Below are 141,156 nucleotides of genomic sequence, written 5' to 3' on the forward strand. Positions count from 1 at the left end.
ATCTCCATCATGACCTCTATCACCACCTCCATCACCCTCACCATCTCCATCACCTCCTCTATCACCCTCACCACCTCCATTACCCTCACCACCTCCATCACCCTCACCACCTCCATCACCACCTCTATCACCACCTCCATCACCATCACCAATCCCATCACTACCTCTATCACCTCACCACCTCTGTCACCCTCATCACCTCCATCATGACCTCTATCACCATCTCCGTCACCCTCACCACTGCCATCATCCTCACCACTTCCATCACCACCTCCATCACCACCTCTATCACCACCTCCATCACCTTCACCACCTCCATCACCATCTCTATCACCCTCATCACCTTCATCACCACCTCCATCACTACCTCTATCACCGTCACCAACCCCATCACCAATACCACCACCACCACCACCTTTACCCAAGAGATGCAGTACAGCAGTGCTTAGGAACACAGATTTTAGAACAGCACTGTCTATGTAATTATAACTACATAATTCTAACTATAATTTTTAACTATATAATTTTAAATTTTCTTGTAGCCATATCAAAAAGTAAAGATAGGAATGAAATTAGTGTTAACAATATGTTTTATTTAACTCAATATATGGAAAATATGTCACCATGAAATCAATCTAAAAATCTCAATGTGATATAGTACATTCTTTTTTGTCACACCAACCATTCAAAACCTGGTGTCCATTACACACTCACAGCTTGTCTCGATTCACACCAGCCACATCTCTAGTGCTCAATGGTCACTCAGGGCTGGAGGCTGCCCTCCTAGGTAGCACAGTTCTGAAGCCAACTGCAGCCACCACATACTGGCTGTGTGTCTGTGGGCAAGTTGCTTAACCCCTCCGGACTCACTTTCTTCATCTGTAAATTGGGAATAAGAGCAGAGCTGTGATGATGAGATGTGTTAACATGTGCCTGTTGTTTGCTCCAGTGCCTGGCACACAGGCAATGCTATCTAGTATTAGTTGTTATTCTTCCAGAAACCTGGAAGTTCAGAGCTTCCGGCTTTGCATGTGGAACCACCCAGAGAGAGGGAGATTCATGAGTGTTGGTGTAGCCAGAGGTGGCTTCAGACTTCCTGGAGAAGCGATTTAGTCAGATCTTGCAGCTTGGACAGAGCTTGCACAGGACAAGGAAAGTGGAGAGGGCTTTGTGGAGGAGAGGAGGGGAGTAGGGCCAGGAGGATGCCTGTCTGGTTAAGAAAGAGGATGTAGGTTGAGGAGCAGCGAGAGAATTGGGCATGGCCAGACAAGGGGGATGAGGCCTAAAAGCAAGGACTGAGGGACCCTCGAAATCATGTCCTCCAGCATCCCCATCTGACACATAGGAACACCGAGGCCAGACAGGGAAAGTTACTTGCCCAGGGAGCCAGCCACACATGCTGCCCTTTGTTCACTGACCAAACAACCCATCCATCGGCGCTCTGCCTCTGAAGCTGGATCATACTGAGCTGGGCAGGCATGTTTCTCTGCTGTGAAGAAGAAACTCTGTGGCTCCCGAGGCCCCATCCCAGGGTCTGGACACTCCTGGAGAATTGTAAGCCTTCCTTGAACTGAAAGCAAATCCTTTCTGTGGTTAGTGGTGAATGCACCTCTTTGCAGGGTGGGCAAAGAAACTGGCCCCCGGGCTGCAAGGACCCCCTGGACCGTTTAGAGGCAACAGCTTATGCCGGGGATTCAGTCGCCGCTGTTCTCAGGTCAGTAATTAACCAGGCCTCATCTGGGCAGCAATAAGAATGCTGGGGCCGTTAGCTGGGAGTATGCTGTGCATACATCTCCTCTGGGGATCACCCCCAACTGTTTGCTCCAGGAAGCGGGTGGCAAGTCTACACAACCTGGCCCCCATCTCCAGGTGACTGGCCTTGAGGTCGGTGCCACCCTGGACAGAGGACCCAAGCCACCCATGGACTGACCCATGGGCAATGGGCAGGCAGCTCACTCACAAATAGCCAAGACCGTTCCCACTGAGAAGGGCCTGGTCGAGGCCACCCAGGGGTCAGAGGAAGTTCCTGGCTGTGAGGCCTTCTGCAAAGGTCATCCATGAGGACTGTGGGCTGCTTTTGTTGTTTGAAATAAACTGTTCCCAATTTTCTATCCAGTGCGTGTCCTTTCCAGAGACCTTCCCACAATGGGCATAAGTCATTTTAAAGAGTGTTTTTGTCAAGGAAATAATAAAACAAATAATATTTGTTATAAACAACACAAGTAATTTTATTATTAAGTATTAATATTAATTTGCTTTTTTTTTTTAAGACAGGGTCTCACTCTGTTGCCCAGGCTGAGTGCAGTGATGCAATCACAGCTCACTGCAGCCTCGAACTCTAGGCTCAAGAGATCCTCCCACCTCGGCCTCCCGAGTAGCTGGTACTACAGGTGTGTCCCACCGCCCTCAGCTAATTTTTTTTTTTTTTTGAGACGGAGTCTCACTCTGTCACCCAGGCTGGAGTACAGTGGCGCAATCTCGGCTCACAGCAACCTCCACCTCCCAGGTTCAAGCAATTCTCCTGCCTCAGCCGCCCGAGTAGCTGGGACTACAGACGCACACCACCATGCCTGGCTAATTTTTTGTATTATTAGTAGAGACAGGGTTTCACCATATTGGCCAGGCTGGTTTCAAACTCCTGACCTTGTGATCCACCTGCCTCGGCTTCCCAAAGTGCTGAGATTACAGGCGTGAGCCACCACGCCCAGCGGCTAATTTTTTTTTAACTTTTTTGTAGAGACAGGAGTCTCACTATGTTGCCCAGGCTGGTTTTGAACTCCTGGCCTCAAGCTATCCTCCTGCTTCACCCTCCCAAAATGCTGGAATTACAGGTGCAAACCACGGAGCCCGGCCTTAAAGAGCTCTCAACTCATGATGATAAATCAGCTCTGGCAGAGATCAAACCAGCAGCTCTGTATGTGTGACTGACAAGCACACAACAGATCCAAGTCCTTATTGGGCAGCCTGCACAGCATCGGAACATGGCCAAGTTCTAATTGGATAAACAGCCGGGGACATTGCTGTACTTTAATTGGATGACCTATACAGGAACACTTCATTGCTAAATTCGGATTGGCTAAATGTACTTCTGTCCAAGTTCATGAGGAACCTGTGCAAGGTGGCATGTTGCAGAAACCAATCTAACAGCAACTTGAAGCTGCTCATGGTCATATTTCTCGTGTTACCTTCCAGTTTCATTGCTCAATCTACAGTCCAACAGTGTCTAGAAAGAAGGATTTGGCAGATGAAAAGTCCCAAACCTATGCTCTCTTCCCTAAAGAAAGGCTGAGCTGGGAGCAGTGGCTCATGCCTGTAATCCCAGCCCTTTGGGAGGTTGGGGGGGGCGGATCCTTTAAGGTCGAGAGTTCGAGACCAGCCTGGCCAACATGGTGAAACCACGTCTTTACTAAAAATACAAAAAAGTTAGTTGGGCATGGTGGTGGGCACCTGTAATCCCAGCAACCCGGGAGGCTGAGGCGGGAGAATTGCTTGAAGCCAGGAGAGACAGAAGTTGCGGTGAGCCGGGATTGCGCCACTGCACTCCAGACTGGGCGACAGAGTAAGCCTCCATCTCGAAAAAACAAAACAACAACAACAAGAGGCTGAAACAGCTCACAATTTTGTTGACAATTAAAGTCAACAGTCCTTATTGGTGAGAGCTCTCATTTGCAGGGCAATTAATATACGCCAGGTGCTGGGCTTCACAGGCAACACCTCATTTAATCCTCACAACAACCCAATGAGGTGAGCAACATGTTTCCCCACTTTACAGATAAAGAAACTGAGATTCAGAAAGGGCCAGAAGTTGTCCAAAGCAAAGCCATGTGCCTAGAAAGAATCTGAGTTGGGATTCACACACGTCTGCCTGATCTTTACCCTGGGCTGTTTCTCAGTTTGCAAATGAAACCAAAATGTGCTGCTGGACAGAAACCAGCATTCCGCTTCCTCCCAGTGGGCAGGAAGGGTGTTTATGGTGGTCCGGTCCAGGCCTACACTCAGCACCAGTACATCCACAAAGTTGGCAAAATATTGAAACGCTTCCAAACTGGTTCGTAAGCAGCTGCTATCCTGAGTCCCCCAAGGGTCTCTCAGCTTCTTGATTCTCCAGGGACACCATCCCCTACCCTGAAGCCTTCCAGACCTCCCCACGATCCAGTGACTGAAGGGCTAATGCCCAGCCCACCGGGGGATCCTGGTACATTCCCATCTCCAGTACATGGGTCAGTGCCTGTGCTATATGGGTCAATAAATATTTGAAATTATCACTCGGGTAATGCAAGATCCATAGCTTGGCAGCTTATGGTAAATTACCTCACCCAAATGACCTAGATATTCTTCCCTTCTTCCAGAATAATGCGCGTCTCACCATCTGTTTTGAGAATGGGCTGACATCTAGCACATAAAGTCTGACATAGAGTAAGCCTCCAGTCCATGGAAGTATGTTGTGTTATTATAATTATTGCTAAGGTGGGTCTGCACTTTCTAGCATTTCTCAAAAGGCGCTCAATAGCATTCTAGACCCAAGAGATGCTCTACTATATTAAAATAAATAAATAAATGGCTGGGTGCAGTGGCTCACGCCTGTAATCCCAACACTTTGGGAGACCAAGGTGGGCAGATCACGTGAGGTCAGGAGTTTGAGACCAGCCTGACCAACGTGGAGAAACCCCATCTCTACTAAAAATACAAAATTAGCCGGGCGTGGTGTCGCATGCCCGTAATCCCAGCTACTCAGGAGGCTGAGGCAGGAGAATCGCTTGAACTTGGAAGGTGGAGGTTGCAGTGAGCCAGGATCACGTCATTGCACTCCAGCCTGGACAACAAGAGCAAAACTCCATATCAAAAAAAAATAAAAAAAATTCTGAGGTCAAGCAAATTTGGGAAACTGCAGATGCTCAGAGACTCACAATGTGCATTAAAGGATATAAAGGATCTGAGAAGGTCTGCATTAGATAAATTGGATTTGTATCATTTAATCCTTAAATTGTGTGGTCCCAAATCTATCTGACTACAGGACTCCCTTGTTCAGGTAGGACAGTTAGGTGGGTGGGTAAAAATTTACGGACATCCTCTACAATTTAATTTGGAAACATCTGTTCCTAGCCTAAACCAACACAGGATTCCCAAGTAATGATAGGGGCGTGTGTGCATGTGTGTGTGCGTGTGTGTGTGCGTGCTTGCGTGTGTGCATTTCATCTGCAAACTGAGACCATTTCCAAAAAGGGATCCAGCATTTTGAGCCTGGGCTGGAAGAGGGCGTCTACGATGGGGAGGCTCACACCTGTGAGTTATCACTGGGCTTGGTCTCAGCCTCACCTCCCTCCCTCCCAAGGGATGCAAAGTGATGCCAGGCAGTGTGGGGTGGGGTCCACCTGAGAAGGCTTCCTGCAGGGAGGGAGTGTGGAGCCAGCTAAAGGGGAGGGGTGGGGTCCAGATGAGCAGAGAGGAGGGTGGAGGTGAAAATGCCACTCCCCTGGGACACATGGCACCTTCCAAATCACACAATGCCCTGTCCAAGCCAGCTGTTGGCTTTCTGCCCTGGCCGCTAGCTCTCCTTCCTTCCCCTCCTCCCCTCCCAGGTCTAGAACCATCTTCTGAGTCAGCTCTGGGCTTCCTGCTAGGAGCTCAGACCCCTTCCTGCTCAGGGAAGGTAGGGCTACCTGAGGGACTGTACCTTGGGGGCGGGGACTGGAGACTCACCGACAGCGCACAGCCCAAAAGGAACAGAGAGTGCAAGGCCAAGTCTGTTTGCTCAGCCCTGGGGTTAACCCTGAGACTCAACCCTCTCACCCACAACCACTTCTCTTATGGGGAAGGGGTAGGAACTGCCTGTGCCTGGGGCTGGGGAAGGGAGAGGGAGCCCCAGGGGTGGGAATCAAACTCAGGCTGGAGGTAGGACCGGCCTTTCTGTGGCCCCACAGGAGACCCAGAGCCAGCCTGGGAGAGAGAGGTGAGTCGGGAGCGGCAGGGGGTTGGGAGAGGCCGTATGAGCCCAGGCGCCAGGCGGGTTCCTCCACCCCAGCCCAGGGGAGCGGTCTAGATCCCTCCCTCCCTCTCAGCTGACAGGGCAGGGCCAGGCAAGCATGCAGGGACCTGGAACCGAAACTCAGCAAAGAGTGTCACTCCAGGGACCCTCGCCCAGCAAGCCTCCAACCACCCTGGCGCCTGCTCTGCCCTAAGGCCATGCCTCCCAGAAAGGGGGCTAGTGGGAACCGCAGAGCAATGGCAGAAAGAGAAGCCTTTGGGGTCAGACAGACAGACATGTTTCCTGAGCACCTGTCATGTTTCAGGCCCTGAGCTTGATTCTAGAAACACAGTGGGGACCAAAACCAGACATGGCTTCCTGCACCCTGCATGGCCTTGGCCCGGTCACTCCACCTCTCTGAGCTTTAGCTGCCGCAACTATACCACGGGGCTCCTAACTCTCTGTTGCCTGGGTTGCTTTGAAGATTAACTGAGCTAAGCCTAGTATGTGACACCCTGCAAAGGGTAGGTGCTCAATAAGGGGTAATTACCAACGTGACAGGGGCTGTGTTGAATAAAGCTCCCTGCACAGAAGGCCAGCTTTGCCCAGGTTTCTAGATCTTAATTCCAGTCCTCTCTGCGTGACCTCGGCAGGACCTGCCCTACGCTTCTCTGGTCCTCACTTCCCTCTCCTCTGAAATGGGGTCGCAGTCCCTATGCCAGCTGCTTCCTAGGATCAAGTGAAAGCCTTTGGACCCAATAAGGAGGGTTCCCCTAGGGCACGGAGGGACAGGCTTAGCAATGATTTTCAAACTACATGTCACAATCCATTATGAGTCTTGCAAGACATGTAGTGGCTGTCGCCAGAATTTCCTTTTAATTGATTAGAGGGCATCTTGCATAGTAAGGATATGTTTTTACTTTGGGAAATTTTTATTTCAGTTAAATATCGATATATATGTTTCCTAAGTCATAGGAACACATATATCAAAATGTTTTTCTTCCTATGGGGAGAGCAATGCTGCAAAGCAACTGGTAGTGGTTAAGAACACAAGCTCTGGGGTCAGAAAAGTTTGAGTTTGGGTCCTCACTCTGCCCCTATTAATGGAGTGATGCTGGGCAAGTTACTTTAGCTCTCTGTGCCTCAGTTTCCTCTTGTGTACAAAGGGGATAGAAATAACACCTACCGGCCAGGTGCAGTGGCTCATGCCTGTAATCCCAGTGTTTTGGGAGGCCAAGGTGAGAGACTTGCTTGAGGCCAGGAGTTCAAGATCAATGTGGACAACACAGCAAGACCCTGTTTCTACAAAAATAAAAAAAAGTTAGCTGGGGCCAGGCGTGGTGGCTCACATCTGTAATCCCAGCACTTTGGGAGGCCAAGGCAGGCAGATCATTTGAGGTCAGGAGTTCAAGTCTAGCCTGGCCAACATGGTGAAACCCCGCCTCTACTAAAAATACAAAAAGTAGCCAGGTGTGGTGGTGCCAGCCTGTAATCCCAGCTACTCGGGAGGCAGGAGAATCCCTTGAACTGGGAGGTGGAGGTTGCAGTGAGCAGAGATCATGCCACCAGACTCCAGCTTGGGTGACAGAGCAAGGTTCCATCTCAAAAAAAATCAGCTGAGCATGGTGGAGCATGCATGTATTTTCACCTCAGGAGGCCAAGGTGAAAGGATTACTTGAGCCCAGGAGGCTGAGCCTGCAGTGAGCTGTGACTGCACCACTGCACTCTAGCCTGGGCAACAGAGCAAGACCCACTCTCTAAAAAAATAAAAAAGAAAGAAAGAATACGTACCTCGTTAGTACTCACAACAGTGCTTCGCACAAGGCTTAGTGGGAGTCAGACTCAGAATGAGGAGGAAGGCAGGCCTCAGAGGGGGTGGCCTCTGTAAGTGGGAGTGGGGTCTGCCGCCCCCTCCCCAGTGCAGAAGGCTGTCTGGCCCAGCCCCAGCACCCCTTACTTTACAGATGAGAAGCCCGAGGCCCTGAACCAGAGAGCAACTTGTCAGTCACTGAGAAGCTGGAGCCTTCCGCCTCCCAGGCCAGGGATTCCCACCTCTTACTGCCTCTTGGGCTTGACAGAGTACTTGACCCTTTGATGTCCTCTCTGTAAAATGGGGGCAGTAAATAGTTGACCTCTTAGGGTTGACTAAATGACATCCTTGATGTACAAGCAAAGTGCTTGGCACAGGGCAGGCCCACAGCAAGTCTAACGAAATGTTAGCAGTTTTTACACACAATATATTGTTCGACAAAAAAGGCAGGTTATAAAACAATATGTACAGTATGAGCTCATTTTGTATAAGTGAAAAAAAAAAAAAAAAAAAAGGCGTGTGGTCTGCGAGCACCTCCCAAGCAACTCACAGTGATCATTTCTAGGTGTGTGAGTGGGTGGGGGTCGGGGGCGGGGGGTGGCGCGTTACAGGTGCACCTTTGGTTTTTGTTTGATGTAGCTAAAGTTTCTAGTTCTAATTATTCTACAGCTAATGTGTACTGTTTTATGTAAAGGAAAAAGAGAGGTATTTTTAATCACCATAAATAAGAACAACTATCCACCTCAGCTGACTCATGCGACGTCCCCAGGCCAACACGTGGGCTGAACCCAGGCCGCCTTCCACCGAAAACCACCAGGTGTGCCATTGTGGTTTGGGGCACCGGCACACCAAGCAGCGGCCTGCTTTGCATTTTCTTTTTCTTGTTTGTTCACAGTGACAGCTGATGACCCACTGGTGGCATTCCGTGTAACAAACACATGCCAAAGATTGCAGATTTCGTATGCAAGAGGGAGGGAGGCAAAGGCACGCTGGAGTTTATCAAGCAATAAGTCCTGGCATCTTCCTTATGCAAAACCCAGGCTAGGAGTGGACAGTGATAAGGGCTAGGGACAGATATTCTGTAGGCTGTGGATGCCACACCAAGAGGAAGAATGAAGGGAGGGGTACATGGAAGGAGATGGTGGCTGAGGCAGGAGGGCAAGGGGAAGAAAGGGAGGTGGTTCAGAGGCTGCTCCCCAACCTGCTAGGCCCTTTCCAAGGCCTTCCCAGAAGTTCACCTGATGCTAGGCAGCAGGGGTGTGTGGGCAGCAGAGGTGTGTGGGAAGCAGAGGTGTGTGGGCAGCAGGGGTGTGTGGGAGGTGGGGGTGTATGCCCTGGGGAGGATGGGGGAATCAGGAAAGAGATTCTATTTGGCCAAGAAAGGGATATTGAGGCTATAGAGGGCTGGGGAATCATGTTCAATGGTGAGTGTGGGGAAAGATGGATCCAAGATGGACTCTTTTAAAAAGACACGTGCTTTAGGGAGCCTGTGGTTTCATGGGTCTCCACAAGCATCCAGAAATCTGTTCTCTGACAGCACCCTGGCTGCCCATCCCCTATCGCAGGGTACGTAGAGCTGTCTATCTCCTATGATCCACAGTAGCTATCCCCCAGCCGAGCCCCATCTCAGCCTCCTGAGGCTCAGCCCCCATCTCCCCATCTCGAGGCCCAGCCCCCGTCTCAGCCTCCCGAGGCCTAGCACAGTCTCAGCCTCCCGAGGCTCTGCACAGTCTCCCTCCATCTTGGTCAAGCCCTGTGCCCAGCACGGGGCCGAAAGACAGAAGATGCCCAGTGAGCCCCCAGTGAACACCTGAGTCTGAAGATGAGTGTGGTCTGAGTGGCAAGTGACTCACCTGTGCCTGAGGCTCAGGAGACCCACCTCCCAGGTTCCCCTTTAGCTCGCTGTGATCTGAGCTTGGGAGCATCGTGGAACAGGTCCCTGCCTTTTGTTCCATCTGCACAGCAGGGTTAGTCCTGCCCGGCTCCATCTCTGAAGAGGGGGAATCGAAAAAAGGGATTTTACAGAGTTGAGGGGGAAGAGAGAGGGCGCAGGAGACCTATTCCAAGCTGACATGCCCTGCACGTGCCTACTGGCTTTGGGGAAGTTGGCGGCCGCTAGGGGGCTGGACAAGAAGGAAAGGTTGGCCAGGGCCTGGGTTGCCAGATTCAGCGGCTTGGCTGGAGGCTATAAGCAGGAGGAGGCCAGGAACTGGATCTGAGAAGAGAGGACCAGTCCCAGGAAGAAAGCTGAGACACTGCTGTCTGGGAGGAGCCAAGAGCTTGGTTTATTGTTCCAGGAAGAAAAGTCTAGGCCTCTGCCAGGGCAATCATCAGAGAACACTGCTCCAGGGAAAACTGCCTCCCACTTCCTGGACCTCTGTGGGCAATAGAGAAGTACATGTCAGCAGTGCCTCCTGCTGGACAGCCCCAACATTACACTATTTGTCCAATGTCAGAAACAGAATGTAAGACGGATGTATCTGGAATGTTCAAGCTGAAGTAACACCATCCAACAACTACTACTGCTGCTGCTGCCACTTTTATTGATAGCTGACTGTGTCCCAGGCACTATAATAAATAATTTTATTGGATGATCTCATTCAATGTTCACAACAGCCCTATGAGATAGGAACTACTATTAATCCAATTTTTCAGATGAAGAAACTGAGAAACAGTTTTTTTCTGAGGTTTCAAGTTAGCTGACAGCAAGATTAGCTGGCCAGCCCAGGCCTCTCTAGCCCAAAAGCCCACGTTTTTGTTGTTGTTGTTGTTGTTGTTGTTTGAGATGGAGTCTCACTCTGTCGCCCAGGCTGGAGTGCAGTGGCGCAATCTCGGCTCACTGCAAGCTCCGCCTCCCGGGTTCACGCCATTCTCCTGCCTCAGCCTCCCAAGTAGATGGGACTACAGGCGTCCGCCACCACGCCCAGCTAATTTTTTGTATTTTTAGTAGAGACAGGGTTTCACCATGTTAGCCAGGATGGCCTCAATCTTCTGACCTTGTGATCCACCCGCCTCGGCCTCCCAAAATGCTGGGATTACAGGCGTGAGCCACCGTGCCCGGCCCAAGCCCATGGTTTTAACCGCATTCTTGGGTCTCTCAACCAGTTCAGGATGATGGAGGGTTTTCATTTTTGTGTCATCTCCACTTGGTTGGTAGAGGCTGCCTAGAGCTCTGGGTTGAGAGGATTCCTGAGTACTGTGATGAATTTGTAATATCTGCCAGCGGCACTGGGGATGTGGCCGCATGTGTGTGAGTTATGTTTTCATCTCTGATCTAGTCCAATCTATTGTATACTGTGATCCTTATAGGACCCTGAGAAAAGGAATCAAGGCTAAATCTTTTTTTTTGAGACAGGGTCTTGCCCTGTTGCCCAGGGTAGACTGCAGTGGTGTGATCACAGCTCACTGCAGCCTCAACCTCCCAGGCACAAGTGATCCTCCTACCTCAGCCTCCCGAGTAACTGGGACCACAGATGTGTGCCACCACACCTCACTAACTTTTTTTGTTTTTTGTAGAGATGGGGTCTCCCTATGTTGCCCAGGCTAGTCTTAAACTCCCGGGTGATCCTCCCACCTTGGTCTCCTAAAGTATTAGGATTACAGGTGTCAGCCACCGAGCCCAGCCTAAGGCTCAGTTTTCTGACCTCTGTCTTTACTCAATCACTCAGTGACCTAAAAGGCATCTCAAATGTATCATGTCTAAATATGGAACTCTTGATTTGCACCTCCAAACCATCCCTCCACCATCTTCCCCACTAAGTAAAAGGCATTGCTAGTCTTTGTTGGCTCAAGACAAAAAGCCTTAGTATCACCCTTGACCCCCTTTTTCTCTCACCCCTGACATCAAATCTTTCAATACATCTCACTGGTTCTCCCCTTGAAATATATCCAGAATCCAACCACGTCTCACCACCTTCACAGCTGCCACCACCATTGTCTTCCCTGGACTAATGTAGTAACCAGTCTTGCTCCACGTGTCCTTACCCCCTGTATTAGTCTGTTTTCATGCTGCTAATAAAGACCAGAGACTAGGTAATTTACAAAGAAAAAGAGGTTTAGTGGACTCACAGTTCCACGTGGCTGTGGAGGCCTCACAATCATGGCAGAAGGCAAAGGCACGTCTTACGTAGCAGCAGACAAGACGGAATGAATGAGAGCTAAGCAAAAGGGGAAACCCCTTATAAAATCATCAGATCTTATAAGACTTATTCACTACCATGAGAACAATATAGGGGAAACTGCTCCCATGATTCAACTGGCTCCCACCAGGTCCCTCCCACAACACGTGGGAATTATGGGAGCTACAATTCAAGATGAGATTTGGGTGGTGACACAGCCAAACATATCACCCCCTACACCTTAGTCTCAACTCAGCAGACATCCTTAGGACTTCTCAGTTTTTCTTTTTTTCTTTTTTTTAATTATACTTTAAGTTTTAGGGTACATGTGTGCACAACGTGCAGGTTAGTTACATATGTATACATGTGCCATGTTGGTGTGCTGCACCCATTAACTCGTCATTTAACATTAGGTATACCTCCTAATGCTATCCCTCCCCCCTCCCACTTCTCGTTTTTTCAAAGCACTTTCGCATAAGTTACACACACACGCACACACACACACACACACAGAGTAAAGCGAGGCAGGAAATTGTCACTCCCATTTGACACATGAGAAAAACTGAGGCTTGGAAAGGTGATGCAAAGACATCAAAGACACAACGGGGAAGCTGCCCCAGCTCTTACTGTGACGCCTTACACTGCCATTTCCCTTCTGGACATGACCCTCTGTCTCCCACAGCCTCCTGTGGGCACATCCAAGAGTCTCCCAAGAGGCTCCAGAACGTCAGGTAAGGAGAACGTCAAGGAAGCCAGGAGAGTTGGTCTTCTCTCTGCCTTGGAGGGCCCCAGTCTAAGAAAAAAAAACGTTATCCTTGGTCTAATGCGCGGTCTCACAGTCTGGACCACTTTCCTTTGGTATGTGGTGCCCCCTGGTGCTCACTCTTAGGAAGTGCAGCTGGTTACCTAAGCTTTAGGGGAGAGGGGTGAGCCTTTCATGGTGGAGGTGATGCCTGGGGGCTCTTCTGACCACCCTCTCAGAGGAGCTCCCTCCCAGCACAACTGTTCCATGCCTTAGAGACCAGGGTGTGTGTACAGGTTGATGAGGGCCACGCTGCTCCTTTAAAAATTCACCAATCCACGACTTCTAGTGGGAACCCAAATTGGTACAGCCTTTTTGAAAACAGTCATTTAAAATAATAATAATAAAATAAAATAGCTGGACATGGTGGCTCATGCCACAGTCCCAGCATTTTGGAAAGCTGATGTGGGTGGATCGCTTGAGCTCAGGAGTTTGAGACCAGCCTGGGAAACATGGTGAAACCCTATCTCTACAAAAAATACAAAAATTGGCCAGTCGTGGTGCACGCCTGTGGTCCCAGCTACTCAGGAGGCTGAGGTGGGAGGGTTTCTTGAGCCTGGGAGGTCGAGACTGCAGTAAGCCAAGATTGCGTCACTGCATTGCAGCCCAGATGACAGAGTGAGATCATGTCTAAAAAAAAAAAAAATTAACTTGGGAGGCCGAGGTCGGATGATCGCTTGACACCTGGAGTTTGAGACTAGTCTGGACAACATCACGAGACTCCATCTCTTAAAAAATTAAAATACTTAGCCGGGCGTGAAGGTGCATGCCTGCAGTCCCAGCTACTTGGGAGGCTGAGGCAGGAGGATCGCCTGAGCCCAGTTCAAGACTTCAGGCAGCCATGATGGTGCTGCTGTACTCCAGCCTGGATGACAGAGCGAGACCCCATCTCTAAAACAAATTTTTTTAGTTAAAACTTAAAAAAATATTTTAAATGACTTACTCATGATATAATGTGAACTACTAAACATATATATAAAATACTATGTACTAAATTCACAAATGGTAGCAATGAGTCTCTCTGCAGAGTGAGATTATATTTTATTTTTATTCTTTATAATTTTCTATACTTTCCCAATTTTCGGCATTGAGCATGTTTCACTTTTCTAAAGTATAGTTTTGTGAAGGAAAAATTAATAATAAATTCCTTTCCATCTGGTTTCCTGTCCCTGTCATCTGCTGTATGCTGGCCAGAACATCTCTGGAGCACTATTCAGTGAGCAACAGGAGAGTTAAAGATTTGTCCACCAGTGGGAACACGTGTGCATTGCAGTGGGGGAGCTTCTGAATGCCTTGCTTTACTCAGGGATTCCAGAGTCCCAGCAGGGGGCGGAGGAAGAAGAACAGACTCCTAGAGGAGGAAGAAACTTTGACCTCAAAAATAAACAGAGGACCAAAAGAAAGCTCATGACCAAGATTCTTAGGCAGATGGAGACAGGGTTGGGTCTAGCGTTGGTCACACAGCAGATGGAGACAGGGTTGGGTCTAGTGTTGGTCACACAGCAGATAGGTTGCCTGACCCCAATTCCTGAGTTCTTCCCCCACACCAGCAACTTGGAACTTCTAGAAAAAGCCCATGAACACGCAAATGAACACAGCAGTGAGAAACCTCTTTTGGCAAAACATTATAAGTTGGCTGAGATCTAGGATTGACTAGGATGTTAGGAAAAGGATAGTCTCGTATATCCTACCGGTAGGAAGTTGGTTTAGCCACCATGGAGAGCAACTTGCAGTATCTGTAGTATCTGTTAAATTTTAAAATGCACACACCCCGCCAGGAGCAGTGGTTCAGGCCTGTAATCCCAGCACTTTGGGAGGCCAAGGCAGGCGGATCACCTGAGGTCAAGAGTTTGAGACCAGCCTGGCCAACATGGTGAAACCCCATCTCTACTAAAAATATAAAAATTAGCTGGGTGTGGTGGCACACGCCTGTAGTTCCAGCTACTCAGGAGGCTGAGGCAGCAGAATAGTTTGAATCCAGGAGGCGGAGGTTGCAATAAGCCAAAATTGCACCACTGCACTCCAGGCTGGGCAACAGAGCAAGACTCTGTCTCAAAATAAATAAATAAATAAATAAAACAATAAAATAAAATGCACACACCCTATGGCCCAGCAGACTCATGTTTCCTTATTATCTACCACAGAAAAACAAACACTCAAGTGCACATGGGGCCAATTACAAAAGTAATCATTGGAGTGTTTTATCGCGAAAAGCTGGAAATAGTCTAAATATCCACACATCCATTAAGAACAGTTTATAAAATAAGGCACACATGAACCATGGAATGTACCTTGAGCAGTGAAGCAGGCGGTCTCCATGTACTCTTGTGGGAAGTTCTCCAGGAGGTTCTGTTGAGTAAAATACCAGAAGCAGGCGGCATAATAACTGAGTATGACACAATTCATACAAAAACCACCCACAGGGCCGGGGCGAGGTGGCTCACGCCTGTAATCCCAACACTTTGGGAGGCCAAGCCAGGTGGATCACGAGGTCAGGAGTTTGAGACCAGCCTGGCCAAGATGGTGAAACCCCGTCTCTACTAAAAATGCAAAAATTAGCTGGGTGTGGTGGCGGGCATCCCAGCTACTCAGGAGGCTGAGGCAGGAGAATCGCTTGAACCTGGGAGGTGGAGGTTGCAGCGAGCTGAGATCACGCCACTGCACTCCAGCCTGGGTGACAGGGTGAGACTCAGTATTTAAAAAAAAAAAAAAACCACACACAGGGATGTACAGTATCATGTATTTTCCATGGGCCTATAGAAAAATATTTGAAAATATTGCTCCCAAACTGATAATAATAATGATTACTTTTGAGAGGGAGGGGAGAAAGGATAGGGGAATGATGAATCAGTGCTATTTTAATCTGTTGAAAGGAAAATGAATTCATCTATTGCCTGTGTAATTTAAAATTTATTATTAGAAAGATAGAGATAAGAAGAAAAATAAACTTTTTTTTTTTTTTTTTTTTTTTGAGACTGGGTCTCACACTCTGGCCCAGGCTAGAGAGCAGTGGCGCAATCCTGGCTCACTGCAGCCTCGACCTCCCTGGCTCAACAAATCCTCCCACCTCAGCCTCCCGAGTAGCTGGGACAACAGCTGCACACCACCATACCTGGCTAACTTATTATTTTTTTTTTATAGAGACGGGGGTCTCACCGTGTTGCGCAGGCTGGCTTCGAATTCACGGGCTTAAGCGGTCCTCCTGCCTCGGCTTCCCAAAGTGCTGGGATTACAGGCGTGAGCCAGAAAGAATTTTCTAAAGGGAGGATAATCGCAGGAGGATGTAGCACACATTAGTAGGCCCACAAGGTCCAACGGGTAGGACCGGAGTCCCCATCGGGCGTAGAAGAGTCCCGTTTGTGAGCTAGGGCTGGGCTCCCAGCCACCGAGCTGCCAGGCAGCAGGTTCGCGCACCCTTTCCCAGAAAAGTCTGGGCGCGCACTGTGTCTGCCCCTGCAAGCCCGGCAGCCAGTGCGCCTGGGAACCGCTGTCAAGCTCCAGCGGCCTTCCCAGGCCTGGAAGGAGCAGACAAAGGCGGGGCTGGAAAGAGCCTAGCTGTTCTTACAGGAAAGGGAGAGGGGGTTCTTGGATAAGAATGGCCCTCGCCTCCTCTCCTACTCCTTCTGCGCCTTTGCTCCCTCGGATCCTTTGAGCAGGGCCACACTTGGAGTCCTCCACGCCAGGGCCTGGAGAGAATGTCCCACCCCCACCACTCCTCACTGCCCGCTGAGACGGAAAAGGCTGGCTCGAGATGAAGGGCTGAGCCAAGATCTGAAATCACAGGCTCTTTTCCAGGCTGCCACATGGCCTTGGGTTCAAATCCCAGTTCTACCACCCTCAAACTGTGCGCCCCTAGAGACCACCCCGCAACTGAGATATAATTCACATACTATAAAATCCACCATTAAAAATACACAGTTTTTAATATATTCACAAAGTCATGCAACCATTTCTACTCTCTAATCTGAGAACGTTTTCATCACCTGGAAAATAAACTCTACCCACTAGCAGCCATTCCCCATTCCCCTCCCTTTCCCCAGCCCCTGGCAACCACTGATATACAATTGACCATTGAACATGGGTTTGAACTGTGAGGGTCCACTTATATGTGAATTTTCTTCTGCCTCTTCCACCGAGACAGCAAGACTAAACCCTCCTCCTCCACCACCTACTCATTATGAAGAAAATGAGGATGAAGACTTTTATGATGACTCACTTCCACTTAATGAATAGTAAATGTATTTTCTCTTTCTTATGGTTTCCTTAATAACATTTTCATATCTCTGTTTACTTGAGCACAGTATATATGTAAGAGTGCAGTATATATATATATGACACGCAAAATGTATGTTGCTTGTGTAATCAATAAGGCTTCCGATCAACAGTAGGCTATTAGTAGTTAAGTTTCGGGAGAGTCAAAGCTTACACTCAAATTTTCAAACTCTTCTCTTCACTTCTTTACCTATTTGAATTTCCTTCGACAATTGTTGGAATTAAGTTTACTGCAGAGCAAAATGGTGGCTGCCTGCTCGCGCTGTTTCTCTCTCTCTCTCTCTCTCTCTCTCACACACACACACACCCCATTTAATACGGGTCTAAGCCCAAACTGGCCGGGTGCAGTGGCTCACGCCTGTAATCCCAGCACTTAGGGAGGCCGAGGCAGGTGGATCACCTAAGGTCAGGAGTTCAAGACCAGCCTGGCCAAAATGGTGAAACCTTGTCTCTACTAAAAATACAAAAAAATTAGCCAGGCATGGTGGCGCACAGCTGTAATCCCAGCTACTTGGGAGGCTGAGGCACGAGAATTGCTTGAACCCAATCAGCTGAGATCGCGCCACTGCACTCCAGCCTGGGCAACAGAGCAAGACTCTGTCTCAATAAATAAATAAATAAATAAATAATTAAAATAGGGGTCCAAACCCAAACTAAATAGAAAGGTAAAATATATCCACCACCCCACATCATAGTATGTTAGAGCTGGGATCAAATACTACAGTGTTTCTGAAAGTGTGGAACCCAGACTAGCAGCACCATCATCACCAGCATCACCTGGGAACTGGTTAAAATGCAAATCCTTAAGCCGCACCTCAGAAAAAAAATGGAACCAGGGACTCTGGAGATGAACCCCAGCAACCTGTGTCTTAACCAGCCCTCCAGCTATGGCTCACGCCTGTAATCCCAGCACTTTGGGAGGCCCAAACGGGTAGATCACTTGAACCCAGGAGTTCAAGACCAGCCTGAGCAACACAGTAAAACCGAGTCTCTACAAAAAATAAACAAAATTAGCCGGGTGTGGCTGCATATGCCTGTAGTCCCAGCTATTCAAGAGGCTGAGGCAGGAGGATCGTTTGAGCCCAGGAGATTGAGGCTGCAGTGAGCCGTGATCATGCCACTGCACTCCAGCCAGGTGATTCTAATACACATGAAAGTTCCTAAATTACAGATGAGAAAACTGAGGCCCAGAGAAAGGATGTAACTTTCTCAAGACCACAGAGTGATAAAGAAAGGAAGCTTTGGAATTGTGTGGTCCTGGATGTGAGTTCCAGCTTCCCCATTTCCTCCTGTGTGACCTTGGGCATGTCCCTTAACCTCCCTTTACTTTAGTATCCTTATCTGTGAAATGGGAACTGTGTATACCTCCCTCCAAGCAAGGCCACTTAGCCGCATTAAAGCCGGCGTGAGGGCTGGAACTGAGGTCTCCTGGTTCCCAGGCCGGTGCTCTTACACCAGGAAACTGGCTTCTGTCATCTGTGCACCATCTACAAGAAGGATCTTGAGACTTAACAACTGAAAGGCTGGCATGGGGAGAAGGGCTTTGTTTTCTTCTGTGAGGCCCCAAAAGGAAGAATTAGATGACTAGGGTAAATTACAAGGAGGTAGGTCAAAGTAAGGGCGATGTTCCTAACTAGAACTGTTCACAAACAGAACTGGCAGCCCCAAAATATAGCGGGATCTCGTCCCCCGATGAGTCCAAGCAGCAGCATCCAGCTGGTCTCTCCAGGATGTCGAAGAGGGTAGAATTTCAGGGTAGGAAGTTGGTGGGGATGATCTCTAAGGACTTCTCCTCTGCAACCCGGCAGTGGTTGTCTGTTTGTCTCTGCAGCATCCATTCCTCTGAGGAACCAATCTTCCTCCAGTTCCTGTAGCTGGAGGAGCTGTCAATCAGAGTACTCCCTTACCCCTCTCCCCCGGGGTGGGGATTCTACCGAGAGGCCAATGACGGTAGCCCATTCTTCTGACCACACCGATTGGCTCAGGAAATGTCATGTGACCCAAGCCAGGCCAATCAGAATCTGTTTCCACTAGAGCCGTCCCAGAGCCACATCCATCCTTTAACTTCTCAATCTGGGGAGCTTGCAGAATTCCTTTTGCACTTATGTCAGTTTGGAGTTTGTGTTCTTGCAGCTGGTAAAGTCTTAAATTCCACTCCCACATACAAATGGTCTCCTTGTTCTTGTACTGGGCCCTGCCTCCCTCCAGCATTACATTAAAACAACAGCAAGAAGAATAATAGTCAAAACAACAATGGTTTAAAATCTTTAGTTTTTTTTTTGGGGGGGGGGAAATGCCAAAAGAGATTTCAGTCCTGACACAGAGCCAAAAATTTGGAAATCCATTTTCTCCACCTCTCTTTCCATACATCTCATATTCACACTCACATTCAGCTCTTAGAGCAGCTGGTCCCTCCACTTCCTCCTTTTCTCTCCACATGTCCCCCAAAACTGTCTTTTAAAACCCAGCCCCAATTGGCTCTTGCATTTTGCCTCCTCTCCTGCCTTTTCCCATGTCCATTAACCCAATCCTATGGGACACTTTGCCAGCCTGCGCATAATTATCTTAGTAGACACGAGAGGGAGAGGCTGTGAACTCCCTCTCTCTCTCTCTCTCTCACACACACACACACACACGGTAATGTGGTTTTGTTTCCCCTGTTGCACGTTATTATTATCATTTTATTTTATTTTGTTTTATTATTTTGAGACAGAGTTTTGCTGTCATTCCCCAGGCTGGAGTCCAGTGGCACGATCTTGGCTCACTGCAACCTCCACCTCCCAGGTTCAAGCGATTCTCCTGCCTCAGCCTCCCAAGTAGCTGGGATTATAGGCACATGCCACCACGCCCGGCTAATTTTTGTATTTTTAGTAAAGATGGAGTTTCACCACGTGGGCCAGTCTGGTCTTGAACTTCTGACCTTAGGAGATCCACCCACCTCATCCTCCCAAACTGTTGGGATTACAGGCATAAGCCACCGTGCCCAGCCACATTATTTTTTAAACATTATTCTTGGGGACAACAGAAGACTGTAAAATCCCAGCTATGGAGGGGAACATGACAGTGGAGTCATACTTTCGAAAAACACACAGGTCTTCTAACTATGAGTCATATGCCAAGTTCAAGTCAGTAAACACTTAGTGAGTGGCTAAGGCGTGGCAGATAAGAACCAGGAGAGGGGCTGAGTTGTTTAGGGCATATGAAATTGTGTTTGACTGAGCCCCATTCAGCAAAGGTTTGCTTACTCACAGTTCATTGAGCATCTACTATGTGCCAGGCCCTGAGCGAGTCATTAGAGTTGTATCCAAGAAGTAAGATATTCAGTGCACAAAAATGATGATATTGTGATTAATTTGTATCAGAGAGACTGCTATGGTTTGAATGTGGCCTTCAAAATTCATGTGCTGGAAATTCAATCCCCAATGCAACAGTGTTGGGAAGTAGGGCCTGATGGAAGGTGTGCAGGTCGTGAGGGCTCTGCCATCATCAATGGATTAATGCGTCCATAAAAAGGGCTTGTGAGAATGGGTTCTCTCTCTCTCTCTCCCTCTCCTCTTCTGCCATGTGAGGACATGGTGTCCTCCCCTTCAGATGACGAAACATTCAGGGTGCCATCTTGGAAGCAGAGAGACTGGGTTGTAACCTGAAGCCATCTTGAACTTGAACTTCCCAGCCTCCAGAGCTGTGAGAAATAAATTTCTGTTCTTTGTAAATAACTCACTCTGCAGTATTTTGTTACAGCAGCACAAAATGGGCTAAGTCAGAGACATACACGGGGATTGGGAGCAAATCAAAGACAGTGGTTAAGAAAGGCTCCCTGAGGAAGTGGCATGTGAGCTGAGACTGGAAGCAAGAATAGGGGCCTGTTGGAAGACTAGCGGAAGATAAGCCTGGGAAGGAAATTCCCGCCACAGGGACCAGTGTTTGAAAAGGCCAGGGGGCAAGAGAAAGAAGGGAACTGGAAGCCTCTGTGGCCAGAACACAGAGAACTAGTGGGGAACTTCAAAAGGTGGATGGAGGCCGCATTGTGAAAACCTTCAACAGCTGCCTAAGAGATTTTGAGCCTCAAGCCGTGGACCAGAGACTTAACATGAGCCCCATAGGCCCTTAGGGGTTGGGATATGGTTTGTTCTAAACATAGAAAAGCTCAGTTGTGGTGCCACAGATGTTGGGTCCTCCAACAGTGAGGGAAATTGGCTTCTTCCACTCAGTGGTGTGCTGGAGCTGGCTCGTACAGGCTCAGGAGCCAATTGTGCACATTTCTTCTGTTTTGTTTTTTTGTTTTTGTTTTTGTTTTTGTTTTGAGATCTCTGCCGCCCAGGCTGGAGTGCAGTGGCATGATCTCGGCTCACTGCAAGATCCGCCTCCCGGGTTCACGCCATTCTCCTGCCTCAGCCTCCTGAGTAGCTGGGACTACAGCCGCCCGCCACCGCGCCCGGCTAATTTTTTTTGTATTTTTAGTAAAGACGGGGTTTCACCATGTTAGCTAGGATGGTCTCAATCTCCTGACCTTGTGATTCGCCCACCTCAGCCTCCCAAAGTGCTGGGATTACAGGCGTGAGCCACTGCACCCGGCCACATTTCTTCTTATCTCTGTGTTCAGTGACCTCACATTTGCTAGCTTAAAGTCAGCCACAGTGGGGATATTCACACACGAAGGTTGGCAAACACAAGAAAGCAGGACTTTTACCCCATCCCCTAAACCCCCAACCAGTTGTGAAACATTTATCAGCACCACTGCTTCATACCTAATATTCCAAACCAAAGAGGAAGCTGGCTCTTCAGTGCCCACCGTTCCACTCATGAGAGTTGAGAGGTTAGCGCCATGATCTTTGCAAATCAGGAAATGATTAAGACTGGGGAGGTTTGTTCTTGTTTGCCCTTAAGCAAGCAAGAGTCTGGGTAGCAGAAGTTTTAAAACCACAAGCTTTGAGGACAGACAGACTGAGTTCCAAATCACAGCCCTGTCACTATAATTAGCTGTGTGACCTAAGCAAGGAATGTAACCTCTCCGAGTTTCATCTGTTAAAAGGGGATATTAATAATATCCACCTCATAGCGTTGTTGTGAAGATTAAATACTATATGTAAACTGCAGTGCCACTATATAACAAAGACTCAATAAAGATTCGTGCAGCTGGCTGTTTGGGATAAAGAGATATCAATAGAGATATATTCATTTTATTCCAGAATGGTTGGATTGTATTTGAGATACCTGAAAGAAATTGAAGCAGTATATTTAGGACCTAAGTAGAGGCAAGGTCGTGGTAACTGGCTGAGATTTTCTGACTGGCATCTATAGATGACATTTTTTTTAAGGTTTTGAAAGATCCAACTTGGCCAAGCTCATAGTCACAAAATGTCTCTTGAAGTATCAAGGCATCTGAACACACAATTTCCTAACTCGAAACTGTGGGCAGGCAGGGAGGTGGGGGAAGAGGAACAAGAGAACAAACATGTGACAAACAAATTGTCAAAAAAGAGCAAGTGCCAGTTTCAGACACATAGCACAGGAGCCCATGGGTGGAGCAGGTGGCAAATGAAGATATTTCTGTCCCTGTTGTTGAACCGCTCCAAGTGCAGTGGGATTCCAGGTGTGAAAGAGTTGCAGTTGCTGGGTGGAAATGAAAGTCAACATTTCAGGGCCGGGTGCATGGCTCATGCCTATAATCCCAGCACTTTAGGAGGCTGAGGTGGGCAGATCACTTGAGGCCAGGAGTTCGAGATTAGCCTGGCCAACATGGCGAAACCCTGTCTCTACTAAAAATACAAAATTAGCTGGACGTGGTGGCTCACGCCTGTAGTCCCAGCTACTTGGCAGGCTGAGGCATGAGAATCGCCTGAACCAGTAGGTAGAGGTTGCAGTGAGCCATGATCACGCTACTGCACTCCAGCCTGGGTGACAGAGTGAGACTCTGTCAAAAAAAAAAGAAAGCAAGAAAGTAAGAAAGCGAGAAAGAAGGAAAGAGAGAGAAAGAAAGAGAGAAAAAAGAAAGAGAAGGAAGGAAGGAAGGAAGGAAGGGAAAGAAAGAAAAAAAGAAGTAAAGAAAGAAAGAAACAGAAAGAGAAAGGAAGGAAGGAGAAAAGAACGTCAACAGTCAACATTTCAGAGATCCCAAGATACCGACACAGACCGTGCCTGCTGCTCTTCCATCCTCCTCCACCGTGCGCCTTTGAGGTGGGATTGCGTCCTCTGTGAGCAGGGCTTTGTTAAGAGGTCCTAATTAAGGCCAGGCACAGTGGCTCATGCCTATAATCCCAGCACTTTGGGAAGCTGAGGTCACCTGAGGTCGGGAGTTCAAGACCAGCCTGCCCAACATGGTGAAACCCCATCTCTACAAAAATTAGCTGGGCATGATGGCAGGTGCCTGTAATCCCAGCTACTTGGGAGGCTGAAGTGGGAAAATAGCTTGAACCCGGGAGGCGGGGTTGCAGTGAGCCGAGATCACACCATTGCATTCCTGCCTGGGTGACAGAGCTTCTATCTCAAAAAAAAAAAAAAAAACCCAAAAAAATCCTGATTAAGCAGAAGACTTGATGCTAGTCCCAGAAGCATCCTGAAATTTCCAAAAGAAATTTCTCCCGTGGTTAAACTCAGAGCAACTTTTGGACCCACCAACCTCTGTGAAAATCATTTTCTCTTCCAAAAACTGATGGGACCAAAGCTGATCCCAGTTTCAAATAATTATCAAAAAATTGGAAAAGAAATATGATCAGAAAAGAAGAAAGTTGAAAAAGAAAATCCTCATCACCCAAAGACAACAACCATTAATATTTTAGTAGTTATTATTTCAAATCTCTTTCTATGCATACAGACAGACAGACACACACACACTTTTTTTTTTTTTTTTTTTTTTGAAACTGAGTTTCACTCTGTCGCCCAGGCTGGAGTGCAGTGGCGCGATCTCGGCTCACTGCAACCTCCGCCTCCTGGGTTCAAGAGATTCTCCTGCCTCAGCCTCCCTGATAGCTGGGATTACAGGTGCGTGCCACCACGCCCGGCTGATTTTTTGTATTTTTAGTAGAGACGGGGTTTCACCATGTTGGCCAGGCTTGTCTCCAACAGCTGACCTCAGGCGATCCACCCGCCTCAGCCTCCCAAAGTGCTGGGATTACAGGCATGAGCCACCGCGCCCGGCTACACACACACTTTTTTAATGGGCCTATGTTTTAGCACTTGCTTTTCTGTTTCTCAGTGTGTTGCAAACACCTCGGTGTCGATACACACCATTCGGCAACGTCCTCCTAAAGGGCCGCAGAATATTGCGCGTCGTGGCGTGTGCCTTATTGAGAAGCTACTACTGTCCAGGTGAACACCACAGGCTTCGGGGTCAGAAAGACAGCTTTCCCCAGAACAAGCACCTGAAGCTCTGGGGACTGCCGCTCCCCGGGAGAGAAGTACGTGGAGAAGGGCAGCACGGACCCGCCGGGATCCCCGGGGGCATTAAAGGGAATCGCGTGTGTAAGGCGCTGAGCTCAGCATCCGGCTCAGAAACGCGCTCGGATCCCGCCAATGACATCTGAGGCCGCGTAGCCAAACCGGCCTTGAACTCTCCCTAGTCCTGCCAAAATGGCCCATCCTGGAGCCCTGGATTGGCCGTGGGTTATTGATCATCAGCCGGTTTCTTCCCCTCCCCTACCCTTCCCCCGTGCACGGATTTACTGATTTTTTTTTTCCGGGAATTGAGTAAAACAAAACTAAGTGCAGATGAAGCAGAGGTACGGGCGAGTTTCGAGCGCGGGGGCCGTCGCGCTCCCTCCCCGCGGCGGGGCTGTCCCCAGGGACCTTCTCAGTGAATCCTGGGCGGCAGGGACCGGCCCGCGGCTCTGCGGGCCATTGGCTGCCGACTGCGTCACCTGCCCGCGGTGGGCTAGGAGACGGCAGGCGGGAGGCGGGAGGCGGAGACCTGGGCCAGGGCGGGGACGCCGCGGCGGGAAGGCCATGGCCGGGCCCGAGCGCTGGGGCCCCCTGCTCCTGTGCCTGCTGCAGGCCGCTCCAGGTAAGGGCGCGGGGCCGCGGGAGGGAGGGGGAAGAGGGCTCCCCGGGCCGGGCCGCGCCCACCCTCGGACCCGGAGCTCCTGGGACAGGCACGAGGTCCGCAGCCACCCGAGCCGGGTGCGAATCGGCCCTGCCTACGCGCCTCCAGTTTGCTTCTTCCCAGGACTGAACAGAACCGGGTCTTTAAGATATTCCTCTCCCGCAGGAAACGAATCCAGTTTCCTAATGCTTCCAGCTTCAGGAGAACTGGAAAAAAGACAGCGGCAGTTTTATACTGCATTTTTTTAAATAAAGTGCTTTTTAATGTTTCCTAAAGAAAGCACTGATCCCTGCGTGAAAACCACACTTGACCCTAAAGGGTGAACAGTAGGGAAAGTGGGACCGATTGATGTCCCTTCCCATTCCTGCCAGGCCTCCGGTGGGACGGAGCTCTGGTCGCCTGTGCCCTGCTTTCTGACAAGACGCCTTCCTTTTGTTTTGTTTTTGTTTTTTTTTTTTTTTTCTACCTCTACTGATAAGTAAGGTGTCAGCTACAAAATTCCTCGCGGTAGGACCCAACCGTCAAACCTCACCGCCCACGGCTCCAACCAAAGCAGGGAAGAGAAGGTCCAGAAATTGCCCCCAGGATATTTTCCTAGTCTTGGACTCACAGTTTAAAGAGCTGTAAAGGTCCCTGGGCATAATCCAATCATCATAAAAGCCAATATTTATTTAGCAACTTCTTTGTGCCAGGCACCGCATTATTCTAGAAGCCTCACAACCCAGCCATCCTAGGAGGTAGATATTATTCTTACTTTTCCGATGGGAAAACTGAGGCTTGGAGCAATTCAGGGAATTGCTCAAGAAGGACGGCAGAGGTGAGGCACACAGAAGAGAGAAGACGGGCTGAAGCAAGCCTGGCTACCTTTGGCCTCCAGGGTAGGCACCTGGGATAGGCTGTCCATCCACTGGGTCGCTAGGCCAGCCAGGGATGCTCCAGCTCGCAGTGCCCACAGCAGCGTTCTCTCGGCTGATGAGGGACAGTGTACCTGTGTGTGGAGGGAGGGTGGAGTCTTCTGTTCCCTTTTCACTGTCAAGCCCAGACCTTCTTGTACTTTCACCTGATAAGTATTTAATATACACAACACTAACCATGGTGTGATGATTTAGGAGTAAGTACAGCCAGATCTAAGTTCAAATACTGGCTCCCACACAAACTGGCTGTGTAGCCTCAGGCAAGTTAGTTAGCATCTGTCTCTGAGCCTAGCGCCCTTTCCATGGAAGCAAAATGAATGACACCTACCCCATAGGGTGGTCTGTCCCCAGGATGATTGAGGTTTTACATGTAAAGAGCCAAACTAGTGCCTGGCATCCTTTGAAGGCTTCATAGAGGAAAGTTGCTCTAGCTGCTGTTTTTCTCATGTGACTAGCTCGAATCTGAGGACTGTCCTGCCCATAGGATACCTTACAAGTGGCTTGCAGACAGCCTGGTCTCCTGCTGGTCATCTGTTAGGAAATCCAGAAGCTGGGAGTAGTAATAGCATTAGCCTCGTAGTGATACAGTCCCAGCTAGAGGACACAGGATGAGATGGAAGCAGGCACCCACTTTTGGGTCTAGAAGGTCATGGGTAGGCAGCCCAGGCTGGGGACAGCCATCCACAGAACTGGACCCTCCCTCCCTGATGCCATTTTGCAACCTGTATGGATTTCCATCATGGCACATGGGACACTTCAGGACCCTGAATTCTCCATGGGACCATGAGCTCCTATAGGGCAGGAATGAAGTTGTGTTCTTCTTTGAAACCCCTCACACCATGGTCAACAGATCTTGTTTGACTAGTAGTGGTCAATAGATGGAATAGTTGGAATCATAAAGCTTAATAGACCCATGAGAACCTAGAGGACAAAGTACAGTCAAGAGCTCGGACTCTGGAGTTGACTAGGCCTGGACTGAATCTGATTCTACAACTTAATAGCTGAGAGGGCCTTGGTTTTCGCATCTGTAATGATTATAATTATTATAATGAATACCTACCTCCTAGGGATGTAATGAGGATTAAAAGAGAAAGTGCAGGTAAACTGTTTAGCACAGAACCTGGCTCATAGAACACAATACACATTAGCTGCTATTATTATTATTATTATTATTTTATTTATTTATTTTGAGACACAGTCTCACTTTGTCACCCAGGCTGGAGTGCAGTGGCGCAATCTCGGCTCACTGCAACCTCCACCTATCGGGTTCAAGCAATTCTCGTGTCTCAGCCTCCCAAGTAGCTGAGATGACAGGCGTGTGCCACCATGCCCAACTAATTTTTGTATTTTTAGAAGAGACGTGGTTTCACCATGTTGGCCAGGTTGGTCTCAAACTCCTGACCTCAGGTGATTTGCCTACCTCTGCCTCCCAAAGTGCTGGGATTACAGGCGTGAGTTATCATGCCCGGCCTTAGCTGCTATTATTATCATCATCATTGTTATCATCATCACCTCATAGATATGTCAAGGAAGATTCCCTGGAGGAAGTGACATTTGAATCAAATATTTCAAAGACTAGATGGTGAATACCAGGCAGTCAAAGACACCTGGGTTTAAAAACATTCGGAAGAATGCAGTGACTTGGCAACATCGAAAAGGAAGATTGCCTGGTGAGCCTGTAGGGTAGCTGTTGGGGAGACAGCAGCAAGACGGTCTGGCCAGGCCAGGCCACGTCAGGCAGGGCCTCACACACCTCACACACCATAAGAAATGTGGACTTTATTCTGAGGCCAAGGAAAGGGCATGAAGCTGGGGAGTGATGTAATCAGATGCGTATTTCAGAAGATGAGGATTAACAGTGAGAAGGAAAATGTGCCACGGAGGGGAATAGAGGTCCGTTAAAGGTAGTCAGGGAAAGTGTCCTCGAGACAGTGACATCAAAGCAATGTGAAAACAACAAAGGAGTGAGCCAGGTGGATATCCAGGGGCAAAACTGTTAAGGCAGAGGGAACAGTATGAGGGAACAGCGTGTGCAAAGGCCTGGAGTTGGGAGTGTGGCTGGGGTGCTCCAGGAAGGGCAAAAAGTCCTGTGTGGATGGAGATATGGGAGCAAGGGAGGAGTGGTGGGTCAGATTGGGTAGGGCCTTGGTGATGATTGTAAAGACTTTGGAGTTTAGACCAGGCACAGTGGCTCAGGCCTGTAATCCCAGCACTTTGAGAGGCCAAGGTGGGCAGATCACCTGAGGTCAGGAGTTCGAGACCAGCCTGGCCAACACGGTGAAACCTCGTCTCTACTGAAAATACAAAAATTAGCCAGGTGTGGTGGCACATGCCTGTAATCCCAGCTACTCTGGAGGCTGAGGCAGGAGAATCACTTGAACCCGGGAGGAGGAGGTTGCAGTGAGCTGAGATTGTGCCACTGCACTCCAGCCTGGGTGGCAGAGTGAGACTCTGCCTCAAAATAAAATAAAAATAATAAAGACTTTTGAGTTTACCTGGAGTGAGATGGAAGCCTTTAGAGGGCTTAAGCAGAAGAGGAACATGATCTGATTTTCATTTTTAATCTTTCCTGCTATGTGGAGAATGGACTGAAGGCAAGGTGTTTTGTATATTTCTCTGTTTCTTAGAGACAGGGTCTTGCTCTGTTTGCCAGACTGAAGTGCAGTGGCGCAATCACAGCAGCTTGAACTCCTGGGCTCAGGCGAAACTCCCACCTCAGCCTCCTTATTTTCACCATTGTGCCCTGCTAATTTTTTAAAAAATTTGTTTTGTAGAGATGTGGTCTCACTATGTTGCCCAGGCAAGTCTTAAATTCCTGGTCTCAAATGATTCTCCTGCCTCAATCTCCCAAAGTGCTGGGATTACAGGTGTCAGCCACCATGCCCGACCTGTTTTTTTTTTTTTTAAATGGGGAAAAAGCCTTTTAATAGTATGAGGTGTTTTCTGGTGTTTCTACCATAAAGCTCTTCTGTAAATCAAAATGAGAATGTAATTATTGATAGAGCAATGACCTTAGACTACAGTGCAGACTTTTCATCTTACATTTGGGCTCATGAATTTTAGTATAACTGATTATGACAGTGTTTTTTACATAGTTATGATCTAGAGCAGAACTGAAAACAAAATAACACATACTCTACATCAATATATTCTTTCAGTAATATCTGGGCTTGGATGAACCTGCAGAAGTAGGTAAAGCTGTCAGATATTTTCTTAAACCAACAGAAAAGAAATGTATATGACAGATGCTGTGTTTACTTACTTACTTATTTATTTATTTATTTATTTATTTATTTATTTGAGATGGAGTCTCACTGTGTCGTCAGGCTGGAGTGCAGTGGAGTGATCTCTGCTCACTGCAACCTCCACCTCCCGGAGTCAAACGATTCTCTTGCCTCAGCCTCCTGAGTAGCTGGGATTACAGGCGTGCACCACCACGCCTGGCTAATTTTTGTATTTTTAGTAGAGACAGGGTTTCACCATGTTAGTCAGGCTGGTCTCGAACTCCTGACCTCGGGATCCGCCCACCTCAGCCTCCCAAAGTGCTGGGATTACAGGCATGAGCCACCATGCCCGGCCTGTATTTATTTTTTTACTACTGTGGAGTCCAGTATGAAATTCTCACAACTATGCAAATACATTATTAACATGTAAGCACACCTAGGTATAAATATGCACATAGTCCATTAATTACATCAGGGGAATTAAAAACATACTTTCAAGTTAAAATGAATTTTCAGGAAAAAAACTGCATTCACAAATCTGAAATGTGAATACAAAAATGAAATTGTGAAATAAATAATGAATATAGGTGTCACCTAAACTTCCATAGTAACATGTCTCCAAATGTGGATTTAGTGATCATCCACCTTGGGACAAGGGCTTTTGAGAGCCTCCAGCTAAATTAGGGTTCCAGTAGCAGAGTGGCTGGCAAGCCTGCCCTAATGAATAATGCCAGCGAGCTGGGCGTGGGTACTTACAGTGTGCCCTTCATGCAATACTTTTTTTTTTTTTTTTTTTTTGAAACGGAGTCTCGCCCTGTTGCCCAGGCTGGAATGCAGTGGCACAATCTCAGCTCACTGCAGCCTTGTCCTCCTGGGTTCAAGCAATTCTCATGCCTCAGCCTCCTAGGTAGCTGAGATTACAGCCCTGTGCCATCACGTTCTGCTAATTTTTGCATTTTTAGTAGAGATGAGGTTTCACCAAGTTGGCCAAGACTGGTCTTGAACTCCTGACCTCAGGTGATCTGCCCACCTTGACCTCCCAAAGTGCTGGGATTACAGGCGTGAGCCACTGCGCCCAGCCAATGAAATACTTCTTACCTGGCGGACAGCCTAATGGCCTAGCTGTCTAACCCATGGCTGGGGGTCCTTCACACTTGTTTATACTGGCAGATGTCCCTGTGACTCTTGTCTGATCCATGTGCAAGTTTATGCCTGTCTGACCATTGCTCTGGCGCTGGGAGCCAGCCTGTGTTCCCAGCAACCCAGGGAAAACCAGGCCTGGGCTGGGCCTGGGTTCCTGAGATGGAAGGTGCAAATTCAGTACACCACCTCAATGGGAAACAAGTTTAAAGGCTTATTACTTACAGATCCTGAGCAGGGAGAGTGCAATGAGTAGGGAGAGTCATCCTCCATCCTGGGCTACATGAAGCAGGAATGAAGAGTCAGTAAAAAGAAAGTGAGAGCTTGTGGCAATGAGAAGTATATTATATAAGGGACTAGGGTGTGGGTCAGGTTAGGTTTGAGGGCAAATGCTTGAACGATCCCTTTAAAGGAATGGGTGGGAAGTGGGGAGCCCAGTTTGCCAGGAGGGAGAGATGCCTCGAAGTTCTTATCTCTGGCCACTGGCTTGGGCCATCTGAGTGTGGCATCTACTTCTAATGCCTAGGCAGCAACCTTTGCTGTGTCGTCTCCCTTACACAAGGTTGGAAGAAGGGAGACCGGTCAGGAAGCCTTTGGTGTAACCCATGTTATTGTAATATTCATTCATTTACTCAACAGATGTTTATTGTGCACCTACTATGTGCTGAGGCCATGGCAGGCAGGCTCTGGGGACGTGGCTGAGAACAGGACAGAGCCCCTCGTCCTTGATAGCCTCAAGGCTGCTCCCTCCTGGAGGCCATTAGGTTCCTGTTCCATGGTGTTCTGCTGGAACCCTCTGGTCCCAGAGTATGCAGGAGCCTCCCCTCCTGGCAAAGGGTCTTCTCTAATGGCACAAGGGCTGCAGTACAGCCAGTCAGTGGCTCCTGGTTCCTCAAACTCGGTGAGCACCTGCCTGCCCTTCGTGCTGCCCCTCAGCTTGGGATGGCCTGAGTCAAGACCAGCCAGGAGCTCCAGGCTTCATGACCCCTTTCTTTCCCCCAGGGAGGCCCCGTCTGGCCCCTCCCCAGAATGTGACACTGCTCTCCCAGAACTTCAGCGTGTACCTGACGTGGCTCCCAGGGCTTGGCAACCCCCAGGATGTGACCTATTTTGTGGCCTATCAGAGGTAGAGGGGACTCTTTCGGCTGGTGGATGGGAAGACTGAGGGGGCGGGTGGGGGCTGGAGGGGCTTCTCTGGGACAGCTGCACCCAGTGTGGGCAGCATTGGCTAGCTCTCCGGGCCCTACGGGAGATGGCATGTGGCCGGCATTTGGAGAGGGGCTTTTGATAAAGATCTGGAGGTGGGGAAGATGTTGAATGAAGAGCAGCGTACAGGTGACCAGTCTGCCAGGGCGGGGGTAAGTCTTTGAGGAAAGTTGGTGTGGGGCATGGATGTAGCTGTGGGGGCCAGAGGATGAAATTCTCAAGTGGCTGGATGAGGTGCTTGGAGCTGTCCCAGCTGATCAGTGAGGCAACTAGGTACACAGCAGAGGAGCTGTTACCTGGGCAATTAGGCATCCCTGAATGATCACACTTTTTTTTCTCTCTTTTTTTTTTTTTTTTTTTTTTTTGAGACAGAGTCTTGCTCTGTCACCCAGGCTGGAGTGCAGTGGCTTGACCTCGGCTCACTGCAACCTCCGCCTGCTGGGTTCAAGTGATTCTCCTGCCTCAGCCTCCAGAGTAGCTGGGATTACAGGCATATGCCACCATATCTGGCTAATTTTTGTATTTTTAGTAGAGACGAGGTTTCTCCATGTTGCCCAGGCTGGTCTCGAACTCCTGAGCTCAGGTGATCCGCTCACCTCAGCCTCCCAAAGTGTTGGGATTACAGGCGTGAGCCACCGTGCCTGGCCAAATGGTCACACTTTTCCCAATGGGATCATTCTCAATTTGGAAGCCCAAGCAGCCACAGCAAATCCAGAGAAATCTGACAATGGAAGCAGATCCACCATCTTCGAACATAGATGGGAATCGTTTGAAGTTCTTTAGCAGGACAGTGAGATGATAGAAGCAGAAGCTCGGGAGGATTCAGCTGGAGTTGGTGAGGAGGGGAAAGCAGGAAGAGGAAGGGACCACCGTGTCCTCAGGACCCGTCCTGTGCCAGGCCAAGGGCTAAGAGCCCTACGTGAATATTTCACTTCCTTCTCCCAGTGTGACCAGGCAGGCTCTGTGTTTTCCCCATTCTAGAGGTGAGGGGATTGAGCTCAGAGGGTGCTGTGTCTTGTCTGAGGAAGGACGTCATGGAGCCAGAAGGGGAACTCAGGTCTGACTCCAACATTTGTGCCCTTCCTGTTCCATCACGTCGTCCCTCCATGTGTGGAATCCACATGTGAGTGATGGGAGCCTGGCTTGAGCAGGGACAGACTGCAAGAGAGCTTTCAAAAGCAAGAGCGCTATCAGGTGCCAGAAAACACCTAATATTTACTGTGTGGCTGGCACTGTGTCAACACATGTAATGAATTTAATCTCACAACAGCTCTATGAGGACAAGTTCAGTACATCTCTTTACAGAGGAGCAGACTGAAGCACCAAGGGTGCATTTTGCTCAAAGTCACACAGCTAGGCATAGTATGGCTGGAATAAATTTATTAAGGAGTTGAAAGTCTATCCTCTAGGACCAAGCATGGTGGCTTACATCTGTAATCCCAGCACTTTGGGAGGCCAAGGTGAGTGGGCAGATTGCTTGAGTCCAGGAGTTCGAGACCAGCCTGGGTAACATGGTGAAACCCTGTCTCTACAAAAAAAAAAATACAAAAAATTAGTGAGGTGTGGCAGCATGTGCCTGTGTTCCCAGCTACTTGGGAGGCTGAGGTGGGGAGGATCACTTGAGCCCAGGAGATGGAGGTTGCAGTGAGCTGAGATCACACCACTGCACTCCAACCTGGACAACAGAGCAAGATCCTAAAAAGAAAGAAAATCTATCCTCTGAACTTCTATGATATTTTTCATGTCTTTTATACTTTTTAAACAACTGTGGTGGTTGCAAAATGGTGATATTCTAATTATATAATTTTTTTCATTTGTTAGTTGGAATTATTTTATAAAGAGATGTATCCTCTCATCTGGTATTTGATATCCAGTCATACTATTCAAATAGGCAAGAGAGGATAAATGCTTAATTTTTTTCCTTTATCAATTTTCAAGATAATGAATTGGTTCCTTGTCATCTCCCAAAGGTGATCGCCAGTTTATTATTATCATTATGAACTCAAGCATTTAAACATATTTGGTGGTTTCAGTCTATTGTGACGTACTCTGTTCAATGAAGCTTGAATTGCCTCATCTCTGTCCAGTGGGAGTCTCATCAAGCTTCCTCCTGAGTCCTTTTAACTTGACCCTAGTGGGGAAGTTGAATCTTTCCAGATTTAACAGATACCTTTCCAGCTGTCCGTTACGACAAGATGTTCCAGGTCCCTCTGGTACAATTCCTGACCTAAAACCTACAGTCAGCCATTTCTCCATTTAGTAAGAAATGGTTATAAAGACTGTAATGTGCATGCTAGCTATGCTGATCACTACTTAGCTATTGCTTTTGGTCTTTTCAGTGAACAGAGTGATGTGTGCATACCACATAGACACACACATGTACATACTTTTTTTTTTTTAGACAGAGCTTCACTCTGTCACCCAGACCAGAGTGCAGTGGCATGATCTCGGCTCACTGCAACCTCCACCTCCTGGGTTCAAGAGATTATCCTGCCTCAGCCTACTAAGTAGTTGGGATTACAGGCGCCCACCACCATGCCCAGCTAATTTTTGTATTTTTAGTACAGACGGGGGTTCACCATGTTGGCCAGGCTGGTGTCGAACTCCTGACCTCAAGTGATCTGCCCTCCTCGTCCTCCCAAAATGCTGGGATTACAGGCATGAGCCATCACACCCGGCCTACATGTACATAATTTTTAAGATAAAATGCCTAATGAGTTATACTGGTGCTTCCCATCTAAATTTAGTTCCTTAGGATTTTTACCTGACTTCTATGGTACATCTATATTTTCTTTCTTTCACACTGAGAATCTTGTTTCTCAAGGACGGGGAGATGATAGAACTAGAATGACCCATAATTACTCATTTTCTTTATCCCAAAACATACATACTTGCCTCTTAATAGTTTCTTGCTCTTTTTGCCCAAAGGGTTTGTGATGGTTAATATTAGGTGTCAACTTCACTGGGTTAAAGGATGCCTAGATGGCTGTTAAAGTTTTGTTTCTGGGTGTGTCTGTGAGGGTGTTGCCAGAGGAAACTGACATTTGAGTCAGTGGACTGGGAATGGAAGACCCATCCTTACTCAGTGTGGGCGGGCACAACCCAACTGGCTGCCAGGTTGGCTGGAAAGCAGGTGGAAGATGGTGGGATAGCTTGGCTTGCTGGATCTTCCAGCTTCCTTCTTTCTCCCGTGCGGGATGCTTCCTTCTGCTCCTCCTGCCCTTGAACATCACACTCCGGGTTCTTTGACCTTTAGACTCTTGGACTTAAGTTAGTGGCTTGCTGGGGGCTCTCGGGCCTTTGGTCACAGACTGAAGGCTGCACTGTCAGCTTCCCTGGTTTTGAGGGTTTCAGATTCGGACTGAGTCACTATGGCTTCTTTCTTTCCCACCTTGCTGACAGCCTATCGTGGGACTTCACCTTGTGATCGTGTGAGCCAGTTCTCCTTAATAAACTCCCTTTCATATATACATATAACCTATTAGTTCTGTTCCTCTGGAGAACCCTGACTAATAAAGGGTTGTTGCTTTTTCTTTAAAATCTAGTAATTTTATTTGACTGTGTGTTGGTATTGCTCATTCATTCTGAGTTGATAGTTTTAGGCACTCAATATTCTCACTTAATACATGGTTCCAAGTCATTTTTATTTTAGGAAGGTTTTCTTAAATTATCGTTTTAGTATTTGTTCTATTCTCTTGTTTTGATTTTCTTCTTTAGGGACTCATATCACTTGTATGTTGGATCTTCTTTTTCTGTGTTCAGTATTTGTCTTTTGGGCACAGAGACTCACACCTATAATTCCAAGACTTTGTGAGGCATAGGTAGGAGGATCGCTTGAGCCCAGGAGTTTGAGACCAGGCTGGGCAACACGGTGAGGCACTGTCTCAAAAAAGAAAAAGGAGAGAATATTTGTCTCTTTCTTTCAAATGCCTTTTATCTGTCGATCTATCTACTATTCTGCTCTCTAAATGAACTAGGTTTCACTCTTGAGTTTTTAAAAAACTGTGTGCTTTCCTGTGTGAGATTATTCAACATCTCATTTGTAATCTTTCTCTTGGTTACATTTATTTTTCCTGAAACTCTAGTCTGCTTTTAGCTGACATGTTTGTAACTAAGAATGCACATTTCTTATCATAGCCTGCCTTGCTGAATTAATTTCAATTTTCTTTTAAAATCAACATTATTGAGTTAAAATGTATACAGAATAAAATGTTCCCATTTTAAAGTATACAATTTGATGAGTTTTGACAAAAGTGTGCACCCATGTACCCACCACCGCAATCAAGATGTAAGACGTCTCTATCACCCCAGAAAGTTCCCTCATCCACTTTGCATTCAGGCCTCCAGATCTAGGCAACCACGGATCTGCTTTCTGACACTGTGAATTAAACTTTGCATGTTCCAGAATTTCATATAAATGGATGTGTATAGTATGTACCCTTTTGTGTCTGGCTCCTTTCCCTCAGCATAATGTTTCTGAAATTCACCCACATTGTTACATGTATTAGTAGTTAATTCCTTTGTATTGCTGAGTAGTAATGCCATTGTATGACTATGTATGACATTTGTTAATCCATTTTCCCGTCAGTGGATACTTGGGTTGCTTCCAGTTCTGCGGAGGTATTCATTTGCTAGGGCTGCCATATGCTTGCCCTCTAGACTCCCAAAATTTGTGTCCTTTTCATATGCAAAATACATTCACCCCATCCCAACAGCCCCAAAACACTTTTTTTTTTTTTTTTGAAACAGAGTTTTGCTCTTGTTGCCCAAACTGGAGTGTAATGGTGTGATCTCAGCTCACTGCAACCTCTGCCTCCCGGGTTCAAGAGATTCTCCTGCCTCAGCCTCCTGAGTAGCTGAGATTACAGGCATGCACCACCACGCCCGGCTAATTTTTTATATTTTTAGTAGAAATGGGGTTTCACTGTGTTAGCCAGGCTGGTCTTGAACTCCTGACCTCAGGTGATCAGGAGTTCAAGGTGATCACTTGGCCTCCCAAAGTGCTGGGATTACAGCCATGAGCTACCGCACCTGGCTAGCCCCAAAACTCTTAACCCATTTCAGCATCTACTCTAAGTCCAAAGTCTCATCTAAATCAGGTATGGGTGTGACTGGAGGTGTTATTCATCCTGAGGCCAAATTCCTCTCCACCTATGAACCTGTGAAACCAGACAGGTTATGTGCTTTGAAAATAAAGTGATGGGACAGGCATGGGATAGACTTTCCCATTCCAAAAGAGAAAAATAGGAAAGAAGGAAAGAGTGACAGGTCCCAAGCAAGTCTAAAACCTCGCAGGGCAAATTCCATTAGATTTTAAGTTTCAAGAATAGCCCTCTTTGGCTCAGTGCTCTGCCCTTTGGGCCCACTGGGGCGGCAGCCCTACCCCCTTTGCCCTGGGTGGTGACCATACCCTCGAGTCACTGGTTAGCAGCAGCCTAGCCTGCTGAAACTAAGGAGGGGACAGTGTTGCCTCCAGGTCTTTGGTGGCAGTGACAACCCTGCTGAGCTCTGAATCATCTTCCAGGTAATTTTTCCCTATACTTGAAGGATATTGTGTGTTCACAGCCAAATAGCTCCAGCTCTTGTCCCTTTCTTTAGAATCCCAGAAGTCCAACAGCCTTCCTTCATTCTGTCCCATCTCCGTCCCCTTTAGTCAAAGCTGGCAGTGCCTCTGCTGGTATAATCCCATCAGTATGTCTAATTTCTGCTTAAATGGCTGATTAAGTCTATGAGTTGCACCTCTGATCTCTTTATCAAAAGGTTGTTCTAGCCACAACCTTAGTGTCCTCCCCAGAACATGCTTTCTCTTTTTTTTTTTTGCAATGTGGATAGGCTGAAAATTTTCCAAAGCTTCAAGTTCTAGTTCCTTTTTGCTTACCAATTCCTTTCATATATCTCTTCTCTCACATTTTACTATAAGCAGTAAGAAGAAACCAGGCTGTACCTTCAGCACTTTGCTTAGAAATCTCTTCTGCTAAGCATCCAAGTTTGTGTCTTTTAAATTATCTTTTTGTTATTTATTTTATATTATCATTTTTGAGACGGCTAGCCAATGATCTTTTAACTTCTAATTTCTTCAAAATACTAGAAGACAATTCAACCAGTTCTTTGCCACTTTATAACAAGGATCACCTTTCCTCCAGTTTCCAATAACACATTCCTCTTTTCCACCTGAGACCTCACCAGAATCACCTTTAATGTCTATATTCCTACCAATAGTCTTTTTAAGGCAATATAGGCTTTCTCTAACATGCACTTCAAACTTCAAGATTCTACCCATTATGCAATTCCAAAGCCACTTCCACATTTTTAGGTATTGGTTACCTCAGCACCTCATTTCTGGTGCCCAAATCTGCACTGGTTTGCTAGGGCTGCCATAACAAAGTACCACAGTCTGGATAAACAACAGAATTTTATTTTCTCAAAATTCTGGAGGTTGGAAGTCCAAGTTCAAGGCATTGCCAGGTTTAGTTTCTCCTGAAGCCTCTCTCCTTGGCTAGCAGATGGCTGCCTTCTTGCTGTGTCCTCATGTGGCTTTTTCTCTGTGTGTGTTCACTCTGGTGTCTCTTCCTCTTCTTATAAGTACACCAGTCCTACTGGATTAGGGCCCCAGCCTTATTACTTCATTTAACCATAATTACCTCTTTAAAGCTCTTATCTCCAAATACAGTACCACTGGGGATGAGGGCCTTCAACATATGAATTTTGGGGGAACTCAATGCGTCCATAATAGGGCTATTATGAATTAAGCTGCTGTGAACATTCATGTACAAGTCTTTGTGTGGATATGTTTTCATTTCTCTTAGATAAAGATCTAGGAGTATCAGCCTGGGCAACATAGTAAGACCCCATCTTTACAAAAAATTTTCACAATTAGCCAGGCATAGTGGCGTACACCTGTAGCCCTGGCATCTCAGGAGGCTGAGGTGGGAGGATCCCTTGAGCCCAGGGGTTTTAGACTGCAGTGAACTATGATTGCACCACTGCACCCCAACCCGGGTGACAGAGTAAGACTCTGTCTCTAAAAAAAGAGGGAGAGGGGAGGAAGGAAAGAAGAAAGAGAAGGAGAGAGGGAGGGAGGGAGGGAGGGAGGGAGGGAGAAGGAAAATGGATCTAGGAGTAAGATCTAGGAGATTAGGTAATGAATGTGTACTATTACAGGGAACTGTCAAGCTGTTTCCAAAGTGATTGTATCATTGTTCATTGCCACCAACAATACATGAGAGTTCTAGTTACTCCATGTGCTTGTTACACTTAGTATTATCAGTCTTTTTCATTTTAACCATTCTAGTGAGTATGCAGTAGTATTTTATTATGGCTTTAATTTACAACTCCCTAATGATGAATGATGTCGAACATCTTTTCATGTACTTATTGCCCATTCATATATCTTTTGTGAAGTGACTATTCAAATATTTTGTCCACTTTTTATTAGGTCATTTGTTTTCTTATTATTGAGTTATCTATGAATACAAATCCTTTATCAGTGTATGTATTGTGATTTTTTTTTTTCCCAGTGGCTGGTCTTTTCATTTTTTTTAGGCTTTTTTGGTGGGGTTTTCTTTTTGGAAGAGAAAAATATTTTAATTTGATAAAATCCAGTATATCAGGTGTTATAGACTGAATTATACTCTACCCCACAAATTCATATGTTGAAGCCCTAACCTGTAAGTGACTATTTGGAGATGAGCCTTTAAGGAGGTAATTAAAGTAAAATGAGATCATAAGGGTGGGCTGTAATCTAATAGGACAGGTGTCTTTATAAGAAGAGGAAGACACCAAGAGTTCACACACACAGAAGAATGGCCTTGTGAGGACACAGCAAGATGACAGCCATCTGCAAGCCAAGGAGAGAGGCCTCAGTAGAAACCGAACCTGCTGATGCCTTGATCTTGGACTTCCAGCCTCCAGATTTCTGTTGCTGAAGCCACCCTGCCTGTGGTGTTTTACCATGGCAGCCCTTGCAGACTAATATATCAGATTTTTTTCCTTCAACAGTTAACGCTTTTGGTGTCCGAAGGAATATTTGCCTGACCCAGGGTCATGAAGATTTTTCTTCTATGCTTTCTTCTGGAAGTTTTATAATTTTAGCTTTTATATATATTTTTAACTTTCCTTCTTCTTGCCTTCTGTTTCTTTTAAGGCATCATCTATTGTGTTAATTTGTTCTTGTATTCCTTCTGATTTATTCTTCACTTCTGAAGTGAATTTTGCTTTTTAAAATATATATATAATTCTTTTCTGTGTCTGAGTTTTTCTAATTAGGTTTTATGTTGTTCTTTCATGTCCTGCATCACTTTTTACTGTCTTTTAGCCCATTTTGAAGTATCAGGTTTGACCTGTTCATAGATATGTTTTTGTGACATGTTTCTTCTGGCTTCTTATCATTTATTGCTTAGCTTATTAATTTCTATTCTTTCTTATTTTCTATTATAAGTATTTAAAGCTATATGTTTTCCTCTAAGTATTACTTAGCTGTCTTATATGTTTTTATTTGTATTATTTGGTGATCATTCACTTTCAGCTATTTATTAGTTTCCATTATAATTCTTTCTTTCATCTATGGGCTGTTTTAAAAAATATTTTTAAGGCCAGGTGTGGTGACTCACATCTGTAATCCCAGCACTTAGGGAGGCTGAGGTGGGAGGATTGCTTGAGGCCAGAAGTTTGAGACCAGCCTAGGCAACAAAGTGAGACCCCCTCTCTACAGAACATTTTTAAAAAATTAGCTGGGCCAGGCGTGGTGGCTCATCCCAGCACCTGTAATACCAGCACTTTGGGAGGCCGAGGCAGATGGATCACCTGAGGTCAGGAGTTCGAGACCAGCCTGGGCAACATGGTAAAACGCCATCTCTACTAAAATATAAAAATTAGCCAGGTGTGGTGATAGGTGCCTGTAATCCCAGCTACTTGGGAGGCTGAGGCAGGAGAATTCTTTGAACCCAGGAGGAGGAGTTTGCAGTGAGCCGAGATTGCACCACTGCACTCCAGCCTGGGTGACAGAGCGAAACTCTGTCTCAAAAAAAAGAAAAAGAAAAAGAAAGAAAAGAAAATTAGCTGGGTGTAGTGGCATGTACCTGTGGTCCCAGTGACTCAGAGGCTGAGGCAGGAGGATCACCTGAGCCCAGGAGTAGAGGCTGCAGTGAGCTATGTTTGTGCCACTGCACTCCAGCCTGTGCAACAGAGCAAGACGCTGTCTCAAAAAAATATATATTTTTAAATTTTCAAACTTCCTTTAGTTCTCTTTTTGTTATTAACTTTTAACTGGATTTTTTGCAGTCGGAAGAAATACTTTATGAGATACCTATTCTTTAAAATTTCTTAAGAATTGCTTTGTGTTAATATTTTGTTAATAGTTCACATGTGGTTCAACCAATTTGTTTAGTTAGTTCTGTATATGTTCATTAGACCAACTTGATAACTGTGTTGTTCTTTATTTATTTGTGTATTTATTTTTCTTTGTCTATTCATCAATTGCTGGGTGAGATGTATTAAAATTTCTTGTTGTAAGTGTGGCTGTTCACTTTCTACCTGTAGTTCGTCTGTTTGCTTTATAGAGGGTGAAGTTGTTTAGTAGGCACAAATAAGTTAGAATTTTTCTGTCTTCCTGGTGAATGGAATCATTTATCATTATCTAATGTTCTTTTCATCTTTAGTATTGCTTTGGACTTGGAAGTCTGTATTTTGTCTCCTGTTAATATAACTACACTGGTTCCTTTGGTGTGAATATTTGCATAGTATAACATTTTCCATGAAGAAACAAAACAGAGGAATTGGTTCTTTCTCAAAATCTGTTCTTTGTGTCAGCCCCCATCTCAGCCTTCTCCATTTACCCTTGGTCACTCCCCAAACCCAGGAGCAATCCTTGATTCTCCTTTTCTTCACATTCTACATCCAATCCACTAGCAAGTTCTATTAGTTCTATTATTACCTCCAAAATAGATACTGAATCTAGCCCTTTCTCACTGTCTCCACCATCATCCTGTCTCACACCCCTGCCGTGGCCTCCTTACTGATTGACCAGAGTGATCTTGTAAAAACATGTTAGACCAGGCGCGGTGGCTCATGCCTGTAGTCCCAACACTTTGGGAGGCCAAGTGGGTGGGTCACCTGAGGTCAGGAGTTGGAGACCAGCCTGGCCAACATGGTGAAACCCTATCTCTACTAAAAATACAAAATTAGCCAGGTGTGGTGACGCTGGCCTGTAATCCCAGCTACTCGGGAGGCTGAGGCAGGAGAATCACTTGAACCCAGGAGGCAGAGGTTGCGGTGAGCCAAGATCATGCCACTGCACCCCAGCCTGGGCAACAGAACAAGACTCCATCTCAAAAAATAAAAAATAAAATGAAATGTTAGGCTCCCTGGGTCTCTGGCTTAGTCCATTTGTATTGCTTTAACAAAATACCTTAGAATGGGGTAATTCTAATAATTGCTATTAATAAATAATAGCAATTAATAAATAATAGCAATTTACTTCTCACAGTTCTAGAGGCTGGGAAGTTCAGGGTCAAGATGGCACCTGACTCTGTTCTGGTAAGGGCTGCTCTCCGCTTCCAAGGTAGTGCCTTCTCGCTGCATCTTCACACAGTGGAAGGGCAAACGCTGTGTCCTCACGTGGCAGAAGAGATAGAAGGGCCAGGCAGCTCTCTGAAGCATCCAGGTTGGAGTCATGGACCTGCATGTTCCCCTCTGACATGTCAGGGAGTACCTGTCATGGTCCTTGGCATGCAGCAGGTGGCCCATAAACGCCTGAATGAACAAACATACAGTAATGGCCGCTAGTACTAGGAATAGCAGCCACCGCGACAGCCCTGTGAGGGAGGCGTTACAGATGAGGAAACTGAGGCTTAGGGGCAAGGACCTGCCCATGGTCCCAAAGCTAGGGAGGAACAGGGCTGGGATTCCCACTCCCATCCATCTGGCTCCAGAACCTGAGCTCCTGACCAGGCTGTTCTTATCCTGTCTCAGCCAGTGGCTGCCTGTCTGGACGGATGGACCTAAAGTCAGTCCAGCCAAACAGAGGGATGCATGATCAACTGTTCTCTAAGTTCCCTGACCCTGAGAGGCTGAGTCCATGGCCCAAGCTCTCCCATCTCCTCCCCCAGCTCTCCCACCCGTAGACGGTGGCGTGAAGTGGAAGAGTGTGCAGGAACCAAGGAGCTGCTATGTTCTATGATGTGCCTGAAGAAACAGGACCTGTACAACAAGTTCAAGGGGCGCGTGCGGACGGTTTCTCCCAGCTCCAAGTCCCCCTGGGTGGAGTCTGAATACCTGGATTATCTTTTTGAAGGTAGGTCTGTGGGTAAGGGACTGAGTGGAAGGCTGTCCATCCCATCCGGGAGCTGTGCTCAGTGCTCAGTGGTTCTGTTCTCCTGACCATCTGTCTGCCACTTCCTCAAAGCAGAGGGCAGCTCCCTGGGCCAGCCCCTTTGAGATGGGATGTGGGACCAGCAACAGCGAGGGACCATGTCCGGTAGCCTGTCAGGGAGTTAGGGGAGCTCTAGCCAGCACCAGCAATCTCACGTGCACCCTCTGCTAACAATGTTCATTATTTTCAGTTGAGCACCATTTTGGTCATGGACTACACAAGGCACTTTATATGCTTATTCCTATTTTTTATGTTCAGCTTCTCTCCTTAAAAACAATGTTTAAAACAAATTCTGGGCCGGGCGTGGTAGCTCACTCTTGTAATCCCAGCACTTTGGGAGGCCAAGGCAGGTGAATCACCTGAGGTCAGGAGTTTGAGACCACCCTGGCCAACGTGGCAAAACCCCGTCTTTACTAAAAATACAAAAATTAGCCAGGCTTGGTGGCAGACACCTGTAATCCCAGTTACTCGGGAGGCTGAGGCAGGAGAATCACTTGAACCCAGGAGGCGGAGGTTGCAGTGAGCCAAGATCACGCCACTGCACTCCAGCCTGAGCGACAGAGTGTCTCAAAAGAAAAAAATTAATAAACAAAGAAAAAAAAATTCTGTTTGCAAAAGTATTTTCTATACACTGTAGAAATTTGGGGGTTGGGGGTGGGGGGGTAAAAATGATAGAAAAAAAATGTCCCATGCTTACTGACAGAAATCACGTATTGACATTGGGTGAGGAGAGCACTTTTTTTTTTTCAGTCTATTTTTAATCTTCACAGCAAACTTGTGAGGTTCATTTCCATCAACCTGAGACTCACAGAAGCTAAGAAACTTGATACCGCTAGTAACCAGTGGACTTGATACCACTAGTAACCGGTGGGCATAGATGTGAACTGGATCTTTCTGACCTTGGGCAGGGCCGGGTAACAAGGGGAGGCTAAATGCCCAGACAGTGTTCTCAGAGAGCTGAGAGCTGTAACTTGCTGCCCAGCCTTCTCACAATGTTCAAGGACAAAATAAGACTTTAAGAGAGAAGAGGGACGGACTGATTGCAGGGCAGCAGGAAGAGATGGTAGAGAAGGAAGAAGAGATGATTCGTGTGGAAAGAAGCTGGCTCGGTGGATGGATAAAAGGAGGGAAGGACAGATAGGTAAGAAGAAAGGGAGGATGGAGGGGATGGAGGAGGAAGCAATGGAAAAATGGGAAGGAAGGAGGTTGGATGGAAGGATAGATGCCTATTAGGAAGGAAATATTTGTGGATAGAGAGACGGAGGATAGGAAGTATGTTAGTCAAGGTTCTCCGTAGAAACTGAACCAATAGGATATATACAGATACAATAAGAGGAGGCCAGCCAGGCGCAGTGGCTCAAGCCTGTAATTCGAGCACTTTGGGAGGCCGAGGCGGGCGGATCACGAGGTCAGGAGATCGAGACCATCCTGGCTAACATGGTGAAACCCCGTCTCTACTAAAAATACAAAAAAAAATTAGCTGGGCGTGGTGGTGGGCGCCTGTACTCCCAGCTGCTCAGGAGGCTGAGGCAGGAGGATGGCGTGAACCCAGGAGGCAGAGCTTGCAGTGAGCTGAGATCCCACCACTGCACTCCACCCTAGGTGACAGAGCAAGACTCCGTCTCAAATAAATAAATAAATAAATAAATAAATAAATAAAAGAGGCCAGCCGTGGTGGCTCACACCTGTAATCTGAGCACTTTGGGAGGCTGAGGCAGATGGATCATTTGAGATCAGGAGTTCAAGACCAGCCTGGCCAACATGGTGAAACCCCGTCTCTACTAAAAATACAAAAATTACCCGTGTGTGGTGGCACACACCTGTAGTCCCAGCTACTTGGGAGGCTGAGGCAGGAGAATTGCTTGAACCTGGGAGGCAGAGGTTGCAGTAAGCTGAGATCACGACACTGCACTCCAGCCTGGATGACAGAGCAAGATTTTGTCTCAAAAAAAAAAAATTTATAATAAGAGGAGATTTATTATGGGAATTGGCTCAAGCAATCACAGACACAAAAACGTTCCCCAGTATGCGGTCATGGGCTGGACAACCAGGAAAGCTTGTGGTGTGATTCTGTCTGAGTCTGAAGGCCCAAGACCAGGGGAGCAGTGGTGTAACCCCCAGTCTGAGGCCACAGGCCCGACAATCAGAGGGGCCACTGATATAAGTCCCAGGGTCCAAATGCCTGAGAACAGGAAGCTCCAATGTCCAAGGACAGGAGAAGTTGATGTGCCAGCTCAGGAAGAGAGAACGTGAATGTGCCGTTCCTCCTCCATTTTTTGTTCTCTTTGGGCCGTCAGTGGATTGGATGACGCCTGCCCACACTGGTGAGGACAAATCTTCACTAAATCTACTGATTAAAATGTTAATCTCTTCTGGAAAAATCCTCACAGATGGGCCCAGAAATAATGTTTTACTATCTACCTGGGTATCCCTTAGTGCAGCTAAATTGACACATAAAATTAACCATCACAGGCCAGGCACTGTGGCTCACATCTGTAATCCCATCACTTTGGGAGGCCAAGGTGGGAAGATCCCTTGAGGATGAGGTAGGCAGATCACTTGAGCCTAGAAGTTCAAGACCAGCCTGGGCAACATAGGGAGACCTCATCTCTACAAAAAAAAAAAAAAAAAAATTAAATTTGCTGGATATGGTGGTGTGCATCTGTGATCCCAGCTATTTGGGAGGCCAAGGTGGGAGGATGACTTCAGCCCAAGAGGTCAAGGCTGCAGTGAGCCATGATTGCTCCATTGCACTCCAGCCTCAGTGACAGACCAACACCCTGTCTTAAATAACGAAAAAATGTAACCATCACAGAAGGCAGCAGAAAAGGCAGATGGGTGGGTGAGATGGGTGGGTAGATAGTATAGAAGAAAAGCGCGACATCCAGGCAGGGAAGGAGGGGCTGGAGCGAAGGAGAAGCAAGGAAGGAAGGAAGGAGAGACAAGAAGGAAGGATGTGTAGAAAGGTAGAAGAGAAAAGAAGAATGGATGTATGGGAAGAATGGATGAGTAGGTTAGAAGACTCACCGGCTAGATAAAAGATGGGAAGTATAAATGAATAATAAGAAAGGAGGCATAGGAAGAAAAAAATATTGGTTAGAAAAGATGATTGTGAAGAAAGGAAGGGTGGTTGGGAAGGAAGGAAGGATGGATGGATGGATGGATGGATAGGTGGATAGGTGGTGGGAAGGAAGGAAAGGAAGGATAAGGCAGACAGGAAGGCTGTCTGGCTAGAAGAATGGTAGACAAACCACAATAATCGCTGAATGGGTAGGAATAAGACATTAGAAGAATAAAGGGAAAGACACAAAGAGATTTAAAATGTTTTCATTAATTTTTTGCCTCCTCCCTGAATTTCTCCTGATTCTTCAGCCCCACATCCCAAACCAGGGTGACCCTTCTCACCTTTACACTCCCTCCACACTTTTTCTGCTCTCATCTGTGGCCCTGGTCACTTTCTTTTGGTAGTTTGCATATTTCATTTACCCCAAACTTTCAGCTCCTGGAGGTCAGGATACAAGGAGGCCTCATCTCCCCATTCCCCTCAGCTCCCTTCCTGAAGCTTGATACCTAGTCACTACCCAGTGGATGTTTCCTAAACATGTAAGTAATGGCATCATGAAGAAGCCGTGTGTTTACCTTGACCACAAACACAGGGCAAAGGTGACTAGTGTGGTCAGAGATCCCTGCTGGCTGGGAATCAGGGAAGGCTGCATGGAAGAAGTGGCATTTTAGTTAGAACTTAAAAGGTGGTGTATTTAGTTTTCTCTGGCTGCCATATTCCTTGTCACATTGCCCTCTCCATCTTCAAGCCACTGGGCAAGGCTAGAAGGCCCTCAACAGACTATCAGTAGGAATGTGGAAGTTTAAGACTCAGAGTGCAGAAAGAAACAAGCAGCATTTTAGAGAAAAGCTAAATCCCCTCCAAGAATACCTCAATCATTGTGAAGAGCCTGTTAGTAGACACACTGACACTCAAGGCACTGCTTCACAAGGTAAGGAACGTGTTATTGAAAACTTGAGAAAGGAAGAAACTTGTTCTGTACTGGCAGAAAGCTTAGCAGAATTGTGTCCTGCAGTCATGTGGGAAGCAGAGCTTGTAAATGATGAATTTGAATGCTTATCGGAGAAGGTTTCCAAATAAAATGTGGAAGGCACGGCCTGGTTTCTTCCTGCCGCTTATAGTAAAATGCGAGAAGAGAGAGAGAAAATGAGGGAAGAACTTAAACAGAAAGGAACCAGGACTGATGATTTGGGAAGTTCTCGACCTATGCAAAAAACAATAAAATTAAGAGATTGTAGCCAGGCACGGTGGCTCATGCCTGTAATCCCAGCACTTTGAGAGTCCAAGGCGAGCAGATCACCTGAGGTCAGGAGTTTGAGACCAGCCTGGCCAATGTGGGGAAACCCTGTCTCTACTAAAAATACAAAAATTATCTGGGTGTGGTGGTGGGCACCTGTAATCCCAGCTACTCAGGAGGCTGAGGTGGAAGGATCACTTGAACCCAAGAGGCGGAGGTTGCAGTGAGCCAAGATCATGCCACTGCACTCCAGCCTGGGTGGGTGACAGAGCAAGACTCCATCTCAAAAAAAAAAAAAAAAAGAGATTGCTCCCAAAAGTGTGACATAGAGAAACAGCCAACTATGTGATTATACCAAACTTGAGGAAGATAAAAGATCAAAGTACTCAGTCGCTCAAAAGGCTCTTTGAAGAGATTAAGATTATAACTCACAATCCCCTTCAATCAAACCAGAGGACTTCTAGGAAGCCGAACAGCATTGTCCCTCAGCCATCTCAGCTGGAGCCAAAAGTAGAGAAGGGCTTATCTGAAAAAAAGATTTGTGGACCTGGCTTTTCTCTAATAATGCAATGGATTCCCCCATGACATCCATAGGAGACCCGTAAAGTTCCTGAGAAGTTTACATCCACAGAAATACTGTTAGCTTGGGTTAAATGGAACACAGAGAGTATGAAATCAAAGAAGGCTGTTGGACTCTCCAGTTTCTACTGGTGAGATGCAGACTGGTGAAACTACTTAGCTGCAAACACCTGCTACCTTTAGTGAAAAGGAAGGATGTCTCAGACGGTGAAACCAGAAGCTCAAAGGGCAGTGCTAAGAGCGAAAGAGAATTCTTCCCAGGCCTTGAAACCTAATGGAGTTTTCTTGGCTGGATTTTCAAACTGCATTGGACCATGACCCGATTGTCCCTTTCATGTCCCCATGCTTGAACCAGATTGTCTGCAACTGTTATCCTGTGCCTGTCCCACATTTTATGTTGGGAGCAGATAACTTTAGTTTTGCTGGCCCACAGATAGAGAGAAACTATACCCCGAGAGTTGTACTGACTGGACTATGCCCAGAGTCTATTTGACTCTGACTTAGATACTGTTGATTTGGGAATTTGAGTTGATGCTGTAATGAGATGAGACCTTGGGGGACATTGGGATGGAGTGAATGGATTTTGCATTTGAAAGAGATGTGGGCTGGGTAATCCCCGCCCACACCTGTAATCCCAGCACTTTGGGAGGCCGAGGCAGGCAGATCACCTGAGGTCGGCAGCTCGAGACCAGCCTGACCACCATGGAGAAACCCCATCTCTACTAAAAATACAAAATTAGCCAAGCGTGGTGGCACATGCCTGTAATCCTAGCTACTCGGGAGGCTGAGGCAGGAGAATCGCTTGAACCCGGGAGGCGGAGGTTGCAGTGAGCCGAGACCACGCCATTGTACTCCAGCCTGGGCGACAAGAGTGAAACTCCATCTAAAAAAAAAAAAAAGAAAGAGATGTGGATTTTGGGTGGGGGACAGAGGGAAGACCATGGTAGGCAGAATGATCCTCCAAAGGTGCTCTGCCCTAATCCCCAGAAGCTAAGAATATGTTAGATGTCAGTATTGCATGGCAGTAGGAATCTTAATTAAGGTTATAGACTGTTATGGTTTGAATGTCCCCTCTAAAACTCCTGTTGACATTTCATCATCATCGTGATCGCATTAAGAAGTGGCCCTGTTAAAAGGTGATTTAGTCCTTAAGAACTCTGCCCCCCGTGAATAGATTAATGTCAGTCTTGCGGGAGTGTGTTTATCATGAATGGATTGTTAAAAAGTGAGTTCTGGCCAGGGGCAGTGGCTTATGCCACTCAGCACTTTGGGGGGCCAAGACTTGAAGTCAGTTGTTTGAGACCAGCCTGGCCAACATGGTGAAAGTCTTGTCTCTACTAAAAAATACAAAAAGTATCCGGGAGTGGTGGCGGGCGCCTGTAATCCCAGCTGCCCAGGAGGCCGAAGCAGGAGGATCGCATGAATCCGGGAGGCAGAGGTTGCAGTGAGCTGAGATCGCCCCATTGCACTCCAGCCTGGGTGATAGAGCAAGACTCTGTCTCCAAAAAAAAAAAAAAAAAAAAAAGGAGAAAGAAAGGAAGGAAGGAAGGAAGGAAAAGTGAGTTCTGCCCTCTCTTGCTGGCTCATTCTCACCCTCTCTTGCCCTTCCACCTGCCACAATGGGATAACACAGCACAAAGGCCCTCGCCAGATGCCAGTGCCATGCTCTTGGACTTCCAAGTCTCCAGAAACATGAGCCAAATACATTTCTGTTCATTATAAATTACCCAGCCCATGATATTCTGTAATAACAACACAAAATGGACTGACACATAGATCTTCAAATAGTGAGGTTATCCTGGATAATCCAGATGGGCCCAATCTAATCCCGTGAGCCTTTAAAACTTTCTCCATATGGAGGCAGAAGAGAAGTGGCAGAAGGGGAAGTCAGAGAGATTTGAAGCATAAACAGGACTCCGTGGTGCCGTTTCTGGTTTGACGACGGAGTGGTAACGTGATGAAAAATGTGGGTGCCTTCCGGAGCTGAGAGGCTCCCACTAACAACCAGCCAGGAAACGGGGACCACAGCCCTACAGCCACAAAGAACTAAGTTTTGCTGACAACCCAAGGGGGCTTGGAAGTGTCTTCTCCCCCATTGGTTCCAGATGTGAGACCCAGAGCAGAGGAACCAGCTGAGCCCACCTGGACTTCTGACCTAGAGAACTGTGAGATAAATAAGTTTGTATCATTTTTAAGGCACTGTGTGTGTGGTAATTTGTTATGACAGCAATAGGAAATGAATCCAGATGGGCAGGATCTGCCAGACCAGTGACATGTGGAGGGCACCCAGGTGGACGGGATGGCATGAGAGAAGGCAGGTCAGCAATGAGCTTGCCCGGGTCACCTCTCCTCTCTAAGCCTCAGTTTTCCTCTTTATGAAATGAGAATAGTGATATCTCCCTCCAAGGGTCAGTGCAAGGCTGAAATAAGATTATAAAGTGCTAGGTGCACAAGAAGTGTTTGAAACATGCTAGTTGCTTTTCCATTTCCAAGAGAGCTCTCTGGTCTTGGGGGATGGAGGCAGTGCGGCCCCTTGGGATTACTGACAGGTCCTGCTCTGTTTCTGCAGTGGAGCCGGCCCCACCTGTCCTGGTGCTCACCCAGACGGAGGAGATCCTGAGTGCCAGTGCCACGTACCAGCTGCCCCCCTGCATGCCCCCACTGGATCTGAAGTATGAGGTGGCATTCTGGAAGGAGGGGGCCGGAAACAAGGTGAGAAGCTCCTTTCCTGCCCCCAGGCTAGGCCCCCTCCTCCACCCCTTCTTACTCAGGTTCTTCTCACCCTCCCAGCCTGCTCCTGCACCCCTCCTCCAGGAAGTCTTCCCTGTACACTCCTGACTTCTGGCAGTCAGCCCTAATAAAATCTGACCAAAGTATGATGACCTACAGGAGGCCTGCTTGCCAAGTCAACAGATTCGGTACAGAAAAACCGAAAAATACAGATATGCTCTAAGAAGCAAACCAAAAGTACCCATAGATGACCACACATCACTCTGGTGTATATCCAATTTCAGATTTGTTTTCTGTGTATGCATGTGTGTAGAGCTGCATTTATTTATGGCAAGGGCTGGCAAACTTTCCTGAAGAAGGCCAGATAGTCGATATCTTTGGCTTCGTGGGCCGTATGTTCGCTCAGGACTACTCAACGCTTCAGTTATAGCACTAAAGGAGCCGTAGCCTATACATAAATGAATGGGCATCGCTGGGTTCCAGTAAAACTGTTTACAGGCCAGGTGCGGTGGCTCAAGCCTGTAATCTCAGTACTTTGGGAGGCCGAGGTGGTAGGAAGATTACCTTAGACCAGGAGTTCAAGACCAGCCTGGGGAACATGATGAAACACTGTCCCTACAAAAAAAAAAAAAAAAAAAAAAAAAAAGCTGGGTGTGGTGACGCATGCTTGTGGTCCCAGCTGCTCGGGATGCTGAGGCAGGAGGATCGCTTGAGCCCAGGAAGTGAGGCCACAGTGAGCCATGATCGCACCACTGCACTTTAGTCTGGGCAACAGAGTGAGACCTTGTCTCAAAAAAACAAAAAAATAAAACTTTTTACATAAACGAGTGGCCAGCCAGGCTTGGTCCCTGGGCCCCTGTTCTTGAATGTTCTTGCTTCCACTAAAGTAACATTTACACTCCCGATTTTTGCATACTCCGGGTTCTGGGGAATATAGATCTGAATCCAGTATGGTTCCTGCCTTCAAGAACCTCACAAATATTCTAGACCAGCACTGCCCAATAGAAAGAAATATAATGCAAGCCACATGTGCAGTTTTAAGTGTTCCATGTTAAATTAAGTAAAAAGAGACAGGTAAATCGAATTTTAATAACAGATTTTACTTCATCCAATTGAATGGTATCATTTCAATGAGCAATTCTGATAAAAGTGATTGAGATCTTTTACATTCTTTTTCACTACTTCTTTGAAATCTGATGTGTGTTTTGTACTTGGAACACCTCTCAGTGTGGACCAGATGCATTTCACATACTCAGTAGTCACACGTGGCCAGTGCTTTCCATACCAGACAGTGCAGCACCTGTAGGGGTTTCCTCCACTGCAGATAGACTAGGAGACCCCAAGATGGAAAGCCTGAAGAATCTGCTCCTCAAAGTAGGGACCTTAATGGGGTGCACACCAGGGCGACCCCAAGTGGTAGGCTGCTTTTGAACCATGGCTATCCCTACCTCGAGACTCAGCTGAAAAGAACTCAGGTAGTCTTGGGAAGTGCTTCCTCAATGCTTAAACTTTAATGCAGGAAAAGAATAGAAGGTTCAGGCAAGGAGGGAGGATCACTTGAGGCTGGGAGTTCAAGACCAGCCTGGGCAACAGCAAGACCTTGCTATACAAAAAATAATTTTAAAAAATTATCCAGGTATGGTGGTGTGGATCTGTAGTCCCTAGTTATTTGGAGAGCTGAGGTAGGAGGATCGCTTGAGCCCACGAGTTTGAGGCTGCAGTGAGCTGTGATCACACCACTGCACTTTGGCCTGAGTGACAGAGCCAGACCCTATTCCCTACAAAAACAAACAAACAAACGAACAAAAAAACACCCTACCATGTCTGCCAACCCCACTCTGTCCTGGCTGTGTGAAACCAGTCCCCACAGCAGCTCTGCCACTCTCTGCTTCTTTTCCAAACAGACCCTACTTCCAGTCACTCCCCATGGCCAGCCAGTCCTGATCACCCTCCAGCCAGCTGCCAGCGAACACCACTGCCTCAGTGCCAGAACCATCTACACCTTCAGTGTCCCGAAATACAGCAAGTTCTCTAAGCCCAGCTGCTTCTTGCTGGAGGTCCCAGGTGGGTATCAAGTGGTGCAGAAGGGGGAACTTTCCCTCTGGGCCTTGGGAGCTTCGTGACCAGTGGTTAAGAACATGAGCCTAGAGATAGACTTGCCTGGATTAAAACCACACTCATTGTGTGTCTTTGGGCAGCTTACATAATGCCCTGAACCTTGGTTTGCACAGTCTGCAGGATGGGTTTATTCTTGTGAGGATTAAATAGGGTAATGTATGTGAAGCACTCAGCACAGGTGCAGTTGTAGACAAGAGCCATTGTTGTTTCTCTCATTGTTATTTTTCCTTCCTTAGAAGCCAACTGGGCTTTCCTGGTGCTGCCATCACTTCTGATACCGCTGTTAGTAATTGCCGCAGGGGGTGTGATCTGGAAGAGCCTCATGGGGAACCCCTGGTTTCAGCGGGCAAAGATGCCACGGGCCCTGGTATAGCAAATCTGGGGATGTGCGGCAGGTGGGGAGGGGGTTGAGAGTAAGGGAGTGAGGCTGGAGCTATGAGTCGTTCAGATAGAATATCAAGATGGTCCAGACTCTTAGACCAAAACGTCTATCTTTGTGTCTGAATTTCCACCATTAGTAATGCATTCATTTAGTTCTGAATAAAATGGCAAATGGGCCCGGGAGGGAGGAGTGCCTTAAGTTCTTTTGAGATAAATAACTTCACCTCTGCTAAGGATGTGTCAGCTGCTGAGAGCAGAGCCCCTGGCCTTGGACCTCAGGAGAGATACTCAAAAGGGGAGGAGGAGAGGAGGCACCAAAGGGGACATCTTAGAAGAGTCCCAATTTTTAGTTCACACTTTAACCCAGGATGAGCCGTGTCCTGGCTGACCTTGGAGTTTCTTCCTGGTCTGCTGGGTCTCTGCCTTAGAGTCTAGGGGCCAGCTGGGGCAGGGGAAGCCCAGGAGGTGATATAGGTCGGCCCTGTTCAGATGAGGGCTGGCAGGGGCAGCTTGGGCCTAGGTGAGGCTCCGATGGGCGTGGGGGCTTTGAGGATGGGTTCTGAGTGTCCCTGCATCATGGCAGAGTGACAAAGGGAGCATTTCCAAATTTCCTGGCTCCAGGATCTGTGGGAGAATCCCACTAACTGTCGGGGTGACAACCTCGGGTAGACATGTCTGTGCCCTCAGCCTTCCTGTTAAGAGCACACCAGCTGGATTTGCAACTCCCAGCGCCTGCACCCAATGGGCTTTCTCTGGCCTCTGGAGCCCACACTGCCCCTGCATGTGGCAGGCTGCAAAGTGTCACAGCCACCAGCTCTTCCATTCCTCAACAATGACTGCGGATAAATAGCCCAGGAGCGTTCCCCTCCTGGGGTCGCTCTGAGGTGCATGTGCCCAGTGGCTCCCTGAGTTCCCAGCAGGATTAAGTGCCAGTAGCTCTAGTGGTCAGCTGCTTGATAACACCCCGCTTCCTCGCTGCTCCCCCAGTCCCATCTGGTGTGTTCTGGGATCACCTCCCAAAGAAACTGCTTACACTTGAAGCCTTGTCTCAGGTCTGTTTCTTGTCTCAGGTCTGTTTCTAGGGGAATTCAGATGAAGATAATTATGCTTCAGGAAAGCCTAAATTTTCTGCTCTTCTCTCCCCTACCCAAATCAGGACTTTTCTGGACACACACACCCTGTGGCAACCTTTCAGCCCAGCAGACCAGAGTCCGTGAATGACTTGTTCCTCTGTCCCCAAAAGGAACTGACCAGAGGGGTCAGGCCGATGCCTAGAGTCAGGGCCCCAGCCACCCAACAGGCAGGATGGAAGAAGGACGTTGCACAGGACGAGGAGGAGGAGGATGAGGAGGACACAGAAGATGGCGTCAGCTTCCAGCCCTACATTGAACCACCTTCTTTCCTGGGGCAAGAGCACCAGGCTCCAGGGCACTCGGAGGCTGGTGGGGTGGACTCAGGGAGGCCCAGGGCTCCTCTGGTCCCAAGCGAAGGCTCCTCTGCTTGGGATTCTTCAGACAGAAGCTGGGCCAGCACTGTGGACTCCTCCTGGGACAGGGCTGGGTTCTCTGGCTATTTGGCTGAGAAGGGGCCAGGCCAAGGGTCGGGTGGGGACGGGCACCAAGAATCTCTCCCACCACCTGAATTCTCCAAGGACTCGGGTTTCCTGGAAGAGCTCCCAGAAGATGACCTCTCCTCCTGGGCCACCTGGGGCACCTTACCACCGGAGCCGAATCTGGTCCCTGGGGGACCCCCAGTTTCTCTTCGGACACTGACCTTCTGCTGGGAAAGCAGCCCTGAGGAGGAAGAGGAGGAAGAGGAGGTGAGGGAATCAGAAACCGAGGACAGTGATACGGGCAGCTGGGGGGCTGAGAGCACCCAGAGGACCGAGGAGAGGGGCCGGACATTGGGGCATTACATGGCCAGGTGAGCTGTCCCCCGGCATCCCACCGAATCTGATGCTGCTGCTGCCTTTGTGAGGACTACTGGGCTTCCCAAGAAACTTGAGAGCCTCCGTACCTCCCCTGGGCAGCGGAGGGGCATTGCACTTCCGGGAAGCCCACCTAGTGGCTGTTTGCCCGTCGGGCTGAGCAATAAGATGCCCCTCCCTCCTGTGACCCACCCGCTTTAGGCTGAGCTACAAGAGGGGTGGACACAGGGTGGGCTGAGGTCAGAGGTTGGTGGGGTGTCATCACCCCCATTGTCCCTAGGGTGACAGGCCAGGGGGAAAAATTATCCCCGGACAACATGAAACAGGTGAGGTCAGGTCACTGCGGACATCAAGGGCGGACACCACCAAGGGGCCCTCTGGAACTTGAGACCACTGGAGGCACACCTGCTATATCTCATGCCTTTCCCCAGCAGCCACTGAGCTCCCCCATCCCAGGGCTCAGCCTCCTGATTCATGGGTCCCCTAGGTTAGACCCAGATAAAAATCCAGTTGGCTGAGGGTTTTGGATGGGAAGGGAAGGATGGCTGTCCTCAAATCCTGGTCTTTGGAGTCATGGCACTGTATGGCTTTAGTGTCAGACAGACCGGGGCTCAAATCCCAGCTCTGCTGTTGACTGGTTGTGTGATCTTGGGGAAGATACCTTCCTTCTCTGCCTCGGCTTCCTCATCTGCAGCTACCCCTGGGTGTGGTGAGGGCTCTAGGGAATCTCAGATGTGTGTAGCACGGAGCCTGCTGTGTCCTTGGTGCTCTCTACATGGTGGCCGGTAGAATTCCCCATCTATCCAGGCTCCAGGAGACCCCTGGGCATCTCCCACCTGTGGCCCCTAAACCCAGAGTGACTGAGAGCACTTACCATACAGCTTGTCTCATCCCCAGTCTACCTCCTTCCTTCTACCCTCGCTGCCTCCCAGTCAGGAGAGTGAGCTCTCAGAAACCAGAGCCCCACCCAAGGGGACCCTGGTCTCTCCGCCTTCACCTAGCAATGGGAACCCTGCTTCCCAGGGGAGGAACCAAGTGCTCCACCTTCTAGGGACCCAGTTTGTTGGAGTAGGACAGTAAGGTGGCAGGAATCGGACTTCTGGGCCTGTAATCCCTGTTTGGACGGCACGTTAGACTCTTGGTTGACTATTGTGGTTCTTAGAAGTCCCATTCTCCCTTCCAGTTATGAGAAACCAATGCCTTCTAGATTCAGGTGACTATCCTTACCTGGGGGTGCTGATGCATCCTCAGTTAACCTACACCCACCTGAATACAAATGAGCGTAGCTGAGTTTTAACCCATAGGACCAAAGTGTTTTGTGGTGGAGGATCTGAACAACCTTGGCTCTGTGGCCATTCAACCTGCCAGGACTAACGTTTCTGGATTTGTGAAGAAGGGATCTTCAAAGCCATTGAACCCACAGAGCTGTGTTGTTTTAAAGTGACCACAAGGGTACAGCATTAAATGGCAGAAGTGGAAAAGCTTCTTAGGGCATCTCATCCAGGGGTTCTCAAACCATGTCCCCCAGAGGCCTTGGGTTGCAGTTGCAGGGGGCACCGTGGGGCTATAGGAGCCTCCCACTTTCACCAGAGCAGCCTCACTGTGCTCTGATTTACACACTGTGGCTTTCCATGTAAGGTTTTGTTTACAGGGTTCCACTACTCAAGAAAAAGTTAGCAAACCACTCCTTTTGTTGCGAAGGAGCTGAGGTCCAGGGTGGCAAAGGCACTTGCCCAAGGTTGCCCAGCAGTGCTGCTCTGATGACTTGTTGTGCACATCCCCAAGGGTAAGAGCTTCAATCTCTGCACAGCCGGGCCAGCCTCTGACCCCTTGTCCATGTCAGTAAAATATGAAGGTCACAGCCAGGATTTCTAAGGGTCAGGAGGCCTTCACCGCTGCTGGGGCACACACACACATGCATACACACATACGACACACACCTGTGTCTCCCCGGGGGTTTTCCCTGCAGTGAGGCTTGTCCAGATGATTGAGCCCAGAAGAGGAAGAACAAACAAACCACTGGGGAGGGCTGTGGCTTGGGGCCAGCTCCCAGGGAAATTCCCAGACCTGTACCGATGTTCTCTCTGGAACCAGCCGAGCTGCTTCGTGGAGGTAATTTCAAAAAAGTAAAAGCTATCATCAGCATCATCTTAGGCTTGTATGAAATAACCACTCTGTTTCTATTCTTAAACCTTACTATTTTTGTTCTGTTTTGTTTTTTGGAGTCGGAGTTTTGTTCTTGTTGCCTAGGCTGGAGTGCAGTGGTGCGATCTTGGCTCACTGCAACCTCCACCTTCCGGGTTCAAGTGATTCTCCTGACTCAGCCTCCCAAGTAGCTGGGATTACAGGCACCTGCCACCACACCTGGCTAATTTTTTTGTATTTTTAGTAGAGACGGGTTTTCACCATGTTGGCCAGGCTGGTCTCGAACTCCTGACCTCAGGTGATCCGCCCGCCTCGGCCTCCCAAAGTGCTGGGATTGCAGGCGTGAGCCACCGCGCCCAGCCAAACCTTACTATTTTTTTTTAAAGAATTTTTTCCAGAGTTTAATTTCTGACATAGCTTAAGTTTTCCGGTAACTCTAAACTCCATCTCCTTTATCGTCATTAAGTCATTCACAAAAAGCCAGGAGAAGCGTTAGGAAAGGGCATGATAATCAGTATAATAATTTGCCTTGTGTGGTCAGCACTTAACTGTTTACAAAGCCCTTTCACATGCACAGCAGGTGGGAACTGCGCGGTGTGGGCTGGGCCTGCGCTGGAAGCATATCCCGTGAAAAGTTTTAGTGCCTTAGGTGAAAGTAACATGTATCACTTTAGAGTACTAACAGTATATGTTGTTCTTATGTATTTGTATTTATTTCTATTTTTTCTATGTTTATGTCATATTTAAATGATATTCTACTGCTTGTTGGTATTACCCTAAACTGTTTAAATAAAGAGCTCTATTTTTTTTTTAAAAAAAGGTACAATTGAATGGAAAAGCATATGCTCTTATCTTTTTTTTTGAGACAGGATCTCACTCTGTCGCGCACGCATGCATCACCAGGCCTGGTTAATTTTTTTGTTTTTGTAGAGATGGAATCTCCTATGTTGCCCAGGCTGGTCTCAAACTCCTGGGCTCAAGCAATCTTTCCCGCCTTGGCCTCCCAAAATGTTGGTTGGGATTATAGGTGTGAGTGACTGTTTCTGGCCTATGCTCTTATTTTTCAAAGGCTCCTCACTTCTCCTCTGGGAAACCTAGCTGTTAAGACTACAAGGGTTGGCCAGGCGGGATGGTTCATACCTGTAATCCCAGCACTTTGGGAGGCCGAGGCGGGCAGATCACGAGGTCAGGAGATCAAGACCGTCCTGGCTAACATGGTGAAACCCCGTCTCTACTAAAAATGCAAAAAATTAGCCGAGCGTGGTGGTGGGCGCCTGTAGTCCCAGCTACTTGGGAGGCTGAAGCAGGAAAATGGCGTGAACCCGGGAGGTGGAGCTTGCAGTGAGCCAAGATCACGCCACTGCACTCCAGCCTGGGCAACAGAGCAAGACTCCGTCTCAGAAAAAAAAAAAAGACTACCAGGGTCTTGAGTTGGGTCCGCAGAAGCAGACCCAGAGAAAAGGTAGAAAGGTAGAAAGCAGTGCAGTGATCCAGGTAACGCCAGGAGGGGAGTGTGGAGGCAAGATGGGGCGGGGGTAGGGGAGGAGGGCAGTCAGGCAAAGTGTGTCATCAACAGGTCCCTGCTGTGGGCAGCTGGACCTCAGTGCCCCTGGAGAGCTCTGGAAGTCAATGTAGGATGCACTTCAGATTTGGTCCCACTGCCAGGGGCAGGAGCCAGGGAGTCTAGCTACTCCCTCCCATCAGTCCAGTGTGGAGGCCGTTCCCTGAGGCAGAGTTGCAGGTACTTGCAGTTGGAATCCACCAAGCTGAATGCACAAGAAAGGGGAGTGCCATGGGGCTGAGAGCAGGGTCCCCAGCCAATATCCCTTGTTGTAGTGAGGCTGGAGCTGACAGCTCACCCAGCTGCAACTATGGTCCATGGAAGGATATGGAACAGCACCTGTGCGCCTAGCTTTGCACTGCCAAACTCATTCCAGCAGCTCTCCATTAGCGAGGATCTCCCAGTTTCTAGCGACTCTCTCAAGGCCACCTGGTGACTGTCTAGCACTGTGCCCGCAGTTGTCACCACTTATTGGTGCCAGGGCAGGCGCTAAACCCAAGCCTAGCTGATCCGACAAGTCCCTCTCCCTGGAATTCAGTAGTTTCCCTGGCTGGCTGGGCCTGGAGCAGGTACCTTCCAATCTGCCAGGCCGCATTTCCCAGTCTGAGGAACAGTCTGCAGACAAGACAAGAAAGCAGCCACTGCCACGTGGGCTGCCAAGACAAGAAACGGTAACCCCTGCTTCTGGTCCCTTCCCCCAGGTGCAGCTGCACCCGGGCCTCGACTTCATCCCACTTTTAAAAATATTTTTTTCTAGACAGAGTCTCTCTCTGTCAGCCAGGCTAGAGTGCAGTGGCGTGATCTCCGCATCTCAGCTCACTGCAACCTCCACCCCTCAGGTTCAAGTGATTCTTGTGCCTCAGCCACTCAAGAAGCTGGGATTACAGGTGTGCGCCATCACATTCTGCTAATTTTGGGATTTTTTTATTTTGTTTTGTTTGTTGTTGTTGTTGTTTTGTTTTGTTTTTTTGAGATGGATTCTCGCTCTGGCTCCAGGCTGGAGTTCAATGGCGTGATCTTGGCTTACTTCAACCTCCTCCTCCTGGGTTCAAGTAATTCTCCTGCCTCAGCCTCCTGAGTAGCTGGGATTACAGATGCTTACCACCATGCCCAGCTAATTTTTTGTGTACTGGGTCATCAGTACCAGCTCACATTCCTTCCCTTATTTGGAAAGAAGACTAACTTTCTAGCTCATGACAGACACCCCTTCCCCGCCCTCTCCAATTTCTTTGTGTGCCCACCTTATGTAAAAAAATTCAAATGTTTAGCCAACCGGGATTCGTTTAGATTGTACGACCCGACCCCGGCCAATGGGGAAAGCGTACAGGGGCAGGACTTGCGTCAGAAGTAAAGGCTCTCTTGCCCTTTGTTCAGGTGTGCTCTCATGGCGACTGGCCAAGGAGGCACCCGTCTGCGCAGAAGTAAAATTACTTTGCTAAGAATCCTTTGTTCGAGTGTTCAATTTCCTTAGGATTTTGAGCGTTATTCCTGACACCGTTTTGTCAGGATAAAATTTATTGTTCTTTATTGAAGATGCTCTCTAAGCCAGAGTCAGAAGCCACTACACCATCACCTTTCTTTTGAGGTTTCTCCCTCTTGATGTGTGCCGCACGTATTACAGACTTGTTTGTTTTTCTCTTGTTAATCTGTCTTTTGTTACAGGGGGATCTGTCTCTACTATGAACACGTGAGGGTTAAGAAATTATATTTCCTCCCCCACCCCAGCATTTAAGCCAGGGCCTTCTATTACGTGTAACCAAATGTCCTTGCTAATTCACAAAGACAAGGAGACAGTGAATCCACCTCCTGGGTTCAAACGCTTCTCATGCCTCAGCCTCCCGAGTAGCTGGGATTACAGGCACCCGCCACCATGCCTGCTTGTGGCCATCTTCGGGTATCTGGTCCTTCCCAGGAGACAGGGAAGGACGTCCTCTCCAGGTGACCCGCCCGCCCTCCTCCTCCTCCTACTGCTGGGTCCTCACCCTTGAGCTTCCGGGCCTGTCTGCTGCCACCTCCTGGACAGTGGTGGTATGTCAGGGCTGCTGGGCGCGGTCTTACCCCAACCGGGCTGGGATAATGGACGCCCTGAAAACTTCCTTTAGGAAAGGGGTTGCTTTTCCTCTTGCCACCAGCACCTGGCACAGAGTGGAAGCTTGGGATTGAGTAAGTGAATGAAAGAATAAGTGAGTGAAATGGCGTATGAATTGGAGTAAGCGGACGGCTGTGGCTGACTTACATATAAGGTTGCAGGAGCTCTCGCATGCGATGATACCATCCTAATCCCAAATTCCCATTGCCCGTGGGTGCCTGTCCTCCCTCGCCCAGCATCTGCTCTGAGGGGGCACTGGTGCTGCTCAACGAGCATAGTCATGATGGAGGGAGTACGTGGGAGATGGAACAGGACCTTAACACTTGGTCTGGGGCTTATTATTCTGTAATTGTTTCCCATGTGATTTAGGGTTTGATCAATGGCTACCTGAGGCATCTTCCCTGAGCTCATTCCTGTGTGCATAATGTGGGGCTGAAGTAATGAGGGTTGAGGGTGTTTTTTCTAGAAAAACAGATTAGAAGTTATATCTAAATGCGTGAGTCAGCTCCATGAGTCAGTTCCTCAAGAGATACTGGTTGACACCAGGACCGGTTCCAGCCCCCGGGAGCCCCACCCTTGGCGTGTGACGATACATGACACGGAGGTGTGATGGCTTTATATAAGCTGAGTCTTTTTATTTCCCCCTAACTGCTTATTTAAGTGGATGAAGAGGAGAAGCTCCCGAGGAGTGCCCTGTCCTGGTGGACAAAACCATCAGCATATGGCGAGAGGCCGCTCTCTAGGAGGGCGGTGCCTCCAGGGTGGGACATATCCCACCCCACACTGAGTCTGTTTCTCCAGGTGCTCAGTGGACCATCTGGGAAGCCAGAGTCCAGTAGGAGCCTGGAGCCCCCACACTCCCATCTCTGAGCTCCAGGCCCTTTCATGAAAGCCCCTGCTTCTAAGTAACTCTAACCCAGCCTGGACACCTAACCTGCAGGATGCAATGCCGTTACTTTCTCCAGCCCTGGAATCGGGCCTCAAAAATGATGGCCAACTCAAACTTCTTTTTTTTTCCCAAGATGGAGTCTTGCTCTGTCATCCAGGCTGGAGTACAGTGGTGCAATCTTGGCTCTCTGCAACCTCCGCCTCCCGGTTCAAATGATTCTCCTGCCTCAGCCGCCCGAGTAGCTGGGATTACAGGTGCCTGCCACCACGCCTGGCTAATTTTTGTATTTTTAGTACAGATGGGTTTTTGCCATATTGGCCAGACTGGTCTTGAACTGCTGACCTCAGGTGATCCGCCCACCTTGGCCTCCCAAAGTGCTGGGATTACAGGGGTGAGCCACCACACCCAGCCTCAAACTTCTAAGGGAATGTTATCATTGCCCTCATGCCCACCTCCCTCCATCCCCACACCTGCACACCAGCAGTCTAGGTTTTTGCAAAGCTTTTTTTTCTTTTTTCTTTTCTTTTTTTTCTTTTTTAAGGCACAGTCTCCCTCTGTCCCAGGCTGGAGTGCAGTGGCATGCAGTCTTGGCTCACTGCAACCTCCGTCTCCCGGGTTCGAGCGATCCTCCTGCCCGAGTAGCTGGGACTACAGGCGCGCACCACCACGCCCAGTGTATTTTTAGTAGAGAAGGGGTTTCACCATGTTGGCCAGGATGGTCTTCATCTCTTGACCTCATGATTCGCCCGCCTCTGCCTCCCGAAGTGCTGGGATTACAGGCGTGAGCCACTGCGCCCAGCCTGCAAAGGTTTTTAAGGGACCTCATTGGTCCTTGGGTTCCTCATTTTGTAACAGAGGATGCTTGCTGCATGAGACCTCCTTCTCAGAAACTGTCCAGAGACAGCAACCCAGCAACATTGAGGAGTAGAGACTTAATTCCATTTCTAGATGAGGAAGCTGAGGACGAGAGGCTAAGGGACCCTCACACAGCAGGGAAGTGGCAGAGCTAGAATTCAGACTGGGTCTGTCTACTCAAAGCCCATGTTCCATTCACTTCCCTTGGCTCCCGTGGGGGCCTATGAAAGTGCTCCCCCATCCTGGCTGGAAATGCATGATCTTCTCGATGTTTTTATGAAGAAGCAGGGCCTTGTACTTGCCTTATAGACATGTAATAAGCTTCTGGAACTTCACACTCCCGAGAGAGCTGAAATTATAAGTAGAGTCAGGAAATTCTACAATGACTTTGTTTGTGTGAATGACATTAGTCATGAAGGGAATTCTGGGATGTCAGGGGAGGTTTCCAACCCCAAAGTGACATAGAAGCAGAGGCCATGCAAGCTGCAGAGGCCCTTAGGAGCCTTCTAGACCAAACCTCCTTTACAGACAGGGAAACTGAGGCCTCAAGAGGGGACAAGAGCTATTCATAGTCACCTGAAGTCAGGTGCAAGGTTGGGACCAGACCCAGGCTCCGGACCTGGGCCATGTAGTCAATGTCCCTGATTGACACAGCCCAGGCCTTGGAGTCAGATGGGCTCTCAGGCTTCGTTCCTTGCTCCTGCTCTCCAGGAATGACCAGGAACCCCTCTAGGACCTGCCCCTGCAGAGTCATTAACTACGGAGACAGCACACCACACTCCCCGAAGACTTCTGGGCAACAGCCCACTGCCTTTTGATGTTGTTCTTCTGGCATTCCTGGGTGTTGAGAGAAGGGACAGGAGCAGGTCACATACCCGAGTATTTCATTGTAAAATGTGCTTTTTCTATAGCTTGGAGATGTTCCCTACAGTCTTAAAGCCCTGGCCAGCTTTCTCCAGCACACTCATTCATTCAGCAAATCTTAAGAAGTACCTGCTCTGTGCCAGCTCCTACTGGACACTGAGACACCCAGGAGAGCGAGCTCCAGGCCTTGTCCCCGTAGTCAGTACCATGGGGAATGGGAAAGCACCATGCAATATGTGCTAGGAGATGGGAACACAGAGCTGGTGTTCCCAACCCAACCACGGGAGCATCTCACACAGGGGAAGCTTCCTGGTGGAAGTGAATTTGAGAAGAGGTCTGAAGAATGAATCAGAGTGAGACAGGAAAGTGGAGGTGGAAAGGCATTCTTGGAGGCAAGACAGTGCATGGGTGCACTGGAGAAATTTGTGAGAAAACAAGTGCTTTTCCTGGAGGTCTGAGAGTCAACAAGGTGAAACTACTGCTCTGAAGGTCAACGCTGTAAGTCAATGTTGGATACCTGCTCTACATTCAGCCACGTAGAGGGTACAGAGGAATACCAGGGAGCTCTTTGCAATCAGAATGCTTGACGAGCACCATCCAATTGTGGAGCCCAGAGAACGAGGTTATCTGGGGAACCTCTGCCACTGGAGGCAGCTTCGTTGTGAACACCTCCAGCAGCCAAGACCTTTCTACCTCTCAAGGCAGCCACACCATAACAGCGAGAGTGATTTCCTTAAATTGAAAAAATGGCCTCTCTAATATGTCTCCCCCTGACCACCGTAGTTTTCCTTTTAGAGGTAGTTATACAAAAAGGGTCTAGAGCCTTCTCCATGCAATAGCCCCTCAAATATTTGAAGACAGTGCTCATGTTTCACCTCCACTCCAACCCGAATCTCTCCTGTTCATTCTTTTGTTTGTTTGTTTGTTTGGAGGCAGAATCTTGCTCTGTCACCCAGGCCGGAGTGCAGTGGCTCAATCTCAGCTCACTGCAACCTCCGCCTCCCAGATTCAAGCAATTCTCCTGCCTCAGCCTCCTGAGTAACTGAGATTATAGGCACTCACCACCATGCCCAGCTTTTTTTGTTTTGTTTTGTTTTGTTTTTGTTGTTTTTTTAGTAGAGATGGGGTTTTGCCATGTTACCCAGGCTGGTCTCAAACTCCTGACCTCAGGCAATGCGCCCACCTCAGCCTCCCAAAGTGCTAGGATTACAGGCATGAGCCACCGAGCCCAGCCTGTTTGTTTTTGAGATGGAGTCTCACTAATTCTGTCGCCCAGGCTGGAGTGCAGTGGCGTGATCTTGGCTCACTGCAACCTCCACCTCCCAGTGGAGTTTCTCCTGCTTCTCCTGCCTCATTCTTCCTGATTCTTCCTCATTCTTCCTGATTCTCCTGCCTCAGCCTCCCGAGAAGATGGGACTACAGGTGTGCATCATCATGCCTGGCTAATTTTTGTATTTTTAGTAGAGACAAGGTTTCACCATGTTGGCCAGGCTGGTCTCGAACTCTTGGCCTCAAGTGATCAGCCCATCTCAGCCTCCCAAAGTGCTGGAATTACAGGCATGAGCCACAGCACCTGGCCTCCTTTCCATTCTTGAACATGTAACACAACTGAAGTATCATAGTGGACAATGCCAAAATGCGGGCCAGACCACACATTCTGGAAGGACTTTGTTATTTAGTTCGTTTGTTTTTTGAGACAAGGTGTCACTCTGTTGCCCAGGCTGAGTGCTGTGGTGCAGTCATGGCTCACCGCAGCCTTGACCTCCTGGGCTCAAGCAATTCCCTGCCTCAGGCTCCCAAGTAGCTGGAACTACAGGCATGTGCCACCACACCTGGCTAATTTTTTATTATTTATAGCGACAGTGTCTCACTATGTTGCCCAGGCTGGCTTTAAACTGGACTCAAGCGATACTCCCTCCTTGGCCTTCCAAAATGCCAGGATTACAGGCATGAGCCACGGTGCCTGGCCCCTGGAAGGACTTTCAAAGTAAGATGTTATGGGCTGGAGTTATCAAGAAGGGCCATATTGCAGAAGAAGAAAACTGTCTTGGTGAGATTCGAGGAAAAGGGAATTGGATAAGGGAGTAGAAATGGCATTCCAGGAGGAGGATAGAGCCCAGGCAAAGGCTTGTCTTTAATGCCAATTTGTTATGTTTAGTAACCTTGCTTTCCCTTAATATAAATTAGTGTATTTCCTATATTAACTTTAGGAAATGCAGATAAGCAAAGGGAAGAAAAGAAAAATCACCTACAATTCCACTACCACCCAGAGATAACGCCCCTAGTGTTTTCATCTATATCCATGAAGACACGCAGTTTGCTCTGTGTGTGCAGGTGTGCGTTTTAGCCAGGGTGGTACTGTACATAGTTTATGTTATGCCTCTTTTCACTTAAAAAAATATAATGAATCTTTACCAGGTCACGAAGCATTTTTCTCCAGCATTATTTTGGAAGCTGCATTTGTCTTGCTTTGGGTGGACATACTACTATTTTTTTAACCCAACCTCTATTGTCAGACATGGAGGTTGTTTTCATTTTTTTCTCCGTTTTTTTTTTTTTTTTTGAGACAGAGTCTCGCTCTGTCACCCAGGCTGGAGTGCAGTGGTGCAATCTCGGTTCACTGCAACTTCCACCTCCCGGGCTCAAGCAATTCTCCTGCTTCAGCCTTCCAAGCAGCTGGGATTACAGGTGCCCGCCACCACGTCCGGCTAATTTTTGTATTTTTAGTAGAGACAGGGTTTCGCCATGCTGCCCAGGCTGGTCTCGAACTCCTGAGCTCAGGCAATCCATCTGCCTCGGCCTTCTGAAGTGTTACGATTACAGGTGTGAGCTACCACGCCCCACCTATTTTTTTCTTAAACTGTTAGAAATGAAGTCTGGGTGTTCCCACGTTCCTTAGCAATCCTGGTGTCTTCCTTCCCATTAATTCCTACATAACCACAGGCCCTCGAAACTACAGGACGCCCATTTCCTCCATCAAGTTCCTTCTTCCAGTGCTTCTGAGAGGCCCCACTTTCGTGTTCCACAGACCTGTTGGGCTGCATCTTGTCCTCTCGGCCAGCCACTTGGGACCAAAGCCTGCTCTTCTCCCTAAGGGTCCCTTGTAAACTGTTTTTCTGGCTGTAGCCTCCCCACACCACCTTGTCATCAAAGTCATCAAAAACCCTCTATCCATCATGGTTCATTCAGTAGCACAGAAACCTCTCCAGTCTTTCAGACCAAGGGACTTTAATGTAAAGGAGCTCATCACCCAGAGGATGAAGGAGCTGGGACACTAATCAGGACAGACAGTTCAGAGATTTCCCCAAAGCAGGAAGCTGTGCCATCCTACCAACTGAAGGGAAAGATGAGGGGAGAAGGTGTTGCCAGAGCCAGGAGCTGGCCTCCAGACAGGAACAAGAAAGACACAGGGGGTTGCCTGGCTGATGGACTGTCCAGAGGGAGCGGGAGCTGCAGAGGAGATACAGCCATTGCTGGGGAAGCCACTCAAAGCAGAAAACGAGGGGAGAAGTAATCTGATCTCTGCCTCCCCAGTCTTCCCCCAGGGGCTAAACCTATCAGAAAGCAGTTAATAAAGGAGTCTGGAAAATGTAGTTTCCTGCAATTTCAGGAAATGACTGGCATAGGCCCTACCTTAATTCCTCCAAAGCACAGCTTAGATTTGGCTGTTTTGTCAAACCAACTTTAGCAATCAGGGCTGATAACAAACAATTACAATTCAGGAAAGAAAAACTTAAACACGGATCCCAGGATATTACAGCCCATTACATCCAACCCGTTGGCAGGATCCCTGCTAAAATTTCACTTGCCATTGTGCGCCTGGGGCCAGGCAAACTCTCCCCAGGGGCAGGATCCTCCGATCGTGTCCACCCTGACCAGAGTCCAGGCCCCAGGCCCCTTCAACCTTCTCCGGGCCCTGCAGGAAGGAGAAAACTATTTCCTAAATACCTGTCCCTTCATTCACACGAAGCTTGTGTGCAGATCCTGCCCCACATGGCAAAATGATGGGAGAGCAGCCTGAATCTTCATCGTCCCGAACCAAAGGCCCATTCATGAAGTTCAGCCCCATCTCTAGCACAGCAGAAAGAATCACTAAGGTTTGAGTTCCATTTTTTTTCTAACCTTTTGCAGATCCTAGACCCAAAGACTCAAGGTAAGAGTGGCTGGGCTTCCTCACCCCCAACAGCCTCTCTAGGGAAGAGCTGTTCCCAAGCCCACCCCAAGCATGGGGACCTGCCTTGATATGGAGGATCAAGGAGGAGCACCAGGTGCCCTCAATCTCCTCCTGCCAGAAAAGCAAAGGAGTCACAGCTTTTCCTTTGCTGCAAGAAACATTCTGGTACTTTTTATTCCCCCCTCTCTTGTCCAGTTATTTTCATCAGGGTAAATCCCCTAGGAATAGAATTATTAAAGCAAAAGATAGGTATGTGGTGTAGGCTTTTGATCCACAGTGCCAAATTACTTTTTGATAAGGCTGCATATCGTGGATTATTCTTGCCTTTTCTGCCCCTCAGCTCCTTGATAAACCACTTGGGATGAATCAGCCACCGGACCAGATAAACAAGCCAGCCTGTTACTACTGCTGTTTTCTGCAAGTCGGAAGGGAACTCCCTTAGATCCCGCCCAGAACCTGGAATTCCAGAGCACACAGAGCCAGGACACCTTTGTACCCCTGCTCCCCACCGGCTCAGGTCCCACCCACCCCCTTCTCCCCGCCCCATGCCCGGGTGGAGCCAGCTGCCAGGGCACCAAGACTCCCAGCCCTCCCTCTGTGCACAGCAGACTAGAGGCCAAGGGAGGGCTCTGTGCCGGCCCTGATGAGGACGCTGCTGACCATCTTGACTGTGGGATCCCTGGCTGGTGAGTGCCCATCTACCCTGTGGTCAGACCTCCCTTATCCCAGGGGCCAACGATCAGGGTCATCTCCCCAGCACCCTCCCCAGCCCCAGCATAGCCAGTTTCAGTTTCTCCCCTGCTAGGGCTGAGCAGGGTGCCGGGTGTTCACGGAGAAGCAAATGCCCAGCTTAGTTTGCTGGGGGCGTGAGAGGGTGCCTCAGACCCTGGGTTCTTCCAGGGACCCAAAGGACCCTCAGGTCTTGGGGGATATAGCCAGCTGTCTGAACTGGGGTGCTGGATCACTACACCTCAGTGAATGGAGAATTGGCCTGGAGGAGGCAGACATCCTTCAGTCCCTCAAACGGTGTCGGCACAGGTTGTACCATCCCTTCCTCTGCCTCTCACCTGGGACTGGCCTGATAGGGGAGGCAGAGGAAGGACGGGGGGAAATGAAGCTTGAGTTCACCATTGCCTCCCTCCATGTCCCTGCAGGGCCTCTTTGGCCCCTTTTGTTTTCATAGATCTGAAAGACCATTTTCTCCTAGAGTGGCCAGTTCTGCTACATTAATAGGTCTTAAGACACAGGACTCATTTGGAAACAGGTCTTAAGGGCATAGTGTTCAAAGCCAATAAAGTGAGCCGGGGGGCTCATCATTATGGAGAACGTTACATGAGACCCTAGACTCTGTCTCTGCTCTCCTGGTGCATTGCATGAAATTCAGGGAACTTCCTTAGGAAGTCAAAGCACGGTCCTGATTGAGGATGGTGAGCAGGTATGGCCTCGGCCAGGCCCTCCTTGTTCAAGTGCAGGACGAGGCCCACGAAAAGGCAGAGCTTCCCACCCCCTCTGCCACTGTCCCGCCAGGGCTGCCTGCGTCCCCAGGGCTTCCAGCTCTGTGGGGCCCCTCCAGTCTGCTTCCCGGCATCAGGCTGGGCGTTCCAGGAAGATGTGAGGCACCCCCTCGAGGCCCCAAGACACGTCCCTTTAGACCCTCAGCCATACTGGTTAGAAATCCTAGAGGCTCCCAGCCATTTGAGATGGGGGACCCCAAGAAACAGCCCTTAGGAGATTGTCAAGGGTCAGTTGCCTCGCGCTGCACACCCCGGGTCCTCACCCCCCCAATCTTAGGCTGACTCCAGAGCATGTGGAATCGTTTCTTGTTTGTGTATTTTTCCTTAGCTTCCCAGCTGGTTGACAGAACATTGTTTTCCCACATGAATGTGAAAAAACAAGTTGCCTTTTATAAATCCGCCAGGCTGCCAGGCTCCACACAACACATGTCTCCCCAGATTTCACAATATAGACTTTCACCCGGGAAGTGCGGAAGCAACACAGGCTGAGGAATGGATGATAGATTTGAGGAGGAAAAGGAGCGAAGAGGGCGGGAAAAGAGGGGGAGATCTTGTTAGTCCCTGACACCCCTAAAAGAGAGGAGTGGGCCTAGGTTCACTTACCCCACTTCATGAAGCTAACTGCAGTTCCCTCCTGAAAAGTGGTGTCAACCTCCACGTAGCCCAGGGTCCTTTGCTTTGGCAACATGCCCCCACCTCACCCACCAGCCTCCTTGCAACCCAGATGGGCCCTCTATTTCCCACTCAGAACACTGACCTCAACCAGCAACGTTCCCGCTGCAGACTCTACCCCAAGCCTTGATGGAGCCTGGCTTCTCAAATCCCACCCTCACCCTTCTGCCCTGACTTACCACCCAACCAGACGCCACTGTTCAGGTCTGACCTTGACTCCTCAACTTTAGACTCAGCCCTGAATCCAGGACCCCTCCCTCCAGAACTGACCCCAATTCCACCCAGCCTCACGTCCAAACAAGATGTCAGCAACATCCTAAGGCTCCACGGCACAGCCGTCACCTTGCGTAGAGGCAGTAGACCCCTCCCTGCGCCATCCCTAAGGCCCCAATCTGGGGACTCCAGGAAGCCTGAAGACATTTTGCAGCTGCTGGGCCAGAACCCAAATTCAGAGAGGAGGGCAGCCTTCGAGGTTAGCCAGAGGATGTGCAAGCAGGGTCGGACCATTCTTCCCTGTCCCCATCGGTCCTCGCCAAGCCTGAGGACCCCTCTCGTGTGTAGAGTTGGAGTAGGGGGATCAGTAACCGTCTGCTCCCTCACACCTTGGGCCCACTGGCAGTCGTAGTCGTGTCTGGGGAAGGAGGGGCACAGACATATCCAAGACACACACCCAGGCCGCAAGGCCTTGACCCAGCTGGGGCTCTCAACATTTTCCCACCTGTTTATTTCCCACGCCAGCCAGCCAGGGCCTCCGAGCTCCGAGCCAGCTGCCAGCTTGGGCCGCCATTTTCCCGCAAGCTCCTGCTCTCCACAGCCCAAGCCTGGGGGCCTGAGGGAAGGGTTTTATAAGTTAAGGACTCTTTGTTTAGAGTGCAGATTGCTTCAGAGGCTGCAGCCCCTCCCCAGTCCCTTCCTTGAGGCTCAGGCCCTCACTGCCCTTCCCTTACCAGAAGCAGAAGTGGGCTGGACAAAGACCTAGCCTGGAAGAGAGGGCTGTGGACTCTTCAAGGGCCAGCTTCTCTCCTCCTCTCTCTTCTCCTTCTCCCTAAATTCATCCCTTTATCAGGTGCTCAGGTCCCTGAAGCCCACCACCCTCATCTAAAAGCGTGAACAAGACAGCCTCCTCCCTACAGAGCGAATGTGTTCCCTTCCCGGGTCTCCTCCCTTCAGACTCAACACATGTACATAGGGACCTATTAGACACTAAACACATTCACAGACACCACCCTGCTCTATCTGCCCCACAACCAGTCTAGCACTGGGATGAATATTGTAGGTTCTTCACATGCTAACTGTGATGCTGGGCAGCAGCTCTCTCTGAGCCTCAGCTCATTCATCAGATTGGGATAGTGATAGTGGGCACGTTGTTGTGAGGATTTAATGAAGGAAGGGACTTGCCTGAAAGAGGCTGTGCACTTCACAAATGCCAGTGGCTGCTGTTGTCATTGTTGCTTGTCTTTAGGTAAATCAAACTATATCTATTTTAGAGATGAGGCAATTGAAGTTCTCGTTGCTTAAACAACTTTCCCAAGGTCACCCTGCCCACGTGCGGGCTCAGTCAAGAGCGCCTCCTCCACCATTGCTTCAACTGATCAACTTGGGGCAAGTTACTTCTTACACATTTTAGTTACATATCTCTAAAATAAGGGTGAGGACACCAACTTCAGGTTGTGTTAAAAAGTGAATGAGAGACAATACCAAGCATCGATGGGGATGTGGAGAAATTGAACCCCTCAAACAATGCTGGTGGGAATTTAAGATGGTGCAGCCATAACATCCTGGACAATATATGAGACCCCATCACTACAAAAAATTTAAAAATAAATTAGACGGATGTGGTGGTGCATGGCTGTAGTCCCAGCTACTCAGGAGGCTGAGGTGTGAGGATTGCTTAAGCCCAGGAAGTTGAGGCTGCAGTGAGCCATGATCGTGCTACTGCACTCCAGCCTGGGGGACAGAGCAAGACCCTGTCTCAAAGACAAAAAAAAAATGGTGCGGCCACTTTAGTTCCACAGTTCTTCAAAAGGTTAAAGATAGAGCTACTATATAACCTACCAAATTCCACTCTTAGATATATACCCAAGACAACTGAAAACATATGTCCACTTATAAAATTGAACACAGTGTTCTGTTCACAACAGCATTATTCATGGTAGCCAAAAAGTAGAAACAACCCAAATGTCCTGATGAGTGGATAAACAAAATGTGGTATATCACACAATGGAATATTATTCAGCCCTAAAAAGGAAGTACTAATCCATGCTACCATAAGTGTGAACCTTGAAAACATTATGCTAAGTGAAAGAAGCCAGCCAAGGCTCTATTTATATAAAAAGTCTAGAGTAGGGACATTCACAGACACAGGAAGTAGATTCGTGGTTGTCAGGGGTTAGGGGAGGAGAAGAATGGGTGGAGTGAGTGCTAATGGGCATGCAGTTTCTTTCTGGGGTGCTGAAAATGTTCTGGAATTAGATAATAGCGATGATTGCACAACATTGTGAAAATGCTAAGAAACCATTGAAATGAACACTGTAAGGTGGTGACGTTTATGGAATGTGAATCACAGCTCATTGCAAAGCAAAATGGCTGAGAGTGGATGGTTGGTTAGAACAGCGTGGGGAGCATCTTCTCTTGCTGGTGCATTTGTAGAAGGCTGGGGGCCGGGGTCTCCCTACTCACCCACCAGGCTGGCATCTTGAAAGCAAAGGCACTTTGCATGAAATTTATATGGGGCAGGACTCTGACTGAGCCCACACATGGGCAGGGTGACCCTGGAAAAGCCCCTGCTCACCCTCCTCGCACATTCCTGCAGCTCACGCCCCTGAGGACCCCTCGGATCTGCTCCAGCACGTGAAATTCCAGTCCAGCAACTTTGAAAACATCCTGACGTGGGACAGCGGGCCGGAGGGCACCCCAGACACGGTCTACAGCATCGAGTATAAGACGTAGGCTTCACTCTTGACTCCACCTCCTTTGACTGCTCTGAAGCCAGCCCCTCTCCAAGGAATTCCCCTCCTCTCCGTATGTTCCCATGTCCCCACCAGGACTGGTGTCACACAGCCCCTTCCAGATAAAGCTTTGCTCCTTTATGTTTCTTTTGCAGAGGGAGAATAATATAAGGGTACAAAGTACAGGTGATAGGGTCAGGCTGTCTGGGCTTAAATGCCAGCTCTTGCCTGTATAACCTTGGGCAGCCAGGTGACCTCACGAAGCCTCAGTTTCTCCACCCACAAAGTGAGGACAATGATAGCACTTTCATCACAGGGTTGTTGGGTGGGTTGAACAAGATAAAGTCATTAGCACTTGTGCCTGGAAAATTATAAGCTACCAATAATTATTTTATTATTATTAGTGAGACCAGGTCAACAGAAGATGCACCCAGCCCCTGTAGCCCACACCTGTTCCTGCTCCTCTCCCTCCCATGCAGGTGAGGAGGGGTGGCCTGGGCTCAGGAGTCCTCAAACCTGGCTTCCACTCCTGGTCATGCCACATTGTCCTGTAGCAAGTCACTTCCCCCTCTCTGAGCCTCATTTCTCTCGTCTGTAAAATGGGGATAACAGGGCCCACATCAAAGGACTATGGTGATGACGAGCCCAGAATGTGGACTCAGACTGGCTGGGTTCAAATCCTGGCTCTCCACATGCACACTTCAAACACATGGGCAATTTACTTCTTTGAGCCTCATCTTCTTTATTTGAAAAATAAAGAGAATAGACTGGGCACAGTGGCTCACACCTATAATCTCAGCACTTTGGGAGGCTGAGGCAGGTGGATCACTTGAGGTCAGGAGTTCGAGACCAGCCTGACCAACAGGGTGGCCATACTGTCTCTACAAAAATTAGCCAGGCATGGTGGTGCACTCCTGTAATCCCAGCTACTCGGGAGGCTGAGGCAGGAGAATCATTTGACCCCCGGAGGCAGAAGTTGCAGTGAGCCAAGATCGCACCACTGCACTCCAGCCTGAGTGACAGAGCAAGGTTGTGTCTCAAGAAAAAAAAAAAAAAAAGAAAGAAAGAAAGAAAAGGAAGGAATAAAGAAAGAAAAAGAGAAGAATGTATATGCCTCAGAGGTGAGAACAAAATGAGATCATTCGCATAAAGGGCCTGGGCCACTGAACATGCTAAGTAAATATTAGATCTCCTTGGCATTATTAATAAGCCACAGGCCTAGCGCTGGCCTTTTCATCACCACGGTGACTTGGCCCCTTCCTGGCCCACAGGTACGGAGAGAGGGACTGGGTGGCAAAGAAGGGCTGTCAGCGGATCACCCGGAAGTCCTGCAACCTGACGGTGGAGACGGGCAACCTCACGGAGCTCTACTATGCCAGGGTCACCGCTGTCAGCGCGGGAGGCCGATCAGCCACCAAGATGACTGACAGGTTCAGCTCTCTGCAGCACAGTGAGTTGGAGCCCCTGTGGGTTTCAGGGGAGGGAAAAGGAAAGCGCAGGTGTTTGCGGGGTGGGATGGCCTCTTCTCTTCTGGAGTGGGTGGAGGGTCCAGAAGGGGCTCTCTGCAAGGGGAGGGGGCAGCTGGGGATGTGGCTTTTAGGGAAGTCCCCCACCCCCACCAATTACAGTGTGTTCCTAGCAGGTTTGTTCATTTCTCTCCACCTCCACCCCAACCTCCCTAGTTCAGACCACCTTTATCTTGACCCTCGACTGCGGTCAGGGACACCTAACTTGTTTCCCCAACTCTCCTCTTTACCACCTCCTCCAGCCCATTTTCCACAGAGCATTTAGAGAGATCTTCTCAACACATAAATCCCACCTTCTCTTCTCAGCTTAAAACCCTCGGGCAGCTTCTCATGACTCTAAAAATAAGATCCAACTCCTTGCCATGGCCCACGAGGCCCTGCGTATCCTGGTCCTCATCTTGAACATGTTTTCCCAATGCATCAAGCAGCCAAGCTTCTGACAGTCCCTGCCTTGGGGTCCTTGCTGCTCCCACTCTCTGGGGGCACTTCTGAGCTCTTCACATGACTGGTTCTTTTATAGTCCTCACGGCTCAGCTTCAACATCACCTCCTAAGTCAGCGTCCCCACCTCCAGCCCTGATGACCTGATTTCTGTAGGCCACCATCTGTGATTCTCTATTGCAATACAGGGTTTATTGTCTTCATCGCTCACATCACACGCTGCAATTACTGTGTTTGCTCACATGTGTTATCATCTGCCTCCCCCTCTAAAATGTGAGCTCTAGAACTGCATGTGTGGGCGGCAGAATCCACTGCATTCCCAGCCCTCAGCATAGTGCCTGGCACGTAGAAGATGCTCAATAGCCAGGTGCAGTGGCTCACACGTGTAATCCCAGCACTTTAGGAGGCTGAGGCAAGAGGATCACTTGAGCCTAGGAGTTCAAGACCAGCCTGGGGAACACAGTGAGACCCCATCTCTACAAAAAATTTAAAAATTAGCCAGGTGTGGTGGCACACACTTGTAGTCCCAGCTACTTAGGAGGTTGAAGTGGCAGGGTAGCTTGAACCTGGGAGGTCAAGACTGCAGTGAGCTGGGATTGCCCCCACTACACTCCAGCTCAGGTGACACAGTGAGATCCTGTCTCAAAAAAAAAAGATATTCGGTAAATGAGTGGATGAGTGGATAGCAGTTGCTGATATGGTTTGGCTATGTCCCCACCCAAATCTCATCTTGAGTTGTAGTTCCCATAATCCTGTCTTGTGGGAAGGACCCAGTTGGAGGTAACTGAATGATGGGGACGGTTTCCCCCATGCTATTCTCATGATAGTGAGTACATTCTCATGAGATCTGATGGTTTTATAAGGGGCTTCCCCCTTTGCTCGGTTGTCATTTTCCTTCCTGCCACCTTTTGAGGAAGAACATGTTTGCCTCCCGTTTTGTAAGCTTCCTGAGGCCTCCCCAGCCATGTGGAACTGTGAGTCAATTAAACCTCTTTCCTTTATAAATTACCCAGTCTGAGGTGTGTCTTTATTAGCAGTGTGAGAATGGACTAATACAGTTGCCAAACTCCCTACACAAGCTAAGCATGTGATGATGTTCACCAACTGACTTTATAGTCACACATAGCTTTTTAAGAAAATAAAAAATAAAATTAAGTAAAATATTGTTTTTTTAACCTGGCTTGTTCAGTGAATTCACATTCATTGTAGAAAATGTGTGAAATATAGAAATATACAAAGAAAAATAAAAGTCACCCAAAATAATCTTAACATTCTAATGTAACTGCAGTTACTAGCAGCTGTATCTACTTTGCAATCTGGCATTGCTTTTTTGTCTTAGGTTATTTTTCCCCATATATTGGTATCACGAACACTTACCCATATCATTAAACATTTTGCACAACAAGATATTTCACAGTGGAAAATGATCCATTCTAGGGAGATACTCTAATTTACTTATATGTTTCCCTTTTTGAGGACATACAGCTCAGTTTTTCAATTTTTTTAGCAGCAATGAAGTAAACATTGTTCTGACTCAGATATTTTCAATCTTGGAGGCCAATGGATCATTGAGGTATTTTTACAAATTAGATTCAGGGTAAATGAGGTCCATGAATCCCTGAAGTTGGATGCAGGATTTTTGTATATATACATTTTGGCGGGAAGAAGACCCACAGCATTCACCACATTCTCAAAGGAGTCTGTAAACCAGCAAAGGTAATTTGGTTATTTGGAAAATTCCATCTTGAGAGAGACAGAAGTCTTCAGCCTGATCTTTGAGGCTGCATCAATAGTATTAGGCCCCAAACGTTATTTAGGATGTGTAGTTGATGTCATTGACATCCCCAAAGCTGTCATACTCAATAGATGAGGGAGGAAGGGTGCTCTAGGCTGACTTAAGGTGGGGACGCAGGGGGCTGGGACGTGTGGGGGCAAGCCAAAGGCATGACCAAGCTAGGGGACTGGTGCCCCTCACCCTGAGTTCTTCTCATTCACTCTTGGTCATCCCTTTGCCAGCCTGAAACCCAAACACCAGGGCTTGCAGAAACTTTTCTCTTTTCACTGTTTGTTTAGCCGATGCTTTCAGAAGCATAGCTGGCACTGGAGTGGAAGGAGAGAGGGAGCAGTCATTTTCCACTGTCCAGGGTGGCCTCAGACACTACCCACCAATTCTGACTTTTTCTTTTCTCTTTTCTCTCTCCCTATTCCCAGCTACCCTCAAACCACCTGATGTGACCTGTATCCCCAAAGTGAGATCGATTCAGATGATTGTTCATCCTACCCCCACACCCATCCGTGCAGGGGATGGCCACCAGCTAACCCTGGAAGACATCTTCCATGACCTGTTGTTCTACCACTTAGAGCTCCAGGTCAACCGCACCTACCAAATGGTAAGTGTATGTTGCACCCTGTTCTTTCTCTGCCTAGGAAGCCTCTTCTCTCCCAATTAGATCTGAGTTGCTTTAAGAAAAAAAGGGGACATGTTATATAAATTAGCATTTCCCAAAACATGTCCCTTGAGAGGCTCCTTGAAGCCTGGAAAACATCACAAATGACAACTTCTGTCTTGTAGATTCACACACACAATAGCATGCTAAAAGCTCTGAAAAGTCCTGCAGAGCCAAGACTGCACTATCAATTTGTTTAATACAACTTCTCCCAAATTTATTTGACCAGAGAAGCTGCTTCTTTTGCATAATATTTACATTGTTTTTTGTTTAACACCTTCTCAGATCCTGGGGAACAACCTCTATTAATATCTTCAGATGTTCACATTAGAAAACACTAGAATCAATTTCTACTGCTGCAGTTCTTTTTACTAGTTCTCCACTATTTGCAGGAACTATATACAGGCAATGTGGAAGGATGAGTAATAATAAGAGGTGGAAGGCAAGGGCATAAATTCTCAAATAATATATGAATTATTTCTTTTCGTATTCAGAAAATATTTGGTACCCCCTACCCTCAGCATGTGCCACCAATCCACAATTCAGTTAAATGAATATTTATTTCCTACTTTGTGGTTTCTGCATGCAAGGAGCTTATAATCTAGAGGGTGAAAAGGGAGTTAAAGCAAGAATTCAAATAGCTGTAGGTAGAGGAAAATATGGGTATTGGGAGGTGGGGCAGGATGTCAGCACAGCAAGATTTGAAAGACTCCCAGAAAACTTTTGGGAAGCCAAAAATGACATAATATGCGTATATTACCTGGCATGCCACAGAAATTGGTACTGGCTTCTAGAAAGCCTAATATGCATAATATGCATATTATGTCATTAATATTCATATATTACCTGGCATGCCACAGAAATTGGTATTGGGCCAGTATCAATTTCTGAGGCATGCCAGGTAATACACGCATATTATGTCATTTAATCTTCACCACAGCCTTGTGAGGCAGGTTCAATCATCTCCATTTTCTAGATGAGGGAACCAAGAGAAGTTAAAGTCACTTGCTCAAGATTGTTCAGCAAATAATAGGGTAGACAGGATTCAAATCCAGCTCTGTTTAGCCCACATTTCTCCCACCACTGGCCTGCCTATACTGCCCCACCATGATCAGAGAGAAAAGCAGCAAAACTTAAGCCATTTAAGAAAAAAAGAGACGGGGCCTCACTATGTTGCCCAGGCTGGTCTCAAACTCCTGGGCTCAAGAGATCCTCCTGCCTCAGCTTCCCAAAGTGCTGGGATGACAGGCATAAGCCACCGCACCCGGCCAACTTAAGACATTTTTGAAAAGCACAGAACTGCCCACTTTGACAAGAGCATAAAGACATGTAAAACAGGTTCTTAAAACATGGTCCCGGCCAGGCGCGGTGGCTCACGCCTGTAATCCCAGCACTTTGGGAGGCCGAGGCAGGTGGATCACGAGGTCAGGAGATCGAGACCATCCTGGCTAACATGGTGAAACCCTGTCTCTACTAAAAAATACAAAAAAGTAGCCGGGCATGCTGGCGGGCGCCTGTGGTCTCAGCTACTCAGGAGGCTGAGGCAGGAGAACGGCGTGAACCCGGGAGGCGGAGCTTGCAGTGAGCCAAGATCGCACCACTGTACTCCAACCTGGGCGACAGAGCAAGACTCCGTCTCAAAAAAAAAAAAAAAAACACACACACACACACACAAACCATGGTCCCAAACAAACAGCATCAGATTCTCCTGCAGTACTTGTTTAAAATGCAGATTCTTGGGTCCCCTTCCAGTCAACTTCATCAAGTTTTTGCACTTGCAGCCCTGGGATCTGAATTTTAGTGAGCAACCCAGGTGCTTCTTCCCCAGTGCAAAGCTTGAGAACCTCTGATGTAGAGGGACCCCGGGAGATAAACCTCAGAAGACTGGATGGGACTATGCTGTAGAAGGGATAGGGTGGTGGAGGGGACGAATTTTTGTTTCTTTTGTAGTTGGGGGAGCCACTTGAGATTACTGAGCAGGGAGACTCCTTATCACACCTATTTTTTGGTAAATATTTGGGGTCTTATTAAATATTTTATTGTTGATTTCTAATTTAATTCAATTTGTGGTCAGAGAACACATGCTGTATCATTTCAGTCCTTTTAAATTTATCGAGGCTTGTGTTATGGCCCAGCCTATGGCCTGTCCTGGTGAACGTTCCTTGTGCACCTGAAAAAATGTATATTTTGCAGTTGGTTGGTGGAGTGCACTATAAATATCAATTAGGTAAAGGTGATTAATTGTGTTATTCAGATCTTCTATGTCTTTCCTGATTTAGGTGAGAGGTCAATTGGTCGTTTAATTGTTGAAAATAGTAAACTCTCCAACTGTAATTGTGGATTTGTCTATTTTCCCTTTAATTCTGTGCAGTTTTGCTTCATGCATTTTGAAACTCAGTTATTAAATACATATACATTTATGATTGTTGTATCTTCCTGATAGATTGAACCTTCTGTCATATGAATTGTTCCTTTTTATTTGTAGTCATACTCTTTGTATTGAAGTCTACTTTATCTGATATTAATATAGCCAATCCAGCCTTCTTATGGTTTGCATAGTATATCTTTTTACATTCATTTTCAATCTGTCTCTGTTATTATATTTAAAATGTATCTCTTGCAGACTGTTCTGACAGCCTTTACCTTTTTTTGACATTAATTCACATGCCATAAAATTCATTCTTTTAAAGCATACAATTCAGGTGTTATTTGTATATTCACAAAGTTGTGAAACCATCACCCCTATCTAATTCTCTCTTATCAATCTGTCTTCAAGTTCTCTATTTTTTCTGTCATTTCCAAAATGTTGTTGAGATAATTCAGTGGGTTTTTAAATTTCAGATGATAATATCTATAATTTTTCAGTTCTAAAGTTCCTAGCTTTTATAGTTTTCATATTCTACTGAGATTTTCTGTTTATTCATTCATTCAATATGAGCATATTTTGTTTCACTTCCTGGAGCATTGTTATACAGCTGCTTTAAAATCATTGTCGGCCAGGTGAGGTGGCCTACGCCTGTAATCCCAGCACTTTGGGAGGCCAAAGCGGGCGGCTCACTTGAGGTCAGGAGTTCAAGACCAGCCTGGCCAATGTGGTAAAACCCCATCTCTACTAAAAATACAAAAATCAGCTGGGCGTGGTGGCAGGTGCCTGTAATCCCAGCTACTCGGGAGGCTGAGGCAGGAGAATCATTTGAACCTGGGAGGCAGAGGTTGCAGAGAGCTGAGATTGCACCACTGCACTCCAACCTGGGTGACAGAGTGAGACTCTGTCTCAAATAAAATAAAATCATTGGCTGCTAATTCAACATTTTGGTCATCAGGGTCAGTCACTATTGTCTTTTCTCTTGAATATGGGTCGCGTATTCTTTCTTTGTATGTCTAACAATTTTGAAATGTATCCTGGACATTATGTTGAAATTACTGTAGATTCTGTTATATTCCTCCAAAGAGTATTGGTTTGGTTTCACCCGGTTTTAGCAGGCAATTAATTTGGCTGAACTCCAAACTCTGAAATCTCTCTTCTTTTTTTGTTTTTTAACTTTATGTGGGCTGCCTGGAGTCTACCCCATTCATGCCTACTTTAGGGGCCAGTCAGGGATTTGAGCAGAGCTTATACACAGAGTTTGGGCCTCCTCCTCTACGATCTTTCCTGTCTGTGCTTTCTCCTCTCATTTTCCAGCTGCTGTGATTATTCCAAGCCCTGCCTTTTGGGTATTCAAGCCAGTGAGAATACAGGGTTTCTCTCTAGGTTTAGCCATTCCACAGGGTATAGACTGAGGTCTGCCTTCAGGCTACAAGACAGTAAAAATGGGAAATGTACCCATTGCCATTTCTCCTCTCTCTAATATGTGCCTGCTTTTATTTTCTCTCCAATGCCTTTAAGTAGTTGTTTTTCATTTTGCTTAGAATTTATAGTTGTTATTTTGGGGATGTTTGGTCCAATAGAAGCTATAAATTACTAGGATTAGAATGAAGAAAGATCAAATATGGAAATGGAAGAGATATCAGGGTGGTAAGTCAAAAGATTATTGCAATGGTATAGGCTGAAATTGAGGGCCTAAACCAGGATGGAGGTAGTGAAAAACTTGGGGAAGGAGGAATCAGGGCCTTGGCAACTCTCCTGGAGTTATGTCTCATGATATGTAATGTGTCCAGTTTCAACCACATAAGTTCTGCAAAACAATAAGTTAAAAAATTTATTTATGTACTGCTTCACTCACTGTCACCACCATCCCCATAAACACACACAAAAGAAAACAATAAATTACCCTCAACCTTGGCCTCCATGTGCCTGAAAAAGAGAAGGCAGAGCTGAAATACAAAGAGCCAAAGAGGAAAATTCTCAGTTTTTGAACTCCCAAGAACACAGGTTCTGGCCCTTTAAAGGAAGATTTCTGGATCCTTTAAGGGCAATTTGATACCAAAGATATGAGAGGGGATTTGTCCAAAATGGCTTCAAGGTTTAGGCCCTGGAGATTAGAAGAAGAGTGATGCTATTATCAAAATTAGAGAATCAAAAACAGATTTGGGTTTGGGGTTTGGGATGGGGCTGACCCCAGAGAGAGGAGGGCAGCATGTTTGGACATGTTGACTTAGAGATGCTCACATGGTACTATTCAGCAGGGAGCTGGCAGGGCCCATCAGAAACTCTATAGCTCTTCCTGAGATAAGTTTGGGAGTTATCCACACATCAGTGCTCACAGCAGCCATGGGTTCAGATAAGATCACTAAGTGGCTGGAGAGTACGTGAGAGAGAAGGAAATGGTTGAAAAGCAAATCTTGCAGAACAACACCGAGGAGCTAAAACCAGTGAAAAACCAGAGAGGTAGGAGGCGAGCCAGACAGGATAACATGTGGCAGCCATGGGAGAGGAGTTCTGGGTCAAAAAGGTGAGAGATACACAGAAGAACGAGAATCAAAACACAGTTCCAGCAGAAGGATTGGCAGATACAAAGAAACAAGGGCCTTCTTATGCAAGGTAGGTGTTTACCTGAGTGGCAGGTATCCAGCATTGATGAACCTGCAGAGCCAGGTGGGCTGCAGAGACAAATGAGTCTGGACTGGAAGCCAGGGACCAGGACTCTATTCTGTAAATATGGGTGAGGCCATCAAAGGCTTTTGAATAGAAGAGCATTATAATGAGATTACGTTTTAGAAAGATCCCTATAAACACTAGGATGAATATGGAAGTGAACAGGGGCAAATCCAGAGATGGGTGACCATGAAAGAGGCTACTGCTAGAGTCCAGGCTGAAGCCTTGAGGCCCAATTAAGGCAGAAGCAATGAGGAAAGAAAGAAAGGAATGGGTGTTCAAAGAGTTTATGATGTTTAACCATGAAAAGGTGAAGGACAAGAGGAATTGGAAGAAGGAGGGACAGTGGGAGCGTGGGAGGGTGGTGGAGGTCATAATGGCAGCTGCTAGTGTGTATAACCACTGCCTATGGGTCAGACACTGTTGCAAGTGAAAGGCACATGTGCTTGGAGACTGATTGGATTTGGGGATAAAGCAGAAGGGAGGGGAATGGAAGCAGAGGCTGAAGACAGACCCATCAGCATCAAACCAGAATCCAGGAGGAGCGAGCAAGCTTCCTTGGGCTCCATGTGGAGATCGGTGTGTAACAGGAATCACGTTGCATTCTCTGTCCAATTCAGCACCTTGGAGGGAAGCAGAGAGAATATGAGTTCTTCGGCCTGACCCCTGACACAGAGTTCCTTGGCACCATCATGATTTGCGTTCCCACCTGGTCCAAGGAGAGTGCCCCCTACATGTGCCGAGTGAAGACACTGCCAGGTGAGTTTGGCTGAAACCAGAGGGAGGTGGGGCTCCTGAATTCAAGCCTTGACTCTCCTCTTTCCTCCCTGTAACCAAGGTGAGACTTGGCAACACTCTAAAAAACCATGGAAGGGTTATCAGTGTGTTATTGAAGTCAATCTTTGTTTATCCTTAAAAGAGTTGGCTGATAAGTTATCAAAGTAAATGTTTGATTCTCACCCTCCAGCCTATGTCTGGATTTCCCCTCTCTGACAGGCCTTGTGTGTACCTTGGCAAAGCAAACTCACCTTAATATTAACCCAGGTGAGATATACTGGAGGGAAAATCTGCAGGGGGGAAGCAGAGAAGATAAAAAGATCCCTCAATATCTTCCAAAGTCAAATAATAATAATGGTATCATGATAACTAGCATTTCTGCAGTGCTAACCGGGAACCAGGCACAACCAAGGGCAAGCCTCATGAACAGTCTATGAAGTAGGTATTATTTTCATCCTCATTTTATAGATGAAGAACCTGAGGTTCAGAGTGGTTAGGTAACTTGCCCATGGCCAGGCACAGTGGCTCACACCTGTAAATCAACACTTTGGGAGGCCAAGGCAGGAGGATCACTTGAGCCCAGAAGTTTAACACCAGCCCGGGCAACATGGCAAAACCCCGTCTCCACAAAAAAATCAAAAACTTAGCCAGGTATGGTGGCGTGCATCTCTGGTCCCAGCTACACAGGAGGCTGAGGTAGGAGGATCACCTGAGCCCAGGAGGTTGAAGCTGCAAAGAGCTATGTTTGCACCACTGCACTCCAGCCTGGATGACAGAGCAAGATCTTGTCTCAGAAAAAAAAAAAAAGTGACTTGCCCAAGGTCACACAGGTGCTGAGGGATGGAATGAGGCCTAATTCTAGAGGCCATGCTCTTACCACAGAGCTACTATAGATACAGTTGGGTTTTTTGTTTTTTGTTTTTGAGACAGTCTCACTTTGTCACTCAGGCTGGAGTGCAGTGGCACAATCTCGGCTCACTACAACCTCTGCTTCCCAATTTCAAGCAATTCTCCCACCTCAGCCTCCCAAGTAGCTGGGATTACAGGTATGTGCCACCACACCTGGCTAATTTTTTTTTTTTTTTTTTTTTTTTGGTATTTTTAGTAGAGATGGGGTTTCACTCTGTTGCTCAGGCTGGTCTTGATCTCCTGGCCTCAAGTGATCCACCCACCTCAGCCTCCCAAAATGCTGGGATTACAGGCATGAGCCATCGCGCCCGGCCTAGATATAGTTTTGAACCATCTGCTCAGTGAGATGGTCCCTTCCTCTAGCACATTGAAACTTGATTCTCATCACAAGCATCATGATGTTTTTATTAGTGTTTCTTTTCATAGACGGAGGGAAACGTTGTATTGCTCAGAGCTGCAGGTTTAGAGGATGAAGGTGATGGCAGTGGATGTGATAGATTTGGTAAAACAGTCTCCACTTTATCCTCATGTTCAGATTCATGATGTCAGTAAGTGATTTCAGTTCCAACCATGCCAACATTCAGAATAGAGTTGAGTTTGCAAGCTGGACATTGCGTGTGGCACGGTGGAAAGAGAAGTATCGCGTAAGGAATGAGAAGGCACAGTATTAGTCAGATGTCAGCCAACCATGTGCCTGGGGGAGTCACTCAGCCTCTGGGAGCCTGATCCCTCATCTGACAAATAGGGATGCTGATGCCTGGGCTGAGGCGATAATCAGAGGCCAGGCAGCTGCCAGACCTGGGCCCTAGAAAATGACACTCTGGTCCTCAGGTTTGTTTGGAAACTCATCAGTTTTCCAAACAGCCCACAAGAGACTGATTTCTCCACCTGAATCCCAGTGCAACCAGTTGGCAGGGGAGCTATGCCTCATGCAACAGCCAACACTGGCCACTTGCATGGGGCATACCCTTCCTGGGGCAAAGGCTGCTAGGGAGCTCAGAATAGAACTTGGCGAGAGGAGAACTAGAAAAAGGAAACTGACGTTCTGGGGCTAAGCTGGGAGTATTTGTATGATTCATGACCCCCTTCCCTGGACTGTCCTAGATAAATCTCACCTGCTCCTGGCCCACAGGCCCTGGCCCACCAGCTTTTTGACAATGTGAAGACCACTCCACCCTTACCCACAACACCCTTCTGTTGCCTTGTCCTTACTTGGTCTTGCTCATAATGGGATACCATTTTTTCCTAAGACTGTCGCTTTTATATTAATCACACTTCCTGGTGGCTACTTCTTGCTGACATACAGAAGCACCTTATCCTTAAAAATATATTTAAAACAATTCCTACATTTATTAGCTTCTACTATATTGCCAAGCAAATAGTTGTGCCAAATGCTTTACATATATTATTTAATCTTTATTATTACATGTAACATATATTATTTAATCTTTAGAACAATCCTGCAAGCTGGGTAGCATCATCCTCGTTTTACAGAGGAGGAACTCTGGCTCAGAGAGGTTAAGCAACTTGCCTGTGACCACACAGCTGCTCGGGGAACCTGATTGATTCATCTGGTTCTGAAGGCTGGGCTCTACCCACCACTTTGCAACTTTGTTTACAGTGAGCCCCCTGTACTGCACACTTCTTCCTCCTACTTCCGTTTCAGAGTGATGCATCCTGCCCTTGATTGTGTATCCTGACGTCTGCATTACTGTCAGAATCCCCTTTACCTACCTCCGTAGATGAACAGGGAGGGTCACAGAGCATTGTCCCAGCATCTTGATGACGGAAGAGGCTCTAAGGGCCATCTCACCTCATATCCTACTTTTACAGATGAGGAAACTGAGGCTTCCTTGCAGAGTGGCAGGGAGGATGAGTTTTGAGTTACACATGTAACTCCACTGAGTAGCTGTGTGACCTTGGTCAGGTCACTTAACCTCTCTGGGACTCAGCTTTGTTATCCATAGGAAGCGAGCATCCCTATCCCTCTGTGTTGTGTTTGATGATGTAGTGAGATAACATAGGTAGAGCACCCAGCTCTACATGATCATACAGATCATGGCCCGTAGTAGAAGTTCAACCACTGCTGGCTACTGTTATTATTAAAGGGTAGACCAGACAGGGTTGTGCAGCAGGAAGGATGCTCAGCATATCTGTGGCAGAGCCAGGCCTCTAACACCCTGTATTCCTTACTCTCAGGCTGGTGGTGTTTTTATATTCCATCCAGCCTCCCTATGGGTAAAATGGCAATGTATCCAATACACACAGTGTGAAATGGAAATATGTCAAGCCAGAGACCATTCCATGTCCCTATTCTGTCCTGGAACAAAGAGCAGTGGTTTTCCAGGAATGTGATAGACATTCGGGTGGGGTCTTTTTCCTGGAGTAGGGATGGGGGTAACATGTGACAGGAGACAGGGTTTCACCGAAGTGAGAAGCTGACCTAGAGAGGCCCAAGCTCGTGGGCTGGGGGAGGATTGAGGAGTGGGCCAGAAGTAGAGGTTCCAGCAGTACCCGGGGTTCACAGTGATCGCCGAGGTCATTGGAGCTATTGATTAACTCTCCAAGCTGAGGCCTCACAGGGGCCAGGAAGAGAAGGAGGGTGATTAGCAGGCCCCTGGACTGCAGGGGTCTTGACTCTCCCAGTCACCTTCCCTCTGTTGCAAACTGTCAGTTTTACCAAAAACTCCAACAACCTCTTCCTCCATAAGTCCTTCACAAGTGCCACTTGGACCGGTGACAGGAAGTGTGTCCTGCCTGGAACTGGCTGCACCCATCCCAAAGATGCTGAAACACAGGGAGAGGCTCGGGCACTAGAGCCCTAGTCATCCCTCTCCCCTCCATTTTAGACAGGACAGTGCCTTTCCAGGCTCCCTTCTTGACCAAGATCTTCCCTGATGCCCAGCCCCTTATCTTGGTAGGGAGGTGGAGAGGACAGGCCTCCCTGTTTTCACTTCTCCCCTCCCTCTGCCTCTACCCTACCAGGGAGTCAGGACCGACCTTAGACTCAGGCAAGAGGGGCCCTTCCCTGCACCCAGCACTTTAGAAGGCCCTTCTCTGGCCCTGCCCTGGCCATTCCCCTCCTTGCAAGATGAAGACTCCATACAACAAAGGAGGCAGGTCCATCTGGATCCTGTGACCTCCTTTCTAGATCACATTGTGAGTACCTGGGACCCTGAAACTCTCTGTACATATGGCCCAGAGCTTGTGATCCGTCTAGGCAGTCCTCTTTTGGGAGTCCTTCCTCATGAGGGCAGACACTGCTGACATGCAGTGCAGACCTTGGCCCAAAGGATGACCAACAGGCGGCTATTTGCGGGGGACATAGATGAGCTCGACCATGAGGGCTGGGGCATCTATACACATGTGCGTGAGGGCCCTGGTAGTGTGGGATGGAGCTGGGCTGGGCTGGGCTGGGCTGGGCTGGGCTGGGCTGGGCTGGGCTGGGCTGGGCTGGGGGCCTGCAGTGCGCTGCAGGCTTTCCCTGTACCTCCCCACTTGAGCACAGTACCTAGAGAAGTCCAAGAACTCTGAATTAAAATATGGCATCCCGGGTGGTTGTAAAAAGCCTTTTTGTCAAGGTGGAAGTATAGAACATTTTATTTAACAGTGTAAAAATATAATTTGTGAATTCTTACTATTCAGACATACAATATATGGACTTCCATTTGTGATCTTGCCTTCTGACGGTAGGAGAGGCCTTGCCAGCGCAGCCGGAGAGGGTTTTCAGCATCCACATGTGGGGCCAGACCCAATCAGGCCCAGGCAGAGCCCAGCCTCACACTTCCTTCTCTGGCCCCTTTGGTTTCCTAGACCGGACGTGGACCTACTCCTTCTCCGGAGCCTTCCTGTTCTCCATGGGCTTCCTCGTCGCAGTGCTCTGCTACCTGAGCTACAGATATGTCACCAAGCCGCCTGCACCTCCCAACTCCCTGGTGAGCCATCCCCCCGGGGCGGGAGGGAGAGATCCTTGGGAGGGCCTGGGCTCCGAGGTCCCCAGTTCTCCCCAAAATGCAGGGATCCACAGACAAAGCAGGAGATGGGCCTGCTCTCTCCCTTCACGGAGTTCACAGTCCCACCTAAAGTCAAGAGACGTGTGGCCCAGCAGGTCTCAGGACGCATTGAAGAGGGGTGGGTGATCAGGAATAGTGGACATGGAATAAAAAACCCACATGGCTTGGAAGTGTCCAGCACCAGGAGAGCAGTGTGGGACTAGAGTGAGCAGCAAGGCAACGAGGGAGGAATGGTGAGCGCCAGGAGAGCCGTGGCACTCATGCCCTGTCTAAATGGGCAGCCGGGCACCACCACGTGGGAATGCAGGCCCAGCACTGCCTGATCTTCATGTTTTTCAAGAGAAGCCAGAGTTTCAGATTATATTGTGAAATCTCCCAATTTTCAAATATTCAGAACTAATTTTTTAAACAGATTTTTTTTTTTTTTTGAGATGGAGTCTCACTCTGTCACCCAGGCTGGAGTGCAGTGGCATGATCTCGTCTCAGCACAACCTCCACCTCCCGAGTTTAAGCAATTCTCCTGCCCTGGCCTTCCAAGTAGCTGGGATTACAGGCGTGCGCCACCACACCTGGCTAATGTTTGTATTTTTAGTAGAGACGGGGTTTCACCATGTTGGCCAGGCTGGTCTCAAACTCCTGACTTCAGGTGATCTGCCCGCCTCGGCCTCCCAAAGTGCTGGGATTACAGGCGTGAGCCACTGCACCTGGCCATTTTAAACAGAAAGTTTTTAAATGGCAAAACTAATTGTTAAGTGGAAAGCCCTTTGTTACAGCTCTTTTAGAATTGGTCTAGCAAGTGAAGACCAGAACCAGCCCCCACCGAAAAAATAAAAATAAAATGGAAAGCCCTACACCAGCCACACAAATCACATCAGCAGCCCCCACCTGACGCCAGTGCCGCCTCTGCTAGAGCAGCAAGGCCAATGCAGAAGCCATGAGCTGAGCCACCTGGGGCACCTGGAGCCTGCTCTTGCCCATCGGAGGGACAGAGGAGCTCTGAGGGAGTTTTGCTCAATGTGCAAGTCCAGATGTAGCATTTTCTGTAAAGCTCTCCCAGTCTCTCCTGGCTCCTTCTTTTCCCACTCTGACCCTGTATTAGGCCCTCAGGGATCCGTGGGCCAAGCAACAATGCGGGCCACCACCTCGAGAGCATGCCCCAAGGCAACCCCAAATCCTGGTCATCTACTCCCTGGATTATCTGCCTCCTGGAGAAACCAGAGCCCAGATCTCTCTCCCTGAGATAACCCAGACTTTAGAACCAAAGAGCTGAGAGACCCTGTCCCTTCAGGGAGGCACTTGCACCTAGAGGAGTCTCTGGGAAGCAGATGGGGATATGGGACAGACGCATCTTGAAAAAGCCCCCAGATGGCTCCCTATGGAGGACCTCACCAATTTAGAGCTAGACCAGTTCTAAAAGAGCTGTAACCCACATCACCAGCAGCAAGCTTGGGATATACCCTAACCACGGGGGGTGACTGTTGTCCCCCCTGCACAGAATGTCCAGCGAGTCCTGACTTTCCAGCCGCTGCGCTTCATCCAGGAGCACGTCCTGATCCCTGTCTTTGACCTCAGCGGCCCCAGCAGTCTGGCCCAGCCTGTCCAGTACTCCCAGATCAGGGTGTCTGAACCCAGGGAACCCGCAGGAGCTCCACAGCGGCACAGCCTGTCCGAGATCACCTACTTAGGGCAGCCGGACATCTCCATCCTCCAGCCCTCCAACATGCCACCTCCCCAGATCCTCTCCCCACTGTCCTATGCCCCAAATGCTGCCCCTGAGGTCGGGCCCCCATCCTATGCACCTCAGGTGACCCCCGAAGCTCAACTCCCATTCTACACCCCACAGGCCTTCTCTAAGGTCCAGCCTCCCTCCTATGCCCCTCAAGCCACTCCGGACAGCTGGCCTCCCTCCTATGGGGTATGCATGGAAGGTTCTGGCAAAGACTCCCCCACTGGGACACTTTCTAGTCCTAAACACCTTAGGCCTAAAGGTCAGCTTCAGAAAGAGCCACCAGCTGGAAGTTGCATGTCAGGTGGCCTTTCTCTGCAGGAGGTGACCTCCTTGGCTATGGAGGAATCCCAAGAAGAAAAATCATTGCACCAGCCCCTGGGGATTTGCACAGACAGAACATCTGACCCAAATGTGCTACACAGTGGGGAGGAAGGGACACCACAGTACCTAAAGAGCCAGCTCCCCCTCCTCTCCTCAGTCCAGATCGAGGGCCACCCCATGTCCCTCCCTTTGCAACCTCCTTCCCGTCCATGTTCCCCCTCAGACCAGGGTCCAAGTCCCTGGGGCCTGCTGGATTCCCTTGTGTGTCCCAAGGATGACGCCAAGAGCCCAGCCCCTGAGACCTCAGACCTGGAGCAGCCCACAGAACTGGATTCTCTTTTCAGAGGCCTGGCCCTGACCGTGCAGTGGGAGTCCTGAGGGGAATGGGAAATGCTTGGGGCTTCCTCCCTGTCCCTACCCAGTGTCACATCCTTGGCTGTCAATCCCATGCCTGCCCACGCCACACACTCTGCGGTCCAGCCCCAGACGGGTGCCCTTGAGAGAAGCAGAGGGAGTGGCATGCAGGGCCCCTGCCATGGGTGCGCTCCTCACCAGAGCAAAGCAGCATGATAAGGACTGCAGTGGAGGAGCTCTGGGGAGCAGCCTGTGTAGACAAGCGCATGCTCGCTGAGCCCTGCAAGGCAGAAATGACAGTGCAAGGAGGAAATGCAGGGAAACTCCCGAGATCCAGAGCCCCACCTCCTAACACCATGGATTCAAAGTGCTCGCGGAATTTGCCTCTCCTTGCCCCATTCCTGGCCAGTTTCACAATCTAGCTCAACAGAGCATGAGGCCTCTGCCTCTTCTGTCATTGCTCAAAGGTGAGAAGAGAGCCTGCAAAAGAACCAGGCCTGGAAAAGAACCAGAAGGAGGCTGGGCAGAACCAGAACAACCTGCACTTCTGCCAAGGCCAGGGCCAGCAGGACGGCAGGACTCTAGGGAGGGGTGTGGCCTGCGGCTCATTCCCAGCCCCGGCAACTGCCTGACATTGCGCGATTTCAGCTTCATTCCTCTGCTAGAACGAAGCAAAATGCAGGTCCACCAGCGAGGGAGACACACAAGCCTTTTCTGTGGGCAGGAGTTTCAGACCCTATCCTGAGAATGGGGTTTGAAAGGAAGGTGAGGGCTGTGGCCTCTGGACGGATACAGTAACACACTGTACTGATGTCACAACTTTGCAAACTCTGCCTTGGGTTCAGCCCATCTGGGCTCAAATTCCAGCCTCACCACTTACAAGCTGTGTGACTTCAAACAAATGAATCAGTGCCCAGAACCTCGGTTTCCTCATCTGTAACATGGGGATCATAACACCTACCTCATGGAGTTGTGGTGAAGATGAAATTAAGTCATGTCTTTCAAGTGCTTAATAGTGCCTGGTACATGGGCAGTGCCCAATAAACGGTAGCTATTTCCTGTTGTGATTTTTTTTTAAAAACTACGTTACACGAGGAGTGACCCCCTCCCCCAATTCAGATTGGCTTCAGACATACCTGGCATTTCCTCATGGGCTTAAATGACCTGGATTTCCTCAGGACAGGCAAAGCCAGAGAGGTCTGGGGTGGGAAAGAAGAGGGACTGCAGGGCCTTCTAGAGACAGAGTTCAGAGACAAATGATGTGGAACCTTCTCCCTGAGATCGTAGGCAGAAGCCATTGTGGGTGGCAGTGATGATCTCAGATGGCCTCTGTCCATCCAGCCTCCCTGACCCCCCACAGAGGCAGTGTTGCACACTCTGTGCTCTCAGACTGCTGCCATACCCTCTGTATCACTGCGTCTCAGATGACCCCTACCATGAGGAAGCCAAAGCCCAGAGGGAGAGGGGACCTACCCAAGATCCCACTATTGAGGCTGTGACAGAGTTGGAGCGCAAACCTAGGGCTTTTAGTCCTCATCGAGAGAGGAAGCTTTCCACACCTGCTTGGATTCTTGGAGGATGAGACTAGTGGAGGCTAAGGAGGGGAGGCCTCCTAATGGGGTCCCCAAGAGACAAGTGCTCCTGGTCACCTTGCTCCAAAGTCTTTTTTTTTTTTTTCCTTTTGGAGAAAGGGTCTCACCCTGTGGCCTAGGCTGGAGTGCAGTGGCATGAACACGGTTCACTGCAGCCTTGACCTCCTGGACTCAAGTGATCCTCCTACTTCAGCCTCCCAAGTAGCTGGGACTACAGGTGCATGCCACCATGCCCAGATAATTTTTGGTATTTTTGGTAGAGACAGGGTTTCGCCGTGTTGCCCAGGCTGGTCTTGAACTCATGGGCTCAAGTGATCGTCTTGCCTCAGCCTCCCAAGTAGTTGGAATTACAGGCGTGAGCCACCACACCTGACCTCCAAAGCCTTTTCTGAACATTTCTGAGAAAAAGGATGGAACACCAGTCACCTCAGAGGGACCCTTCCCAGAGTGGACAGTGTCCTTCTCTTCCCAGCTACATCTCCTCTTCTCTTCCCCACCCCTCCCCTTTCCTGGGGCACAGTGACAGGTGGTGGTGTTCTTATCTGATGGTAATTAATGTTTAACATCTCCTCGGTGTCACTGGTTTAAACCCAACACCTCCGTGCAGAGGGATGGGTCTACCTGGACAGCCCCCTCCAGCCCATTCACCCCTCCACGGCAGCCAAGTCAGCCGGATGATGGCTCGCCTCTCCCCACCCACTGCAAACAAGTCTACTTCCTGTTGCTTGGGTCACATTTGGCCAAAGGTTAACTATCTTCACCTTGTTTATTAGTGAAAAACAACCTAACAGGTGGACTATTCTCACCAAGTGAGACCCGGGAGCTACGGAAGTTTTTTATTAAGACCAGGTGCGGTGGCTCACGCCTGTAATCCCAGCGCTTTGGGAGGCCGAGGTGGGTGGATCACCTGAGGTCAGGAGTTCCAGACCAGTCTGGCCAACATGATAAGACCCCCTCTCTACTAAAAGTACAAAATTAGCTGGGCATGGTGGCGGGCGCCTGTAATCCCAGCTGCCTGGGAGGCTGAGGCAGGAGCATCACTTGAACCCAGGCAGCGGGGTTTGCAGTGAGCCAAAATCCAGCCATTGCGCTCCAGCCTGGGCAACAGAGCGAGACTCCATCTCAAAAAAGAAGTCTTTTTATTAAGAGCCATAAATATCTCTTCCAACTCACAGTAACAGGAAGCTCTCTGCCCTCCTCGGGGTGACACACATTTCAGAAATGATTCTGAGAGGGTGGAGTCTGAGTGTCTGAAGAGAGGGGTGGGTGGCTTCGAGTCTGTGACTCACCCCTCCTCAGTTGGCCCTGTCTCCACTGAGGGGCAGGGACCAGGCTGCATGACCCCTGAGGTCCCCTGCCTCCCAGGCAGCCCAGGCCTGCAGATGGAGCTGGAAGCAGCCAGAAGGCAGAGCGTCCACGTACCCTGGAGCTGGCTGGGGACCTCATCGTTCCTGAGAGCCCTGGGTCCAATCCCATTTCCAGGCATCTTCACAGCCCCACCCTGCCCAGCGAGAGAGGTGATTGATTCTCCAAGTTGTCACTTGCCTACAAGGTATGGCAGAGTCAAGCCCAGGAATAAATGACTGGTAATATAATAGTAGCAGTAATCAAAGTCATAAGAAAGAGAAGAAGTCAACCGTGTTGCTTGGCAGTTATTCACTTGATCACTCATCCTCCTGGTACCCTTCTCTCCATGATAGGTTGTATTATTGATATTTTGCAAAAGAGGAAAATGTGGCTCAGAGAGATTACTTGCCCTAGTTCATGAAAATACTCTGGGAAGCTTACTAAAAATACAGCTTCGCCAACCCCACCCCAGACCTGCTAAACTCATAGTTTCTAGGAATCTGGTTTTTTGTTTTTGAGGCAGAGCCTCACTTTGTTACCCAGGTTGGATTGCAGTGGCATGATCACAGCTCACTGCAGCCTCCAGCTCCCCTGGCTCAGGTGATCCTCCCACTTCAGCCTCCCAAGGAGCTGGGACTACAAACACGCACCACCATGCCCGGCTAACTTTTATATTTTTTGTATTTTTGTCAACAGGTTTCACCCTGTTGACCAGGCTGGCTTCTAACTCCTGGGCTCAAGTGATCCTCCGCCTTGGCCTCCCAAAGTGCTGGAGGGTATCTGTATTTTTCATAAACTTCTTTGGTGATTCCTCTGAAGCAAGTTGAGGGAACAGTGCCGTTACACCATCACTTTCTCTCTCCATAGCCTCAAATCAGCACCCTAGAGGAACCCCCATTACACTTGCTGTTGCAACAGAGTTGAGGGTGGGGGTACTGCATGGCTGTGATGCCTGCAAACCTCTGACCTCCCAAGCTCCCGACTCTAGGAACGTACAAGGCTTGCCTGAGTTTCCATCCAGAGAATTGGGCCAGCAGGATTGGAGCTCCTCCAGTTTCCCAAACAGCCAGAGCCTCTGTGTCCCTCCCAAGTCTGAGTGTCAACCTGGACAGGGAGACTATGGCCTGATGTCACCAATGCTTGTCCCCTATTGCTGTCCCCACCTGCATTCCAGACCATGGGACAGAAACAATAAGCTGAGGCAGGTATAGCCAGAGAGATGGAGGCAGCCCCTACCTCCCCTGCTGGTGCTGACACTGATGAGACAACTCTGAGACCCCAGAGCTGCTGCTCAGCCCCTTTGGCTACTTGAGCCCATTTTCCCTTCCCACTCTAAGGAGGAAGGGGGCGTAAGGAAGATAAGCTTTGGCCAGTCCATATGAGAAGAACAGCAGTTGGAATTAACTGGAATGCAAAAGCAACAGAGGGAGGGACGGGAGACTGAAGCAGGTACAGTGTCACCACAGGCGGGGAGAAAGCCACAGGCTTGGTTGCTGTAGGAGAAACAGCATAGAGGTTCAGAGCAGTCAGTTTGTTCCTAACGGTCGTAAGTCCAGGGAAGGGAATACAAGAGAAAAGAAGGCGAGAGGAGAAAGAAGAAAGATGAACCGGGTACTATAGTAGGTATTTTACACATTTAACCTCATCTGAGTCTCTCAGCCATTCTGCAAGATAGGCAATTGCTATAGTCTGAATGTTGGAGTCCCCCCAAAATGTATGTGTTGAAACTTCATGTAATGGTAGCAAGAGGTGAGACCTTTGCGAGGCCATGAAGGCGATGCTTTCAATAATGGGATCAAGAGGCCAGCATGGTGATTCACGCCAGCAATCCCAGCACTTTGGGAGGCCAAGGTGGGAGGATCCCTTGAGGCCAGGAGTTTGAGACCAGCCTGGGCAACATAGTGAGACCCTGTCTCTACAAAAAACGCAAAAATTAGCCTGGTGTGGTGGTGCGTGCCTGTAGTCCCAGCTACTCAGGAGGCTGAGGTAGGAGGATCACTTAAGCCCAAGAGATTGAGGCTGCAGTGAGCCATGATTGCACCACTACACTCCAGTCTGGGCAACAGAGCAATATCCTGTCTCGGGAAAAAAAAAAAAAGGAATGGGATTAATGCCCTTATAAAAGAGATTGAAGAGAGTGCCCTAGCCCCTTCCACCACATGAGGACTCCACAAGAGGCACCATCTATGAGGCAGAGAGCAAGTCCTCACCAGACACTGAATCTGCTAGCACCTTGATCTTGAACTTCTTGGTCTCCAGAACCATAAGAAATAAACTTTTATTATTTATAAATGACCCTGTCTAATGTATTTTGTTGTAGCAGCTCAAACGAACTAAGACAGTAACCATTCACCCATTCACTGATTCATTTTTCTTTTCTTTTTTTTTTTTTTTTTTTGAGACGAAGTCTCTCTCTGGTCTCCCAGACTGGAGTGCAGTGGCACCATCTCAGCTCACTGCAAGCTCCGCCTCCCGGGTTCACGCCATTCTCCTAACTCAGCCTCCTGAGTAGCTGGGACTACAGGCGCCCGCCACCACGGCCTGCTAATTTTTTGTATTTTTAGTAGAGACAGGGTTTCACCGTGTTAGCCAGGATGGTCTTGATTTCCTGACCTCATGATCCGCCCGCCTCGGCCTCCCAAAGTGCTCGGATTACAGGCGTGAGCCACCGCGCCCAGCCCACTGATTCATTTTTAAACAAATGTGAATTGAGGGCCAGGTGTATGCCAAGCACTGTTCTCGGAGGTAGGGATATGGTCAGGCAGGCAAGTTCTCTGCTGTCTTGGAATGTGTCCTCCACTTACAGAGAAAGAAACTGAGGCCCAGAAAGGAGGCCAAGGTCCCTCGTTAGTGACTGAGGCACCAGAGGTTGGGATTTAAACCAAGGCTTGTATAACATCAAGTCATCTAATCTCTCTGCTCAGCCGCATGACCTCAGGGTTGGCCATGTTTACAGAGGTTCCAGTGATGACTGAGTGCTTCACTGGGGTAAGGTCAACAAAGGGATACATGGGAATCCCACCCCCAGAAGCATGGGGTAAGAGAAAGCCATCAGCATTCCTAGAGCTTTCATTTAGCAAACGTCTGTCCGGGGCCAGACGCTGTGCTGGAGGTTTCACGGTTCTTGGTTGAACATTTTGTCTTTTCTTTTCTTTTCTTTTTTCTTTTCTTTTCTTTTCTTTTTGAGACAAAGTTTCACTTCTGTCACCCAGGCTGGAGTGCAATGGCACCATCTCAGCTCACTGCAACATCCACCTCCTGGGTTCAAGCGATTCTCCTGCCTCAGCCTCCCAAGTAGCGGGGATTACAGGCGCCCCCCACCACACCTGGCTAATTTTTGTATTTTTGGTAGAGACAGGGTTTCACCATGTTGGCCAGGCTGGTCACGAACTCCTGACCTCAGGTGATCCGCCTGCCTTGGCCTCCCAAAGTGATGGGGTTACAGGTGTGAGCCACCATGCCCAGCCTGATTGAACATTTTCAATCAGACAGCAAAGTGGAAATTGTTGTCTTCAACTGTACAGATAATCAAACCACACTGGCTGAGTGCCTTCCCCAAGGTCATCCAGCTATTAAGTGGTGGGACTGAATTGAAAGCCTAAGCCGGTTCAACTCCAGGATGCACCCTGCCTCTCCACTGCACCTTCATTCATCTCCCCAGACTGCCTTGGGAGGACGGGGCTAGAGGACCTGTTTAAATGGCTGTCTCCTGCTCGATTGGAAGCTCAAACCCCTCTTTGCTGTTCATACGGATTCATTCACAGTCACCCCTCACAGCAGATGTATGAAGATGAGTCTTGGAAAGCCCTTGTTTGATTGGGTCAATAGAAGATGGGAGAGAAATGTTCTCTCCCAAAAGATGCTGTAAGAGAGAGCCACAGGAGCGCTGAGAAAGGGGTTTTCAAATAGGGCAGGGGATTCAGATTTTGCCTGAAGAGTTCACTTGTGCTCTCTGTCTCCTTCTCTCCAGTGAATAGTCCCTGAGGCACTAGCAAGAGTGACAGGTGTAGTGTTGGTGGCCACCTGAAGTCCCGGGAAGGGGTGAGGGAGGGAAGCTGTGCTCTCTGGCTGGGGGCCGGTACAGCCTTCCCCTCACCGGCTCATCCTCTGAGAGCCAACCCAGGTGCACCTTCCTTATCACCTCCTGTCATAAGTGCCTGACTTCCCCTGTAGGTTAGGGCCTGGCACAGGGTAGGTGCCAAAGAATGTGAGGGGGAAAGAATTGAGATTGAGGGAACGGCAGGGCAGGGCAAAAGGTGGGAAGAGGTGTGGTGCTGAACACCTATTAACCTCAGTAGGGAAGCCACCAGGTTTGAGAGGCCAAAGAAAGGATCCATAGCCAGCAAACGAAACATGGGGATTTCAGGAAGTGGAGGTTGCAGTGAGCTGAGATCATGCCACTGCACTCCAGCCTGGACAACAAAGCGAGACTCTGACTTAAGAAGGAAAGGAAGGAAGGAAGAAAGAAAGGGAGACAGAGAGAGAAAGAAAGAAAGAAAGAAAGGAAGGAAGTAGGGAGGGAGGGAAGGAAGGAAGGAGAGAGAGAGAGAAAAGAAGAAAGAAAGAAAGAAAAGGAAAGAAAAAGAAAAAGAAAGAAAGAAAAAGAAAGAAAGAAAGAAAAAAAAAAGAAAGAAAGAAAGAAGGGAGGGAGGGAGGGGGAAGGGGAGGGAAGGGGGGAGGAGAGGGGAGGAACATGAGGGTTTATTAGGGGCTTGCCTACAGGGGAGAGAGTCCAGTGGTGGCGAACTGGACAGGGGAACCGCCTTACATACAGAAATGGTCCAGGGGCGGCGGGCTAGACAACATACCAGTGGCGGCCGACTGGGCAGGAAAACCTCAGCCCCTTGCAAACAGCATGCAGTTTATAGAGCATTTTCACTTAACACTCTCCCCTAATGACCTCCACCTGGCAATCTTCATTTAACCCAAAACTCAGGGCCTCAATCCCCTGTATGGCCAGTGTTCCACCGGAAGGGACGGGACAGGGGCTCAGATGTTCATGGTAGGTAAGAAACAGGTTGGCCACTCCCAGATTCCTTAGTTCGGAATGCACATTCAGGTCTTCCACACAGGGTCATTCTTGAGGTGTGCTTCAGTTATCCCTATCCAGTATATTTACCCTATAAGAGGGCCCTGCAGTGGCCACTCTGGCAGCCTGAGCAGTTTGGACAGTGAAGCAGTAGGTGGCTCCCCAGCTCCTCCTGCCTGCACCACAACACACACACATGACTGTGGTCAGGGCGGGGGCTGTGTAGTAACTACTGGAGTGGTGGAGGGACCAGGAGCCACACATTGCTGTTTTAGCCAGTGACAACTTCTGAGCACGAAACACTCATTTTTAGGTAGTATTCCTTCCACCGTCTTCGTGAAGTCCAGGTGCCCAGTCTCACTGTCTCCATTTTTCAGAAGGCAGTAGGTTCAGGAAAGCTGAGCACCTTCCCCAGGGCACCCAGTCAGCCGGGGCAGGATTCAGATCAGAACTCCTGACAGCTGAGAATGCCGCACGGGATCTGCCCTCCATACGACCAGGACTGAGCCGTTCCCTCCTTTCCACCTTAACAGGGGCTTGGGTTGGGCAGAAAGGACCCAGCTGAGAGGAGGAGCAGTGTGGGGGGACGCGGGGGACAGCTCCACCTGTCGCTGCTGCCCAGCAGGCTGGAGACAAGGAATGGCCCCTCCCCTTGGCCCCCCGTCTCCCATGCCATAGTTCTCATCCATTGTCATCATACTGTCTCAGCACTGCTATATTTAAGACGGTGCAGGCTCCGGGATCGCATTCTTCTCCCGGTGCCTGCTGAGCTGAAGGCAAGAAGAGAACAAGGACCCCCTCGGGCTCAGGAATCTTCTCCCCAGAGACTCCCAAGTGGGCACACTGCTTCTGTGAGTCATCCCCAGAAATCAGGGCTGGGGAGGGATGCCTCCTAAGAGTCAGCCACTGGGGAGTGATATCTGTGGGTGCATGCGTGTGTGTGTGTGTGCGTGTGTGTGTTTGTGTGTTTGTGTGTTGTGTATTGTGAAAGGAGCCTGGGAAATTTGTGCTGAGGCAGCACCCAAGTGAAAATGGGAGGGGATTCCAGAAACCCCTGCCCCATCCCACTGTTCTGTGTGGCCCTGGGTCTTCTGAGAGCTGAGCTGTCTGTGATGTGAAAGTTGCAAAAAAAAAAAAAGAGTAGGGGCTGCCCTGGGAACTGGAGTCTTTCCTGCGATGGAGCAGCGATAAGCGGGAGCCGGGCTAAGCTGGCAAGTTCCACGAACTTAGAGCGGAGCTGGCTGAGCCCGGCTTGGCCAACCCCACAGGCAGGGAAAGTGAGTGAGCCCTCAGATCCCAAATCTTAGAGCTGGAGGGGATTTCATCCAGTGCCTGGCAGGAAACCGAGGCCCAGACGGGAAAGGAGTTGCCTCAGCTCATGACTGGCAAGGGCAGGATTCAGCCTCACGGAAGCTGGTGGAGCCACTGGCTAAGAACATGTCCCAGCCTGTGCCGCCCGCCGCCCGCAGGATGTGGCTCCGCTCCCAGCCACCCCCCGCCCCCAACGCAGCTCCCGGAGGGGTCTTGGCTCAACTGCTGTGCATTTCTCTTTCCCTCCTGAAGAAGGGGAGAGGCCTCCTCGGCAGATGGAGGCTTGGGAGGAAAGCAGAGGGGAATAGGGAAGGCCACGTAGTGGGACCTCTGGCCCAGATTTTTGTACCCCAAGAGAGGGAAAGGGGGACAGTTTCCCCTCCACGCAGGCACACACAGTGTTCTGGGAAGAGGCACCCTGGTCCTTCGGGAAAGGGCAGGGAGGCCGCAAACTTGTCCCTGCTTAATCCCACGCATCAGTCAGTGCTTTAAAAAGAATTGGTGGCTCATCCGCTAAAGCCAGGGGTCTGATTGCTGGAGGCCCCGAGGTCAGGGACGAGTGCCAGGCCCCTGCCTGCTGTGCTAATCGGGAACAGAGCATCCAGGGGAAGAGAGCCAGTGGCTGGTGCCAGGGAATGTTAACTCTCAGCCACCGGAGCCGGGGCCTTCGTGTCCCAGGAAAGCTGGGGCAGAGTGGGGGGTCCTTGCTCCACCTAGGGTGGTACCCAGCAGCTCTCCTCCTGGGCCATGAAGAAGAAAGCAGAACGAGCAGGGCTAGCCACTTCTTTGGGTGCAGAGAGAACTTCTTCCATCGGGAGGGAGTGATACGAAGCCAAAGAGGGTGACTGTCCCATTATGTCATTTGAGATGATTAGCAGGAGCCCAGGGAGCTTTAGGGGTAGCCCTTGGTCCCAGCCAACCCTGCAGCCATCCACTCTCCTTTTCCTGATGCCCACAACTGCAGACACCCAAAAGGAGCAAAATTCTGGGAAGTAGAAGGGGTAAAAGCCCACTAAGACTGACCCTCCACAGCCTGAGCCCCAGCCACCCCCACCACATGCCCCTTCCAGGCCAAGGACTCTCCAATAAAGCCAGTGGGCTCACCTTCCATGTCATGGACTTAGAGAAATGGTCACCTAGGTGCTGTGTTCACATCCAGGCAGAAGACAGCCTACACATGCACGCGCACACACACACACACACACACTGCCACCTCCAGCAGGACCCTCTAGAGAGGCAGGGGCCAGACAGAGCTGACCCCACAGGAGCTGACAGGAGCAGGCCAACGCAGGCGGTCGTCCCTCTTCTGTTTCCATCCTCACGCCTGGGCAGGAACCCTCCCATGCCAGAAGCCTGCAGACCAGGATTCCCACCTGGAGGAGGTGTGAAAGCCATTCCAGGGATTCCGGCTTTAGCATCAGGGGGGCCCTCAGAGACCCAGCAGTGACTGAAGCCCGGATATCAGAAAACTTAGTGCAAAAACCCACAGCCAGCAGACACACGGGCCTCCCACACCCCTCGTTTGCCTCTCCATATCCACGGATCCACTTCCTGAGCCTCCCCCCGGGTAAATGTGATCCAGCCCCACTGGGCGCCATCAAGGGCCTAGACTTGAGCTTCAGGAATGCAAAGGAGATGTGTACATTGCAATCCCCTCATAAGGAGAAAGGGCCTGTGGCCCACCGTGTACCCAGCCTCGGCCACGGCCTGGCCTTGAGTGGACATATGACATAGAGGTCAGAAGGGCTAGGGGTTGGGCTAGGGATTGGCTGCCAATCATGGCCCCACCACCATGCTGGATGACCCTGGGCAAGTACTGCCCCTGTTCATCAGTAAAATGGGATAATAATGGTGCTGTCCTCATTTGGGTTATTGCAGGGACTGGGGATAATGCATTTGAAAATTAACATGGGCCTGGCACATAGTAAGTTCTCACTATTGTTACTTTTAATTCACTTACAGTCTTATTGAACAGTCAGGATGCACAGATACAAAATAATTACATAGAGAAGGCATTGTCTGAATCAGTGCTAAATTGTGGAGTGCTAGAAAATAAGTACAAAAGAAATTAGAAGAGGGAAAATTCTAGGTGGCCTGTAGTTTTTCCACAAGGCTTCTTAGAAAAATAATGCTAATGTCTAACACTTACGTTGTACTTACTAAGCCCCAAGCACTCATCTAACCTTCACAACTACCCTGGGAGGTTGGTAGACCCATTTTACAGATAAGGAAACCAAGTCATGAGTCTTTCCCAAGGTTACACACTTGAAAGCTGGGATAAGGAGCTGGGATCACATCCTGTGGGTTGGACTCAGAGTCCCTGTGCTAATTAGCGTGCGCTCAGTTGGGGTTTGAAGCATGACTAGAGCTAAGCAGGCCAGAAGGAGGGGAAGGGTGTGCCAGGAGAGGAAACCAGCGTGGGCAAAGGCTCAGAGGTAGGACTCAGCATGGCCCGTGGAGGAAGAATGGGGATGCCTGCCCGTCCTGAGTCATAGACACAGCCGTGGACATCACAGTTTCAATCACTCATTGTCTGGGGAGCTGAGGCCCATAGAAGGGAAAACCTTGCCCCAGATCATACAGTGAGACATGGGCTGGGCTGCAGCTGGAAGCAGCTAGAAGCCAGGGCCCTGCTCCCTAACATGGGGCTCTGCTCACTCAGCTGGGGAGCACGTGGGGTGGAGGAGAAGCCAGGCTCAGAGCCCAAAGCCTGCCTCTGTCACCTTGGGCAGGTCCCTCTCCCTCTCAGACCTCAATTTCCCTGTCTGCCCACTACAGAGAGGACACCCCCACCCCCCGTCCTGCCAGCCTCCTAGAGATGTTGGGAAGACTGCATGGGAGCGGACAGGCGGGCGCCTGGTGGAATGACCGTGGACCTTGGCCTTGACAGGTTGTTGCTCTCGTAGCCATGACTCTGCCGCACAGCTTGGGAGGTGCGGGGGACCCCCGGCCCCCCCAAGCCATGGAGGTCCACAGGCTGGAGCACCGGCAGGAGGAGGAGCAGAAGGAGGAGCGGCAGCACAGCCTGCACATGGGCTCCTCTGTGCGGAGGCGGACCTTCCGCAGCAGGTGGGAGCCGCAGGGTCCCCGCCCAGCCACTGGCCTATCCCCAGGACCCCCAGTCTGAGGAGGGAGGCCCAACCTAGCCTTCTGGAGGCTCCAACCTGATGGGGGGAGGGACAGCTCTGCTTTCTGAACCCCCTGTCTGAGTGGGGAGACACAATTGGCTCTCTGGAGACCCCCATGTGATGGAAGAGGCACAGCCCTGTCCTCTGGAAACCCTGTTTGAGGAGGGAAGCACATTCAGGGTTGGAGGGATGCAGCCTTGCTTTCTGAGACCCCAGTATGAGGAGGGAGGCACAGCCCTGCCTGCTGGTGCCCTGAGGCTGAGGTGGGCAGAGGCAGCCCTAATCTCAGGGAGCCCCCAGCCAATCCTGCAGGAGCCATTCACTCCCCTCCTTCTGGGAGCAGCGAAGAAGAGCATGAGTTCAGCACTGAGGACTACGCCCTGGCAGCAGCCCTGGCTCTGACGGCCTCCTCCGAGCTGTCTTGGTAAGTCAGAGAAGCTTCCCAGGGAGCCGTGGCTGAGGAGGGGCCATCCTGTCCAGTCCCTAGCCTCCCTGCTGGCCTTTCACCCCGAGTGTAAAGAACCTGCCCAAAATCTCACATCTAGAATAAGGGTCTACACAGGAGTTTAACCCCAGGGCTACCTGCCCGCAAAGCCCACACGCCACCCTCTGGAAGGGTGCACGTGTCAAGGCGGGTGACTGTCCCCAAGGAAGAGGGTAGGGGCCCACTTCACCAACAGACTTCCGGGCTTCACATGGTGGAGGAGGGGGCTAGGAATGGGACAGAAGGAGCAAGTAAACCAGGCCCCAGTTTCCCACGAGGCCAGAGACTGAGGAGGCCTCTGAGTGTGCCTGGCTTGGGGCAGGGCCCTGGGCTAGGAGGCTTGGGTGGTGGTCCTGGCCGACCTGAAGCAAGTTGCTGAGCCTCAGTCCCTGCCCTATGAAATAGGGACACTAAGGCCTGGCCACTTGGCTATCGTGAAAACAAGATGAACAAAGGCTTGTGAAAGAGCCTTGAAAACAATGAAAACAGTCAACTATTAAGCACCGACTGCAAGCAGGGCCCTTCCAGGCTGTTTTGGAGGCAAGGGAACATGCAAAATCATGCATGTTCTCCAAAAGTTTAAAGCATCCTGGCACTGCTGGGCACAGGGAATGGAACTGGCCAGGATGCCCCAGGCCCCCCCATCCCTGCCTGAGCCCCCGATGGCCTCTGTCACGGCAGGGAAGCCCAGCTGAGACGCCAGACCTCTGCCGTGGAGCTGGAGGAGCGAGGGCAGAAGCGGGTGGGCTTCGGCAATGACTGGGAGAGGACCGAGATCGCCTTCCTGCGGACCCACCGGCTGCTGCGCCAGAGGCGGGACTGGAAGATGCTGAGGCGGCGGGTAAGGGGGTGGGCTGTGGAGCCCCAGGGCCTGGGACCTGCGACGCACCACTTGCTGCTGCTATCCTCACCCCCTTTCCAAGAGGTGGGACATCCAGGGCAGAGTCCAGGCTTTGGGTTTGCAACTGATGCCCCTACACTCCAGCAGTGTGAGCCTGGACAAGCACATCCCTGTTACTGAGCCTCAGTGTTCTCATCTGTAAAATAGGGCTGGGCGCAGTGGCTCATGCCTGTAATCCCAGCACTTTGGGAGGCCGAGGTAGGTAGATCACCTGAGGTCAGGAGTTCGAGACCAGCCTGGCCAACATGGTGAAATCCTGTATCTACTAAAAATACAAAAATTACCTGGGCCTGTAATCCCAGCTACTCGGGAGGCTGAGGCAGGAGAATCGCTTGAACCCGAGAGGCAGAGCTTTCAGTGATCCAAGATCACACCACTGCACTCCAGCCTGGGCTACACAGTGAGACTCCATCTTAAAAAATAATAATAATAAAAATAAAGTAAAATAGACGTCATTGTAAAAATTCTCAGTGCTGAGGTGGGATTTAAATGAGACTGGGTTTGGAAAGTGACTTTCCTATTGCCTAGAACAGAGAAGACCCTCAGGAAATGCTAGCCCTGATGAGTATCAGGATTTGAGCCACTCTCCATACTCCCTCCCCAGCTCCCACTTACACAGGCTTTCTCAGTGCCGTGTCTTTCACCCCCACACCCCCACAGTGGGCGGGGGATTTTGTTATCATCTCCATTTTACCAATAAGGACACTGAGGACCTGCCTATGGTCCCACAGCTAGTCAATGCCTTGACCCCAGGCCAGCTGGCTCCAAAGTCCATGCCCTGCTCACAGTGCCACCCTGCTGAGCTGGTGGAGGGGACCGGGAACTCCAGCCCATGTGGGTCTAACTACAGAGTCTGGGTGTCAGTGGGGAGGTAATGGCAAAGATGGCAGAGAGGTGGTCCCTGGCTCACAGCATCATACACCTCCTCCCGCCTCCAGACAGAGGAGAAGGTCCAGGAAGCCAAGGAGCTGAGGGAGCTGTGTTCCGGCCGCGGGCCCTGGTTCTGGATCCCTCTTCGCTCCCACGCCGTCTGGGAGCACACCACGGTCCTGCTGACCTGCACTGTCCAGGCCTCGCCACCACCCCAGGTCACCTGGTAAGCCGCTGGGACAGGAGGGGGTTCTGGGCCTCTGGGGTCACAAGTGAGTTCCTCACATCCAATACTTCTGCCAGGACTTCTTGTTGCAGACCCGTGAACCCTGAGCTCTGTCCACCCACCGAATAGAGCAGCTGCTGGGGAACCAGGCCTGGGTTATTTTTTTAGAGGCGGGGCCTCACTCAGGCTGCAGTGTGCAGTGGAGTAATCATAGCTCACTGCAGTCTTGACTCCTGGGCTCAAGTGATCCTCCCATCTCAGCCTCCCAAGTAGCTGGGACCACGGGCACAAGCCACCACGCCCAGCTTAGGCCTGGGTTATTCTTAGCTGCCCCGCAGCCAGCCTAGGGCTGGAAGATTGGGCCCCGGGGGAGCCAGCCCTCATAAAAATATGATTCTGGTCTCATGAGAAGGCAGGTGCTGCAAGCTGGGCGTCTCCAGGGTTGAGGATGATGGTGAGAAGCAGGACAGGGGCCAAGCAGCAGAGAGGAGGTGGGTGGGGCAGGGAGAAGATGGGAAGGGAAGGGCCTACGGAGAAGGAGCTCACGCCTGGAGCGGGAGCCTTGTGTTCCCAGCCTCGCTTTCTCTCTCTCTACTCACTCAGTGTGAGGTCTCAGCCATGCCTCTTAAACTCCCTGGTCCTGACTCCATTTCCTATTCTGAAGAATGGATTGAAGACCTCCTGTCCAGCTTGTATGTGATGAGAATTTAATGCCACAACAACATGGAAACCTCAGGACTTGAAGAGGTCTGGGAAAGCAGGAGATGCCGTTCCTGGGAGGCGAACCATGGCAGAATCCCAGAGGCTAGGCCTCGCCTGGGGAGGGGCGAGGCAGGGGCAGGGGTCTCCTGCACAGGCACAGATTGGAGTGGGCTTGGCCGCGGCCCAGTCTCAGTCTCACCACAGAAGGAGACATGTCGTTCACATAACTGAGCTACTGTTTCCTGAGTTTCCCCTGGATCTAAGGCCCATTGCCCAGTACCCTGGGGGATGAGGAAGGGCTTTCAACAAATATTTACTGAGAGTGTCATCTGTCCCAGGACCTGGCTGAGGCACTGGGGCACAGAAATAACCAAACAAGCCCAGGCCCACCTCCAGCACTTTGGGAAGCCAAGGAGGGAGGACCACTTGAACTCAGGAGTTTGAGAACATCCTGGGCAGCTGGCAAGACCCCATCTCTACAAGAAATTTAAAAATTAGCTGGGCATGTGGTCTGCACCTGTAGTCCCAGCTACTTGGGAAACCCTGTCTCTACTAAAAATACAAAAATTAGCTGGGTGTGGTGGCGGGCACCTGTAATCCCAGCCACTTGGGAGGCTGAGACAGGAGAATTGCTTGAACCCGGGAGGCAGAGGTTGCAGTGAGCCGAGATTGTGCCACTGCACTTCAGCCTGGGTGACAGAACAGGATGCTGTCTTGAAAAAAGAAAAGAAATAACCAGACACAATCTCACCTTCAAGGAACTAACTCTTAGCCCAGAAAAGAAGCATCAACACACAAAGAAGTATATTCGTGGGTGATATTTGAGATCAAAGAGTCTGGGTGAAAAGGAAGAAGGAGCTACCTCAGCCCTTAGACTCCAGGAAGGCTTCTCAGAAGAGGTTGCCTATGAGCCAGATCTTGACAGGAAACAGCCTATGGTCTAGCAGGAGAGAGAATAGAGGCACAAATAATGGAAAACACAAAGGAAAACAGCAGCCTCTTATACTTGAATCCACGTTACACTGACCCAAAACTTCACTTGCATTTGAGCATCAGGGCCATTCATGAGATAGGAACTATTACGCCCATTTCACAGGTAAGGATATCAAGGCTCAGAGAGGTAGTGTGACTTATCTAAGGTCACACAGCCAATGTGAGTCAGAATTCAAACTCAGGTCTCCTGCTTCTAAGCGCATAACTCTTTCAGCTGGCCTAGAGAGTAGGAGAGTGATTATTACTGCTGTGGGATAATTAAGGAATCAGAGAGATGGAGGGGTTGAAGAGGAATTATTTAATTATTTAGGTGCACCAACCCAGTCGGATTAACATCCAAAGGACTGAGCCCCGAACAAAGAGTCAAGCTACCTTTTAAGCATTTTGTGGGGCAGGGAGAGATCTGTGCAGGGGGAAGCATATTACAGAAGCATGAAACAAAGACAGTTACTCAATTAAGACATGCATTACAACATTTCTTACTTTTCAAGGAAAAACATGTTTTACAACTTGAGTTTATCTGCCTAGTGACCTTGCAGCTGTACAGCCAGAGAAACAGGGTCTTCACAATGCCTGGGAAAGGGAGAGATAAGGCTCACTAGCCACAGAAAAACAGACAGTTAATTTTTAAAGGACTTCAGCTCTTTCTCTTCCTCAGGGGAAATTGGGTTTTCTTACATACAACTGAGTTTTTGCTTACACATTCTTTACTTTCTTTTAATTCCTGTTCTATTACAAGTGTTACTTTCCTTAAAGCACATATAATGCTTCAGAAGTCAGAGAAATAGGAATCACTCAGGCCAGGAGCAATCAAGAAAGGCATCTTGAGGGAGCTGGCCTCAGGGCTGGTCATTCCCAGCTGGCATTTATTCCAAAAAGTATGCCAAGTACCTTGCTGGGCACTGGGATGCTGTGGGGACTGGGCGGTCCCTGCACGCAAGTTGCTGGTTACACTAGGAGGACTGCTCCCAGCGCTGGCCAGGCCAAGCGGAGGTTAGCAACTCAGCTGTCCTCCCCGCAGCCAAGCTCTGCTCGGCCCTGGCACTGAGGACCACATCGAAGGCATTCTTGGAAGCCTCTTGGGAGTTGTTTCTACCCCTGCCAACGAGGTTGCCACAACAGGGAGCTGAGCATTCCTGACAAGTGGCAGAAGCCAAGCCCAGGTCCACCTCCAGCCTGGGCAACTCAGGTGGCCCTTGGCACTCCTGGCTTGGTGGATCTGGTTTTCCATCATCAATCACATCAGGCAGGGCCACATGTTGCCCCAGGACTGAACTCCAGAGGTTCTGTCCAGCCCCAGGGCTGGAGGAATATTCCAGCTCACCTGTTAGGCAAGTCTGTTCATTCAACGATTATCATTATTATTATTATTTAGAAATAAGGTCTCACTCTGTTGCCAGGCTGGAGTGCAGTGGTGCAATCACAGCTCACTGCAGCCTCAACTTCCTGGGCTCAAGTGATCCTCCTACCTCAGCCTCCCAAGTAGCTGGGACCACAGTCATGTGCCACCACACCTGGCTAACTTTTCAATTTTTTTGTAGACAGAGTCTCACTATGTTGCCCAGGCTGTCTCAAACTCCCGGCCTCAAGTAGTCCTCTCATCTCAGTCTCCCAAAGCTCTGGGAATACAGGCATGAGCCACTATGCCTGGTCTTATTTTCTTTTTTTAAGCAATCTTTTTTTTTTTTTTTTTTTTAAGATAGAGTCTCATTCTGTTGCCCAGGCTGGAGTGCAGTGGTGCAATCTCGGTTCACTGCAGTCTCTGCCTCCCGGGTTCAAGCAATGCTCCTGCCTCAGCCTCCAAAGTAGCTGGGATTACAGGCACCCACCACCATGCCCAGCTAAATTTTTTTGTGTATTTTTAGTAGAGATGGGGTTTCACCATTTTGGCCAGGCTAGTCTGGAACTCCTGACTTCAAGTGATCCACCCACCTCGGCCTCCCTAAAACATTCTTAAAAAGTAAAATCGAACACCAAAATATGTGAGGCCAAAAAAAAGGTTTAGATAAATAACAGAAATCTCACTCCCTTTGAGGTCCTTGCAGAGCCAGACCTTGCTCAGGCCTCTCACCTCCCCTGTCCCAGTCAAGCTTGTTTTGTCACTGGCTGCCACTTCGGGTGGTCCTTTGCTTGACTGCACAGGAGGACACTAAGGCCCAGAGAGAGGGAGGGGTGAGTGTTGAGGTCTCCGGCTGTCTCGGCCATGCCAGAGCCACAGCAGCTGCTTTTTCCAGGAAAAGCAGAGCTGGCCAGGCTGAGGTGTCTGGAATCTTCCTGACAGGTGTGTGGTAGGGGGCCTAACCCTGGCCCCCAGGCCTGGAGAGCTGGAGAGATTGGGCACCCAGATTAGGCATCACCCTCCCTGCAGGAGGTTTAGCCGAGCTCCTTTCAGGAGGGGGCCAGGCTGGGGGCTGCATTGTAGGGCATGGGTGTAGCTGTGTTTGGTTGCCCTGGAGACAAACAGGGCATGGGTGAGGCCAGGTCCAGGGAAGGAAGCGGGCTGAGGCTGGGGTGCCCTCTCTCTGGGAGGCCTCCTCTTCAACCTCAGCCACCCACCCAGGGCAGAGAGAAGCATCATCCCATGAGACTCCATTCCATGGCTTCAGGGACACAGAGCCCCAGAGAGGGGTATGGAGTTGCCTAAGGTCACACAGCAAGCTGTGTCAAAATCCAGGCCTCCTAAGTGTCACTCACCCTCACTCCTCAGCCCCTACTCCTTAGGCCTCCAGGACCCCCGGCCACCCCACTGTCCTGTCCACACAGCAGAGGGAACAAGACCCAAGTTCACAGAAAATAAGGGCAGCATCCAGGGCAGGGCGATCACTTGACTACCCTTGGGAATCACCAGAGGACATTAAGAAAAACAATTTTTTTTTTTTTTTTGAGACAGGGTCTTGCTCTATCACCCAGGCTGTGTAGTGCAGTGGCACAATCATGGTTTGCTACAGCCTCAGACTCCTGGCCTCAAGCAGTCCTCCTGCCTCAGCCTCCTGAGTAGCTAGGATGACAGGCACACCCCACCACACCCAGCTAATTATTTTAAAGAATATTTTGTAAAGATGGGGTCTTGCTATGTTGCCCAGGCTGATCTTAAACTCCTGGCCTCAAGCAATCCTCCAGCCTTGGCCTCCCAAAATGTTGGGATTACAGGCATGAGCCACCGCATCCGGCCTCACCAGGGGATTTTCAAAATACTGATGCCAGGGTATCAAAATACTGATCCCAGGGTCTCACCCCTCTGAAATTCTGATTTCGTTGATTTGGGATGCAGCCTGGACCTGGAGTTTTGTTTTGTTTTTAATCGCTTAAATAAGCTAGAAGCTTGTTTTCTTCCATCTAAATGTCTGGATGCAGACGGCACAGGCCTGCTGCACAGATTCCCCAGGGACTGAGCTTCTCCAGATCACTACTGGAGAGGCAGCCCTGAACTTCGGCATGTGAGACAGCTGCCGGCACCTGCCTGTTCCTGCCAAGGACAGAGGGAACGATGATGTGAAAAGGGGCAAAGCGTGTCATCAGGAGCAGCCACATGACTCTTGTCCCAGCTTGCTGTTGACAATGCTAAGTCATATGGCCACACCGAGCAGAAAGAGGCAAGGAGATACATCATATATGGGGTGGCCCATGGGTAAATTCTGTTTCCCCCTGAGAATGGCTATTGGAGAATAATTAGCAGTTTCCGATACAAATTCCCACAGCCTTATGTTCAAAAACTGAACGTGGAGATTTTTTTTCTTTTTTTTTTTTTTTTTTTTTTTTTTTTTAAGACGGAGTCTCGCTCTGTTGCCCAGGCTGGAGTGCAGTGGCGCGATCTCTGCTGACTGCCAGCTCCACCCCCCGGATTCACACCATTCTCCTGCCTCAGCCTCCCGAGTAGCTGGGACTACAGGCGCCTGCCACCACGCCTGACTAATGTTTTTGTATTTTTAGTAGAGACGGGTTTTCACAGTGTTCGCCAGGATGGCCTCGATCTCCTGACCTCATGATCCACCCACTTCGGCCTCCCAAAGTGCTGGGATTACAGGCATGAGCCACTGCGCCCTGCCTGGACATGGAGATTTTTGAAAGCTCCTCCGGCTATTGTAATGAGAGCCAAAATGAAGAATAGCCATCCTCGGGGGTTAGGAAGAGCGGCAGGGGTCTGGGTTTCCTTCCCTGGCAAGCCCCTTCGGAGGGAAGGGAAAAGCTGGGGACTGGTCCTAGGGTGCCCCTGGGGATGGCTTGGTAGGGGGAGGGGCAGCTGCCCTTAATTACAGGCTCCCTCTTCTCTGCCCCCAGAAGGGAAACAGACCCTTGAGCACCTGCAGTGAGTGGGCACAGGGGAAAGGCTTTATAAGCCCATCCCATTTAATTGTCACAGCAGCCCTGTGAGGCCAGTGTTCTTGTACCCCCATTTCACAAGTCAGGACAACTGAGGCTCAGAGTGGCATAAGTGCTGCTCCAATCACACAGGCAAGTAAGCAACACAAAACTGCAACTGGAAGCCAGGCGCAGTGGTTCACGCCTATAATCTCAGCACTTTGGGAGGCTGAGGCGGGCGGATCACCTGAGGTCAGGAATTCGAGACCAGCCTAGCCAACATGGGGAAACTCCATCTCTACTAAAAATACAAAAATTAGCCGGGCTTGGTGGAAGGCGTCTGTAATCCCAACTACTCAGGAGGCTGAGGCAGGGAGAACTGCTTGAACCCGAGAGGCGGAGGTTGCAGTGAGCTGAGATTGTACCACTGCGTTCCAGCCTAGGCGACAGAGCAAAACTCTGTCTCAAAAAAACAAAACAAAACAAACAAAAACCTGCAGCTGGAATCCCCATTCGAGAGGCTCCAGACCCCTCCCGCTTGGAACCACACTGCCTGCCACAGACCGCTGTGTCTCCACAGGTACAAAAATGACACACGGATTGATCCCCGCCTCTTTCCTGCCGGAAAATACCGAATCACCAACAACTACGGGCTGCTGTCCCTGGAGATTAGGAGGTGAGACTGGGGACCTGGAGAGACCTATGACCCCAGGCCCTGCCACCGCCGAGGCCAGAGCAGGATCCCAAACCCTTCCTCGGAGCTGTGGCCCAAGTTCACCTTCTTCAGAAGTCTCTGGGGTGCTGGTCAAAATACCGATTCCTGGGACGGGACAGACCCTCTCCCCACCCCCAGAGATTCAGATTAAGCAAGTCTGGAATGGAGCCCAGGAATTAATATTTAACACACACACCCACCATGTGATTCCGATGCCTTGAGATACACGGTGAGAAATTTGGACTCAAAGGCTGGCCATGAGGACTGGACGCTGAACTAGTCATGCTGGGAAGGCTCCTTGTGGGGGAGGGAAAATACCATAATACGCACACATATGCACCTGTGCAGGCACGTATGCACACATGCACATACACAGTGCTCACACATGTGCTTATGTACACAAACATACACATGTGAGGGGAAGCAGTGACATGGGAGAGAGTTCAGCCTTTCAGGAGATGGTGCGTCCTAAGCATGGTTTTGAGGGAAGAGGCAGGGCACCTGCGAGGAGGCCACATGGGAATATAAGAGTGCAGTCCTCCCCAAGTCCTGTGTCACTCATCATTCATATCAGCTGTCACGCACTGAGTTCCTTCCAGGTGCCAGGCCCTGTGCTGGGTGCTTTTCACATACGATCCATAATCCCTGCCACCATGCTTGAGGGAAGCACCCCATGTCACAGGTGATGAAACAGGCTCAGAAAGTTAAGGGTCTCGTACAGCTGCTATGCGGCAGGGCCTGGTGTGAGCCATTTCTCTCTATCTGGGTTGTTTCCCAAACACCAAACCCTCCACCTCAACCAACCCAAGCCTCAGAGACACAAAGATAAGCAGAACACTCATCTTACCCTTCAGAAGTGGGGAGACATAAATATCTGACCATATAAGGGAGGTGCCCCATGGACTCCACAGTCGAGGAAGGTGCGCAGGCCCAGGGGGACCTCCAGGGGCCGGCGGGACTGGCCCTGGAAGCAAGAGGGGCAAAAAGGAGGCACCAAGGGCCTCTGCTTGCTAATGGGGCCAGAGGTGCCACAGCCTACCACCTCCCCTCTGTCACCAGGGTACCCCTGGGATGGAGCGGGCCCAGGCTTCCACTGGGAACATGACAGGGTTGGCCTGGTTGGTGGTGAGACCCACACCTGAGACTGGGAACACCTGGGTGTCTGGCCCAGTTCTACCCAGATTGCAGTCTGCCTTGACCAAGTTTGTCTGCTGCTCTCTGAGAAAGGAGAAGGCTCCCGCTCCAGGATTCTTGTTTGAAGCTGAATTGAATTCCATTTGCTCTGTGACTCTGGGAAAGTCACTTAACCTCTCTGATCCTCCACAATCAGCAATAACTGCAATGTGGCATGTCATATTTTTAAAGCACTTTCTCCTGAGACGGTTTAGGTGGTGTCATGTCCCCAGTTTTTCAGAGGACATCAAAGCATGGAAAGGTGCAGTGGCCAACCTGAAAACACACAGCTTTTCAGAGATAGTGACCAAAGTCTCTTCCTGGCACCGTGAGGCTTTCCTTAGTTCCAGCCTTTCCCACCCACACAGGGGACTTGTGTTTCCCATGGAGCCCAGCAGTCTTGGGAGGAACTTCTCCCTCTCTCCTTTTCAGATGCACCATTGAGGACTCAGCAACTTACACTGTGCGAGTGAAGAATGCCTACGGCCAAGCCTCCTCCTTCGCCAAAGTCCTCATCCGCAGTAAGTCCTCCCATCCCCAACAGGCAGTCCGGGCCACAGCAAATTCAAGCTGGGCAGACAAGGACAGGGGTCTGCGTGAGACCTGAGGAAGGGCCATAGGCACAAGGCTGTTCAGCCTGGCATTGGGTGACCAGGGCAGCCCTGGAAACTCCCACTTCCCTGGGGGCCTTCACAGCAAGCGATAGTCTCCTCCATCAGCCTGGCATGGGCTGATGGTGGAAGGCGAGTGAGGCAGATCACCTGTCCCTGTGGGTTGGTGTCAAGAGCAACCGGGAGATGGGAAGGGAACTGACCTCTCCTGAGTCTTCACTGTGTGCCAGACACCCTTGATAGTACCTGATTCCATCCTGAGCCAGCCGGTGGCAGGGCTGGGACTTGAACTCAGCTCTCCGCAGAGTCATCACCGGCGTGATGGGCACCTTTGTGTGAACTGATGGATGAATTAGCGAAAGGGGCCCCTTTTCTGCAGGCAGGTGCAGCTCCCACTCCAGGGCACATGGCTTGGCAAAGGGAAAACAGACTGAATTTTAGCCTCCAAGTTGCTCTCTCAGGAGATACCTTTGCACAGAGCACAACCTACACAGTCGTTCAAAGCAAACACACCTGCCCGCCATGCCAAAGAGCATGCTTGGCCCACCGGATTGCGCTTAGGTTGGGATCCATTTCAGGGCCTCTGGGAGGGTGGTCTGGCCCCACCAACCCTGCTGAGGGGTCCTCAGGGGCAAAGGCCAAACCCCAGCAACTCCCCACCTGACCCCCACTGCCCCGTGTGGGTTCTTTTGCACATTTTCCCGTTGGGCTTGGGCCCCTCCTGGAGGTCACCCCATAGGCATCTAAAATCACAGCGTAAAGCAGGGAGGGAGACACTCAGGAGTCAGCCAGACCCGAGTTCACATCCTGGCTCTGCCGCCAACTGGCTGTGTAAATCTGGGAAGCCACCTCACTTCTCTGAGCCTCTATTTCATCATCTGTGAAAGGGAGAATCCTACAATCTTACCACCTCTCTCAGACGCCCGAGTTGATTAAATGAGATGATACGTATAAGCCTTGGCATGTGGTACCCATTCCCATGACCAGGGCAGGGCACTGCCCAAGGGGGTCACACCTTTGGGCCCAGAAGAATGCCGCGCCCTGTGTTCCAGGACCCCCGGGAGAGAGAAGCCCACATGTGCACACATATACACACACACACGCGCACTCATACACACACTCCTAAGGCAGCTGTCTTGGGCAGTAGACAGGTGGATCCCAGCCCACCCTCCCTGCCTCTCATCAGACCTTGTTAAACTGTCCTGCACAGCCCTCTCCACCCACTGTCCTGTTCCCTAAATAGCTCTTAGGAGGCAGATCCTGCTGCCAGGCCAAGCTCTTGTGCAGAAATTTGAGCTGTCCCCATAGGCCGTGCCCAGAGTCAAGCCCAAGGTCAGGGACTGGGGCCCTGCCTCCCTCTGCCCACCCATCCTTCCCACCACTCCTTCCAGATCCCTGTCCGTCTCTCCATCAAGGCTGGCAACTCCAGGGTGCACCAGGCTTGCTCTTGGCCCCAGACTCCAGCCAACCCCCTGCTTCTCCTATTCCACTCACCGCCACTACCACCCTCTTCTCTGCTCTCATCTCTGTAGCAACTTGGGTGCTACAGAGAACTCAGGAGCCCTGAGTTCCCATCCTGACTCTTCCACTGACCTGTGTGAACTCGGGCAGCCTCCTGCCCTTCTCTGGACCTTGCTCAGGAATGGCCTTTCCAGGGACCAGTGTCATGTCATAGCTTCAGGGTGTAGTCTGGACGGCTGTGTGTTGCTGGGGTGTTGTTCGGACAGCTGTGCCTGTTTTCTCAGCTGTTTGAGAGGATAATAATAGTACCAACGGACAGGGCTGCTGTGAAGACAGAATGAGTCAATCTGTTTATGTGTTTAATTGGCTCGTTCAATCCTCACAGCATGGGGCGAGCACTGTGTGAGTGAGAGCAGCTGTTACTATTCTCTGGTGGTCTGTGGCAACATTACCTTGGATTTCACCCTTCAGCCCCCAGACGCCTCTCAGTGCTGCCCCTCTCCCACCACTCTCCCTGATCCCACCAGAAATCCCCGCATCTCTGACCGGGCTTGACCGCTGTGAAGACACTGCATAATCCTGGTGGCAAGTTTGGGTAGGGAAAGGAAACCAGCATGTATTGAGAACCTGCCACGTGTCAGGCTATGGCTGGGGGCTTGATTCATGTGAACCCGCTCGTTCCTTGCCCCAGGTAGGAATTACTGTCCCATTTTACTGCTGAAGAAACTGAGGCACAGAGAGGTGAAAGAACTTTCCCAAAGCCACAAGGGGAAGCCACCAACAGACCAGGACTCGAACTCATCCAAAGCCCATGTCCCCAAAATAGCATAGGAATGTGGGGTCTGAACCTTCTCCAACTCCGTTTGCCTTTGGTTTTCAGCTTACCTGGGGAAGGATGCTGGCTTCGATTCAGAGATCTTCAAAAGTAAGTCAGCTGGGGGAGAACGGGACCTGGGATTCTTTGTTCAGGCTTTGCTCCCCCACCCCGCAATGGTCCCTGTTTAGAATATAGCCATCCTCTGCCCATAAAAGGATGTCCGCCGGGATTTGTCTATGAGCTGGTAACACCTGCACCTGACTTCTAAAGGCCGCAGGGTACCCCAGAGCTGTCCCCAGCTGCTGAGCTGTCCTCTGACCAAAACTGGGTTCAAAAGGCAAAGCCAGAAAAACCAATGGACTTGGCCTTGGGATGTTTGCTCTTTGGCTTCTCTGGCCCCTACCTAGATAAGTCTCTTTCCCTCCTACCCCAAGGCTAGGTCCTCTTCTCCCCGTCAAGACCCAGAAGAGAGGGGATGCCCCAGAAAGTTCCTCACTCCTAAGTCCCAGGCCAGGCTGGCTGCCTCAAAAACTTCTGCCCCAAATTTCATTCCCACCCCAGGATCGATGTTTGGCCCCAGCGTGGAATTCACCTCGGTGCTGAAGCCAGTCTTTGCTCGTGAGAAGGAACCCTTCTCCCTGTCATGCTTGTTTTCGGAAGATGTGTTAGATGCTGAGAGCATCCAGTGGTTCCGAGACGGTGAGGACCCCCAGTCCTGGCCCCCAGCCTCCAGAGCTAGCCCCTCCAAAGCTCCACTCAGAGCCAGAGAGGACCCCTAGCGGACAGAGACGCTCCCCAACCAGTACCAACTGAGCTAAAGTGCTGAAGAGACAGATTAGAGTGGGAGTGCAGCCAGGTGTGGTCAGATCATGCCACCCCACAAATGGCCACCAAGCATCTGTGGGGTGCCAGGCCCTGGGTTGGGGCTGGGGCGAAGGGTAAGGGCAGATGTGCATGAGCCCAGGGGGCTGTGTCCACCTGGGAGGAGGGAGGAAGCCATCAGCACAATTGTAGCTGCTGACACTGACCAGACACCTGCTCAGCTGTTTGCATGCATCATTACCTCCCTAAGAGTGAGTGAGGGAGGCCAGGCATGGTGGCTCACACCTGTAATCCTAGCACTCTGGCAGGCTGAGATGGGTGGTCAAGAGTTCAGGCCTGGCCAACATGGCGAAACCCCATCTCTACTAAAAATACAAAAAATTAGCCGGGCGAGGTGGTGGGTGCCTGTAATCCTAGCTACTCAGGAGGCTGAGGCAGGAGAATCGCTTGAACTCGGGAGGCAGTTATTGCAGTGAGCCGAGATGGCGCCATTGCACTCCAGCCCGGGGGACAAGAGCAAGACTCCGTTTCAAATAAATAAATAAATAAATAAAGTGAGTGAGGGCACTCAAAGCAATGGGAACAGAGCCCCAAGGTCGGGAGGCAGGAGGGCACCACAAGCGCTCGGGGCAGGCTGCAACAGTTGCATCAGGCTTTTCAGAGTCAGGGTGATGGTGCAGATAAACAGTTGCTGACCCGTGGGCTGGGAGGTCCCTGGGGATGTCTCAGGCGAGGCCTGGAGAAGCCTGGTCAGAGCCAAGGCAGGAAGACGTGGCCCAGTGAGGGAGGAGGAGGATGGCTGGACCTCCTACCCAATCCATGACCAAGCCTATAGCCTAAGGACCCAGAGTACAGTGCCCCTCCGGCACCCCCAGCTCTGAGCCCAGGGAGGCTGCATCTGCTGGGAGCAGGGAGTATGGGAGCCATCAGGATCCCTGACAGCTGCGATAACAAGGCTGAGACATTTTCCCAAACCTGTGGATCTTCCAGAATGGAGGTGCTGGCTAGAGGGCGGAGCCTTCGCATGGGGCAAGGAGAAGAGCTGGCCCCACAGTGTGGCCTCAGGGCAGGGCCCACCCCTGAGCCCCGGACTCCCCTTCTGAGTCCCCATCCACCTCCTAAGCTCCCATCCCGTGAGCCCTCACTCCCTTCCCTGACCCCTAACCCCTCAACAAGTCTTCCACCCGCCTCACCGAGGCCCCAGCTCTCTCAATGAGACCCAGGCCCTTTACTGAGCTCCCACCTCCCCCAAACGGGCCCTCCTTCTTTGAATCCCCTGAACCCATACAGGGACCCATCTCTCTTGCTCCTACTTCCTCAGAGAACCTACAACTCCTCACCTTGTCACCAGCTATGTCCCTAAACCCTCACTCCCTCATTGAGCCCCAGCCCTGCACTGGCCCTTCCCTACTTCCCAAGCCCTCTACAAAGGAGAGTTCTCCACTGCCTTGGCAAAGCCCTGGAGGCCACCACCCCCACCCAAGGCCTGAGCTGAGCCTCACCAGCCTCTCTCTCTGCCCAGCCAGGGTCTCCAGACCCCCCGATTTCCATGGTTCCCAGGTGAGACCAGGACCCCCCACAAACTCAGTGGCCCCCCGCTTCCCCTCCACAGGGAGGCTACTGAGGTCCTCGAGACGTCGGAAGATCCTCTACGCAGACTGCCAGGCATCCCTGAAGGTGTCCTGCACCTACAAGGAGGACGAGGGGCTCTACATGATCCAGGTGCCCTCGCCCTTTGGACCCCGGGAACAGAGCACCTACGTGCTTGTGAGAGGTGAGGGCATGGGTAGGTGCAGGGTGGCAGCAGGAGCCCAGAGACCAGGGCTCTGCCCCCTGTTTGCTGTGGAACCTTAGGCAAGGGCCCTGCTCTCTTGGGGTCTCAATCTCTCTGCCATAAAATCAGGGCTTTGGTTTGGGGTCTCCAAGACTCCCCATGGCATCCTATGACCCTCCAAAGGGATGTGGCCTGAGAGTTAGCCTGGTTGGAGCCAGGGAGGCGGGGAGCTGAGTGTGGGGCTGGAGTGATTCTGACCACTGCTTAGGGCCTGGGTTCGCATCCTGGCTTTGTCACGTCACCAGCTGGGTGACCTTGGGCAGGTCACTCACCTCCATGAGACTCAGTTTCCCCATCCAAAGAGGGGAAGGCTGCTCTGGGGCTGGAATTAATTATTCCACTTGTTCGGGTACTTGGTGTAAAATGGGCCCCCAAGAAATGGTACCGTCACCCTTCCCTCAGATACTGCTATGGGGGTGGGGGACTAATATTCAGGCCCCAGTCCTCAAGATCAAAACTGAGCCCCTGGAGGATGGATGAGAAGAGGATGCCAGGCGGGAGTGGGAAGGGCCTGTCACCAAATGGCCACTGACTAGAAGGGCTTCCCTCTCACCCCCGGGTTTCAGACGCTGAGGCCGAGAACCCCGGGGCCCCAGGCTCTCCGCTGAACGTCCGATGCCTGGATGTGAACAGAGACTGCCTCATCCTGACTTGGGCCCCGCCCAGTGACACCCGGGGCAACCCCATCACTGCCTACTCCATTGAGCGGTGAGTCGGCCTCGTGAGTGGCAGAGGCCCTAGGGGCAGAATTCTGTCTGGTGACGGGAGCCACAGCAAAGAGGCACCATGTCTGACCTCAGAGAACCCCCACACCCCCGCTCCTCAGAACAGGACAGGAGGCAGGCTGTGCTGTGTCATTTAGGGGCAATGGAGGGGCATCCACACCTCCAAGTCTTTGTCATGCTGATAACTGGAATTCTGCGCTGGAGTCGGCCACTGCCCTGTGGACCCTCTAGAGCTGACCCAGAGGGGCAAAATGGGGAGTGCTTAAACCCTGAGCACAGTGAATTCGTGGGCTGGTTTCCTTCCTGAATGACAGAGAGAGATGGAATAGCACTGACCCCAAGCGGGGGAGGCAAACAGGTAGAGAGGCCAGAACCTCCGGCCTTTTTCCAGTGTGGCCGGCTCTGAAGGCCCAGCTTGAGAAAATAGCTAATGCTGCCACGGACAGGCTCATGACCGTGCTACGGGCGTGCCTCATCTCTTTCCATCCTTATAATGACCCCTCTCTAAAGGGGAGGGGGACTATCTAATGCCCTCTTCTATGGATGGGGAAACCAAAGTATGTGGGGAGATGACTTTGCTCAAAGACACATTTGTCATAAGTGGTGGAGACAAGACTTGGACCCACATGTGACGACTGCCTCAACCAGCTGGTAACAATAAGGGTAACATGCACTGTCGTTCTGCCTGGGACAATGGTACCAAGAGGGTACAGAGAGCCCAGGCTTGGAGGGTCAACCTGGAATGCACGCCAACTTAGGGAGGGGACAAGCTCAGGTGAATCCTAACTTGTGACCTTGGGAAGATCTTGTCACTCTCTGAGCCACAGATCCTCCATGTGTGCAGTGAAGGTGACCACACGTGCCCCCTAGGACTGCCAGGGAGATAAAACAAGGGCTGGGTGTGGAGGGCACAGCATAGTCACAGGCTCATGATGATGCCCCATGAAAGGCACTGCTGCTGGTCAGTGTCAGGGATGGTGAAAAGGTCTCCCGGGGGCCTGAGGTTGGAGCCAGACTCTTCCATTGGAGAGAAGAACTTTAATTGGCAGAGATGAGCTGGGCAGGCTCCCCCAGTCAGAGAAAAGCCCTTGTAGAGGCTCACATTGGGAAGGTGTGCATTGTGGGCAGGGGCTGAAAGGGGGGGCCTGTCTCCAACAGGTGCCAGGGTGACTCTGGGGAATGGATCCCCTGCCATGAGGCCCCCGGAGGGACTTGTCGGTGCCCAATCCAAGGCCTCGTCGAAGGTCAGAGCTATCGGTTCCGGGTGAGAGCCATCAGCAGGGCAGGCAGCAGCGTCCCCTCCAAGGCCTCAGAGTTGGTTGTCATGGGCGACCATGATGCAGCCCGGAGGAAGACAGGTGGGTACAGAGGTCCTAAGCGACTTTCTAGAACATCAGTCAGGGAACCCTCAGGACTACCTCACACAGGAGACAATCCAGCCCTCAGGAGCCCCGAGTCTGGTGGAGGACGCACAGCCCAGCCCTCAGTAAACACTAGTCTGATGAAGGAGACAAAGGCCAGCCCTCGAGAACTTCCAGTCTGATGGAGGAGGCACAATCCGGTCCTTAGGAACCCCTAGCCTGAAAAGGAAGATACAGCTAGTCTAATGGGAGAAACCAAACCTGTCCATGGGAGAGACCAGTCTGAGGAAGCACCCTACCCCAGCACCTGTCAGATGTCCTTAAGCTCGAGTGTGGGGACACGGCCCTCTCAGCCCTCAGGAGCCACGCTGACTTGCGTGTGGTAGAAGCTCCACCGTGGCAGGGTGCCCAGCCCCAGGCACCTCCCTCCTCCTCTCTGTCTCCACTTGTCCCAAGAGAAAGAGCATCTACCAGGGCCTGAGAGCAGCAGGGCTCCACTTGGGACTCCTGAGAAAGCTGAGGCCAGAGGGCACCTGTCTGAGGTTGCACAGCGAGGGTTGCAAGGCCAGGACTGGGACGGGGCAGGACGCAGAGCCTGGTGTGGGGTAGGCCCTGGCCTAACTCCTCCTGTGCCATCCCCCACCCTCCCATGCTCCCTTCTCATCCTAGAGATCCCTTTTGATCTGGGAAACAAGATCACCATCAGCACAGACGATTTTGAAGGTACGCGGGATCCTCCCACACACCTGGGCCTCCTGTATAGTTCTGGAAACTCTGGGACGTGAGCTGGCAAAGAGGCAGAAGCTGTCCCTGTGCAGGGTGTGGGGGATGAGGGCAGGTGGGGCCTAGTTGGAGGCAGCCAGAGTGCTGGGGTCACTGTGGCCCATGTGGCTGTGGCCCTCCTGGAGGAGGGAACACATTGGGAAAAGTCCTGGCCAGGACAGGGGGAGACCTGGGTTCTGGCCCCGGCTCTGCCCAGCATTGCTGAGTGACCTGGAGCCAACTACTGCTCCTCTCTTGGGGATGGGTGGGGGTGTAGTTCCCTCCTCCGTGGAATGAGGCACTGAGATTAGGGGGTCTCTGAGGGTCCACCCATCTCGGCCCCGGGTGACTGTGATTCCAGATACTGTGACCATCCCCTCACCGCCGACCAATGTCCATGCTAGCGAGATCCGAGAGGCCTACGTGGTTCTGGCCTGGGAGGAGCCGAGCCCCCGGGGCAGAGCACCACTGACGTACTCGCTGGAGAAGGTAGGGGACCCCGAGGCCCCAGCCCCAGGCCAGCCTGAGAAACAGATGTGCTGTGGGACCCTGGGCAGTGTCCCCTGGGGAGGCTGTCAGAGAATAAGAGAATCCCCTGGCTGGAAGGGCCCAGGCATGGCCCTACACAGAGGCATGGGGATGGACTGAATAGCCTTTTGCAGCTACCTCTAGCCCTGGGAGGCCAGTCACTGCTGGTCGTTCCTGAGGCTGTTCATGGAAATACGCAAAATACAAGGCACAGACAACAATGACAATACGATCCACCACTTCCTGGGTACCTCCCTGCCCCCAATTCGGATGGCATCAGACCACACATTGGGGCCAAGCACTTCTTCTTGGTGGGACTATGTTGGGAGGGAAATGAGGCTGGTACCCTCCAACCAGGGACAGGCACCAGCAGCACTTGCAGAGCCTATGGAGTGATTAGCACTAGGAGGTGGTTCTCGTTGGGGACCGAGTGGGGGCAGGGGAGACCCCAGCGGGGATGAGGCAGGTCTTGTGGAGTGAACTTCACAGTGGAGGGGAGGCAGTATGGCAGAGTAGAAGACAGCATGGATGTCAAAATCTATTCAAATCGTTCCTTCTGCTGTGTGATCCTGAGTGAGTGTCTTAACCTCTCTGAGCCTCAGTTTCCTCCAGCATAGAACAGAGAACCTGCCCTGTGAAGATGAAATAAAACACAGCCCACAGCCAAAGCCAGCAACCCCCAGGATCTGTCAGTGCTTCCCAAGGAGGTGTTCTTGACTATCTCCCTGAAGTCAGAGACTAAGTTTATCTTCTCATTACTTTCTGTGCCCAGCACAATGCCTGGCACAAACTAGGTGGACAGAAAAGGTTTAGGGAATAAATGAATTTAAAATTTCCAGGGAGGAATCTCTGGCTCTGGTTATCCAAATGGGCCTCTCTTTTCACACTCATGGGTAATCCTTTTTCTCCGACATAGGAAAGCTGTAGATAATTGAGGATTTGTTTTGCAAGGTGGTAGTGCATCATGGTGAAGATGTTGGCGTCAGACTGTTTGGGTTCAAATTCTATCTCTGCTACTTACCAGCTGTGTGACCTTGGGGAAGTTGCTTAGTTTCTCTGTGCCTCTGTTTCCTCTTCCATAAAATGATAATAATCATACACAGCTTGTAGGGTTAATGTGAGGATCAAATTAATTAGTGCACATAAAGACTTAGAATGGAGCCTGGCACACAGTAGGAGCTCAGCAGTGTTCATGGTTTCTTATGGCAATTTCTTGTCCTACCTGGTCTAGGCCACTGGCAGCTGGATGGGCCTGTGGCGGGAAGACCACAGAGGATGGAATCAGTGGGTCCCCTGGTGCTTCTAGGTCTTAATTATCTTGCCCAGACTCAGCAGAAAGGGTCTCTGGGTACCTCACTCATCTGTATCACCCCAGGCTCTCCACCTTCCATCTGCCCAGAGACTTGGGGTTTCTGGCTGCCTTCTGGGTCCCTGACGCTGTGGAGAGTAAACAGGTTTGCAGCCACCCACACCTGAGTGAAGTTAAATACCAGTTATTAGACGCAGGACTTTTGGCCAAGTTACCAAAACTCTCTGAACCTGATTTTCCTCATCGGCAGAGAAATTAACACCTTCCTGCAGGGTTATTGTGAGAATTCATTCATTTGTTCATTCGTTTGTCCCAGAAACATAGATGGAGCACCTGCTATGTGCCAATCCTGTTCTTGGCCCTGGGAACACGGCAGTCGGGGGAGGGGGTGCCAATGATAAATGGGGTAAATCAGTAGAATATTAAGCACAGTAGTGAGTGGTAGGCGCTAAGGAGAAAGACGTTGAGCAGGGAGGGGAACTTGAAGTGTGGGGAGAGGAGCTGCTGACATTTTTAGATGGAGTGGCTGGGACGGCCTCCCCGCTCCCCAGGAAGGTGGATTTTTAATAAAGGCCTATAGGAAGCCAAGATATTTCTGGGGGAAGAACATTCCAGGCTGAGGGACCAGCAAGTGCAAAGGCCCAGAGGTGGGACTTGGACCCTCAGGGAACAGCAGAGAGGCACAGAGACTAACGGCAAAGGGAACGGTGGCCAGACAGGCCAAGGGGTCAGGCCATGGGGAAGCTTTTGCTCTGAGGGAGATGCGGGGCTTGGGAGGGTTCTGGGCAGACAGGGACCTGGTCTGACCCGTGCTATAAAAGGATCCCCCTGATGGCCATTTGAGACAAAACAGACGGGGGTTATAGGTAGAAATGGAGGAGAGACCAGTCAAGAGGCCATTGAGTTCATTCAGGTGCGGGGTGCTGGCAGCCTGCATCAAGGTTATGGTGGGGAGCCTGAGGGCGATAAGGCATGGCTGGATTCTGGGTAAATTTTGAAGAGTGAGCCAACTGGGTTCATTGATGGAGCATATTTAGGGCATGAGACAAAGACAGGAAGAGCCAAGGGTGGCTCCAGGGGTTTCACCCGAGGGACTGGAAGGATGGGGGCCACCATTGCAATGCAGGTGTGGGAAGCTCTGGAGCTGCGTCGTGGACAGGCTGGACCTGAGGTCTCGGTAGGCATCCAGGTGGAGAGGTGAGGAGGCAGATGCGGCAGAGCCCCACGCTCAGGGGCAGCCTGGGCTGAGTATAGAGATCATGAGAGCACATGAGCTGGGGACAGAGATCACGGGAGGAGACCAGCACAGAGCCGGTCTGGGCGACCGCTTAGCCAATGTGAGTTCCTCTGTTTCTTCAGTCAGTCATAGGTAGTGGCACCTGGGAGGCCATCAGCTCGGAAAGCCCTGTGAAATCCCCGAGATTCGCCGTTCTGGACCTGGAGAAAAAGAAGTCGTATGTCTTCAGAGTGCGAGCAGTGAATCAGTATGGCCTGAGCGATCCCTCGGAGCCCAGCGAGCCCATCGCCTTGCGGGGCCAGCCAGGTATCCTTGTGATGCAGTGGGGTCGGGGAGGAGGCAGGCCAGGCCAGGCTCAGGACCTGAAGCTGCAGGGACAAAGCCCTGCCCACTTCCCTGTCCCCACTCCCTTCTACCCATCATGAAGCTGAAAAGCAATTTGATGTCAGGCCTGGGGACTTTTAGGACATCAGAAATCACATTTCTCTGGGCAGGAGGCTCATGGAGCGAGAGAGCCTTCTGCCTTTTTCCAGATCAGCAATGCATGGGTTACAGAGCACAGATGGGTCCCGCACAGCAGCTGTGCAAGCAAGTGGTCCCTCTGTTCCACAGGTCTCTGGCCTGCCCCTAGATCCTGTAACTCACTCCCAAGCAGCCCCCTGCTCCCTGTCTGTTGGGGGTTGAGCTGTCCCACCTGAGCCCTGGCTTACCAGGCAGGACACTGCTCATTTGCAGCACAACAGGGGACCTGGGAGAGTCATTTCCAAGCCGCACACCTTGCTGTCCTCAACTGGCAAACGCATTGTTCTAAAGGGCCTCATTACTGCTCCCACCTCTGGCTCCTTCCTGAGTCTCCCAATTGCAACTCCATCCTGACCCCAGCTTCCCAGGGCTCCCATCTCTGAGGCCTCTGGATTCTGAGGTTCTTTACCCTCTCATCAGATTCCCTGTAGCTGCCATCACAACCAGCCCTTTAAGGAACCTTGCTACAGTGCCACCTATGCAAGAAAAGCCTGGTTTACTGAAGGTCCCATTTGGGGAAGATTTCAAAGTTCTAGATTTGTTCTGCTTCAATAATTTAGAGGGGAAAAAATATACACACATGCGCACACACACACACACAAACACACGGCACATATGAACAAGTTGGTGAGCAAGTGGTGTTTTTCTTTAATTCTGGTTAACATTTGGATTTGATTTGGGGCCTGGCCAGTGAGCAATTAGTCATCAGATGTGGACAGTCTCCGGACCATAAACCAAACTTAAATTGTACCAGGCAAGGCTCTGGTATAATTCAGAAAGGAAGGGAGAGCAGGGCTAGAGATGAAGCCTTCAAACAAGTGAGGGGTGAAGACCTGGGATAGGTAGGACCCTTAGGAATAAGAAGAGAGGAGAAAAAATGGAGCAGGTCAAGGAACAGAAGCTTGGAGGAGTCCAACGTTTGGGGGCCAAAAGAAAATAGAGAATCACCAAAGGATGTGTAAGGAGTTTAGAAATAAAAAGAGAACTAGGAAGATCATGCACCTGCCATCCATCAGTCCATCCATGCATCCGCCCATCAGTCCATCTATCCATCTATTCATCCATCTATCCACCCATCTATCCATTTATTCCTCCATGTATCCACCTGTCCATCCATCCATCCATCCATCCATGCATCCATTTATTATCCATGAATCCACCTGTCCATCCATCCATCCATTCATCCATCCATCTATCCATCCATCCATCCATCCATTCATCCATCCATTTATTCATTCATGTATCCACCTGTCCATGCATCCATCCATCCATCCTTCCATCCATCCATCCATTCATCCATTCATCCAACCAACCATCCATCCATGCATTCATTCAACCAACCATCCATCTATCCATTTAACAAGTTACAGTAGCCCCTACCTCAAAGAGCTTAGTTTCAGGGAGCCATGAAAATCAGTAGAGAAATTTCAAGGAAAGAAAACTGAGATTAAAGATAAGGACTGAGGAAACCTGTCAGATTTGGTGACTTTTGAGTGAGAGAGAGTGTGTGTGTAAGGATGAATGAGTGAGTATGCTTTTGTGCTTTAGTGAGGAAGCAGAGATGCTCAGAGGTAAAGGGAGAGAGGACTTTTAGGATACACTTCTGGGCCTAGGGAAGAGTTCCCAAAGCCCCCAGCAGGTCAGGAATTCATGCACCTTGATTGCTGTGGGAGCTCCTTCTGGCCTCTCCCCATGCTCCTCCCCTTCCCCAGCCTGTCAGAGCCACAGAACTCAGCCTTCTCATTCAGCCCATGTTTCTATTTTATAGCTACCCTCCCTCCTCCAGCTCAAGTTCAAGCTTTCCGAGACACACAGACCTCTGTCTCCCTGACATGGGATCCCGTGAAAGACCCAGAGCTCCTGGGTTATTACATCTACTCCCGGAAGGTGGGGTCATCTGAGTGGCAAACAGTTAACAACAAACCCATCCAAGGCACCAGGTACGTCTGCCCACCCGTATCAGTCTGTTCTCACGCTGCTATAAAGACATACCTGAGACTGGGTAATTTCTTTTATAAAGAAAAGAGGTTTATTCAGCTCACGGTTCTGCAAGCTGTACAGGCTTCTACTTCTGGGGAGGCCTCAGGAAACTTATGATTATGGTGGAAGGCGAGGGGGAAGGAAGCATGTCTTACATGGCAGGAGCAGGAGAGGGAGAAAGAGCAAAGCAGGAAGTGCTACACACTTCCAAACAAGCAGATCTCGTGAGAACTTGCTCCCTATCTTGACAACAGCAAAGCGGACATCCTCCCCCATGATCCAATCTCCTCCCATGAGGTCCCTCCCCCAACACTGGGGATTACAATTCAACATGAGATTTGAGTGGGGGTACAGAGCCAAACCAGATCACCCCCCTTCCTGCACCAGGCATCCTTGAAAGGGGGCCATAATGATAACGAAGCCCAGCATTTCATGGTATTTACCCTGCGCCAGGTACTGTTCTAGCATTTTTCATACATAAGGTCATCTAGTTCTGCCCGCAAGCCTAAACGTGTAGGACTATTATTTTCATTATTTTACAGATGAAGAAACTGAGGCATGGAGAGGTTACATAACTTGCCAAAGCCCCTGTAGCTTAGTAAGTGGCAGGACTGGGACTTGAACCCAGATGGTCTTTTTCAACAAACCTTGTTGAGAATGTGCTATTTGCAGGACTCCATGGATAGAGATGACCATGCCTTGGTCTCATCCCTCCAGGAGCTTAAAGCCAGAGAGAGGCGGGGAGAGCAGAGCAGTGGAGAGCTTTGGAGCCAGGGAGGCCTGAGTTCAGGCTCCATACCACCCCTCACCCTTTCTGTATCAGTCAGAGTTCTCTAGAGGGACGGACTAATAGGATAGATGTATATATGAAAGGGAGTTTATTAAGGAGTATTGACTCACACAATCACAAGGTAAAGTCCTACAACCGGCCGTCTGCAAGCTGAGGAGCAAGGAAGCCAGTTCGAGTCCTAAAATCTCAAAAGTAGGGAAGGCAACAGTGCAGCCTTCAGTATGTGGCCGAAGGCCTGAGAGCTCCTGGCAAACCACTGGTGTAAGTCCCAGTCCAAAAGCTAAAGAACTTGGAGTCCAATTTTCAAGGGCAGGAAGCATCCAACATGGAAGAAAGATGAAGGCCTAAAGACTCATCCAGTCTCATCCTTCCATATTCTTCTACTGCTTTCTTCTAGCCACGCTGGCAGCTGATTAGATGGTACCCACCCATATTGAGGGTGGGTCTGCCTCTCCCAGTCCGCTGACTCAAATGGTAATCTCCTTTGGCAACACCCTCACAGACACACCCAGGAACAATACTTTGCATCCTTCAACCAATCGAGTTGGCACTCAATATTAACCGTCACCCTCTCTGAGCCTCAGTTCCCTCCTCTGTAAACCAGGAGGGTGGGGCCACATTCCTGGCCTCTTGACATTCCAACTCACACTCCACTCTGAGGTTCATTCCTCATCCCCTGGCCCTGAAAGACCCTCATCCTAGCAGGCACAGTGAGTCTTGGGGCTTCTGGGCTGGTAACTTCTCTTGATATAGGAGCTCTGTGCGGGAGGGGGCTTATGTGATGATACATCTCCCTTCTCTTTCCCCCAGACAACTGACCAAGCCCTGAGCACACCTGACTGGGCTGCCCTCACCCTGGGCCATGAGCCAAGGTCATCTGACCAAGGAAAAGGAACAGACCCAGTGCCCCACTGGTCTTTGGTGCCTCACAGTCAGCTGTGAGGGGTCCCTCGTAATTTGTTACCAGAAACAGATAAAATTCCCAAGTTGGAGAATAATCAGGTTTTGACAAATTAGCTCAGAGTCAAGCTTATCCCTAGAAAAAGACTTCTCCCCTGACTTGCATTCAGCTGTGCTTCCCTGAAGGGGAGGGCAGGGGTTGAAGGAGAGCTGGCATGAATGGGGTGGCATGACCAGGAGAAGTGGCACACAGAGGTGAAGGTGGCATGCTGCTCTGGCATGTCCAGAGAATTTGTCCCACATGTGCATGTCATCTGTTACATGTGTCATGACTGGAAAGAGGCTAAACCCTGCTGCCCAGGAGTTGGAGCCTGGGGCAACAGCAGAAAGGGAGCTAAGTTGGGCTGTGGTGGTCCAGGTCACTGTGGAATCATCAGGCTCCACAGAGCCTGGCTCACAAAAATGTCTGAATGAATGAATGAATGAATGAATGAATGGTGGGTGGGTGGGCAGGTGCTGCCCTGGTGCTCAGGAGACCTGGCTACCATCTGGGCTGAGCCCCTAATTGGCTGTGTACTCTTGGCCATCTCTCCTGCTGTGGTAGTGCTTCTCTACTTGTAACATGAAAAAACTGGATAGTTTCACCCCTCAGGGCCCCTCCAACACCCAAGATTTTGTCCTCATCTCCAAAAGAGGGATAAGTAACAGCATCTTCCTCAGAGACTGTTGTGAGGAGCACCTGGTGGATAGACATAAAGTGAGTGCCAGACAAGGGCACGCTGCTGTCGTCATCATCATCATTGTCATCTGTTGTCAATGGGGTCTGGTCTGGGGAGTCATCCCAGCCTCCCCTGTTCAGGTGCTGCCTGACCATCGCCCCCTTCAGTGCTCCCTCTGTCCCATAAAGGCATGTTCTCCCTTTAAAGGGACTTGTCCCCAAGCAGAGAGCTTGCTGCTCTGCCAGCTGTCAACACTTGATGTGATTTAAGTCCTGGGGACTCCTCAGGGACCACTGGCTGAGAGGAGCTCCCTGCAAAACAAGATTTGCTCTAGGATAATGTTGATAGGTGAAGAGAGAGAAAGAGGTCCACAATTTGGGTCTTATCAAGAAGGGACAGGATGAGAAGGACATTTTTCTCTAAGCCAGAGCATCCTTGCGTGTTTCTGGATGACAGCTCTCTTTGAGGGCTCTGAAAGGACTCCGTGTTTTTGCATCACAGCATTAGTGCAGGTATTAACAGCCACATGTTCTTTTTCAAGGACAAAGCCCAAAGTCTTGAAGATGTACCATGTGGCGCTGGGTCCAGGGTTGGCTGCCTTTGCTTTAAATTAGAACCTTTCCTAGCGTATTTGCGTTTTAAGGGTGGATCTGGAAAAGCAAACATCTTTTAAAACCCTTAGGTCTACCCCCTCCATGGTGTCATCTCAGGCATTGCCATGGGATCAAGGGCAATATTTTTAGGAAGAATTGACCTGGAACCTTCAAATTCTACAACACTGGTGACCACTTATTCCACAAAGTTGTTCTGGAAAGTTTGCAAATGTCTCCAGGCTGTTTGTACATCCATGGAAGCTGCACATTTCTCTCCCAGGTTTACAGTTCCCGGGCTGAGGACGGGGAAGGAGTACGAGTTTTGTGTCAGGTCAGTCAGCGAGGCTGGGGTAGGTGAGAGCTCAGCCGCCACCGAGCCCATCAGGGTCAAGCAGGCTCTGGGTGAGTCCAAGGGCAGGTCCAGCCTGCAAACCTCCCTGGGCTGGGCAGGGAGCTGGGGCTCATAGACCACATCTTGGAGGGCCCAGTCCTGGTGGCCAGTGGCACACACGCCCTCTGAAGGAAACTGGAGCTGGGCCTGGCTGCCCTTTCCTTTGGGAAGGAAGTAACCATGGCTTGAGGCCATGGGATGAGGCCTGAGCAGCTCTAGGGGGTGGGGAAGCCCTCAGACCCAGAAACCTGAGGCTCCGATGCCCTCCTGAGGCACAGATACTGCTGGCTCAGGGAAAAACCCCTGGAGTAGGGCGGGCACCAACTAGGGGAGGCTCGTCGGCTCCCTCAGGCCCCACTGTCCAATCCAGCCACCCCTAAGGAGCAGCTGTCCTCACCTCCTTACCTCCCTGTAGCTACCCCGTCTGCTCCATATGGCTTTGCCCTCCTGAACTGCGGGAAGAATGAAATGGTCATTGGGTGGAAACCCCCCAAGCGTCGTGGAGGTGGCAAGATCCTGGGCTACTTCCTGGACCAGCATGACTCGGAAGAGCTGGACTGGCACGCAGTCAATCAGCAGCCCATCCCCACCCGGGTCTGCAAGGTAGGGCTGGAAGGTGGCCCCAGCCTGTGTCATGACTTGTTTAGCAGCGACCAGAGGGCACTGCTTGAGTCTTGGAGTCTGACAGAGTCTGACAGAGGTCTCAAGTTCCCCTGCCTCAGCCATCGAGATCATTTTCCAGTGCAGACCCACCTTGAACAGAACTGTTTAGGGCCACCAAGCTTGAGCTGGGATTGCTTGAGCTCAGGAGTTTAGGAGTTCGAGACCAGTCTGCAACATGTTCAAAACCCTGTCTCTACAAAAAATACAAAAATTAGCTGAGTGTGGTGGCACACACCTGTAGTCCTGGCTACTCGAGAGGCTAACACGGGAGGACTGCATGAGCCCAGAAGGTTGAGGCTGCAGTGAGCCATGTTCATGTCACTGCACTCCAGCCTGGGTGACAAAGTGAGACCATGTCTCAAAAAATAAAAGCAAAGCCCCCACAGATCCCCTGCTCTGAGTCGCTCCCCCACCACTGCTCCTGCTCCCCATCCCTCCCCCAGCCTCAGCCTCACAGTTTGTGTTTCTGCTCTTCAAGGTCAGTGACCTTCATGAAGGCCACTTCTATGAGTTCCGTGCCCGGGCTGCCAACTGGGCAGGTGTTGGCGAGCTGTCGGCACCCAGCAGCCTGTTTGAGTGCAAAGAGTGGACAATGCCCCAGCCAGGTGAGAGGCCTTCAGGCCTGAAGTCCAGTGCCTGCCCTTCCCTCCTTCCCCAAACCTACCCAATGAGATGAAGGCCGCCACACTCCTCTGTGCATTCAGGCTTGTGCTGTTTGTCCTGCACCCCAGGCCCCTGGCCCTTCCACAAACCCACTCTATAATTCCTGACATGACACAAATGGAGTCCTAAGCCTGCCTTAAAGGACCCCTGACCTGGGCCATCAACTGGCCCTGTACCCCCAGCACAAACTATTTCCCAACTCGAGACCCTGCCTGCTTCTGGCCATAGACCAATCTCCAGCCCCAAAGGTGCACTGCTAGGGTGAGCAGTGAGTCCTGGTTTGCCTGAGATTTTTAGTTTCCTACTGAAAATCCCAAGTCCCAGGAACCCTCTTAGTCTTGGACAAATGGACAGTTGGCCACCCTACCCACTGCTCCCATAACCCTGTAAGCCTTCTCACAAATGAGCCCCTCACCTCCCACCGAAGAAGGAGGATCACACCCTTCCATCATTTTGTTCAGCTCAGTTCTGTTTTCTACACAAAACCTCTACCTCAGTGGCAGATAACTAAAACATATGATGCTTTCGACAACCACAATTATAAACAACTAATATTTATTGGGCACTTACTAGGTACCAAACACTTTTCATAAATTATCTCACTAATGCTCACAAAAGCACTGTATTACAAGAACTATTACTATCCCCATTTTACAGACGAGGGTACAGGAACAAAGAGGCTAAGTATCTCGCCCAGAGTCCCCATATCTGGAAAAGGTGGAGTTTCGACATGAACCCCAGAGGTCTGACTCTAGAAGTTACACCCTTGGCCCCGACACTAAACACTGAAGCACTTTAGAAGAATTAATGCTGTCTGGGATGGGGCTGGGGAAGGTCAGGGAAGCTACTGGGAGGAGGGGAGGCTGAGCGCATTTTGAAAAGTTAACCCTGTTTCAGGCCCAGAGCCAGGTTTTGTCGTGATGCCAAGGTTGGCCCGAGCTTGGTGACACCCAGAGCAGGCCCTTCCTGGCTTGACTGTGACTGATGGATTGACAAGCTTGTTGACTGACTGCTGGGCTTGCTGCCCACTTGGCTGGCTGCCTGGCTGCCCAACTCACACATCTCTGCCCATCTCTCATTTGTCACAGGCCCCCCGTACGATGTACGGGCATCCGAGGTGCGGGCCACATCCCTGGTGCTACAGTGGGAACCCCCACTGTATACGGGGGCTGGGCCTGTCACAGGTTATCACGTCAGTTTCCAGGAGGAAGGCTCTGAGCAGTGGAAGCCGGTCACCCCAGGCCCCATCTCTGGCACCCACCTGAGGGTAAGTTCTTATGCCTTCGTCTTCTGACTGGCCCTGAGCCTTCCCTGCCGCTACAGCATCAGAGCTGGAATGACCTCCAGACATCACTGCCCTCACTTAATGGCAGCAGAAGACCAGAGAGGAAGAGCAATTTACCTAGGGTCACACAGCAAGTTGGAGGTAGGTCTGGCTGGCTGGTGCCCATATCCCGCTCCATGCTAGGCAGGCGCCTCCCTAAAGACTCACTTGCTATCAGCCAGGTATATCAGCATTTGCACATGCATATCCCTTGACCCAGGAATTCTGCTTCTGAGATTGAATTATAGAGAGGTAATTAGGCAAACGTGCAAAGATCTAAGGACAAGGATGCTTCTTGTAGCCTTGTTTATAACGGCCCAAGCTGGAAACAACTTAAACGTCCATTAGTAACGGTGTTGTTTAAGTTAATCACAGTGTACCTTAAAAGTAGAATCCTGTGCCAGGCAGTATAAAGAATAAGGCAGTTAAAGGAACAAGACGGTATAAAGAATGGAGATGGGCAGGGCATGGTGGCTCATTCCTTTAATCTCAGCACTCTGAGGAGGCCGAGGTGGGAGGATTGCTCAAGCCCAGGAGTTCCAGACCAGCCTGGGAAACATGGAGAAACTTCATCTCTAGAAAAAAAAAAATAGCCAGGTGTGGTGGTATACACCTGTAGTCCCAGCTACTCGGGAGGCTGAAGTGGGAGGATCACCTGAGCCCAGAGAGGTCCAGGCTGTAGGGAGCCATGATCGTACCACTGGACTCCAGCCTGGGGGACAGAGCAAGATCCTGTCTCAAAAAAAAAGAATGAGGTGGACCTACGTGCATGTATTGACACAAAAAGATATCCATCCTATGTGGCTAAGAAAAACAAAGCAGAATACAGAGTAGGATATTTATATGTGAATAGCATATAATATATATAACCTGTTATATATAATATAGATAAACAAACATGTATGCAGATACATGTTCCTTAATTTAAATGAGAAACAAACTCTAGAGTCTTTGGCTAAATGAGAAGTCTAGCAGAATCACTAGTTTTGTTCTGGAGTGGTGGTTGTTTTAACTTCCACACGTGCAAGAGGTAAGGAAATCACAAATACTCTTCTCCTGGCCTAACCAAGACAACTCACAAATACTTAGACATATCAGGAAACAAAGATGTCACTTGAAGCATTATTAACAGACACAAATTGCTACCTTAGACAACCAATCAGAATTAGACTTCCAGGTGACTGAAGGCCACTTTCACAGGCCATAGCATCTACACCTAAGGCCAGTGTGTCTCAGGGCCTCCTTTATTTGAGGAATATTTGTAAGAATGTGATGTGGATTAGTTTCCAGTTTCTGCAGCCCTAGGGAAAGGGGAAGTATTTCTCCAGCCCACTTTCCTGGTGCTTTTCCCCACCAGGCAGGAGGATATGCAGTTTTCAAGCCCATTCGTCAACATTTCACTAGGGAGCACCCAGAGGAAAGAAGGCTGGCTCAAGAAGCCCATAACAATGGGAAAGAATAAGATACTAACCAATAGGATACGGTGCATGTCCTGTTTCTACATGGATTATGTCCTTGTAAAAGTCTAAAAAGATTTTGGCTGGGCACGGTGAGTCTCATGCCTGTAATCCCAGCACTCTAGGAGGCCGAGGCAGGCAGATCTCCTGAGGTCAGGAGTTCGAGACCAGCCTGACCAACATAGTGAAACCTCATTTCTACAAAAAAAGTACAAAAATTAGCCACGTGCAGTGGTGCATGCCTGTAATCCCAGCTACACAGAAGGCTGAGGCAGGAGAATCACTTGAACCTGGAAGGCGGAGATTGCAGTGAGCCGAGATCACACCACTGTACTCCCTGCCACAGAGCAAGATTCCATCTCAAAAAAAAAAAAATCTCTGAAAAGACTTTTACCAAATGGTTCATTCTGGTTATCTCTGGGGGAGAGCCTGCCAGGGACGCTTTAGTCCTTCATTTCATGTTGTGCTTTATCACTCAAAGTGTTTCCCAACAAGTGTGTGTTTCTTTTATAATCGGAAAAAATTAAAATACATTCATTTTACAAAAAAAATGAAATTAAGGCCATCTCAGACAGAATCAGGGAAGATGAGCCTCAGCCAGGGTACTCTGCTGAGACCTTGAGGTCTTCATCTATATGAGTGGCTCGCCCCCTCCGCATGTAGGTTGGCCCAGGCTGGGGCGGGACAGCCTAGGTGATCTGGCACCGGCTTCTGCATGTGGACAGTTGGCCACCATTCAGTCAGTCAGCCACTGGCTAAACATTTCTTCAGACCTGCTTTAATGCCAGGCCTGGACCAATTCCTAGGCATGGGAAGCTAAATGAGTCACAGTTGTTGGGCAGCAGGCAATAACAATACTGTGTGATAAATGCTGCAATTGAGGGGGTCTCAGAAATTCTGGACGCTCAAAGGAGAAGGTGAGAGGTGCCTCCTGGAATCCATGCATCTGCCGAAACTGGGTGATGAAGCACAGGCTACACTGGAGTGAGCCAGGAGGGAGCTGGGACGGCATTCCAGGCAGCGTGCTCAGCAAGGGCAAAGGCAGGGAGGTGGGAAATGGCGTGATGGATGTGGGGACGCTGAGAGAGTGTGAAGTGAAGGGGACAGATGGAGGGGCAAGAGGACAACAGGCTAAGGCCAGGTTAGGAAGACTATAGGTACTCGACCTCAAAATTTGAACTTGACCCTGAAGGCCACTAAAAGATGTACACATCATCAGATCCGCACAGGGAAAGATAGACTGGGGGAGAAGAGTCCCAGGGCAGAAACGCCCTTTAGCAAACTGTTGGACTACCCCAGGTGAGGGGAAACGAAGCCTCAATCACAACTGTGGATGGGACCTGGAGGAAAGTGGCCACATTTAAGAAACATTAGGGAGGCCGGGCGCGATGGCTCACACCTGTAATCCCAGCACTTTCAGTGGCCGAGGCGGGTGGATCACCTGAGGTCAGGAGTTCGAGATTAGCCTGGCCAACATGGTGAAACCCCATCTCTACTAAAAATACAAAAATCAGCCGGGCATAGTGGCGGGTGCCTGTAGTACCAGCTACTTGGGAGGCTGAGGCAGGAGAATCGCTTGAACCAGAGAAGCAGAGGTTGCAGTGGGCAGAGATTGCGCCACTGCACTCCAGCCTGGGTGACAAGAGTGAAACTCTGTCTCAAAAAAAAGAAAAAAGAAACATTAGGGAAATAAAACAGATGGAACCTGGTGATTGGTGGAGAGGGCCCAAGAAAAGGATGGCAAAGACAATCCCCAGGTGTTGAACAGCCGTCTTTATCACACGGAAAGATGAGGGACACAAGAAGGGAGAGGGTTTTCTTGTTGAGCGTGGCTCCCTGCACCCTAGCGCCCGAGTTTCAAGAAGAGTCACTGCTGTCCTCAGTGCTGGCTCTTGCCCTCTGCCCCCAGGTTTCCGACTTGCAGCCAGGAAAGAGTTACGTGTTCCAGGTACAGGCTGTGAATTCAGCTGGTCTGGGGCAACCGTCCATGCCCACCGATCCCGTGCTCCTGGAGGACAAGCCAGGTAGGAGTGGCCGGAGAAGCCAAAGCTCTGCCACTGGGCTATGCCGTCGGGGACGGGTGGAGTTCAAGGGAAGTTGGGAGAAGCCTGATGCTGTGCTAGGCCTCACACTTCTCTGGCCCTCCAGCAAGCCCCTGAGGGAGGGGTCATCATCCCACATTGACATTGATTTTATTATAGCTCAGAGAAGATCAACCAGGTCACACGCTAGTGTATGACAGAATCGCTCACCTCTCCCAACTATAAAGCACATTTTCCTTCCATTCTTTTAATTATTCATTCATTTAATAAATATTTGGTGATGCGCACATTGCACTGCGAATACAGGAGTGAATGAGAAAGTAAGATCCCTGCTCTGATGTAGGGGTGGGGGGAGCAGAAGACAGTAAACAAGTAAACTATTGCATGAGGAAAGCGATTTAAGATAGAGATAAGTGCTTTATTATAAAAGAAATAAAACAGGGTGATAGGATGGGACAAGGTTGCTTAGCTAGGGCAGTCAAGGAGGGCCTCTCTGAAGAGGTGACATTTGAGGTGAGAAGGAGCCAGATCATGCAAGGCCTTGGCAGCCACAGCAAAGAGTCAAGTTTATTATTAAGTGCAATGGGCAGGCCCTGGAGGTTTAAGCAAGGGAGGGGTGTGACCTGGTTTATTATGTATAAACATCCGCTGCCCTCTGTTGGATCTCGCCCTCAGGTGCCCACGAGATAGAGGTTGGTGTGGATGAAGAGGGCTTTATCTATTTGGCTTTCGAAGCCCCTGAAGCCCCCGACTCCTCAGAGTTTCAATGGTCCAAAGACTACAAGGGCCCACTGGACCCCCAGAGGGTCAAGATCGAGGATAAAGTTAACAAGTAAGTGAGGCGAGAGGAGAAACAACTGCTCAACGGGACCCAAATACTGTCAGAGGAGCTGGCAGAGGCTCCTGGCTGAGACCACAGGGCAGGACCCATCCATGATGGTTGAAAGGCACTGCTCGGTCTTTCACTGAGGACGCTGACTGCCACCTTAGTGAGAAGAGTGGAGAGTGCATTTAAGAGGCTGCAATGGTGCTATTTTTTCTTTTCTTTTCTTTTCTTTTTTGAGACAGGGTCTTTCTCTGTCGCCCAGGCTGTGCAATGGCATGATCTCGGCTTACTGCAGCCTTGACCTCCCAAGCTCAAGCAATCCTCCTGCCTCAGCCTACTGAGTAGCTTGGCACATGTCACCTGCCCAGCTAATTTTTGTATTTTTTGTAGAGATGGGGTCTCGCTATGTTGTCTAGGCTTGTCTCTAACTCCTGAGCTCAACCAATCCTCCCCACACAGCCTCCCAAAGTGCTGGGATTACAGGCGTGAGCCACTGCGCTCAGCCAATGGCATTGTTCTTTTGGAGATTCCTTTTCTGTAGGGAATTCTATGTGCCTCTAACTCAGTACCTTCAAGGAGACCTTCAAAGAGGATTTGGTTTCTAGCCTGGCTGCCAGGGACTTGCTCTTGCAAGTTGTCTGTACTCAGGTTCTTCATCTATAGCATGAAGAGTTGGACCAGATGACCACAAGGGCCCCTGTCAAATGCCCCCATGTCTCATCCTCCCCCAGCGGCTCATGGCCTCAGCTGTGTCCAGAAGGCATAAAGCCTACGCCTCAAGCCCTGGAGGAAGTCAGGGTGGTGTGGCCAGTGCAGACCCAGTGCCAGAGAGCCCAGATAATGGCACCATTGAAGGTGTCAGGCCAGAGGGGACCCTGAGGAGGTAGAAGGAGGCAGCTGCCTGTGCTTCCTGACTTGGCCAGGGTCTGCTTGGGGTACAGGCTCACCAGAAGCAACCTGGACTCCCTGGCTCCCAGGCCTGTAGTGCACAGGACAAAGGATCTCCTCCCAGAGCCTCTGCTCTCCTCTCTCTGCCAGGTCCAAGGTCATCCTGAAAGAACCTGGCCTCGAGGATTTGGGCACCTACTCAGTCATAGTCACTGATGCCGATGAAGACATCTCCGCAAGCCACACGCTGACTGAGGAAGGTAATGCACCTGCCCCCACTCCCTGCCACCTCCCCAGAGAGAGAGTCCCAAACACAAATGCCCACAGAGGTCAGCAAGAAGCAACCAAAATGAGTAAAGTGGCAATTTCCACAGAGAAGTAGGCCTTCACCCACCCATCCTTTCCATCAATGGATATCTATTGAGCACCTGCCACAGGCCAAGTAGGCCCTGGATATTACATCAGTGAACTCAACAGACAAAAATCCCTACCCAGTGAAATTTACATTTTTTGGTCTCTCTTTTATTTTCCTACTTTTTTATTTTATTTTATTTTATTTTATTTTTATTTTATTTATTTTTTTTTTTTTTGAGACGGATTCTCGCTCTGTCGCCCAGGCTGGAATGCAGTGGCACAATCTCGGCTCACTGCAACCTCCGCCTCCCGGGTTCAAGCAATTCTCCTGCCTGAGCCTCCCAAGTAGCTGGGTCTACAGGCACCTGCCACCACGCTGGCTAATTTTTTGTATTTTTAGTAGAGATGGGGTTTCACCGTATTAGCAATGCTGGTCTCAATCTCCTGACCTCGTGATCCGCCCACCTCAGCCTCCCAAAGTGTTGGGATTACAGGCGTGAGCCACTGTGCCCAACCTGTTTTCCCACTTTTGGTAAAAGCAAAGGTACTAGAATTATTTTTGTCTCCTTCTGTAGCCCCGAAAAGCAACAGTGCAAGTGTGATGATAAATTGCACACAGCAGTTGGTCTGAGAAATGGGGTGACAATAGGGAGTGTTGGGGACTGTGGGTAACCGGAGAGTGAATACCACATCTAAAGGACCATCCATATTTGATAAATTAAACTGAACCAAAGCCTGTGCTCACAACAGATGAGACACTCTGCTACCTCCGTAGCAACTAGGACAGCCCTTGCCCATTGTCTACCCTGCTTATGGCACATGAGGCCTTTTGATTTTGTTAAGAAACAGAAGCCAGAGAGACCCAGGTTCCAATTCCAGTTCCATAATTTGCTGGCTGATTTTGGACAAGTCATGCCACCTTCCTGGGCCTCAGTTTCCTCCCCTGTAAAGCGGGATTATAATCCCTGGCTGCCCCCACCTGAAACAATATTGTTATGCAGATACAATCAGATGATTCTATGCAAACTAAAGCCATCCATGAAAATGATGGTATTTTTTTGGTTTTGTTTGCCGTGTGCTTGCCGTGAATCTAGACTCATTGTGTTAAGAATTGTGGGGTTTACTAGGGAAAATGAGGCATGGGCTCTGCCCCTGCCAATTCATCCACACAGTCCATATTGACTGAGCACCTACTGTGTACAAGACATTCACATAGATTCAGAGCTCACCTTAGCAGGAGAGACAACACCGAGAAGCAGTCAGCAGGCCGGGCGCAGTGGCTCACACCTATAATCCTAGCATTTTGGGAGGCTGAGGAGGGCGGATCACCTGAAGTCAGGAGTTCAAGACCAGCCTGGCCAACATGGTAAAACCCTGTCTCTACTAAAAATACAAAAATTAGCTGGGCATGGTGGCACATTCCTGTAATCCCAGCTACTTGGGAGGCTGAGGCAGGAGAATCGCTTGAACCCTGGAGGCGGAGGTTGCAGTGAGCCAAGATCGCACCATTGCACTCCAGCCTGGGCAACAAGAGCGAAACTCTGTCTCAAAAAAAAAAAAAGAAAAAAAGAAGAAGATGAAGAAACAGCAAACGAGACAGCATTCTAGAACAGTCTGAGACTTCTGGGCTGCAGTGCTCGGTGTGTGGTCTAGACCCAGGGATACTAAGATGGCATATGACAGGGGTGAGCAATGAGGCCCTGGCACCAGTGGTCCTAGAGTGACCAGAGATAGACAGTAATGCTCAGCCCACAGCCCTGCAGAGGACTAATGAAGTATGCAGAACCAGGTACGTGGTAGATGCTCCTCTAGGGAGATGAGACTTGATCTAGGCCTTGAAGGACAGGGAGAGGACGCAATCTCAGGGTGGCCAGCTGCAGCCCCGGCATCACCCTCAGTGCCCCAGGGCAAAGTACTCATCATGGCCCCTATGGAGCAAAGGAACCCCAAGGTGGGGGGAGGTGTCTCTTGGAACTTTGACCCAGCACAGGATCCTAGGAAATATCCGGCCAGGATATTTCATTCTCTCTGGTTTCTTCCTCAATACCCCCTATCCCAGAGCTGGAGAAGCTGAAGAAGCTGAGTCATGAGATCAGAAACCCAGGTAAGCAAGCAGTCCAAGCTGCCAGCCTTGTGCAGCTCCCACTGGGCCCACTGGCATGTTCTGAGCAGAGCAGAGTCAGGCCAAGGACCAGGAAACAACCCCAGAGGGACAGAGGGTGGGAGAACCGCAGAGCTAGAAGGTCAGGGACCACTCAAGAAGCTCATGGAAAGAAAAGAGCAGCAGGAAAGGGGATGCGAGGAAGGGAAATGTGGGTGTTTTCCTCTTTTATAATTACTGTTATTGGCTCTTTAGTCATCACGATTTGGGATCGTCTAAACCTCTGCTTCTCTGCATTGACTAGAGACAGTGTGTACAGTCCCTAGAGCAGGGGAGGTCACAAACTTGGCTACACAACAGAACCATGACGACACCTTTCCTAATCCCAATACCTAGGCCATGCCACACACAAATCAGAATCTCTGAGGATGGAGCCCAGATGCTAGGGTTTTTGAAAGTCGTCTGGGATCCAATGCCCTGCCAGGTTGGGAACTGCAGCCCCAGAGCTCTTGGGAGAGGAAACGCTTCACTGAGATTAATTAAATCTAGAG

General features: G+C 49.8%; 3 protein-coding genes and 1 long non-coding RNA gene across 6 annotated transcripts in view; 3 read left to right on the plus strand and 1 right to left on the minus strand.

Annotated features, from left to right (window-relative positions):
* Nucleotides 1-575: 575 nt before the first annotated feature.
* On the minus strand, nt 576-11,994 carry LOC129043635 (uncharacterized). The gene is made up of 3 exons (XR_008504489.1): nt 11,844-11,994; nt 9,629-9,765; nt 576-2,136 (listed from the first exon to the last, which is right to left on the minus strand). It is a non-coding gene; the product is annotated as an uncharacterized LOC129043635 (long non-coding RNA).
* A 12,873-nt stretch (nt 11,995-24,867) lies between these two features.
* Nucleotides 24,868-57,845, plus strand: IFNLR1 (interferon lambda receptor 1). 2 transcript variants are annotated; one of them, XM_054500407.2, is made up of 7 exons: nt 24,868-24,966; nt 31,286-31,409; nt 42,595-42,779; nt 50,307-50,449; nt 52,372-52,531; nt 52,822-52,952; nt 54,123-57,845. In XM_054500407.2, exons 1-7 carry the CDS (start codon nt 24,909-24,911, stop codon nt 54,891-54,893), a joined length of 1,572 nt encoding a protein of 523 aa, XP_054356382.1. In that variant the 5' UTR covers nt 24,868-24,908; the 3' UTR covers nt 54,894-57,845. The 2 variants fall into 2 exon arrangements, with proteins under 2 accessions (XP_054356382.1, XP_054356392.1); XM_054500417.2 differs by lacking the exon at nt 52,822-52,952 and having other exon boundaries at nt 24,895-24,966; nt 54,123-54,187.
* Nucleotides 57,846-67,810: 9,965 nt separating this feature from the next.
* Nucleotides 67,811-91,212, plus strand: IL22RA1 (interleukin 22 receptor subunit alpha 1). 2 transcript variants are annotated; one of them, XM_054500443.1, is made up of 7 exons: nt 67,811-68,156; nt 72,469-72,601; nt 73,876-74,054; nt 76,782-76,960; nt 82,673-82,811; nt 87,552-87,673; nt 89,247-91,212. In XM_054500443.1, exons 1-7 carry the CDS (start codon nt 68,114-68,116, stop codon nt 90,177-90,179), a joined length of 1,728 nt encoding a protein of 575 aa, XP_054356418.1. In that variant the 5' UTR covers nt 67,811-68,113; the 3' UTR covers nt 90,180-91,212. The 2 variants fall into 2 exon arrangements, with proteins under 2 accessions (XP_054356418.1, XP_054356429.1); XM_054500454.2 differs by lacking the exons at nt 67,811-68,156; nt 72,469-72,601 and adding an exon at nt 73,023-73,083.
* Nucleotides 91,213-98,869: 7,657 nt separating this feature from the next.
* The window catches only part of MYOM3 (myomesin 3), a 57,659-nt gene continuing 15,372 nt past the window's right edge, over nt 98,870-141,156 (plus strand). The window contains exons 1-24 of the mRNA XM_054500429.1: nt 98,870-98,974; nt 102,325-102,503; nt 102,906-102,986; nt 103,728-103,887; nt 104,886-105,043; nt 111,618-111,713; nt 113,358-113,446; nt 115,878-115,922; nt 116,376-116,513; nt 118,249-118,410; nt 119,037-119,178; nt 120,354-120,553; nt 121,226-121,279; nt 121,680-121,807; nt 124,515-124,698; nt 126,683-126,854; nt 130,177-130,298; nt 130,703-130,890; nt 131,429-131,555; nt 132,702-132,880; nt 136,304-136,418; nt 137,112-137,268; nt 138,301-138,410; nt 140,564-140,608. Of these exons, the coding sequence (XP_054356404.1) occupies nt 102,343-102,503; nt 102,906-102,986; nt 103,728-103,887; nt 104,886-105,043; nt 111,618-111,713; nt 113,358-113,446; nt 115,878-115,922; nt 116,376-116,513; nt 118,249-118,410; nt 119,037-119,178; nt 120,354-120,553; nt 121,226-121,279; nt 121,680-121,807; nt 124,515-124,698; nt 126,683-126,854; nt 130,177-130,298; nt 130,703-130,890; nt 131,429-131,555; nt 132,702-132,880; nt 136,304-136,418; nt 137,112-137,268; nt 138,301-138,410; nt 140,564-140,608 (3,013 nt within the window). The 5' untranslated portion in view covers nt 98,870-98,974; nt 102,325-102,342. The remainder of the gene's footprint in view (nt 98,975-102,324; nt 102,504-102,905; nt 102,987-103,727; nt 103,888-104,885; nt 105,044-111,617; nt 111,714-113,357; nt 113,447-115,877; nt 115,923-116,375; nt 116,514-118,248; nt 118,411-119,036; nt 119,179-120,353; nt 120,554-121,225; nt 121,280-121,679; nt 121,808-124,514; nt 124,699-126,682; nt 126,855-130,176; nt 130,299-130,702; nt 130,891-131,428; nt 131,556-132,701; nt 132,881-136,303; nt 136,419-137,111; nt 137,269-138,300; nt 138,411-140,563; nt 140,609-141,156) is intronic.

This window comes from Pongo pygmaeus, chromosome 1, assembly GCF_028885625.2.
Source record: "Pongo pygmaeus isolate AG05252 chromosome 1, NHGRI_mPonPyg2-v2.0_pri, whole genome shotgun sequence".
Taxonomy (NCBI): Eukaryota; Metazoa; Chordata; class Mammalia; order Primates; family Hominidae; genus Pongo; species Pongo pygmaeus.

Coding starts and splice junctions, on each gene's coding strand:
- IFNLR1 (XM_054500407.2), top strand. CDS start 24,909: ATGGCCGGGCCCGAGCGCTGGGGCCCCCTGCTCCTGTGCCTGCTGCAG. Junction 24,967..31,285: donor CCTGCTGCAGGCCGCTCCAG/GTAAGGGCGCGG, acceptor TCTTTCCCCCAG/GGAGGCCCCGTCTGGCCCCT. Junction 52,532..52,821: donor CTTCTTGCTGGAGGTCCCAG/GTGGGTATCAAG, acceptor TTCCTTCCTTAG/AAGCCAACTGGGCTTTCCTG.
- IL22RA1 (XM_054500443.1), top strand. CDS start 68,114: ATGAGGACGCTGCTGACCATCTTGACTGTGGGATCCCTGGCTG. Junction 72,602..73,875: donor TACAGCATCGAGTATAAGAC/GTAGGCTTCACT, acceptor CCTGGCCCACAG/GTACGGAGAGAGGGACTGGG. Junction 74,055..76,781: donor GTTCAGCTCTCTGCAGCACA/GTGAGTTGGAGC, acceptor CCCTATTCCCAG/CTACCCTCAAACCACCTGAT.